Source organism: Rhinolophus ferrumequinum, chromosome 7 (genome assembly GCF_004115265.2).
Source record: "Rhinolophus ferrumequinum isolate MPI-CBG mRhiFer1 chromosome 7, mRhiFer1_v1.p, whole genome shotgun sequence".
NCBI classification, from domain to species: Eukaryota; Metazoa; Chordata; class Mammalia; order Chiroptera; family Rhinolophidae; genus Rhinolophus; species Rhinolophus ferrumequinum.
Window position 1 is genome coordinate 45275225 of NC_046290.1, and position 144179 is coordinate 45419403.

Here is a 144179-nt window from a genome sequence, read left to right on the forward strand (position 1 = left end):
ATTTCTTCATGTGGGAGTCATGCCTCCGTAACTAGTTATTAAGGGCAGGTATGGGGACCTTTCTTTGGTATCCACGATTCCTGGCACAGTGTCGGGAACACAATAGATGGTTAATGAATGCTTTTTATTATTTAAAAAATAATTTTTTCTTTAAAAAACCTTTTTTTTAATTTAAAAAAACAATGTTATCTGGAAAAAATACGAATTCTATATATTGAGGCTGGTGGGTAGTTTCTGAAATCAGAAATCCTGAAAGCTTTCTATGATTCTTAAAAGACTGCCTCCCTACTCCTGACCCAACCAGACCTAATCATTCTATACATTTTGAAAGAGCAAAAGACAAGGTTGCCTCCCTTGGCATGTTAATGTCAAAAAGAAATATTTGCTTTAGCAGGATCTGGCAAACCAAGGATCCCCAAAGACCACAGAGCTGTTGCCAGATCTGGGTTTTAGAAACAGCTGGCTAGTTTTATTACCAGTTAATAGCATTTGTATTTGTGTAATAGCATTTGTATTTGTGCTTTTGCAAATAACCATGAGAAATCAATCGTTAGGCATGGACGGTGTGGGAAAATTACTGTCGGGGGCCTAGAAAACTGGCTGGGGATGATGACCACGATTGAGTAACTGCATCAAGTGTGTGACGAGTCAGGGGAAGAATTTATACTGGGCGTGTGCTGTTCAAGAAGAAGTAAGATTAGGTGGTGCCTGATGCGAATGCACTTCCTTCTCTCCCACCACACACATTCACAGGGCTTTGGAGAGTGCCTTCTTTAATCTATGTAGAATTACTCCATTCATCCTGCAAATATCAGGAGTGACTGTATTTTCAGCAGTGCCTGTGAAAAACACAAGTCCTTCATCTCTGTAAGATAGATACTTTATGAGATGGGTTAAAAGCAATCAGGATGTATGAGTTTGAATCCTGCTTCTGCTATTTACTTGCTCTAAGATCATAGACAAGTTATATTTAAGCTCTTTCTAAGCCTATTTTCATTATCTGTTAAGTGGAAATAAAAATGTTACCAATTGCATGGGTTGTTGTTACGATTAAGTGAGGAGCTTTATAAAGTGCTTATCACATTATCTGGCAAGCAGAAGGGGCTCAATGCATTTTAAATAAGTAAATATATAAATCCTGAATAGAGAAGGAAGGAACCAGCCCAGCCAGGGACTTTTTTGTGTTCCAAACTATCCTGCTTATACCCTGGAGTAATGAACAGAATTCTTTGGGATATTGCTTCACTCCTCGGTCAGCAACCCTGCAGATGTATTTGTCTTAGCCATTTCAGGCTCTATGCCTGTTGATGACAAGTTGTCTGGCTTTAAGGTGAGTATAAACTGCTGAAACTACCCAGGACAGGAAGGCACCTGCTTTCATCAGAGCCTTGGACAGTGAAAGTGGCTGTGATAACAAGGGTGGCCATCTTTTTTGTCCCCAGGAAGAGCAGCCCCCAAACTGATTGTTAGTGCGAGATTCTGGGTACTGAGGTGAACTTAGCTTTGCAGTTCTGTAGTGAACTGGGAGCCCAACTCTTTGAAGGCATATTCCATGCATGATTTATTTGTGTCAAGTATCTCCAGCAAGTGGCATATTCGAGAATGTCAATTTGGGCAAAGGACTATCCTCTCGTAAGACTGGGTGCACTGGCAGGAGGGGGGCCGAGCGCGGGCCCATTGAAAATAAATATGCTGCCTCTGATCTGTAGGTACCGCTGTTGGCTGACAAGCTCTTATAGGAACAAAGGAAGTAGTGGCATAGCAGGCACTGTCCTTTGTGGGGACTGTAAGTGGCTGAGACTGTTACCATCTGCTCTTCTCGATTCAAATATTTAACAGGAGGTTGAAAACACAGAAGTTACTATAAAATTACCAGTTTGGTTTTTTTCCCCCTGAACTTAATTTCTTTCTGTCAAGGAGGGTGGGGGTCCCTCATATTTAGCATCTGTTTTGGAGACTGCCAGGAGATGGCGCCAGGGCTTGGTTCTTTTTTTTTTTTTTTTTTTAGGTCTTGGTTCTTAATGGTTCCTTGGAACACTAAAGAAAAGCAAATGCTTAGAGTAATTGCTTTTTGACGCAACTCTATTTCTCAGGAAATCTGAACAGAAATCCTGGCCTTGCATTCCTCAGGTTAAATGCTCTTCTCTTTTCATCAGGTTAAAACTGAGTTTCTTGTCATGGTGCCCTATATTTTCAGTTAGTGATTCTCTATGAGAAGGTCACTCTGTGTCTGCTGTTGTCTTGGTACAAACACTAACATAAAACAGAATCAGGCTTGGAGAGGGATTTTAAATGAATGAAGTTAGCACTTTCCAGTATTTTGCATGAAAAAAACTAGGAGAGATCATGTTATTCGGGAAATAGTAATGTTTTGGATTATGCTATTTTTTTCTTTTCAGACCCTTTTCAGTGATCCGCTGCTGTAAAGCAGAAGCCAATAGAACTGGTACCAGAGATTCCAACACTTTCTAACAGGCACTGTTTACACTTCAGGGCTGATTTCCTACCAAGATTAATAAAACTAACCATCCCAACATAAAAACTGCCTTACTGCTTGCTTCCTACCTCCCAGCTCTGTGCCGAGCTCGTGACACTCATCCTTTCACTTAATCCTCACAGTAATCTTCTGGGATATGTACTTTATCATTCCATTTTTCAGGCCAGAAAACTGAAGCTTATGTTCAATAATTTGCCCAAAGTCATTCAACTAGTGAATAGGAGAGCAGGGATTAAAACCCAGGAAATCGGACTCCACATCTGGATGGGGGAGGGGAATGGGAGGCGGAAATAACTGGGCACCCTGGAGGCAGCGCTCAGTGGTTCCAGGTCGGTCAGTGTGCTGAGAGCATGCAGGTGTGGAAGTGTGGGAGTCGTCTGGTGATCTCGGACTCAGCACTGGGCCATGTCCCATGACTTCTCACAACATGGCACAAAGAATCCAAATTCTGAGACCTGCATGATCTGAATTCTGCTTCCCTCCCCTCTCCCCCTTGACTATTACTCTCCATGCACCTTTCTCTTTCTGAATTTGCCAGGCCCATTTCTGCCTCAGCACCTGCCAGCCCTCTGACTGGAGTTCTTTTCCCTCAAATCCTCACAGTACTGGCTGTTTCTCCTCAGGACTGAGTGCAGATGTAACCTCCTCTAAGAGCGCATCTGAGAACCACATAATCTAATGCGGTTCTTCTGCCTCAAGTCCTCCTAACCCCATTACTGTCTTTTATTCCCTTCATCACACTTACGGTGATCTCTCATTGTCCTCTCAATTGGTTAGTTGGCTTGTTTACCCCGGTATTATATGTTTTATTGTGTGTTTCCTCTCACTAGAATGTAAGCTCTATGAGGCAGGGATCCTGACAGTCTGGTTTATTGCTGTATTTCTAGAACCTACATCATTTCAGACACAGAAGAGGTGCTTAATAAATATTTATTGAATGAACATGGTGGGAGGATGTAATAAAAGCAGTACAGTAGTGGTCTCACCCATCCAGCAGGATGCTCGCAGTACCATTGGAGAACCCAGCTTGACACAAAGAAACCAAGATCAATCCACAGCTAAGGTGGAGTCTAGAATAGTGGGTAGAAACTGGGGCTTAACTCCCTGCGTTTCAATCCTGACTCTGGTACCTGCTAACTGTGACCTTGGCCAAGTTATTTAGCTTTTTTTTTTTCTTCTGTTTCCTTATCACTGTGCTGAAGATTAATGATAATAGTAATAACACATAGCTCGTAGGATTGCTATGAAGATTAAATGAGTTAATATATATGGAGGATTTGGAATGGTGCCTGGAACACAGTGCTCTATAAATATTTGTTAAATAAATGAAGGTATAATCAAGCAAAAACTTGTGGCTTTAGAAAGCCTGAAAAATGAAAATGTTAGTGTGGGGGAAGGCCCTATTTCTTGGAGGAGGCGGGATTTGGGTTGAGGGACAGAAGGGAGTCTGAGCAGATGCTTGTACTTGCTCTGGCCCCTAATTTCTATGTATTTATTCAAGAAATATTTATTGAGCATGAGTAAAAAATGGTTAATAAGCAGTCTCTCCACCTCCTACCCCCCAAATTATCCTAAGAATTCATTATATATAACAGACTTTTTTATTTACTAGTATTATTTGGATTTAACACACATATTAATGTTGTAAGAAAAACCCAACGACTATAGCCTCTTTGCTCTCTAGCCGTGGTCTTTCCTGTCTGTTGGGGTTCAGGCTCTGAGATGAATCTCAGCTGGCTCTAGGAGGATTCTACTTGTGAAAAATGCAAATTTCTCTCTCCTCTCAACTAAGTTCAACCAACACGCATTGAGCACTAACTTTGTGCAAAGCAGACATGTGGGGCATAGAGAGAGTAATAAAAGTCACGTGCCTCGCAACATAAGAATCCAGAAGAAGTTTCAAATTAATGGTGGTCCAGAACCTGTTGCACAGTGTGTAGAGAACAAAGGGGGAACCAAAATAGGGGCAGAGAGAGGAACAGGCAGAAACCACAGTCGCAGGTCAGGACTTCATAGCACAGAGTAAAATGAGCTCTCAGGCTCCAAGTGGAGGTGGCTTTGAGAAAGATGGTGGCATCTAATAATAGCAACACCATTGAAAACAAAACAAAATGCTCATTTTTACATCAGAGGAGGTTGGGTTTTAGAGAAGGGCTTTGTGCGTTTTCAACAAGGTGGGAGATAAATGAGAAGAAGCCTTCTCTCGGCTATAAAGAGAACATCAAAGCTTCTCTATTGATCGAAGGGAAATAATTACAGTGACATCATGAGATGAGTCCATGGACTCCCAACACAGAACTCCAGATCTGATCTATGTAATCTCACCCATTCCCAGCACATGGCCTCTGGACACAGTGGCAAATAATAACATTTAATTAAAACACATAAAATAGGAATGTCAATAATAGCACATGTCAAAATCAATAAAATGCTAATTTCTAAAGATTGTGCTTGCATAGGGTCTGGAGGGTCAGCGGCAAGGAATTCCACAACAAAGAGTCTTTGTGAAAGAGGGCAGGCTTCCATTCCCTGTGGCTGGAGTTATAGACCTTGGAGATCCTCCAGCTCAGATCCTTCACTCTACAGAAGATAAACTTAGGCCCAGAGAACTGATTGTTTCATAGTGGAATTAGTCGTAGGATAATAATCTGAGTTTCAGGCTGGTGTTCTTCATTCCCTTGACACTCTTTCTTTGAATCCCAGAGTTACTGGCAGGAATGCCGTCCCCCCTTTACAAGGAGTGCCCAAGCCGGTGGAAGAAAGCCACACACCAGTGACACAGGTGCCTCTAAATCTTCTCACAGCACATGGCATCTTCCATGCCTGACTGCATCTCAACAAAAGTTTTTAATTGAAAACCTGCAGTGTGACATTTCTAAGTAGAATTGCTTCTTTGTGCCTGCAGATCCCCTCCCTGTCCCTTGGATTGGGTAGAACACTCAAAATATCAGCCTCACAATCTACTTTCTCTTCTTGAGGTGCATTCTTGTGGGGCAAGGGGCCCTCTCATGGCCCAGACTAAATGCCAAATTTACAAAAAAATTATCCTTTAATCTATTTAGAATGCAATGCAATTCTGCAATAAATAAAAATTTCCTTTCATCCAAATGAGATAACGTTGGTTAAATGTTAGAAACCTGAGTAGGGTTTCTACTCAGGTGTGGGGTTAAGATTACATGGGGTTTCCATCAAATTCCAGCCCTTGGTCTGAAATTTGGGCACAGAGCTTTGGAGACACTGATGTGTGAAGGAGTTGCTTGGCATTACTATCTAGGACTAAAGTGACAAATGGGAGCTGCCACAAGTATCAGTTGCATTTGCACACTTTGGTGAGTCTTATCAAGCAGCAACCCTGAAGACCACATTTTGGGGTTTTGAAAATGTGGGATTGAGGTGGTCATGGAAATTTACACTCTAAGATGGCTGATTTCTACTCAGCACAAGACTCCAGTGGAAGCTGCTACCTTTACCATTGCTCACAGGCCAGGAATTGGTGTTCCTTCGGTGGCAGCACGGCCTGTGATCTTCGGTTCTTTGGTTCCCTACTGAGTGCCTACTGTGTTCAGGTAGAGGGTGTCTGTGCAGACAATCTTACAACATGGGCAAACTGACATCTCTTTTTGAGAGCTGGGAGAGAGGTGACCATGGAAAACCAGAAAATGCTTGGCAAATTCTGTCGAAATCAAAGGTTCTCTCAAACTTTCTAAATGGAAGGGGCTTAGGGGTATTGACCGGGTTTAAATTAGGGCACTTGCAGAGCTTGTTCTGCCACAGAGCTTGTATAATAACTTAAAGTGTCATTTATTGGAAACTTATTTTCTGGTGGACATGATTTATTTAACCCTCAAAACAATCCTATGGCAAATATTCTATTATTAACCCCACTGTTCTGATTTCCGTTTGAGGCACTATAAGTTATTTTTTTAAAAAATATTTTTATTAAAATATAGCTAACATACAATATTATGTTAGTTTCAGGTGTATATCATAGTTTTTCAACATTTATATACCTAAAGAAGTGATCACCAAGATAAGCCCAGTAATCAATTGACAGTGTACCATGTTATCACAATATTATCGACTATATTCCCCGTGCTGTACATTACATCCCCATAACTTATTTGTTTTATACCTGGAAATTTGAACCTCTTATTCCCCTTCACCTCCCCCCTTTTTAATTTTTCAATTATAGCTAACATTTAATATTATTTTATATTAATTTCAGGCATACAGCATAGTGGTTAGACATTTATATAATTTAAGAAGTGATTCTGCTGACTAGTCTAGTACCCACCTGGCACTATCCATAGTTATTACCATATTATTGACTATATTCCCTATGCTATATCCTACATTCCATGACTACTTTGTAACAACAAATTTGTACTTCTTAATCCCTTCCTCTTTTTCACCCACTCCCAACCCTACTGTCATTTGGCAACCATCAAAATGTTTTCTGTCTTTATATGTTTGTTTCTGTTTTGTTTGTTTATTTTGTTCTTTAGATTCCACATATAAGAGAATTCACATTGCATCTATCTTTGTCTGACACTCCACTCAACACAATACCCCCAAATCCATCCATGCCACTGCAGATGGCAAGATCCCATTCCTTCCATAGCCAAGCACTATTCCATTATATATATGTACCATCTCCTCTTTATCCATTCTTTTATTGGCAGACACCCAGACTACTTCCACATTTTGGCCATTGTAAATAATGTTGCAATGAACATATGGATGCACTTGTCCTCTAGAAGTAGCATTTGGGTTTCTTTGGATAAATACCTTATAGTAGGATTACTGGGTCCTTCTTTGTCTCTTGTTATAGCCTTTGTTTTAAAGCCTATTTTGTCTGGTATAAGTATTGCTATCCCAGCTTTTTTAAATTTCAATTTTTATGAAATATCCTTTTCTATCCCTTTACTTTCAGTCTGTGTGTGTCTTTCAATTTGAAGTGGGTCTCTTGTAGGCCTATATAAGGGTCTTGTTTTCTTATCCATTCAGCCACACTATCTTTTGATTGGAGCATTTAATCCATTTACAATTAAAGTAGTTGTTGATAGATATGTAGTTATTTCCATTTTCTTATTCATATTTTTGAATTTTTTGTTTTGTTGTTATTGTTGTTAAAGAAGTTCCTCTAAGACTCCCTGTAATACTGGTTTGGTGGTGATGAACTCCTTTAGCTGTTTTTTTATGTCTGGGAAGCTATCTGTCCTTTGATTCTATAGCTTTGCTAAGTAGAGTAATCATGGTTGTAGGTACTTGCTTTTCATTGCTTTGAATATTTCGTGCCAATCCCTTCTGGCCTGCAAGGTTTCTTTTGAGAAATCAGCTGACGGTCTTATGGGAGCTTGCTTGTGTAACTAACTCCTTTTTTTTCTCTTGCTGCTTTTAAGATTCTCTCTTTGTCTTTAACCTTTGGTATTTTAATTATAATGTTTCTTGGTGTGGGCTTCTTTGAGTTCATCTTTTTTGGGACTCTCTGAGCTTCCTGGGTTTGAATATCCATTTCCTTTGCCAAGTTAGGGAAGTTTTCTGTCATTATTTCTTCAAATAACTTTTCAATTCCTTGCTCTCTCTCATCTCCTTCTGGTACCCCTATGATGCGAGTGTTGGTATGCTTGAAGTTGTCCCAGAGGTCCCTTAAACTGTCCTCATCCTTTTGGATTCTTTTTCCTTTTTTCCGTTCTGGTGTTTTATGCTACTTTAATCTTCTAAATTGTTGATTCAGTCCTCTGCTTCATCTAATCTACTGTTGATTCCCTTTAATATATTCTTTATTTCAGTTATTATATTCTTCATTTCTGACTGGTTATTAATTATGTTTTCTATATGCATTTTTGTGTTTCCTATCTCTTTGTTGAAGTTCTCCCTGAGGTCATTGATCATCCTTATAACCAGTGTTTTGAACTCGTTGTCTAGTAGATTACTTGTCTCCATCTTGTTTAGTATTTCCCCCCCCCTGGAGCTTTGTTTTGTTCTTTTATTTGGGACATGTTTCTTTGTCTCTACATTTTGGCTTCTTCTCTGTGTTTGTTTTTATGTATTTGGTAGGGCTGCAATGTCTCCCAGTCTTAGTAGAGTGGCCTTATGTAGTAGGTGTCCTGTGGGGCCCAGTGGCTCAGACTCCCTGGTCACTAGAGCTGGGTGCTCCATGTGTGTCCCTTGTGTATGTTGTGTGTGCCCTCCTGTAGTAGTTGAGCCTTGGTTGCTGTTTGCACATCAGTGGAAGGGATTGACCCTTGGGTTGATTAGTTGTGAGGACTGGCTCTGTCTATAGTGGGGGAGCTGTTGTGCAGGGGCTGACGCTATGGATCAGGATTCACTTTAGCAGGGCTCTGGTGCCTGCCCTGTCTACCCTTTGGGTGTGTCATCCTCGGAGGCAGCTGGGTGATGCTCTGGCTTGGCCCCAAGCTGGTCACCAAGTGTGCCAGTCCCAGGGCTTCCTGGGAGGGACCCTGCTGTAGGCCAAGTTCTGCTGCATCCTGTGCCCTGACTGGGGCCACCTGTCATGAGCCACAAAGCAATCCACAGATGGCCAGCTTTGCTGGGCTTAGAGGTGCCTCAAGAGGCCAATCTTTGAACCGAGGCTGGCTGCTGCTACTGCCAGGCTTGGGGCTGCTCAGCAACAAGTATGGGACATGCTAAGGCCATATGCTCATGTTTGGGTTTTGTGAACTTTTGAGAGATTTTAGGAACGTCCGCAGCATGAATCAAGACAGGCATTTATATGGAAAAGCTACTGGAAGTGGCTTAGGTGGGCCTGCAAGTTGGGTGGGGTGGGGTCTCAGGGAATCAGCAGAGCAGAGCACATGGTGTTAGCGAGGTTGATGGAGACTCAGATATGGCTGTCACCAGAGTCTGCATGCTGGGAAGGGGGAGGGCTCAACAAAGAAACAATGGCTCCCACCAGCTCCTCTCTCCAGGACAAAGCTGCCTCTCCAGTCCTTGCCCTGATGCCAGACAATTCAGTTTTTCCTGTATGTTCCTGGTGCTTTTCGAGCTGCTGCTTCAGTGGTAGAGCTCAGAGCAAGTAAGTCCATTAGCGAGTAAGTCTTTGCATGGGTCCTTTAAGAGGAGTGCCTGTACTCTAGCTGCCCTCTCTCTCTCTCAGCCACAGTCCCCAGTGGTTTTCACAGCCAGAAGATGTGGAGATTTCTCTTCCCAGTACTGAAACCCTTGACTGGGGAGCCATCTTGACTGGGAATCATAAAGATTTCTTTTATATGTTTGCCTCAATTTTTATAGCATACATAGAATAAATTGGTTATTAAAGAATGCTTCTACACTGATACCTGTTAGTGAGCATGTGCACATATGAGGCACAAATAGTCTCATATTCTGGGCCTAAGTCTCAGGTGTTTATCTGTATAAGTTTCCTCCAAGCATCCTTTCTTTTCACTACTTCTCCTATTTTGATCCTGCCAAGTCTCTGACTATCCAAAAGAACCAGTGAGCATTTGCTGTGATTCAGTGTAGGTTTTTGCCTAAGGTCATCTCTATTTCTGAGAAATGTAAACAGGAGGTGCACTATTTAGAGTTTGGTATCCAGGCCATTTTTTAAGGCTTTTGATTCTGAGTAGCCAAAAAACAATAAATGACCACAACATTTAAGAAAGGGATTCGAAGAAGGTGAAAATTAACCAATTTCATTTCCAACACTGATCAGTACCATTAAAATCATTTTCCCACCTTGTATACACTTTGATGTGGTTATTTTGAAGCAGTTATCTTGAGCCAGGGATGTTTTGATGTCCACTAAAAGCAAATGAAAAAAGGACACAGCAATTATACTTCTGTGAATTTATCCTGCAGATATACTTGCACAGATGCAATATGAATTTTTTTCAATTAAAGTTTATTGGGGTATTGGGGTGACAATTGTTAGTAAAGTTACGTAGATATCAGGTGTACAATTCTGTAATACATCATCTATATAGCACATAGTGTATTCACCACCTAGAGTCAGTTCTCTTTCCATCACCATATATTTGAACAAAATGATTTTGTACAAGCTTATTCATTGCAGCACAATTTGTAATAAAAGATTCGTAACAACAGAAATATTCATTCATAAAATAATAGTTATAGTATATCTATGCAACAAAATGCTATGCATTATGAAAAAGAATCTGCAGAGCAATGTATATAGTATGCACTGCAGAGCAGTGTTTATCGTCAGCTACTTTTGCTTAAAAAGGTGGTGGTGGGGATAATATATATTCTTGGCACATGCATAAAGAAACTCTAGGAATTCATAAGAAAATAATTATAGTAGTTATCTGGATGGTAGAAAACAGGTAGATAGAATAAACAGAAGACTTTTCACTGTAGACCTTTTAATTTAAAATAAAAATATCTGAACCATAAAAATGCGTTGCCTATTTAGGATTTTTAAAAAATGCCCATGTAATATACACAACAGAAATCGTCACCCCACCTAAAACCCCCTCCCTAACACTGCTCCAGCCCAAATAGCTTCTCTGAACCTCGTCCTGTGCTGGAGGGAAATCTGATTTGCATACTGTTTTGGTGATTAAAGACATGATGCAGTTGTTAGGAATATCTAGTTCAAACTGCAACTCTTTCACCTACCAGTTCAACAGAGATGTGAAAACTGAAACTAATGTACTCTTCAGATGAAGAAAGCTCTGAGGGTTTGGTGCAAGGTTTTATCCATTTACATTTATTCACTCAACCAGCAAGTAGACATTTACTCTCATCCTCTACTGTGCTGGCTCCTTTGCTGTATTTAGACAGATCATGTTGGTCATGGGTGAGGAGGTCGATGGGAGAGTCCCTGGTTTGATGGCAAGGCATTGACTTGGAGGTTACTGACCTGGGAGCAGATAAAGAGCGGGAGTGAGTGATGTGCTCTCTGGACCACTCTCCACGAAGACAGTTAGTCTGTCTGTTCTGCCAGCACTGGTAGGCTCAGAGAGGAACAGTTCACCTAACCTTGCATGAACCCTGTTCTCTGTTGCCTGAAATGGACTTCACCTTCAAAGATGTCAGAACCACACCCAGGAAAAATAGCAGCAGTGACTTCTGTTTTACCAGAGGGCATACTGCCAACTGCCACTCTCATTGCATGGTGACATTAGCTTCATTAGCTTTCTTGTGTTGTATCCTCTCAGCTGAAAGGTGTTTTAAGGTGATAAACATGAAAGCACCCCCACCCACATTGCTGTTAAATAGTTTGACCTGATAAATACCAGTGTCAGGGGGATGGAGGGAGTTGCTGAGGACACAGGCACATTCTTTGTTTTTTGTTTTTTATTAGTAGGTCTTCTCAGGGTATCCTACAGCTGGAAAAAAATCTTGCAAATTTCAGAAGTAAAACTGTGATGTAATTCCAGTTTCTTTGGTCCTTTGTTACACCAGAGAGAATTTTCTTTGAGTTTGATGAAATTGTCTTCAGTATAGGAAAATTAGATCTCAGCTTATTCTAATTTGGGGATACATACTGCCTAAAAACTGATGCCTGGTATCTTACCATTAGCAAAATAACTCTTTGGGAGGACTACTTCTCTAATTAAAATACAGTCATGGGTATCACATAGCCGCTGTTAATTATTGACACTTGGTCAAGGCTTAGTTTCCTAGGAATAAGTTGAGTGGTGCAGGAGAGGACAACACAGAAGTGGATGAGACCTAACACACAGGCACTGATGGAGAGAGCAGGCCTTAGTTATTGACCAGGGGGTGCAGGTTAGTTTGGGGGGGGGGTGAATGGGGTAGGCAAGGGATTCTGAGCCGTGGGGTCGGGGGCCAGCACTGAGTTAGGAGACGAACAGAGTGTGCAGAGAACATAAAAAGGTGAGGGTGGAGGGTTGCTGGAAAGAGGTGGGAGAGGATCTAAGGCAAATTGCACTCACTTCTCAATATAGTTAGGGACTAAGTCTGCTCAGTATTTGGCATAGGAAAGTCTGCATCAAACGGGGAAGGCAAAAGCTTAATACATGCTTTCACATTGCTGTCTCGACTGCAAATTCTTCATTGAGATTTCCTAGAGACCTTGTTTACTTAGCTGACTTGTATTGTCATGAGCGACCTTCGGATATTGAAGTAATTAAACACGACAAATAAGGACGTATTTACTATTCTTGGGGCACAATACAATCTTGGAGATACTCACTTACTTGAGAAGTCACTTGGGTGATTCTGTCACATCGTGGTGCAGCTCACCCACTCTGACTAAGCATTATGGTAGTAGATATCTCTGAAGACCTGGAAACTTAGCCAATTAATTTTTATGATTTGATATTACAGTGTTATTCTATGTGTATAAACGCCATGTGTTCATGTTTGGAGAAGTGATCTTTTCCCTTTAACAAAGGGCTCTTTCATGGCAGCGATGACAAAGTGGCAAGCAATCAGTAAGTGTTGTTTGAGGGTAGTGATATTGGCTTTTATTTTTGAAATCATTATTTTCACTTTTATATCAAGGTTAGGAGGTGGTGCATACATTTTGATTAGTATCACAGTAACATTTAAATATATAGTTCTGCTGTGCAAAATTGCATGCTACTCAGAGAGCGAATCCATCTATTTGTGCCTCCATCCATCCACACAACCCATACTCTGTGAGCCGATTACATCTGGTACTATGCTGGGAATTTGGGATGCAGTGATGGACAAGTATGGAACGAGTCCCAGCCCCCCAAAACTTACAGTCAGTGGGGGAGACATGCTAGTTGAATAAACACAAAAAGAAATGTATTGTTTCAAATTATAGTGAGTGCTTTGAAAAATAGGTACACAGTTGTATGAAAGCATACAATAAGGAAAAAGATATTTAAACGGAGATCTGAATAAATAGGAGTTAACCAGGCAAAAAGTGCTTGGGATAGAAGATGGGGAGGGAGGGTGCAAAGAACGTTCCAGACAGAAAGGAATTGAGAAACTGAAAGATAAGTATTTCCAGAGAGCAAGTCTTTGTATATGACTTTGGCTATGCCATTGAACTTGATTGCGTTTTAGGTTTTTTTAATTTGAAAAATGAAAGTTCTGATACTGGCTCCCTATCATGATAAATAGCAACTGTCCCATAATTAATGAAAAATTGAGCAGCCCTTTTGAGTTCTAAAATGAAAGGTGCTGTAATGGCATAAAACCTGCCAAAAGCTACATCCGAAGGAAAAAAATATTAATAACTTGGCACTCTCCTCAGCTTTAGGCATGCAAGTCGATAATGAAAGTCCTCTAATTATGTTTTGCTTTGTGATGAAATTACGAATGAATTTTTCTACAAATCAGAACTCCATTCCTCTAAAGTAGAACGGTGAGCTTCATCGGCCTGGTCTCTCTGACTGGACGATGAGTCATCAGACACATACTGGTTAAGTCCATTGTATTTTAGCACACAGATGAAGGTTTTCCTCTGCAACAGATAATATCTCAGGAAACCAAAACAATTTGTTCCTATTACCTTGCTGAAAAAGAATCAGCTTTATTTATCTGAGATTTATCTGAGTAGATGCTTCTAGCCATACGTATGATGTATATTGAGCTAATCAGATTTTGCCAAGAATTCATTTGGAAGGCAGGTCAGAAGCTGGCCTGCGTGAATCAAGGAGTCAACTCAGGGCTCTCCTCCTGCGAACAACAGATTATGGCCCAACTTTAGGGCATGGTTCATTTCTGGATCAGGTGAGTAAGTAGTGAAAATGAGCCCCCGAGCAAATGTTCATTTTAGTGTGGAGACAGTCCTGCATTTCACCCAGAAGGAGCCTTCAGAATGGAAAAGAGGCTGAATTTGGTCATCAGAGCCTTGCCCTACTGTTTGTGACAGAGGCCAACAAGGCCCACGGGTGGCCGGTGGCCGAGGGTGATGTGAATTTCATCCTGCTTCTGCTGGGGGAACGATCAGACAGTGCAGCCAGCTCCCTCAGCTGGAAGTGGTTTTTCCCCATCTGGATTTTATTACCCGTCTGAAACGCAGCTCTGAGCTGGCTCTTCCTGGCCACGGGAGGGACGGATCCACCCTGGATGAGCGATGAGCATGTGTTCGTCCCTGCAGTGGAGATGTGGGCTACAGCTACTTCAGTCTCTGGCCTCCCAGCCAAGGAACTCTGGGAGCTGTTGGCCAAGTGAATCAAAGGGCAGGAAACAGGCTAAACATAGATGTGGAGGGAGATAAAACTGTGGCTCCTTTGAACTCAGAAGCATTCATTGACCCAGGGTAACAGCACAAAGTGTACGTTTTTGTTTATTTTTTCTAACGCTGTTTTGCTTTATGATTTCATCAGACAATAGTTCAGTTGATTATAAAGATCTGGGACTTGAAAAATAATTTTCCTTGACTGCTAGGTTGGAAAGTGAGAAACTATGCTTCTGTGGGTTGTTGTGACTGAAGCTAATATTTGAGTGGCCCAGGTGCTGAATTAGGTGTATGCTAAATTAAGCCCAGAGGCTATATCAGTATTTGTCACTCAACATGTCACTCACAAATCTGTGGGTATCTCTCTGTGACTTATGGAACTAGAAGGACTGTTTTCTGGCTTACACTTAGAGAAAGCCATGGAAGACTATCTCAAGCAGGAAATCTTTCCTTCTATCCACCCATTTGCAGCATGACTAGGAGTGTGAACTCTGGAGTCAGACAGCTGTGGGTTCAAATCTTAGCTTTACTCTGACCGTCTGTATGAATGTAGATAAGTTACCTCTTTAACTCAGTTTTTGCATCTGTAAAATGGGGGTAGTAGCCGTTATAGTAAGTCCTTACTTAATGTTCTTGATAGATTCTGCAGCTTTAAGTGAAATAAAATACGATGAAATCAATTTACCACAGGCTAATTGATGTACACAAGGCTTAAGATGGCGTCTCATCCACATTATAACAAAAAGACATTGAATGAAATGACGTTATTTGAGGACCTGCTGTACCTTGTTTTGAGAATTAAGTAATATAGTAAGTGCACTATTTCTTGTGCCTATATGTAATAAACACTCAATCAAGTTTGCATTGTTATTATAATTCAACCAATATATATTAAATGCCTGCCAATATTATGCATTGTAGAAATACCAAGAAGTATTAACGGCAGTTGGGGAGAGAAAATATGGGAACACGAAAGAAAACAAAACAACCGTGAGTACAACCTAGTAATATGAACAAAGTCACAGGTAAAGTACAATGAAAACTAAAAGGACAGAGCAGATGAAAATTAGTAGGAGTTCAAAGTTCACTGAGCCCTAGAATAGTCAGAGACTACTTCATGGAGGAGGAGGGCATTGGGCTGGGTTAGGATTCTACTTTTGCCACCATTTGCAGACCCATGGATACCCTGGTCACATGGGCTGGATAACAGGCAGGCCTGGGGGGCTCCCAAGGGGATGCCATTCCTAGGTGATTGTTACTATCAGCCCAGCTGTCAGCTGCACAGAAGGTAATTCTTCCACTAGGAAAATATCGTACATGCCTCCAGAGGACACCTTTCTTTTGCTGCAGTCTCCTATCCTGAGAGAGAAACGATTCTCTTCCCTTGGTCCTTCATTTATTCAAATCCTGCTTTATTGATTATCTAATAGATACCCCATAGGCTAGGTGCTGGAGACACAGAAATGAAAAGACCTGAAAACCAATATCATCTACTTCCTTTGGACACCAAAATGGAGAGAGCCCCTGGGTTGTTGATGGAGCGAGTACCCGAAATCTCCAAATGGTCAGCCTTCCCTGCTGAGGCTGCTACACTTATGGCAAAAGAGAGTGGAGTGGTCAGATGCCTTTGCCTGTAGCCATGGGTACTGTGGCCTTGCTGAGTTCAAATAGGGGACGCAGTCTGTCATAACAAGGGAATCACAAGTTGTCATGAAAAAATGTCACCCACTTTTTGTTAGGAGAGGAACCGTTCTCAATCTCTTTCTCTCTCTCTCTATCTCTCTCATCCCCCCTTTATACTTTGGCCTCCACCCATAGAGAAATGAACTTCTGCCCCATATCTTTCCTCAAAGAAGTGAAGGAGAGAATACTTTTGGGACCAACTTCCATCCTTCCTTTAGATGATCCTCCCTTGCTGCCAATCTGATTGGTCAATGCGTAGGACATTCAATTGGCCATATTTAACTTGTAGGGAGGTTCACTGCGCCTTAAAGGCATGACGCAGACTCTATGTTTTCTTTTCCTCTCTCTAAGCTCTACTCCATTCCTGCCCACAAGGATTTACCATACCTACCTTGTGTAGCACCTGGCCATCCTCCCAGTTCTTTCCACTGGGACTTTGTCCAGCTGGATGAGCCAGGTCTGCTGCCATTGTCCACACTGCTGTTTGGGTCACTTTCTCTCTGTCTCAAGATTTAGATTCAGGGAAGAAGGATCAGGAATAAGGGATCCCATTTCAACCTCCAATCTAAGATGTGTTCTCTATCCAGCTCTGACCAAGCTTTGTGTTGGGGTATTAGAGCTTGCTGCATTATTGATAACTAGATACTACGTTTTTATTTGTCTAGTGGTTTTCGTGTAGGCAATTCACCTGCCAGATCCTCAGAGGGGAGGCGAGTGAGTGGCATCCTGAGTCTCAGCTCTATAACCATACATTTAAGAACTATTCTATTCAAAACTCAATTTCAGGTCTGATAACCAGAAATGCTTCTTTCCATCTGGTAGTTTTCACTGTTTGGCAGCTGTGGCAGAGAAAAAGCTATGTGTTATCAGATCTGTTTCCATGTGCCTCCTCTGGGCACATGGGAAATTATACTTCCCAACCCCCTTGAAGTTTGGAGGGGCCTTGAGATGGTTCTGGCCAATGAAATGTGACATGTCACTTCCTGGCTGAGTCAGTGCAAAATTCCTTTATGATTCTCCAGCTTGTTTACTCTACCATGTTGGCTGTGGGAGCCTCGTGTTGCAGATGGTGCTGCTACAAAATAGTGGGGCCTCCATCAGCCTGGAACCCCAAGTTGTTCCTTGGAAGGAAGCTGCCCTACGGAGCTGACAGAGACCCGAAAGACTTGGTGTGGGTGAGAAATAAACCTTGGTTGGATTAATTTACTGAGATTTTTGTTACTGCAGCACAGCATTAACCTAGTCTATTCCAACAGATACTGCAATCAACTTACTTGCTAATATTACCTTCCCTTACTTTCAGGGTACCCATTCATTGTCATAACTAGGACTTCTTCAGCTGGAAGTTAGGATACCTCCTAACCAGTTTCTGACTGCTCACTGCTGATTCCATTTATGTCGCGTCCAGCGCAACACGGGCAGTAAGGGAACAAGAAGGGGCGGCGTTGGGTTAAGTTTTAAGAAAGAAAGAAACAGAGATTTAATGCAGTTGAATCTCAGAAGGCCAGGAGGTCTCACGGCCTGACAAGAGACTGGAGCCCAGAATCGAGCTGACTGGTGGCTTTTATTGATTATCATACAAGGCACTTGCATTGTCTTTTCCACAGTCTGTGAATCTCATACACCATACCAGAAAAATGATTCAAACCAATCACCCTTGCCTGTAAACAGCCAAAACAGAAAGTCCCATGATGTCTTAACAATGGCGGTATGTGCCTCCTTAGGGACAGGTATCTCATGCTGACACTTAATTGTAGGGTTAGAGGGGAGAGCTGATATTATCGCTCTCATGACTTCTCTCTCAATCAGGTGAGAGGGGAAAGCCGGAGTCAGCAGCGGCTTTTTCCAGGCAGGGGGAAGGGGAGGCAAGGCCCCTTCCCAGATCTTCCACGGCAGCTCATTGGGGGTCCCCACACGGTTCCACCTGGCTTGAGTTGTTCCCCCCCATGGGGAATCTTACTCGTCAATGGCTGCAAACCGTCTTTTGGGGACCAGACAGAGAGACATAAGGTGTAAAACATCAAAATAAAACAAAGTCCCAGAAAGGCACAGTCTCACAGACCCTTCTTTCCTCAAGGAAAGACACGGGGGACAGTCGGCTAGGCTGCTGTGTGACAACACATTTAACCCTGAATTTTTAAGAACTAAATGGAGGATAGTAAATATTCTATTGCTAGGCCTTGTTTTAAAACAAAAAAAAAAAAAAGCAGGAAAGAGAATACATTCGTTTTACACATGTCTGCTTAATTCTGTGTAGATGTTCTTAACTGACTCAGTGTGACAAACACTTGAAGCTCACTTGTCAAAGGATTTAGCTTCTGTAGAGTCATGGGTAATCTCATTAAAGAGATTTTTTAATGATTGTAACCGCCACCAAAATAGTGTAATAGCTAGAAATCCTGCCCACCTTCCTTCCTCACTAGTTTAGAAAGAATTCCATTCCTCTTGAAAAATAAATAGTTCTTCAACGTTTCCACTCCCTTTCATCATAAGGGTAACTTGGGGGAAGTATTTATAATCACAGAAAATGAAATAGAAGACTTTTATAGTTTTCTCAGCTTAAAACCGTATTAGTCGGCTAGAGCTGGCATATCAAAATACCACAGACTGAAGGGCTTAAATAGTGAAGAATTATTTTCTCACCGTTCTGTTAGCAACAAATCCAAGATCACAGCACCGTCAGGGTTGGTGTCTGGTGGGGCATATCTTCCTGGCTTATGGATGGCAGCATTCTTGTCCTTACATGACATTTCCTCTGTGCCTGGGCAGAGACAGAGATCTCTGGTGTCTCTTTTATAAGGTCACCAGCCCTATAAGATTAGGGCCCCACCCTTATGGCCTTATTTGACATTTATAACCTTCTTATAGATCCAATCACCAAATATAGTCACATTGGGGGTTAGGGATTCAACATATTAATTGTGGGAGGACACAATTCAGTCCATAACAACTATTTTGAGTAACCAACCATAGGTAATTGGGTTGCTTATCTTCTGCCAGTTTAGCGGATTTAGATGCAGTGCAAAATATAGGGACGCTGTGGAGGACAGGAAGGTATAGCAGTGGATGGAAACTGCTTGCACCCCTCAGGGGTATAAGTCTCACCTGTGTGAGGGAGGTGTCCCCTCTGAAAAGGACTCTCAGGATTGCCCATATGTTCTCCAAGTATGCAGGCAGGGGAAAGCCCTCTCCAACCATCTGTAGTCAAATGAAAGTCTAAAATGCAGACCTAAGAAATTTACTACCCAGGCTGATTTCCTTTAATAATTTCCCATTGCCCTCAGGAGAAAACACACAGTTTTGAATATAGCTTGTCCACCCTGGTGTCTTTAGCAACTAACATAATGCCAGACACATAGCACATGCCCACAAATACTCAGTGAGCAAAACAATGATTGAACTAACACCCAGTCTTCAGTATGGGGCTTTCTCTCTTGGCCCTGAGAATAGCAGGCAGCTTGACAATGGTGTGTGAAGGTTGTAAACCCCAAGTGCTCTGAGCCTGGACTCATCAGCTACTCCACTGACAATTTGTGGGTAGGTCTGATGGAAGCCCAGAGTCTTTGGCTCCATCCAGAAGTGTATAGACAGGTGGGATCCACTCATGGTAAGAGCCTGTCAAACCATTGCTGATGGGTCTCACTGCAAATAAGATTTACAAGGATGAAGGGGGAACTTACTGCCTACATATACTGAGTCCTTCTCTGCCCATAAGATATAACGAATCCACCACCACTCACTGGGTTAAAATACCCACTTGCAAGCATGACAATTCATAGGAAGTAAATAAACTCTAAAATGAGGCTTATGTCATCGTGTTACTGCCTGTGATTTTCTCCTTCAGATTTATTTAGGAAAAATCGCATTAAAAATATTATGGGCTTAAGATTAAAAGGAAAGTCTGAGAGCTTCTTTGAAATACCCTTTTTGAGATTTACATTGGGAGACAAAGCTTTTCTGTTTTAAAGACATTTGTATGATCTATTTTGTCCTAGCTACTTAAAGCCCTTTGGATCTGTATTCCCATGGAGGAGTGGAGTAGGACTGGAGATTAGGCTTCATTTGGCATTAATGAAAATGATATGTGAAAATCCTGTGCATAAGGGGAGGAGAGAAGACCCCCCCGTGGGGTGCTAGAGGCTGGCAGCAAACCCCGAAGTCCCATTTTAACCACCAGCTGTCAAACACATCCTTTGTCCTCCCAGTTTGACAGTACGGTTATCAAGGGGTCCCTTCTTAAGATGTTGACAAAGTATTGCTTTAGTATTCTCCTGCTCACATGTAAGGCTTGTGCACCTGGTTCTTAGAGGCACCTCCTTCCTCTCAGGCAGCTGTGCCCAGGGAGAGGGCACTTGGCTTTCCCTTCCCGTCCCAGCCCAGCCTGTAGGCTGCCTCCAGCTCTGTCAGCGCAGCAGCCGCTGGGCTGCCTCAGGGAGTTCCTCCCTCACTACAATTACGCTCACAATGTCCCTTTGTTATTGGAAACTCTTCAACTTCTTTCTATGGGTTGCTCCTCAGCCCTTCACAGGTGCCTGTCTCATTTATTCAGAACTCAACAAGATCCTTATGAGGTAATCCTTAGAAGGTGTCGGCCCCATCTGGGAGGGCCAGCACGAGGGGAGGCCAGGCCACACAGGGGTTACGTGTAAGATCCATGTGCCACAGCAGGAACAGCAGACCCAGGCGTAGGACTCGGGGCTAGAGCCCAACCCAGTCCTTATTCCGGCCACGTACTTGTTGTTTTCTCCTCCCCAAATTACTTTCAAGTACATCTCCCATCCCCTAAGAGTTCTTCACTTCCCAAGCTATGTGAAACCTGAGGCCCAAGGATCCATCCAGTCTGACTTATATGGCTTTGACTTCTGATGTGTGTGTGCATTCCACATATCGAATAATTGCTTCTGTTCTTCCTTCTTTTCCCCAATCCAATCCAAAGTTTTTCCCAAGTCAAATGCCCGTGCACCTCCCACCCCCTCATGTGAAACCTTCTTTAGGCACTGTAACCTGCATGAATATTTTTCTTCTTAAGTGCAGGGATTTATTTAGCATTTCATTGTCTTTTTTGGTTTCAGGAGGATAAGGTAATCTCCTTATTTCCTGGACAAGGACCATGTCTTCCTCTCCTTCTGACTTTCCTGTAATAACTAGAACAGTGCTAGGCAAATCAGGTGCTCAATGAATAAGTTTGTATTCTTAGTCTAGGGATAATTTTTACATTGAAAGCCATTTGAATATAAAATGGCCAGTTGAAAAATGTGAAAAAATTCCAACAGCCAGGGGCAGCCACGTAGCTCAGTTGGTTGGAGCACGTGCTCTCAACAACAAGGTTGCCAGTTTGACTCCCACATGGGATGGTGGGCTGCGCCCCCTGCAGCTAGATAGAAAACGGCAACTGGACCTGGAGCTGAGCTGCGCCTTCCACAACTAAGATTGAACGGACAACTTGACTTGGAGCTGATGGGTCGTGGGAAAAAACGCACTGTTCCCCAATAAACTTCTGGAAATATACACTGTTCTCCAATAAAGTCCTGTTCCCCTTCCCCAATAAAATCTTTAAAAAAAAAGCACACACACACACACACACACACACACACTCACACACACACAAAACTCCAACAGCCATAGGGCTTCTGAGCTAGAGTAATCTGTCTCATCCTGACGTCTCAAATGCTCTATTTGAGTATCTGTTCCCCATTGGCGAAGATATGGTGAAGCTTTGGGTTTTACCACAATTCTGTTTCAACCTTTATTACTGGAACATTTAAAAGCATAATTCAAGATAAACTTGGTCTATATTTTTTGAAATACAGGTTCTTAGGTCTCTTCTCAGACCGTTTGAGGTTTGAGATGACCTCTCCAGGCAACCTTAATGCACATGAAAGTTAAATAAATGTTGTTCTATGGGATTTTCATTGCTGAATAAAAAGATATAACTATGACATAATTTCAAAGCATGTTCTCAGACAATAGTAATTGGAGGTTTCAGAAAGATTAGATATCTAGGTGACCCAAATGTTTTATATTGAAATGTATAATGCATCTTATTTGCTATCCCAGCTCATTTATATGGTCTCATGATTCTTCAGCTCCTAGCACATTTCCGGTACATCACACTGAATATGCATTTGAATCTTTTTATTTTTTTAAAAAGATTTTATTGGGGAAGGGGAACAGGACTTTATTGGGGAACAGTGTGTACTTCCAGGTCTTTTTTTTCCAAGTCAAGCTGTCGTTTCAGTCTTAGTAGTGGAGGGTGCAGCTCAGCGCTAGGTCCAGTTGCTGTTGTTAGTTGCACGGGGCACAGCCCACCATCCCTTACAGGAGTTGAACTGGCAACCTTGTGGTTGAGAAGACGCGCTCCGGGAGCTCAGTGGCAGCTCAGCTCAAGGTGCTGTGTTCAATCTTAGTTGCATGGGGCGGAGCCCACCATCCCTGGCTGGACTTGAAGAATTGAACTGGCAACCTTGTGGTTGAGAGCCCATTGGCCAATGTGGGAATCGAAATGGCAGTCTTCACGTTAGGAGCATGGAGCTCTAACTGCCTGAGCCACCAGGCCGGCCCTGCATTTGAATTTTTAAACGAATACCATCATCCTTAGAATAAGTATTCAGAGTCACTCTGGAAAGCTTTGGAAGTGCTAAAATGGGATTTCAGTTTAGCTGAGAAGCTTCTTGGGTTTTCCAAGGTGTTTTCCTTTTGGTTTTTCCTTTCCAGCTTATGTTAACTTTCTCTCAATTTTTATGATGGAAAGGGCTAAGAACTGCCTCTTTCCTATAGCAGTTGGAAATGGCTGATTAGGGTTGGTATGGATTGGTTGCTTATTAGCCCCTTTGGGTTTAATAGCTGCAAAGGTCAGGGCAGACTAGCTACTATCAGGGTCGGGTGTGAGTGGCATCTGGTCAAGAAAGATAAATTGACAAGATGGGGAACAAGGCAAGATTATTATTACAAGAAGTGTCACTCAGATAATAATGGAACTTAACCAATGAAAAATCACTCAAATCATGACCTCGCCCAAAAGGAAAATAACCCTTACACTTCCAGAGTTTATTGCAGCACTGTAATTGTTTGGCCATTAAAATGTCACCTACAGAATGAAATAATACTCAGAATGCTAACTTTAAAATGAAATAGTTTTTTAATTCTTCTCAAAATATTCTATCTCAAGCATTATTGAATGAGCATTAGGTCTCTGGAGAAATAATTATGACTTAAGGCCTCTTTGAAGTGTAGACTCATCTTTCTCTCTCTCTCTCTGTCTCTCTGTCTCCTTCTCTCTCTCTCTCTCTCTCTCTCTCTCTCTCCCCCTCCTTCCCTCCCTTCCCCCACTTTCTCTCTCTCTCTGTCCAAGCTCATAATTTTCTTAGGAATCATTTGAGGAATCATGCTAACGAGGACTTGAATTTCTAGTTCTCTACTTGATGTCTCTTACTATTACCTCTCTGCTGTCGCTATATATGGAAAGATGGTCTTATTCCAGGAAGATGGCCTCCCTGGACCTTTGGAATTTCATCTTCCATTTCATTACTTTACTGCTTCTTGAGATAGAATATTGCAGATGTTCAGATCAAAATACCATATGGCCAGCAGCCTCCATCATGCAGTGTCATTCAATTTTCATTAAAATACCTATGACAGCACAGCAAATGAAGGCATGGAAAATGTGGAAATTTACAATGATGACTAAAAGGAACACTGATGGACAACAAATGCCAGAATCTTGGAGGAGTCCCTCTTTATATAAAAGGCAAATGGAATAGATTTAAGGAATGCCTTATGGCACACCCAGGTTTTAGATCACGCAAGAGTGACAACTGAAAAATATAAGGACAATACATTCTCCACTCTCTACCGCCTTAGGCAGAGACCCAGGGATTGTACCCACCGGAAAACAGTGCAATTGCCTTACCTTACAGGTGTTAATCCATTAAGCGGCCAAAGTAGTCTTTTTCCATCACTTCTCCAGCCCACTACCTCATTTCCTTTGGCACACAAAAGAGAGAGCAATCCCAGACAACAATGTGGAGAAATTAGGAATGTTGTTAATTAGAAAATTGTCTATATTTTGATAGGTGCATTGTCTTATTTTAATTGGGGTCCCCCCGAAGCAGACATCGAGACAATAGAGCAAATTATTTACTTTGGAAATGACCACAGGAAAGTCTGGTAGAGGAGTAAATGAAGGGAAGAGAGGACAGTAAGTGAAGGTTCTTTTCAAGCCAGTTAGCACTACAGGTGACTGGAGTTTAGTCCTGGGGGGCTCTGAGGGCCTGTTTGAGGCACGGGCCTCAGAGTCATCCCGCCTAAGAGGGGAGGGCGCTGGGATATTTACCCACCAGGTCCCATCGCTTATTAGTTAAAGGCTGCTCCTGGGGGCAAGCTGTCATTTCTCTGGCACATCTGGCCTGCTGTGCACAGGAGTAGAGTTGCTCCGTAGGCCTGAGAAGACCCCAGGCAAATAAATCTAGGTGCTGACAGGTAGACAGTTGTGTTCTGAAACATTAAGGACGAAGGGGGTCTGAACAGCATCTACTACAGTCCGGACTTTGTACCACTCACATTCCCTGTGCCCTGTGGTACGCTCCTCTACCCTACCACGGATTCTTCAAGGTCACAAAAAAGAAAAAGAATCTGTAACAGGAAGATTGGTGGGCCAAGGTCTCCCTGCTGCTGCCGTTTGTCCCAAGATGCTCATCATTATGTCCCTTCTCTCCCACACTTTGTAGAGCCCCCTCCTCCTTGACCAGCACTTCTGTGGGTTTAGGTTGCTTGCCTGGTGGAGCAATCAGATCTTTATTTCTGAGAGGTCTAAGTCCCAGGTTATGATACATTTCTTCTGTGCAACCTTTATGACCTGGTGGCTCTGATAATATCCCTCTCACACAAGCCGTGGTGGGTGCGTGGTCACTTGATGTGCCATGCTCAGGTGCTCAGTCACTCCATGGGCCCTGAGCAGTGAAGAGCTCTCTGCTGCAGCTGGCATGGGCTTGCTCAGTACCTCTCGGGGTCCGCATTGTGATTCTCCCATTGAGGCTGGTCAGAGATTGTACAGAGCCTAGCACCGTAGGGTTACCTGGTCACAGAGCCGGAGCTCTAGGGTTGCTTGTAGCATACCTGAGCCCGCTACAGAGCTCTCTCTTGCTCCATGCCCACTGTACTCATTTGCTAGGGCTGCTATAACCAGACACCATAGACTGGGTGGCTTAAACAACAGAAACTTATTGTCTCACAGGTCTGGAGGCAAGAAGTCTGAGATCAAGGTGTTGGTAGGTTTGATTTCCGCCAAGGCCTCTTGTTGGCTTGCAGATGACGACCCTCTTGCTGTGTCCTGACATAGCCTTTCCTCTGTGCATGAGCCCCTGGTGTCTCCTTGTACGTCCAAATTTCCTTTTCTTATGAGGACATCCATCGGATTGCAGTAGGGCCCACCCTAGCGACCTCATTTTAACTAAAACACCTCTTTAAAGACCCTATCTCCAAATATAGTTATATTCTGAGGTACTGGAGGTTAGGGCTTCAACATATCGATTTGGGGGGACACAGAGCAATCCCTGTACCCACTCAAAACTGACAGCCTTTGGAATCACTGATAAATAGGTTGGAGCAGTAGTCCAGTGTAATGGATGCAATCTTCAAAACTTAGTTCTACCAAGCATTGTGCCACTTTCTTAGTGGTAGGAGGTGGAAAGTATACTAACTTGTTCTTTCCCGGGAGTCACCTGGCGTGTCCCAGACCACGGGACCTGTGAAAACCTGTGCTGATGAAGGCAAAGCCCTTGACTGTGAGGTTTATCTCCCTCTCTTTGATCCGCATGTGTCTGACCCTTGCATCCAGAGTATTTACTACACCCTGTTCCCCAGGCACATTAAAAATGATGTTACTGGTGAGTGAAACTGTAAGACCTTCTACAGAATATCCAGATGATCAAGATCCTGTCAAACTCTATTGTGACATAGAGCAGGGAGGTTAACAGCCTTGAAGGCAGGGCAGTGGGTGTATATTTCTGTCTGTTCCAAGTGACAGCAAACCGCCTTGGAGTCTCCTTTCTAATAGGAGTTGAAAAGAAGACATTTTCCAATTCAATAGCCTCATACCGAGTGCCAGAAGCCATGCAGATCTGTCGTAGTAAATAAAGATATAAAGATACTGCATCTGGGACAGCTGTTGTGGTTGGGTTAGTACTTGGTTAAGTTTATGGTAGTCCACCATCGGCAGCATGATTCAGTTGGCTTTTCTAGAGGACAGATTGGTGAACGAAATGGAAATGTGATGGGGACCACCACTCCAGCCAGCTTCCTTTATGTCTTTTAAGGTGGCCCTAATCTCTCCTATTCTTCCTATAATGGAGCATTGCTTTTGATTGTCTTGTCAGTGGCCATCAGAGCACTTTCAAGGTTTTCACCTGCTTTTCCTATAATGTATCCGCCAGGGTCCAGTCAGGAGACAGATATCACACTTGTTATTTTAAAAGAGAGAATTTAATATAAAAAAATTGTGAAGTAATTATTGAAAAACTGGAAAGGCAAAGAGAAAACACTAAGGTGTCCTAGAAACTTCAGGGAGCAGCTACAACTGTCATGTCTGGGGGACAGTGGAAGAAGTTGGAATTATTCCTACTTGGAAGCTTGGAGTAGGAGCTGAAACCTGGGGCTCTGAAAGTGGCCACTATTAGCTCCTGCTGATGGCTCTGAGCTCGAAGGTGCCGCCCCTGGGCTTGTGGTCCAGAACTCTGAGAAGGAGGCCCTGGCCAGCTGCCGCTGGTGTTTTTGAGGGCCACCATGAGGCTGGTCCTGCAAGTGTTGGAAAAACTGCAAACTGGATGCAACGGCTGTGACTGCAACCAACTGCCAATGTCACAGTGAGGATGAGACTCAGGTGGTGCTGACAGGAACATGAAGCAAATAGGAAACACAAGTCTCCTTATCCTACTAGTGTGCCCAATGGAAGAGTCAGATATGGAGTCAGCTGGCAAAGCATGTATGTGGTTTGCAGAGCCCCAGCCCCAACAGCACAGGAGAACATAGAAGGCAGAGGGTAGGCTTGAAGGTGAGAGTCTATAGCTTAATAATTAATAGCAGAGTTCTTATTCCAGAGGTGAGGCCAACTAATATTAGATTCTACCAATGCGTGTTCATGCAGATTATGAACTCAAGAATCAGGGCGCTGAACACGGGGAGAGGGGTCTACAAACACATTGGATCTATAATAAGACAGACTAGGGTCCAGACTCTGTTATCACCTGGACTCCAATACCACCTCTATTACATGAGGGATCTCATGGCATTTTGTTCCTCTAAGTATTAGTGTCAACTCATATCCTATAACCAATAGCCCTTGAAAAATCATATGGATATTCTCTTTTCTCTGGTGTGTAATTATTCAGATAAATGGCTTTGTTGCTTTGAGAAGGACTGGTAGAACCACTGCTTCATACACTTGCTGTGACATTGCAGAGTTCTGCACAAGGGGACCCAGCCACTCCTTCCACTGATTTGTTCTAGATCTGAGAAATGACTCAGGTCTGGAAACTGGTTGAGTCATTATGAACTTCCACTGGGGTGGCTGATATCAGCTTTCTACTAATCCATTTTTAATCTCTTGTGATCATAAAGATCACTGTTGGGTGACCATCTATCTTGTCCTCAGGAATACTATGGCAACCCCAGCTGTCTTTGTGGTATTGCTGTTTTCATGATAACTGTGGCTCACATTCGCTCTGACGGTTACGTGCTACACCCTGGTCTCTGCTCTTCTGGAATCTCATTCCCACTGACACTAGAGGGCCCAATGGCTGTTCTCTTTAGTCTGGTGTTGGCAGCATGAGGCACTAGGGATACTGCTAATGCCAGTGGAGCTTCTTCAGCCTGTATCCTATCCTGTAGCCTTCTTCAGCCTGCATCCTCTCCCTGGCAGGAGAGAGACTATAAATTGCTATGATATAGCACACTGTGGGTCATCACCACCTCGCTCATCAGAATGCTTGGACTCAAGTCTTGGTTCTGCCAGTGACTTGCAGTATGACCTTGGGCAACTTGCTCAGTATCTCCGTGTCTCAGTTTCTTTCCTTTAAAATGGAAATAATAATAGTACTTACCTTGAAGTGCTATTGGATTCAATGAGGAAACATCTAAATTGCTTAGAACAGCGCCTTGCATATCATAAGTCCTTCAAGTATATTAGCTATTATCATTTTTGTTAAAATAAAAAACCTTACAAGAATGTTAACCATATTGTTCAACATCATTCTAGAAGTGATAAAAAGCAAATAGACATAAAAAATAAGTGAGGTCAGGGGGCCGGCCCGATGGTTCAGGCGGTTAGAGCTCCATGCTCTTAACTCCGAAGGCTGCTGGTTCGATTCCCACATGGGCCAGTGGGCTCTCAAACACAAGGTTGCCAGTTCAATTCCTTGAGTCCCGCAAGGGATGGTGGGCTGCGCCCCCTGCAACTAAGACTGAGAGGACAACAACTTGAAGCTGAACGGCACCCTCCACAACTAAGACTGAAAGGACAACCACTTGACTTGGGAAAAAAAAGAAAAATCCTAAAAAATAAAAAAATAAGTGAGGTCAAATACTGGAAAAGAAAATCATCATTTTTTATGGGATTATATAATTGACCACCCGGAAAAATCCAAGAATACCAATGAAAAAACTCTTCATAATTAATAACAGAATATAGCAATATGGCCCAAATCAATAGTTTTCTTAACATTCACAATAGCCATCCAAAATATAAAATAATTAGGGGAGAAAAAGCATGTAATAGTGCAAGCACTTATATAAAGGAAACTACAAAACTTTAAAAGCAGCTAGACAAATGGGGGATAGTAAGTCTCACTATTGTAGAGATATCAGTTCTCCCAAAATTAATTTATAAATTAATCACAGAATTTCAATAAAAATCCAAACATTATTTTTTTACTTGAAAATGATTGTCCAGTGAGAATTATCTGTGAGAATAAACAATAAGAAAAATAATAACAAATGTTAAAATAAGAATAATAGGATATCTATCACCACCAGATGTCAAAAGCCATATAGTTTAAATATTTTTACTGATGGATAAATAGGCAAAAGAAAAAAGAAAGAAAATCTTCAAGTCTATAAACAGATTTTACATATGGATTTGAAAGTTAGTATGCAACAAAGTTTCCACTTCAAATTAAAGGAAAACGTAGATTATCCCTTGGACAACTTTTCAGCAACTGGCTAATCATCTGGGAAACAATCAAGTTAGCTTCCCTACCTCATGACTTATTCCAAAATACATTCTTAACTGATAAAAAAATTAAGCATAAACATATAAAACCATAAGAAAAAATAAAATTAGATAAATATCATTTAGTCTTGTGGTGGAGAAAGTGAAGGACTATGTAAAGTGGAATAGAAAGGATAAAATAATAGATTTAAACACATAAAAATTAGAAACTTTTGGTGTCATAAAGCATCATGACCAAACAGAAATTGGGAAACATATTTATAAAATTAATGATAGACAAAACACTGATATATTTTTTTAAAGAACTCTTACAAATTTATGGGAAAGGTATAAACAGGTCAGTATAAAAATGGCAAATAGCACGCATGAACAAATCACAAAAGAAAAAATATTAATAGTATATACAAGAAAAATGTGTTTAAGAATTAAAAAAAGGGAGTGAAAGCAATGAGATAACTATTTCCATTTTAAATTATTATTTAAAAATTTTAATACCCAGTGATGGTGAAGGTGTTGCCAAAACAGGCACTTCCATATATAGTTGGGGAAAGGTTACTGGCTACATCACTTCTGGGGGTAATTTTGATATTATGACTAAAAGCTGTAAAAGTATGCCACATGGAATCTATCCTGAAGAAATCAGCAGAGTTATGGCCAAATATATATGCGAAAGATGTTCCTCATAAAATCTTGATAATAGTGAAAGTCTAATACATGTAATCATAGTGGGTTTGTTAAGTAAATTGTGGTACATCATGTAATGGAATACTATATAGCCACTAAAAGTCAAATTTACCATCTCAGAAAAATATTTATGATACTTTGCTAAGTGACAAAAGTAATATGTAAAATAAAATACATAGTATCGTAAAATAAAATACAGTTTTGTAAAAAATATACACATATATCTGTGTATGTGCTAAGAAAAATGATTAGGACATACAATGTTAACACTAGTTACCTCTAGGTGTAGGGATATGGGTAATTTTTTTCTTCATACCTTTTACGTTTTCCAATTTTTTACATTGAACATGTATCAGTTTTGTAATTGAAAAAGAAAAATATATATATATAAGGGAAAATGAAGGAAACCTAAGGTCTCCATGACTTGGCAGACCTCTACGCTCTGGGTCTCAAGTTTACATAAGAGTTCTAGAAAAACAGAGACTATAGCAGGTATGTAGTATAGCCCTATATTGGGACAATGCCTTATACTATAACAGGAGTATTTAAAGCCTTATGAGATTTTAGGCCACTCTTTTAAAAAGTTGTTTCTCAATATAATACTTTCTTACTATTAAGAAATTCATTTTGGTGTCAAAAGATGGTATTAATGAATATTTTTATCTTCTGTAGCCAGAAGGAAAAAATTGAAGACAACTGCAGTTCTTCCCCTCCCATCCCCCCAAATTCAAGATAAATACCAAGAAATAAAATTTAACAGCCTTCCATTCTTGACCCCATTCACAATCCACCTCCATTTTCTTCTTCATTTTTGGTGATAATCCAAGGCTACTCTACCAAACTCATATTTACTCACCAAATAAAGGCGCACTTCTTTCTAAGGCCTGGCTTTGGAACGGCGACCTGTTTTATCAATATTCTGAGTCTCTGGAAAACCATTTAACCTGGCTGCAGTATTTCCTCAGAACTGTTCAATATCAGTGACTGGTGGGTCTCATAGTGGCTGGGGTATCCATAATTCATAACACCAGCTAAACTGGACAGAGGACGCAGTTATCTCAGAATTTTAATAAGGAGGAAGAGGAATCTTAAAACATGCTTAAAAGAAGTACAGCTGAAGCTATTGTTACAGTTAGATTTTATCGTTACAAGGAGTAGGAAAGACTAACTCAGCGACTACAGAGCTAAACCTTTTTCCAATACAAAGGAGAACAATTCATGGCTACTCCTGAGTGGTTTATTTTACTCTGAGGAGTGAACTGGAATGACTAACATGTTTTAATCTATGCATCCAGTGAGACCCAGGATATTGATTTGTACAAACGCTTAAATATACAGTGAGATGGCCCAGGGCTGTGAAGAGCTGTTTTGAATTAGAAAGAGCTGGAAATACCAGCTTCAGAAGAGATCTGCCCAGCAGCCCAGCACTATAAATAGTCCCGAGTGAGCCTGGATTGTAGCTCCGGTTGGCCCAAGGCCTAAACTCCTCCGTGGGGACCATGACCCTGGTCCCCAGGAATGAGGCAGAAATGGAATCTGGACATTTGTCTTGCTGCTTCCCTGGTCCATATAGCTTTCTTAGGGATAGCCCATTGGCTGTCAGTAAATATTTCATCTTCGCTTCTCCCTCTCTCCTTCCTGTATTCTTCCCTCTCTCTCTCCCTTCCCCTATCCCTTCCTCCTTCCATTTCTAAAAAACCAAAACACATAAAAATCCCCAAACACAGAAATAATTAAAACAAAGCTTTTCTGGTCATTTTCTGGTGTTCGTTACTAAGCACTGGAGATATACAGACTACTTCCTGCTCACTTTAAATTCCTATTTCAGGAATCTCTGAATGGCTGTCTGGGTAAAATAATGCTGCGACCAAATTAACAATGACCCCGTATTTCTCACAGATTCTCTGTTTGCTGTCACTATTTAACTCTCACTGTGCTCTGCAGAAAGTATTATAATGATGCATAAGCTATGTGGGAGGGAAATGCAGCCCCAACAAGTGCAGCGTTCAGTGATTTGACTGGGTCGAGCCCTCTACTAGACCATGAGAACAGTGAACTGTCAAGTATAGGCAGCTTCAGACCTTCGGTTCAAATTATCCATATCCTTCACTCTATGAGATACACTTTCCAAAGAGTTAACTGAGAAACTGCCACGTTCCTCAAGATACTGTAATTTTCAACCTTTTTTCCTCTATTGTGATCTACGTGCTTCACATATTGGTGACTAGTGTCCAGTGGGTTGTTAGCTGTTCCTGAGGTCCAGGCCATGGATTTGCTCATCAACACGCGTCAGTTAGTCTTTGGATGTAGTTTATATACACATAGATCCACTCTTAATATCACAGCTGGATGCCTTGGTCATGATGGGGAGAGATAACAGTAGCTTCTGAGTGCTGGGCACCAGGCATTGTGCTAAACACTTCAAGCTCTTATTAATCCTTTCAACATCCTTTTAAAGTAGCTACTATGTTATCCCCATTTTAGAAATGAGGACACAGACCTAGAGAGGATATGTAACTTTCCCAAGGTCCCACTGTTTGCAAGGAGCAGAGCCTGGATTCACAGCCAGGTTGTTTGACTCCACGTTGCCGGTTTCCTCCACTGAGCTGCCTTCCAGGCTGTGAATCATGTGCGTGGATCATCCCCCAACTGCTGAGCCTGCTCCAAGGCTGTGCATTTCCTAAGCTGAGTTGATGCTTGGCCAAAGTTGGCTTCTGCCCTGCCCTTTCAGCCCCCTCTTTCTTCCACCTGCCCATCCCATCTTTTCCAGGTCTTCCCTATTCCTGAGACAAACTTGCTGGTCCTTATGCCTCCCTTGGCCCAGGTCTCAATTCTGTTGAGGGACGGCTCGGTCTGTGCAGCATCATTGAATAATGGTTCTCAACCCTGGGTGATCATCCAAATTACTGGAGGAACTTCCAAAAAACAGTTCTTCAGGTTATGCTGCTATTCACGCAGTTTGAGAACAAATACCTTGCTACACAATGGTCATAGTCCTATTGTGATGGAGCGATAAAGTTAAAAACTGCTGGACACAATTCAGTGAATTTGTTCCCTAAAGATAAAAATTGACCTATAGCACTGCTCTCTTGGCTGTAGAGAATAGCTGTGTTTCTGCTTCCATGTGTTTCAAAGGACCAACTTCAGTGTTCCGTAACACCTGCAGAACATCATCTTGGCTTACATTTGGGTGTTTGAAATGAACCTGTTGTTGGCCTGTGAAACCTTCCATGATATGTTAGCACTTTGAACGAGAATTGGAATTGGTTATGGTACTTAGTATATAGCTACTGCAAGTGGTACAGAACTGTTAGAAATTGTAAACATTTATTTAGCTAGCCCTCCAGAGGCCTCTATAGAAATAGGTAATTCAACAAACAATTCAAGTGATTTTTAAAAATCAGAGTCATTAAAGGCAATGCTCCTCCTGCTGAAATGTCTCTAACGTTAAAATAAAGAAGTTCAGAGATTCGTCCTACTTTGAAATGCATCTGTGGTTGCTTCTGATAAAGTTAATTCTGCTGATTCCTGGAAGACTTTTTCAGAGACAAATGGTTTCTCTGAGGTTCCTTTAAGTCTTCATTTCTCAAAGCTTGGATGTTATGCTAAACTTTTTCACTTTGATCAGTCTGGGCCATGAATCGCAGACCATGGGGACTAGAAACTATTTATTCATAAGTCAAGAGTATCATTGGCACTTTATGAATCTCAGAAGGGGGGGTGGTATAAATGTCACATTACATCTTCCATTTTGACTGTTACAGTTAACAATGCAAGTGAAAAATCTGAGTATATAAAGAAGCTGGAGATTACCTGCCAAGGGCAGTTCTCTTCTGAATTACTGATAGAAAAATCTCTCTCTCTCTCTCTCTCTCTCTCTCTCTCTCTCTCTCTCTCTCTCTCACACACACACACACACACACACACACACACATACAGTCAGCAATCTTCAACCATGTAAAAAAAAAAAAAGGAAACCTCTGTTCTGCTTTCCCTCAAGACAGAACAGAGAGAGTGGGCTTGCATTACAATGGGAGGCATTAAAATTAAAGTGTAGAAAGCGCTTCCTCATAGAAGGGGTTGGGAAGCACCAAGGATACAGGCGAAAGGGTGTTTGTGGCCTCCTGGTGGTTAAAAAACTGAGGAAAAGAATGTATATCTTGTTTTGACATTCAAAATACTTGCTAAATTGCACTGAAAGATGGCACGGATTTGAAGGGGATCAGGACATGCTGCCCCCAAATACGCCACTTCGGCAGGATTGTTTCGCGCTGGCGGCCAGTGAGCATCAACAGACGCAGAAAGAAACCTTCTCAGATCTGTTCTTATCTGAGTAGAGGCAGAAACTTCTGAGAAATGAGGGCTGCCATAACTCTTCTCCTGGGGGAGTTTCATGGCCATGAAGAAGACAGAAAGTCGGCACTAGGATGGGTCTGCAAACAAACCTTGCTAAAATAACCTTTATCTTCCATTAGTTTCCCTCATTTATTTCCTACTCACTTTTCCACAGTTTGCCACCCCTAGCCCAAACCCCTTTTTCCTTTGTCGTGTCAAGGCGCCACAATTTATTGTTCTTTGTTTAAAAGGTATATAAGCTCTCAGGCCTATCTACCTTTTTTTATTTTTAATTTTTATTTTTTTAAATTCAAGTTTATTGGGGGTGACTAATATTAGTAAAGTTATATAGGTTTCAAGTGTACAATTCTGTAATACATCGTCTATATATCACATTAGGTGTTCACCACCCAGAATCAGTTCTCCTTCCATCACCATGTATTGGACCCCCTTTCCCCTCATCTGCCTTTTTTGGGTCTCCACTTTTCTATGAAGTCCTCCATATGCATATGCATACGTAATAATAAGGCTTTTCTCCTGCTAATCTGTTTTTTGTCAGTCTAATTTGCAGAGCCTCAGACACAGAACGTAAGTGGGTAGAGGAAAAAAAAAATTTTTTTCCCCTTCTCTATGGATTCATGTGGAAAGAACAACCACAATAGTAAGAACAAGATTCTTTTAGTCACAAGGACCCTCTGGGATACAAATAATGTCTGTGTTTAAATCCCACTTCTGCCACTAATTTGGATGACTTATTTAATCTCTCTCAACCTTGATTTATACTTATATTAACTGGGAATAATAATAGTGATACTTCATAAAGTAGTTATAATGCATGTAAAGTAATTAATACAAGATATCTTTCTTTTACTTATATCTCTCTGTCGATCTATCTAATTTTTTTTTTTTTTTACATAGTCTCCTTACTTGCAGTTGTGGATTAACTATGACGACTATTCTAAGTCACTTGCATGCATTTTTGTCTAGAGAGAGGGAGAATGAATTGACTAACAGCTTGAGGTTCTCCTGGGCCCCAAGACTTCATAGTCCTGTGGACTCTCTAATGATCACTCAGTTTTATGCAAAGGCAAAGCCGGGTTGTCTCCTAGATTGTCCAGAAGAGGACTGAGAGAGGGGACACTGCATACAACTACCTAATCGTGTTAGATCACTTGACATTTTGGGATGCGCAATAAATTGATACACGAAGAGGGCTGATCACTGTCATGATTATTAATGAGAAAACCTACCATCTTGATGGTAATGAATTCTGATGAGAGAAAAGAAATCACCTCTGGGCAAAACCTGAAAATGTGTAGTCACTGCCTGGTTTTTGCCTCTACATTTTCCTGGGCTGGTGTCAAAGAGGAGACTCAAGACTTAAACCTGGATAAATGTCATGCAAAGAGGAGCCCTGGAGCCATAGCATCTCAGTGTGTGGCTTAGGGCAGAACACGCCAAGTGTCACAGAGCTCATTGCTGAGCGGCCTTTTCCTGCCAGCCCACTAGAGACAGGTCAGAATGGCAGGAATAGGCATGTACTTGGCCTTGCTAGGATTTAGTTGGAAAATTCTGCCGCTCAAAGCACCACATCTGTCAGTCTTTTGACATGAAGTTTCACGTAATTGGAAAAGGCAGGAAGATTTTCCGCCCGTGGAACACCTCTGAGCACGACCAACCACGTGACTTAGGAGGTGGTCCTAGTAAATGTGCAAGCTGCTCTGTTGCTAAAGACAAAGAAGAAACCACTAGTATTATCCAACACACATCACAGTCAGCTGGAAAGTTACCCCAGGTCTCAATAGCTTCAGTCTCCTGCCCTTCAGGCAAGTCTGCTTTCAGATTAGGCCAAATATACAAAGTTCAATTCTATTTCTTAGTCACCTTTCTTGCTAGGCAAATAAAAGTGGGTGCTCAGACTTCCCAAGACTAGGAATATAGTTGCTACTTATCTGTATTTTGTAATTTCTGAGATTTACTCTACTGAAGAAATACTGACCAGAAAAATGCAGACAAAACAGTCTCTTTGACACGAGTCCAGGAAAATGGGTTTCTTAAGAACAGGGTTTAACGTCTCTTGTAGGTCTGTGGCATCATCTTATTTCTTACCTCCTCCCACGTGGCACAGACAAACAGGCCTTCTCTGTTCTTCCTGCCAACCTGCCCACTCCAAGGATTCTTCTGTTAAATTCTGGGAAACTTGTCTAAGAAAAGGATGGGCCTTGAAGCAAATGATATGCTGAAATGTCCTGGGGAGGTGTTTGAAGAGTGGGCCCAAGGACTCAAGGATCTATGGCTTGAGGGAAAGACGGGAAAAGAAAGGCAGGCTCTTCTCCTCCTAAATCCACTTTGGTCCAAGAATATTATGAACTTGGTAACTAGATATGCTTTTAGACGACAGCCCTTTTATTTTAGAAACAGATTTGCTAGCTGCTTTAAAATCAGCAGAGCTGTACACTGAGTAAATCAATGAAAGATACTTTGTGTGCCAATTTGTTCCAGCCATATACAGCTTCTTTAGCAATTATCAAGGGTAAAAAAAGTTACCAACTTTCCATATCTGGTGAAACCAGGATTATATTTTAGGTACTCCTATCCAGTTTGGGCTATGGCTTTGTGGGGGAGGGCTGTTATCTTCCTGTCCCTTCAATGATACCTGTCTTCTAAGTGTAGGGGAACACCGTGAAAAAACTGGGTGTTCATCTCTCAATTTTCTCACTCCCAACCTCCGCTCCCAACATACTTCTATCTGTAATAGTGGCTCACTAGGGCACCGGGCTGTGTATAATGTGTGTGTGTGTGTGGAGGGGGGAAGGGTATTGATTTCCTAGGACTGCTGTAACAAATTTCCACAAACTGTGGTTTAAAACAGCAGAAGTTTGTTGTTTCATAGTTCTGGAGGCTGGAAGTCTGAAACCAAGATGTCAACAGGACCATGTCTCCTCAAAGGCTCTTGGGGAGGATCCTTCCTTGCTTCCTCTGGGTGGTCCTTGACATTCTTTGGTGTGTAGATGTGTCACTCCAATCTCTGCCTCTGTCTTCACTTGGCAGTCTCCCCTCTCTGTGTCTGAATTTCCTTCTTTGTATAAAGACACCAATCATTGGATTAGAACCCACCCTAATTCGGTATAACCTCATTTTAGCTTGATTACATCTTCAAAAAACCTATTTCCAAATAAAATCAGTCATGGGTTCTAGGGGTTAGGATTTGAACATTTCTTTTTGGGGGGCACAATTCAACCCATCATAGGAGGTATTTTTTGGAAAGCAGCATTCAGCCCTCGTTCTATCTATGTTTTCTCTTGTATTGCAGGGACTACAAGCCTGAGAACTACATTCTTCAGAATCCCTGAGTATCAGAGTTCTGGTTTCTTTTCTGCCAATAAGAGGCACTTATACAATGAAATTGTTTTTGCTCCTGTGGTAGCAGCAGGCAAACGGATAGGCTTTGATTGATGGCACGTGGGAGGTTTTGCAGTAACTTCTGAGTGTCCTCCTGCAAACTGTCTCTTTTGGGGTTGTAACAAGCTGAGATCATCAGTGATAGTTTGCTGAAACTCCTTGGAAGCGAGGGACATCTTTTCCCAACCTTTGCTTCCTCAGCCTTTCCAACAGTTTTGTGAGCCTCCATTTCCCTGAATTACATGTCTTCCTTGAAATACCTTAAGTGGTTCCTATTTTTCTGACCAAATCCTGCTTTATAGAGTATGTGTACGGGAGGGTATCATGGTCTTCCTAGAGAGGTATCTCAGAATCTTTAAAGGCATACATGCCTTTAAATCTCTCCAAGATTCCCCTCACGTCACTGGGTGGGGAAACACCTTGCCCCTCACTGACAGTTGAGAATCACTTGTATAATGATTTTGAACTCTCATACTATGCTTAAAAGAGAGACATGATGAGATTTCTATAGAGAGGTCACAGTCTTCAGGGGCCAGTACACTTCATGAGGTCGTATTACAGTAAAATACTCTCTAACCTTGTTGCTCTTAGATTATCATGGAAATTACACAGAAAAGAATGTGCATTAGTTTTTCTGCTCAAAAACCTTCTTTGGTTCTCCACTGATTGATGAATTAAGTACAAACATCTCATCTGACATTCAAAACCTCATCATATATCATCTGACATTCAAAACCTCTATGATATAGTCTGCTAGAGTATGAACTCCATGCAGACGAGGACTTTTACTGTTCCATCCTCACCACCTATAACTGTGTCTGGCATGTAGCAAGTTTTAACTAATTATTGTTTAATAAATGAATGTACTTACTTTCCCAAGTATTTTCCTCCTTGTTTACCTACATCTCTATACCCTGCAGTCAAATTGCAGATATCCATGCCACACATCTATCCTTTCTTTTTCTGTACATTTGCACACATCGTCACCTCTCTTTGTAATGGCTTCCTTCTCCCACCTCTTCCTTTGTTGAAATCCTAGCACCTTCTAAGTATTGTCTCAAAAACCGTCCTCTCCACGAAGTCTTTCCTGGCCTGTACCCTTGATTAGATGATACATCTCCTTGCGTTGACCTCTCATTCGCTTTTTTAAAAAAATTGAGACATAATTGGCATATAACATTGTATTAGTTTTACCTGTACTCTCATGCACTTAAAAAATTACTAACCTCACTTTTTAGAACAGTTAGGTTTACAGAAAAGTTAAGCAGATAGTATAGAGAGTTCTGCCCTCCACTACACAGTTTCTCCTATTATTCTTATGTATCGTGGTAAAATATATGTAACATAAAGTTTACCATTTTAATAATATTGAAGTGTAGATTTCTGTGTGATTTTAATTAAGCACACTCACATTGTTGTGCAACCATCACTAGTACCCATCTCCAGAGCTTGATTTTCCCAAAAGGAAACTCTGTATCAATTGAACAATAACTTCTCATTTCTCCTTCCCTCACTTCCTGGTAACCCCGCTTCTTCTTTCTGTCTCTATGAATTTTTGCCTATTCTAGGTAACTCATGGAAGTGAAATCAAACAATATTTGTTCTTCAGTGTCTGGCTTATTTCATTTAACATAATGTCCTCAAATTTCATCCATGTTGTAGTGTATGTTCGAATATTATTCCTTTTTAAGGCTGGATAATATTCCATACATGTAGATATCATATTTTGTTTATCCATTCACACATTGATGGACATTTGGGTTGTTTTCACCTTTTGGCTATCATAAATAATGCTGCAATGAATATGGGTGTACAAATATCTGATCAAGTCCCTCTTTTCAATTCTTTTAGGTATAGACCCAAAATTAGAATTGCTGGATCATACGGTAATTCTATGTTTAATTTTTTGAGGAACCTCCATCCTGTTCTCCGTAGCGGCTGCACCATTTGACATTGCCATTAGCAGTGCTCCAATTCCCCCACCTCCTCCCCAACACATTATTTTCTATTTCCCATATTATTAACATCTTGCATTACTATGGTACATTTGTTACAATTAAGAACCAACATTGATACATTATTACTAACTAAAGTCCATAGTTTACATTAAGGTTTACTCTTTGTGATATACAGTTCTATGGGGTTTGACAAATGCACAATGTCATATATCCACTATTACAATTACAGTTTCCTACAGAATAATTTCACAGGCCTAAAAATTTCCTGTGCTCCTCCTATTCATCCCCCTCCCTCTGAATCCCTACACAACCACTGATCTTTTTATTGACTCTATAGTTTTGCCTTATCCAGAATGTCATACGGTTGGAATCATACAATATGAAGCATTTTCCGATTGGCTTCTTGCACTTAGCACTATGCATTCAAAGTTCTTCCATATTTTTTTGGTGGCTTGGTAGCTCATTTCTTTTTATTGCTGAATAATATTCCATTTTAAGGGCATATCACAGTCTGTTTATCCACTCATTCATTAGAGGATATCTTGGTTGCTTCTAGTTTTTGGCAATTTCTCATGCATTTTGAACCTATTATCATAATATTTTTCCTGCTGTTATAATTTTCTTTGTGCAAGTTTAATCAGCCCCTAACTCTTCCATTCTATTAGATGATACATTTCTTAATGGCAGAACCTAATGTCTTTCTCACATGATTAGGCATAAAGTAGTGACAAAAAGTGCCTTGCCTATAATAGGTACTCAGCGAATGCTGTTTGAAGTGAATAGATTTTTAGATTTCTCATCCTGCTAGAGAAGCTGGGGCCTTCAGGGCAGCCTTTTCAGCCTCATGAGAGTTGTAGGCTTGGTTAAGACAGCTTGTCATTGCATCAGTAAGACTTGTCATCATCTGTTCTTCAAGGGCAATCGTGTTAGCTCTGCTAAGGTTGAGATGAGATTCTCATACCAAAAAAATGATCAAGTTCAGCTTTTGGCTGAGTCTCCTTCCCTGATATTTGTGGAGTTGTCCTGCTAGTCATGAGAGGGACAAGAAGTAAGAAAGATGGGTCCTGTGAGCCTGGAGGCTTATGCAAGAAGCCCATGCCTGCCTGTGGGGACCCAGAGCAAGAGTGCACATAGAGACCCCCTTCTCGTGCCATCCCCAGTTCCATCTAGCACTACAAGGGGCATTGCAACATAGCTGATGACATCCCAGTCTGAACGTCCACTCTCCATCTACTGCCCTGGCCGCAAAGTGTCTCCCCTTGGTCATCACTCAAGCCTATGTGTATGCACACAGGTAAGCAGCCATGGAGTTTGCCCTCAGGAGGACAGATTCAGGAAAGAGGCTCACAGAGTTCTGAAGTGGGCTCACAGCCATTGGGGCCAGGAATCCTGCATGTGCGGGGTGTGGGCTGGAAGGGGAGGCATGAGGTCCTTGAGGGGACGTCCCCTCAGCCCCACAAACTCCTCATCCAGGGAGAGGCAAAGATGGAGGGCCAGAGCAGGGCCTTCCAAAGTGTAGGATCCAGGGCAGGGGCTGATTGCCCTGGTCTAAGGTGAATACTAAAAGAGACCTAACTGAGATGCTTGTTCAAAAAACAGGCAAAACTCAGGACAATACACATTGGATCAGAAATCAATATACTACCTCTTTAGACTTGGGAAAATCCCTGTAGCTTTTTGTTACTACATATACATTTTTTTATCATTGAGGTAGGGAATTTTCTGCACAAATTCCACCCTGCAACATGAGTGGGCAGTAGGGTAGGGTCAGGGCAGTGGTGTGCTGCAGTGGGCTCATCAGAGCCAGTTGTTAAATTTTGTGAGCATCTTGTAAGCCAGTTATTAAACATGGCTACTACTAGAAATTAAATTATATGAGCTTACAATTCAACAAATTATATTAAAACAAAGATAATAAACACACAAAATTTCACTCCTAATTTTTTTTTTACAATTTTTTTACTATTATCTCTGCCCTTGGTGCTACTTCCGCCTACGGCATCTGTATGATAGAAATACTATATAATGATGTTATTGTGCATCTCTTCCCAACTCCACGTTTGGCAGCATCACATGGGTAGCTGAAATTGACCATGGTAGGAATACATACACCACAGAAACTGGCAAACATTACAAATCAGGGTCCTTTACTTAGTTGCCCTCATTCAGGCCCAGGCAGAGGCCTGTGCATCAGTCATAACCTCTGTTCTAGGCTATTCTGAGCGTGGCTCCCAGATCTGCCGCTAGGTCTGATTTCTGCGCCAACCCAACCTCTTTTCCTTCCCTAGTGGGAGGACAGATATGCGCAGTTCAACACCTTGCAATGTCAGACTTGTTTTTGCACAGACCCTGGGGGTAAACCCTTTCCTGCCGTCTCTGTTTATGAAGGAGAATCTCGAGACTACAGGATGAGCTGTTATAAAATTTGCTTTCTTTCAACCGTTTATCCATGTGAATCAGGATGTTCTTGATACCTAGGAAGAAGAGGAAGAGAACGAGAAGGAGGGGTGGGGTGGAGGGAAGAAGAAGCCTCAGCAGCTGAGGCTGAGAGAAGAAAAGCTGCACTTGCCACCCACGGAGCTCTGCATCTAGAGTCTGATTTGACACATGCTGCACTCAGGCCTGTGTGGTAGGGAGAAGAGCATAGATTCTTCCCTTTGTTGTTTAAGTTTCTGTCTCTGCTTCCTCTCTGCCATTTCAGCCTCAGGGAAGGTAGAAGTGAAGGCTGTCACGTGAAGGAGGAGATTATGGCATAAGATAGGTTTCCGCCAGACTTGTTAGTAAGGGGAAGGCCTGCCCCATCTGCCACCTCCGGGGACTGGGGGGAGATATAGGAGAAACACCTCTGTGACACAACGCCCGAGGAGAAAGGGGCGTCTTAGATGGGTTGAAGGTCAGGCCAAAGGCATGAGGGCATTAGGGATGGCTGTTAGGGCTGGGAAACGCCCTGGGCATCAGGCTCTGCCTGTTTGGGGGAGGAAGGGATGAGGACCTAGTCTCCTAATTTCTGATCTAGTGCTCTTTATGATAATTCTCTGGCTTTCTTTCTTTCTTTCTTTTTTTTTGTTAATTTTTAAAAGCAGTGTAATCCTAAAACGTAAAAGAGATCAAAGCGAGGCTGATCTAGGTATGATGGAGGTGGGAGCCAGAACTTCCCCCCCCATCTCAAAGCTTTCGAGGTTTTCCCCAAACTCCCACTCCTCAGAACAGAGGTTGAAAATCAGAGCAATGAGATGAGCTCTCACATCCCATACCTTGATCTTGTTACCATAAATAAAACAGGAGTGTTACCATGGCAACCTGTTTAAATTGCCCCTTATAGACCAGATTAGCCAGGATCGATAGTGCTTCCTGAATGCAGAATTTCTTTCCTTTTATAACAAGAGTTTGAACAGATTATAGACTAAAACACTGGGAAACAAGGTCTGAGTCAACACAATGAAATTGTCATCTGCAGCTCCTCTTAAATGCCCATCGGAGGATGTTTCTCAGTGCAACCGTCTCCAGCCTTGTGCTCTTCCGGCCACTGTGTTACTCACTGCTCAGTCCTGTGACCCCTTCCCAAGCGAGCTCTTCCTGCTGCTCTGCCTGTGTCATTAGAAAGGACACTTCTGGCGGTAATAGCCTGCTTCCCAGGGCTCAGCTGTCATGTGACGAGATGCTGTCTTTGGAGGTGGACAGATTTTAAACGACACTCCCCGAGTGGGCTGGTGGAAACAGACCTCAGAGCTGATGGAAGCCCAGCCCTCACCCCAGGGAAGAGCTTATTAAGAGGCATTAGTAGCCCTGAAACCAGAGCTAGTCGGCCATTGTTCCCCAAGACACAAGAGCAAGGAATTCCTTCCCCAGTGAAACCTGGAGGAGAAGCTCGAGAAAGATGGCAATGCTGAGTTTGGTTGCTTTTTTGAGTAGGAAGGGTTGACTATGGCTTTCTCTCATGATCTGAGGGTCTGGACAGAGCCCTGAGTCCCACATTATCTTTCAACTGACTGGGGTCTGAAATCCTGTGTCTTTTGCTTAAAATGCAGATACTCCTAAGAAAGGTAGCAATGTACATGAATCCCCAAATTCTCATTAAGGTGTCAGGCTGGAATCTTGTTGGTCAGGATGGGGGCGGTTAACATACACTTACCATGTCCCAGGCCTGTTACCAAGTCCTCAGTTAGTGCTCCCAACAATTTTGTGAGGTCTTATTATCTGTGGCTTTGGGTTCTTTTCCTTTCTTCTACAGTCTCTCTCCTATTTTGTCATAGCGTTTTTTACAAATTTGCTATAATGACATTCTAAGTGAAGAAAGATTAAAAATGTAAATTGATAGCGTGAATTTACAGTTCATTTTTATATGGTACAATTTTAGTTTTAAATGCAAATATGAGAGCATTTAACTCATATGCAGAGTCTCCGAAATCATACAAATTGTATTTCATAGCTCATACGTGCATATGTATTACATTCTTACCAGAACAATGGAAACGCTACACGAAATGAACTCAACTATTCATTTCACTTCTTGATTTGTGCACATTCTACCAACACTCCCTACCTTTGGCTTACTGGTGAGTAAGGAAGGTCTGAGAAGAAAAAGAACTATGGATTGATTGGCTTATCTTTTTTCCCCTTATATGCATTATTTTTGGAGTATGTGATCAATTAACACAGGCAAGTAACCCGCGTATGAAAGGATGTGACAGAGCTCTTGGTGGTTTGTGTTCCTTAGAATGCCATTGCCTTTTTTCTGCATTTGAAGCAAGTTCTGATTTGAAAGGAAAGTGTGGCCCCTTGGGACTGTCAGTGCCTGTGTCACATAGTTGTAGTATAACAACACTCGTGTTTGAATCTGGGCACCATGGCACAGCCAAGTGGACACATAAGGTGAACCGTCACAGTACCCGGGAGCATAAAGTGACAGAGTGAGGAAGAGTCTGTGTCTGTGTCATGCAGCCTCAATCACTCTTTGGAGTCAAAGTTAAATCTCATTTCATGGTGGTACTAGATCCAAGTACAGCAGGAGTGTGTGTGTGTGTGTGTGTGTGTGTGTGTGTGTGTGTGTATGAGGGGGTGGAGGAGAGAGAGACAGAGACAGAGAGAGAGAGAGAGAGAGAGAGAGAGAGAGAGAGAGAGAGAGAGAATGAATGTGGAGGAATGTGTTGCAGAGGACACATTTCTTTTCTTTTATAGACTATGTGCTGTTGGTCTGTGTTGTTTATTCACTATGTTCTTCCAAGGGGCTGGGCAGTTCCTCAGATACAATGTTTGGGAATGCTGAAAGCACACTGGTTAAGATTTAAAACTGTGGGCTCTGGAGCCATGCTCTCTGAATTCGAATCCCAGATTTGCTACCTATGTACTAACCCCATGACGGCAGGCAATTCACTTAACTTCCTTTGCCTCAGTGTCCTCAACTGTCAGATGGTGATAATAATGGAATCCACCTCAGAGGGCTGTTGTGAGGAGTAAATGAATTAAATCCTGCAAAGTGCTGGAACAGTGTTTGGCACTTGATAATGGCTTGGTGTGATGTTGTTTTTCATAGGACAGGGACCCAAATGCTGAAAGTCTCTTTTTGAAGAATCGTTCAATGTATCATGAGGTTTGGAAGCAGGAGAGAAAAAGAAATGAATACCATCACAGCCTGTGTTTTAGTGGAATAATAGCCGTCAACAGATGGCCTTGCAGAAAGAACAATGAACAAACCAGGGGACATGCTCTTCCAAATGCTGGGACAGATTTCTCCTTCGAGTCTCATGAGTAAAATCACACCAGAAGTTTGAGCCCCTGGGTTCAGTGGGGCTGGGTGGCAGCAGGTCTGTGGGGTCGAGGAGGGCTTGGCGGATTTTAAAGGGTACACTGGAGTTGAGGGGTTTCCTTCCTGGAGATGGATCTGGCTGGCAGAACCAACTTTGATTTCTCAATTTCTTCTCTGGCTCATAGCTCTGCTTCTAGCTCTGCTGGTGTCTCTGAGGTGGGTAACTTTCTTCTTTACCAAGCTGAGCATCCTTCAGATTGGGTGGCATTTTGTGTGGCATTCCCAGGTAGGTTGGGGTTGGTGCTGAGATGGGATTTGGGCTAGGAGGAATAAAGCAGGAGGCTGGTGTGTGTGTGTGTGTGTGTGTGTGTGTGTGTGTGTACGTGTGCGTGTGGGCATGCACACACATTTACATGGGATGATGGAGTGTTTGGATGAAGTGGTATTTATATGCACAGGGGAACATCCAGGGACATGAACCTCCTGTTCCCCAATCCTTACCACATTTCTGTTTCCTCCATGTGAAGTTCATGAACAAATCATCCACTGAAAGTTCAGGAAACATTGACTTAGGTCATGGGCTATAATTCCCAATCTTTGTGACCTTTAAAATGGAGCTTGGGTCCCTGCTGAGTGCTGTAGGCTGTTTGCAGAATGAGTTCGGTCATTATAATTATTACCAGATGGGAAGAATTCTCAAACTCTCTCAGGGCCTAAAGGCTGTTGATAATCTTAAAACATTTTCCCCCCCATAGTGGATTATCTGTGGTCACCCGTGCTCTGCTCCCCCAGCTGTCCACTTCCCTATAATCTGGGCTGGCAACAAGAGGGGATCAGAGTTTCAGGGCAAGTGCAAGTGGAGGTACATGGTCTGTGTAGGTGTGGGGTGGCTTTCCAGAACTAAAGAAAGACATGTCCTATGTGTATATACTGGGCCTCTGTGTGTGTGTGTGTGTGTGTGTGTGTGTATGTGTGTACATATATATATATACACACACATATATAAATATATATGTATATATATATGATCTTTGACTTCTTACATTTTGTCTTTTCTCCTTTTGCTGTTTATGAGTAATAGAAATTCATGGTACAATCTCATTACATAAATATGAGAGGATATTGGAGAAAGGAGAGCGGGAGATGGCAAAATTAATTTTCAGTTTTCACTTTGTAACTTGAAAGGGAGGTGAGTGAGGAGGAGGTGAGAGACAACTGCACGTCCTCACACTCCTTCCAGAGGTAGGTGAGCGGCCCCAGAGCTGCAGGCGGTGTGGGCGCCCTGCCTGCCGGCTGAGCATCCCGGGGTGGGCTCTGGGCTGCACCTCGCTCAGAGTGCCTGCCGCTCTGGCTCTATGGGAAGAGAGTTGAGAATGGAGCTCTGCCCTCACTGCTGTGTCAGCTGAGCCTCCCAGTGACACTTGGCGGGCCGGCTTGGCTCATTTGCATTTTCACAGCCAAAGGGCTGCTTGCAAGATGTTCTCTGCAGATATTTAAGTTGCTGGATTCCAGAGCACTCCTGGCCCTTCTTCCATAGGGTCACTGCAGCCAATGTCACTTTTCTTAATTATGAAGAGGGCAGTGTTGTGACTTTCATGCCTATGGGAGTTACAGTAATAACAAAATCAGGGCCAGTTCTTTTCCTCCTTCCCTCCCTTCCTCCCACCTTCCATGCATTCTTTGTCCTTTCTTTCAAACCTTTAATATGTGTCAATTCCTGGCGGCAAAACAGAGCCCAGTGTCTTGGGCCAGGCTTTGCCATCCTGCTTCCATAGGCAGGAAGAGGTATCTGGGAAGGACAAGTTTTTCATGTTCAAGTAATACAATTGTCAGGGACAGTCCCTGTATTTTGGTTTTCTATTGCTGCTATAACAAATTACCACAAATTCAGTGGATTAAGACAATAACCATTTACTGTCTCACAGTTCTATAGGTTAGAAATCTGGGCACAGGATGGCTCAATGGGTTCTCTGCTTAGATCCCTACAAGTATTGACAGGGGTGTGTTCCTTTCTGGAAGCTCTGAGAATAAATCTGCTTCCGAGCTCATACAGGTTGTTGGCTGTATTCGGCTCCTTATGGTTGTTGGACTGAGGTTTCTGTTTCCTTGGTGGCTGTCAGCCAGGGGCTGGACTTCTGATCTTAAACGCTGCTCATTTTCCATCTCATGCTTCACATGTGGCCTCTTCTCAATCTTTAAATCTCTCTAATTTTCCCTTTTTGCAGCATCTGGCTGACTTCCAGCCATAAGAGGTTTTCTGCTTTAATGGGCTCATGTGATTAGATAGGGTCAACCTGAACAATCCAGGATAATTTCCCTATTTTAGGGTCACTGATTAATAACCTTAATTCTACCTTCGAAGTCCCTTTTGTGAGGAATATAACATATTCACAGGTTCCAGGGATTAGGATGTGGACACCTTGGGAGCGGGCATTATTGGGCCTACTGCACTCTATAAATAATTCATCAATTATCTTGGCCATCCAAGAGTGAGAAACTGTTGCGACCTCTGTCAGGGTGTCTGCTTAGCATTTCCACTAGATGCTGGGTGGGGCTGAATAGAGAAAGTGAAGGACACTGAAGCAGATGCAGCAGTGGACATAAGCACTGCCATGCTCCAAAGGGAAGCAAAGTCCTCTTCTGAAGCTCAGAACTTCTGGACTGGATATGTGCCTGGAGGTCAGGATCTGCCTCCTCCCTCATGTTGGGGCCATGGAGACCTAGACAGGGGACATGACATCGCCAAGGTCAGTGGCCATACCACAGCGGAAGAATTCTGAAAGCAGCTGTTACAAGGCCTGACAGGGGCTTTTCAGAACATGGGTATGTCTCTCAGATCTTTGGCCTTTGTGCCCGTAGTTTGCAAAAGCAGATGGCTCAACCAGACTGCACAGTCTTGAAATAAGTGACGGTGGCTTTCTTGGCTCTAGAAAATTTAAATTCAAATATTATGGCTTGGGGCATATATGAAAATGGCTGCAGCCTTTCTGCAGCCTGAGGATAGTTGGTCATGATAGCCAACAAGACACACTCCATCTTATTCTTACAATTCTTACAATTTCTATTTGGGAGTCCCAGTGCCCTGGTGGCCAGATCCCTTCACTTCTCCTCAGCATAGCCATGGCCTCCCAGGCTGATCAAAACACAGGCCTTGCTGCGGGAACTGCGCTGAGACATCCGTGGGAAGAAACCTGGAGAGGAATCCCCCCTCTGTTCACTCCTGTCTGAGAGAAATCAGGTGTCCCACAGGCCGGGGGCTCCATTTCAGATCTGCAGGCGGCAATCAGGTTCCTAGGGAGATGGGCTAGGTGTTCAGAGGCTTCATTCTTTGGTCTCTTCTGCTCACCTGGGCTGGGCGCCTCTTTATCTGAGTCGGGAGACATCCAGCTGCGGGGGTTTACATAAGGCAGAGCAAAGTGCTCTTGAGCTAAGAATACATCCGCCGCCTTCCCTGGGCCATGTGCCTGGGATGTTAGGAAACTGACTCACTGCATCTCTCACTCTATGAAAAGACAAATATATGAAAAAAACTACTGGATTAATGACAGAGGAAAAAAATTGGTATTTTTAGCAAAGGAGGCTGTAAAGTCCTAAAAGATGGAAGTTTTACTTGAAAAAGGAGCCTGGAGTATTTTAGCCATATTTATCCGCGGGTACTCTCAAGGGGCAAGTGAGGCACAGAGAGAGGGGAAGACTCTGCAGTAGGAAAATGCCTCATGATGATCTTAGCGACAGCAGAGCAGGCTGGCTGGGCTTTGTCTGTGAAGTTCAGGCAGGGCTGGTTTTCTCACAAGCCAAACACTCCATTTGATTGCCAGGGTGCACCTCTGCGGATAACTCGTGAAGTGCCGGTGGGCAGTCCAGCCCCACTTCTGCCAGGGGAGAAAGAAGCACTGCAGCCTGGACTGCAGGTGGGCTGTGCGTATGTGGCAGTCACCAGAGCACCTCCGAATCCTACATGGGGTCCCCAGCCTCCGGTGGCTTTCTGCTCTTGGGAGAAAGCTTGTCTCTTCCCCAGAAGTCACTCCAGTGTCCCCTGGTTGGCATGTTCATATTAGTTTGGAGATTTCTCTAGGTGGAGCGGCTGCTATAGTTGCTTCTAGAATGACTCCAGTCATTGCCCAGGGTTTCCTCCTGACTATTAATCAGAGACACAGGTCTAAAGACAACATGGGGAGGTGTTCACAAAATGGCCAGTGTCTGTCACTGATGGCTTTGTGTATGCCAGTCAAGGGCTGCGATTTGTTCCTAGGGAGAAACACCGCTAGTTGTGTATCCAATAGCCGTTCTTCTCCCCTCTTCCTCGCTGGTGGAATCAACCTCTGGCTATTGCAGACGTTGAAGATTTATTGTCAGGTAATATACTTGGTAGTTGGAAAAACTGACTTTGGAGCCGGATGGCCAAACTGTGAATCTCAGCTCCACCGCTTACTGTGACCTTATTTAACTTTTCTGTGCCTTAGTTTTCTCATCTGCAAAATAGGTATAATAATGCTACCTCTTTAACAGGTGGCTTTGAAGAGTAAATGAGTTGATGCCTGTAAAGTGCTTATACCAGTACCTGGTTCACATGAAGTGCTCAAAAAATGTTACTGATTATTGGTATTATTATTGTTATTATGTCCCAGTATCTCCTGGAGCTTGGTGTAGACATATTATACATTACTGGTGAATTGGCCCTGAGAGGAAGTCTAAAGGGGACTTCTGGGCAATGCACAGAAGGTCAGGGACATTGTCCATTTTGGCTTCTCGTGGTTGGGTCTCTACGTGATGCCTGAAATTACAGAAGCAATCCCAGCCCTGGGACAATCCAACTTTGGATATTTTGTTACTTGGGATAATAAATTGTCTTATTGTTTAAGCCTTCTACCATGTACAGTCAAAAACATCCTAACTGATGTACCTAGTAAAGGCACACAGGGCCTTGTTAAAGCTACAGTGCGTTTAAACCATGTGTAGAATTAAATGCGTTTGACAATAGTGTTAGGATGATTCTTTGTTTTATATTAAAAAAAAATTTGAACAGTAATACACTCCCATGGTAACAATGTCAAGATGTATGAAAAGCTTACGGTGAAAAATCTCCATCCCATACTGGTCATTCATGTGCTCAGTTCCCAGACCCAATGGCAAGGTAACCCCTGTTTTTAGTCTTTTATTTACCCTTCCAGAGATTTTGAAGACAAATGTAAATAATAATACAAATATATTGTTTTCCCTATTTTGCAATATAAATATTTGTGTGCTATATACAGCATTCAGTACCTGCTCTTTTCACTTAACATGTCTTAGAGAGTTTTCCATATCACTATATAAAAGAGTTTCCTTATTTCTTTTTACAATTACAGAATATTTCATTGAGTTTATTTAACCAGTACCCCTCTGACAAGTATCAGATTCTCTCCAATCTTTCACTGCTGACTGCAATGCTGCAATAAATAAGCTTTATGTTTGCCATTTTGTAGCTATGCAAATATATCTGTAGGGTAAACTCCTTAGAGTGGAGCTGCTGGGTCTCAGAGCACATACATTTGGAATTTTGATAGCTATTGCTAAATTGCCCTCCATCTGGATTGTACAAATTTATACTCCCACCAGTAAGGTAGGACAGTGCCTGTTTCCCACAGCCTTGGCAACAGAACATGCAATCAAATTTTGGATTTTTGCCAATTTTATGGTGAAAAATGATATCTTAGGGAAGTTTTAATTTGCATGTTTCTTACTATGTGTGAAATTGAGCACTTGAAAGTATACTTAAGAATAATTTACATATTCTTTGAATTGTAGGTTTGTTTAGATTTGTTCATTTTTCTAATGGGTTATTGGCCTTTTTTCTTATCAATCTCCAGAGCTTTTTATATACTAGTAGGAAGATTTTTCTATGTCTATAGTGAGTTATAATCATGTTTCCCAGTTTGTCATTTTTTAAATTGAGGGATTTACTTTTGTCAGGCAGAGGTTAAAAATGTTTTAGATAATTGAATTTATTGATATTTTTATGGTTTCTGGATTTTGGGTCATTATTAAAAAGTTCTCCACACTCTGAGATTATGAAAAATTATCCCATATAGTCATTTAATACTTTTATTGATTTATTTTTTTATATTGAAAGATTTGATCCATTTGGAACATATCATGGAGCACAGAGTGATATATGAATCCAACATTAATATTTCCCAGCTAGCTACCTAGTTACCCACTGCACCCCTTCTCATTATTCAATAGTTAAGTTTTCCCCACTGATTTAGTATTTGTGTTCTTTTTCTGGACTTTACTTTCTATTCTGTTGGTTCATATACTCATGTGCTGGTACTATATCGCTTTAATTACTGAGCTTTGGAGAATACTTTTACAATTGGCAACCCTCCTTCTTTGATCTCTTTATCAGAGCTTCTCTTGAAAATCTTGTTTGCTTAATTTCCAGTATGAACTTTAGAATTCCTTTGTCTAGCTAACACCCTCACCCCGACCCATTTTCAGGTTTATTGAGATTATACTAAATTTAAAAATCAAATTAAGATCAGCATATTCTTGATATAAGAAAGGATAATCAGATTGAGTCATCTTGTCCAAAAATATGGTATGCATTCTTATTTATTTATATGTTCTGATGTGTCCTTCTGATATATTTTAAAGATTTTTTTAGTATACATCTTGTATATTTATTCTTGAATTTATTTGTAAGATATTTATCATTTTTGTTGTTGTAGTTCTTATTACTGTAAATGAAATATTTTCTCTATCACAATCATCTAGCTTCTAACTATTGACTATTTTATATTAGTTTTGTACTCCACAATATTACCGAATTTTCTTATTATTTGTAATCTTTTAAAAATGGATTTCCTTGGGTTTTCCAAGTAAACAATAATATCACCTGCAAGTAGTGCTAGTTTTTATTTCTGCCTCTCAGTTTTTATGCCTTAAATTCTTCTCTTATTTCCATTTTATTGGCTAGAGCGCCAGTAAAAAGGACAAAAACAAAAGGGACAAATCCACAATTATAGTGGGCATTTTTAGCACATCTTTCTCAGTAGCCAATAGAACAATTACGCACACACACAAAACAGTAAGCAACATGATTCACAAACTGACCTAACTGACATGTGACCCAGTACCCAATAACTCCACAATGTACTTTCTTTTCAAGTATACATGAAACATTTAGCAAAATAGATTATATGCTGAATAATAAATTAAGTCTTAATAAACCTCAACATAGTGAAGCAATATCAAGTATGTTCTTTGACCACAATAAAACTTAACTAGAAACCAATAACAAAAAGATAACTGGAGAATCTCTAAGTATTTGGATTGAAGATTAAACAATATAGATTTAAATAACTCATGAGTCAAGGAAAAAAATAACAATGGAAATAAGGAAATATTTTAATCTGAATGATAATTAAAATATGACATATTGAAACATGATGCCGTTAAAGTATGCTTTGGGAGAAATTTATGGCATTAAATGTATATATTTGGAAAGAAGAGAAGCTGAGAAATCAATCATCTCAATTCATCTTTTTAAAGTACAATTCATCTTAATTAGTAAGAAAAATAGCAAATTAAACCAGAATACATAAGGAAGAATATGTAAAAATTAAAAGCAGAAATGAATGATATAGTCAAAATGTATGAGAGAGAATCAACAAAGCCAAAAGTTAGTTCTGTAAAAAGACTGATAAAATTGATAAACTGTTGGCAAGACCAATCACAAAGATAGAAAGTACAATGTAGTAATATCAGGAATGAAAAAGACTTTCAGAGGATAATGAAAGGATTTAATGAACTACTAAATTTGCCACTAAATTTGACAACTTAGTTGAAATGGATAAATTCCTACTTATCAAAAAACAACTTACCAAAGTGACATAGAATAAATAATAAAATATCTGAATAGTTCTATAGCTCTAAAAGAAATTGAATCCATAAAGAAACACTTCCCACAAAGAAAACTCCAGAACCAGAGAGCTTCATCATAAAATTTCTAAATTACTTAAAATAAACAAACAAATACTGCTCTTACATAAGCTCTTCTAGAGAATAGAAAGAGGAAAAACTTTCCAACACATTTTAAGATAGCAGAATCTATCAAGTTCTTTACAAAAAAATAAAAATTATAAAGCAATCTCTCTCATGAACAGAAATGCAAAAATACTAAACAAAATATTAGCAAACTAAATTCAGTGATATATAAAAAGATAATACATTATGACTCTACTTTACTAATGTGAGGTTCATTTTCCATTTAAAAATCAATGTAATTCATGTCATTGACAAAATAAAGGAGAAAAATAATACAATTATCTCAATAGGCATAAAAAACAATCCAATATAATTCAATATGCATTAATAATAATAATAATAATAATAATAACTTCTTAGAAAACTAAAAATGAAAGAAAATTTTTTTAAACAGACAAAAGGTATGTACAAAAACCTTTAGCAACATCACACTTAATGACAAAATATTGAATGTTTTCCTTTAGGAATTGAAAATGAGACAAGTATTCTTGCTATTACCACTTCTATTCAACATTGTATTGGAAGTTCTATGCAGCATAATGTGTCAATATCAATTTTTTGAAAGGGTAAATGAATTGGAACTATCATTATTTACAGATGACATAATTGTGTATATAAAAAACACAAAAGGATCTACAGATAAAATATTGGCATTATTAAATGAATTTAGCAAGATCACTGACTAAAAGTCAAAATGTATAAATATAACATTTCTCTATTTCAGGAATAAAGAATTAGAAAATTAATTTAAAAAATTTTGTCATTTATAATGACATCAAAATATATTATATACATAATAATCTAATAAAGGAGTATAAGACTTCCACAACGAAAACTACAAAGCATTGTGAAGAGAAATTAATTAAAACCTAAATAAATGGAAAGATAGACTATGTTTATGGACTAAATAACTCAATTTCATAAAGATGTGAATTCTCTGCAAATTGATCTATAAATTCAATGTAGTCCCATCAATATCCCAGCAGCTGTTCTAGTGGAAATTGACCAGCTGACTCTAAAATTTTTACACAATTACAAAGGGCCAAAAAAAAAAAACACACCCCAATACAATCCTGAAGAAGAAGAAAGTTGGAAGACTTACTTTAGTGGATATTAAGTTTTAATAAAGTTTTAATATGCAGTTTAAAAAGCAATGCATAAGTGCAGATAAACACACTCCACCGTCTATTTAAAAAAAAAAAAGCAAATGCGATTGAATGCAGTTCAGAATAGACCTACATATATATGGACACTTTATTTATGACAAAGAAGGTGGGATTATAGAACAATAGAAAAAGATGGTGTTTTGAATAAATGGTGCTGGACAAATTAGACATCCATCTGGAAAAAAATAAATCTTAATGCCTAATAAACAAATTCCAGGTGGATTGTAGATTGGATGTGAAAAATAAAACAACAATCTTCTGGAAGATTACATTTGAGAGCATCTCCATGATCTTGTGAAGACAAAGATAAACAGAACACGAAAAGCACTAATCAGAAAATAAATATTCATCAATTGAACTACACTGACATTAGCATCCTTTGTTCATCAAAGACACCATTGAGAGTTGTAAAGTCAAGTCACAGAGTGGGAGGAGATATTTGCAGTACATATAGCAAAAGGATCCTTTGTAGAATATAAAAAAGATGTCCTTGTATCAATCTGAAAAAGATAGACAATCTAATAAAAAATGGACGAAAGACCTCAAAAGGAACTTTGGTAATTCAATGTCCACTAAACACATGAAAAGCTTCTTAGTTATTTTAGTAATCAGGGATGTTTAAATTAAAACCCACAATGAAATAGCCCTATACACCTGCCAGAATGACTAACACTAAAAAGGCTGATAAACCCAAGTGTCCTCAAGGATATGGAAGCACTAGAACTCTCATACTCCTGGGGGGAGTACAAATTGATACAAACACCTTGGAAAAGTTTGCCAACTTCTAATAAATTTAAATTTACATCTACCCTAGGACCTAGAAATTCACTCTTAGATACTAAAGTGGAGGAAGAAACTTTCTTCTACCCTTCTAGCTTCTTTTGGATGGTCTAATAATGAAATTGACATGAGACAGTTTAATGAAAAGAAAATAACCAAATTTAATTGCATGCTTACGTTATGGGAACCCCACATAAGTGAGAAAGTCCGAGACTTTCTCTGTGGGGTCCTCAGAGACAGGAAGTTAAAATGAGGTGTGTATGGCATTCTGGCTGAGGATGAGGTAGGTGCCTTGGGGCTTCAGAGGGGAGGAAGGTCATTTTGCAGGATAATAAGAAGAGCAGATACTCAATTTAACTAGAAGTTTGCCCTGCCATAAATCGTAGAAAGTTATGTCTGGTAATAACTCTTATTATGGGCAAGGCTCCAAATGTAAATTCTTTAAGGGAGAAGTAAAAGTTTCTCGTGAGCCTGCAGGGTCTCGTGGGTCAAAGTGGCTCATCCTGGAGAGGCCAGTTCTGAACCTCCTTAACACAAACCCAACAAATGCATGTGTATGTAACCAAAAGACATGCATGAAAATATTCATTGCTGCACTATTTGTAATAGCCCAACCCTGGAAACAACCCAAATATCTTTCTACAGTAGAAAAGGTATTTGTATGTAGCATGATATATGCATGCAGGGTAAAAAAATGAGTCAACTACAACTGTATACCTCAATGTGGATGAATTTCACAAACATGCATACTATACAATTTCATTTATATAAAGTTCAAAAGCAGGCAAATCTAAACTATGGTGTTAGAATAAACACCTGCAGTGTCATGGCTATAGAACTGAATAGTCTATGGTGTTAGAAATTAGGATAGTATTAACCTATGGGGAGAAAAGAAGGCAATGACTGCAGGGGCTCTTGGGAGGTTTCTGGGTTGCTGATAATGTTCAATTTTTTTAAATCTGAATTGTGGTGACCGGGATGTCTTAACTTTGGAGTAATTTATTGTGCTTTTTCATGGTGTTCTTTTCTACACGAAGGTCAACAAGCCGACATTTGTTAAGCATCTAATGTGTTGGTAAGACTGTGTAAGGCACTGTGTTCTCTCTTCCTTTCACCCCTTTGTTAGCATCACTCCTATAAAGGGAACCCATTCTTACTAATTGGCTGGAGGGACAGTACAGTAATGAGTGCAGCCAGGCTGTGCAATTCCATTCTCAGAGCAGAAAGGCTAAGCCAGAGGTTCAATCACTCTGATTGGCAGAGTTCACTTTAGTACTTCCCAGTTCATGACAGTTCTGTGTGTCACATTTAAATTTCCAAAGATAACTGCACTGCTGATGGCCAGGAGGCCTGCTCCAAAGCTCGTGTGACTCTCCTTAATTTAGGTATCTGACTCTGCCATCTGGAAGCACAATTACTAGGCAGCTAGAGAAAGAGCTTGCTGAGACCCTAGTATGCTTGAGTGGGTGGGAGGCAGGGTCACGTGTGAATTTGTCGAGAATCATGCTATGGCTCCACGCTAACTATATTACTTATTTTCTCAACTATAAAGCTAGAAGAACGGTAATACACATGTTAGTATTTGAGAAGAACATGTTTACATAATTAAAATGTTAATGACATCAGTGTGTGTGTGATAGTCTTGCCTATATCCAGAAGGAAGTTTTAGTTTAAAACTAACTTCAGTTAAAGAAATAAAAACATTTTGATTTGCAGAGGTGATAAAATTATGAGCACGTTTTTAAATTTTAATATTATTATATTTTTATTTTGTAATTAATAATAATAATAACAAACCAAAGCACTTCCTCCCTCCACAAAAAAAAACAAGACCCTGAAAGAATGATCTTCATTGTGTGTATATTCAGACAAAAGAAAAACAGCGCCAACCTAGCATTTTATACAAATTACATGGAGACATTTATTAATTAATTTGAAATTTTAACCAGGGGATTTGGTCAAACTTGAATGTGTACTTGCTTATTTTCATGTGTCAGAAACAGAAAAAATAACCTTCCATTTATAAATATGAAACTGAATTTAGATTAAGTTTTAGAGCTCATTATTTTGACAGGTTTAGATGTAAGAAGTTGACATTTACTGATGAAAATATTTCTTCAAGTTTATTTAACATATGGCCTCCAGCTATTGGGAAGATTTTTGTTGTTATAACAAAAGGTGGCTTCTGAGTTGATGGATGAATGTTTTCATCAAAGTCTGTTCTCAGTCTGGCTACTAAACCTACCAGAATGTGTTCAATTTGTTTTTTTGTGATGGAATATACTTACATCCAAGATTGTCAACACCTTTATTTATTTCTAGTAAACTAATATTTATTGAGCTTTACTTTGGGCAGGGCCCTGCATACCAGAGTCTACATACAGGTAATTGCCAGCTAAGTAAATAGATGCTTGGAACTAGGAACTCATTTTCTTACAAAAATAATATTATACCTAGTGGTAGTTTCCAGAATAGTCCAAAAAAGGAAACTTAACTCAGTATGTAGAAGATATTTTTACCACTACAAATACTAGCTTGATTCCTGCTCGTTGGGAGGAGAAAGCCATATCTGAGGGCTGTGTGTAGGCCTGAAGGAAAGAATGGCCAGGGCGTGATTGGATCAGAGGAATTCTAAGGTCGTTCCCTAAGCCTCTCCAAATATATTTGTATCTATAAAGGGGAATCTTGCCCCTAATGCTCAGGGACTGGACTTGAAACAGAAAAATGGTAGAAGTCATTCTCTGTGTGTCTGTGGCTGCAAGAGGGAGGGAAAGATGCTTAGCAAGTATTGAAAAACAGCATAACCAAACAGAGCTCAATGCTCTGGCATCAGCCAGAAGGAGGCTGGAACAGCAGCTTCACTTGGGGTCGCCCTAAAGGACATTAGGGAAGAGAACCTCTTGGTGGGCAGAGTTTTGAACAGTCCATGTCACTGTCCATTTGCATGGAAAGAGAGTGGCCCGAGGAAAGAATGTACACTGCTTCATGTGTCACATATAGTGTTCTGGGCTATGGTTGGGGATCTGAAAGGAGCAACACTGGATGGTGGGAGAGTGGAAGGTTTGGAGAAGAGTTATACGCATTGGCTTCTCCAAATGAACAAAGTGTGAGAATACTTGTGTTCCTTGAGGCTGCTCACCAAAGACTCCTCGCTGCAAGGAGGGCTCTTAATAATCAGATGAACAAATGCACTTCCATGTACAAAGGCGGATCGGCTGACTGCCACCCCTCGGTGTGCAATACAACCCTGGGACTCCAATATGGTGCTCAGAGAGGGTTAGCTGGCACCATGTGGAAGGTTGAGTGCTTTAGATTCTTTCTCTCATGTGGAAGGCAGTGGTTTGTCCTCATTGGAGTTGATTCTTAAGTTTAAATTTATTTTTCTTACAATGTGTCTACTACCATTACCAACTGAGGAGGAGTAGAGTTCACATAGCATTGTGACCAGTTGCGGAAATGAAGACTGTAATACTTACCCAAATTTCATATACATTTAAATTTAAGTTATTTTTTCCTTCCTCTCTCTTTATCTCATTGTCCTGCCTAAGGTACGTCAGCCCCAAATTTTCACAAATCAATAGGGGATTGTGATAGAGCTGGAAGAAAAATGGACATCACTGAGAAAGTCATGAATGGTTGCCAGATGCACCAAAGTTTAATATAACTTTAGTTTTATTACATGGGGGGGGGGTGTGTGTGAAGATGGTTGCCTATTGTAGGTATGAACATTTTAATGTATGTTTTGGAATCGTAAATATGGAGAGAGGTATATAAAGACGGTGAAGAGTCAGAGGGGTGAAATGTAGTGGACATTGGTTATTTTGGTGTTGATGGCCTGGCATCTGAACCTCCTCTGAAGCTTGAAAAATCTACTTTTGTGTGAGTCTCGGTGGGAGGCAGGGGCCAACTTCCATGCAGAAGGCCAGCTAATTAGTCTCTCTGACTTCTAAAAGCTAGGGTAGCAGCATGTGCCTTGGCTTAGCGCATCAGATACTCCCATCCGGAACTTTGAACCTGGAGTGAACAGTGCAAAATGTATTTTGGGTGGGGAAGTATTCAGAGTTCAATGGTAGTGACAGTGGTGGTGATCACGGAAGCAGGACGCGGAGCCCAGCAGTAGTGGCAGCTCCACTGCAACCAGGCTGTTTCTGTGGCATGACCTTGACTCTCCTCTTGTGTTTTGGCCTCCCTTTGTTTCTGCCTATTTTCTGAGCCTCTGTCTACAGCTATTCCATCAATAGGTAGTTTACTCAACATCCTTCCATGCATTTCTATCCTGTGTAAGTTAGCCGTATTGATTATTTTTGTTGTTGTTGTAACTAAGAAGCTCTTTTCTTTTTTCTGGATGCATTTAAGACTTTATTGTTGTCTTTTATGTTCCAGTATGTCACAGTGCTGTGATTTAACAGAGGACTTTTTTTAAAGGACTGGTCTGACAGTCCTTTAGGACCTTTCATCCTAAACATTTGCATCCTTTCTCAGCTTTGGGAAATTATCTTGTTATTTCACGATTGTTTCCGTCCTTTCATTTCCTTTCTCCTCACTTTCTGGGAATCCTATTAGTTGGATTGCCCTATGTACCTGTTCTCTGTCTCTCCTTTTTTTCACCCACTTTGTCTTAATGTTTTACACTTTGGGATACTTTCAGGAATTTAATCTTTCAATGTTTATTAACTTTAAAATTTTTTAGCAATCATATATGTATTTTTTTAAAGATTGGGGAAGGGGAACAGGACTTTTATTGGGGAACAGCGTGTACTTCCAGGACTTTTTCCAAGTCGAGTTGTTGTCCTTTCAATCGTAGTTGTGGAGGGTGCAGCTCAGCTCCAGGTCCAGTTGCTCTTGTTAGTTAGCAATCATTTTTAAATTTTTTTTAAGAATTTTTCTTTTTCTCCGATGGTTTCTTTTCTATACGTATTATGGATGCAGCTCTCTCTGGAAATACTAATAGAGATTTTTTTCAGTTTAATTTTCTTCTATTCTTTATTTTTCCTCCAAGGTCATTTTATCTTTTATTTGTCGTGGTCTTTCTGTTTCACAGTCTGGTGACCGTGGCTGCTTAAGAATGAGATGATAGCAAGGCTGCCCAGGAGCCCTGTGATGGTGGCAAGTCTCCTTGACTGTGGTGGGCTCGGCTTTCATGAGGGAGAAGGCAGCCCCTTGTTCCTTGGAGGGTCTCTGAATATCAGAATGAGAGGGTTTGCTGAAGCACAACCCACACTGGATACCCTGGTTCTTACCAGGAGATTCATTTGCATTTCTTGTAGAAACAAAATTTCAGCTTTAATTTTAACTGTTTTTTCTCCTGGGCTTGGATGTAAATACCTGGTTGCCAGACATCTTTCAAGCAGGGATGTTGGAGGGAAATGTCAGGGGTGTTTTTCTATATACAGACTTTCAATTAGTGACCCTGTTTCTATTCTCATTTGTCATCCTGCCTTCCACTGTCTTTATCTTCTCGGTATCTCTTCTGTTCAGCTCTGACTTAACACTGCTCCGTCTGCTTTGCATATTTGCATGTTACAGAAAGATTGTGAAATCTTAAGTCTCCTGATGGATCTCTCTTGGATTCTTTGTAGAGAGAGGAGATAAACAAACCTATGGGCTGGGTCTGTCACTCGGAATTAGAAGCTCTGGGTCCTTTGGGTTGTAAATGGCTCTTTAATGTACTCAGAGTTTAGAGTCAGCCATGACGCATGACAATGGATTCTAGTCTGGTGGAACGTCCCATAGTTTATAGTGCACTTTCTCATTTGATCCTTACAACTCTGGGATCCCTGGATGAATGGAGCTAGAGAAGTAGTCTGGAAGGTGTCACTAGGCAGAGAGCACTTTATCAGAATGACAAGAAGACATCTCTACTACTGGTCATAAAGCTAATGGAGAGATATTCCAGGCTGGGATAAGTCTCAGATTTGGGCTTGGCAGTGGAAACAAGTGTGTAGGGTTATAGGAACAGCAATGTCTCCTCAGTTGTCATTGACTCTGAGTTGGCAGTAGGGGGAGATGAGAGATGAACTAAGTGGGAAGCCAGTGGTGGAGCGTAAAGAGTCTATAAAGCGATGAGAGGCATCAGTTCTGTAAGAACTTGGAGCAAAAGTCCTGCTGATGAGGGTAAGTTTGAAGCTAGAAAGTAACACGTCAGCAGTGTCACTGGCACACACAAAGGACAATGATAGATTGCACAGTCCTCCTCTCACATTTCCGGGCTAATGGAAGTGACTGTCGCCTAGATGAATGAAAGCCACAGCTTACCCATTAGTTTTAACTTCCTTCCCCAAAGGCTTTCACTGGAACTTGCAAAATGTGCAGTTCTCCTCTTTGTCCTTCCCTTCTCAGCCTTCTGGAAGAGACTATAGGACTGGAGAAGCAAGTCCCTGGAGTGAGAGGAAGAGAGGAAGGAGACCCCCAAATGGGCTAATTGGAGACCAGGCTGTTTTGCACAGTGTCAGCGCATATCTAATGTTTAGATGGGGGCAAAGGCAAGGGGCAGGCATTGGGCCTGGCATTTGAAAGGTTCCCCTGCGGGTGGTGGTGTCTGTGCCCTCCTCTATCACCTTCTCTCAGCATAGGTGACTCATACAGCAACAACTGTAAACCACGCTCTTGGGGGGCACCCCTGACCGTACTGGTCCAGTCATGCTGAGAAGCTCTTTCTCCTGTCCCTCCAAGGCCAGCCTCTCGAAGGCAACTGTGGGCTCTGCCCTGCTGAGCAGAGGAATTCTTTCTGCCCCATACGGCTTCACGGTTGCTTTTCTTTATCTCTTATGGCTCCTTCTTTGAGAAAATTTTCTGAAACAGGTGCTTTTTTTTACCTCCTTGCTGATTCCTTGCAGCAACCAACACCATGGAAAGTCTGTCTCTCTGAATTTCCTAAGCCTATTCATGATAGTCTCATGTGCAGCGAGTCTGCAGATTCACCAACGCTCCATCTCTGACTCTCTGTCTCTGTAGCTCCCTCTCAATATACATTTGGTCGAATGTTCCAGAGCTCTTAACAACCTTCTCGCTCTTGGAAAGCAGCCTTAGTCACACTCATCCTGTGCCCAGTAACAGGCATGATGCTTACTTCACTCCCAAAAGCATAAGAAGCTTCCAAAGCCTCCCAGTCGCCTGAGTAACAATATCCCGTAACTGTTTTCCTTAGACCAGAGGAGGCTATTTCTACCTAGAGGCCCCTCTTCCTTCAGGGCAAGCCCCAAAGCAGGCAAACAATCACTCATTTATGAAAATGAAAGATTCATGAGCGACTCTGTTGGGCAGCCAGCAGGGTTTAGACAGGTTCTCATCTTGAATTTAATTAAGCTGTGTTTATCTAATCAGCCCATGGATACGTGTCCTTAGCAAGAATTTGCTGCCTGCATCTGAACTGTGTTTTTGTCTGTGGGAGCAGGAGGAGGGCTGTGACCTACCCAGCATTTTTGAAAGGTCTGGGGCCCAAGAGGCAGGCTGGCTAGTGGTCTGGGTTCAGAGCAGGTGCTGTGGGGACACTATTTAGCAGGTGTGTGTGTGTGTGTGTGTGTGTGTGTGTGTGTGTGTGCATGAATATGCAGAGTCCTTATTGCTCAGTGCCCTAGGATCTTGTTCTGTGGCAGGAGTGTCAGAAAAGCCAGACCCGCCAGCCATTTGTGTTCTCAGCTACCACAGGAGGAAAGCATTAGAGAAACAAGGCTGCGCTGTGGCTTAAGCACAGTTTTGTTCAAAGCAGGCTCCACAAATCTCTTTTGGGTGCTGTTTAAGCCTCTGATTTCCAGACCCCTCACCAAGACTTGCTGAATCAGACTAAAGTTTAAGAACTACTGTGTTCCCCGAGTGTTGTTATCCTCAGGTGTATTTACATTTTAAGGATGGAGGTGTGGTGAGCAGAGGACAATGATTGAAACCCATTTAGAAGGAATCATTATGGTGCGTTTCAGGCACAGCGGGAAGACATCTGGAAATCAAAGTGTTTTCTAGAGCCTCCTAAACCACTCCATTTCTAGGACAGTAAGGGCGGATCTGAGGGGAATAGCTGTGCTGTGGTGGATTGAACCAGGATCATGGGAGTGGACATCTGAGCTCGTGGTGTAAATCCCAATTCTAGTCCACAGGCCTGAGAACCAGGAGAACCAGCTTCCTGGGTAGGAGGAAATACATGGCTTGGCTCAGGCAGAGAGCGAATTTGTCCTCCCCCTACATTTCGTTCTATTCAGGAACTCAATGGGTAATAATTCTCTTCTCTATATGTATATATTTATATCTATATCTTATTAGTTCTGTTCCTCTGGAGAACCCTGACTAATACTGTGTCCCCCACCTGAAATCCTCCTAGGTCTGAGATTGACAGTGGCCGTAGGAGACATAGAGGGTGCAACCATTGACCAAAACAGTGAGTCCTTCTTCCTTCTGCTTTATTTTGCTGAAAAACTCTGATGTGGATAGAGAGGAGTAGGAGAGGAAGAGTGTGCTGAACCTGCCTTTATGTTTTACAAAAAAAATCACAGTGTCTTATACTTATTCAACACTTTCACTTATATTAGTTCTATAATTCCTCCCCAAAGCATTATGAAACAGTGCCCATTACGCCCTTTTTCTCTATGAGGAAACTGAAGGTCAGATTGCCTTGGGGAATCAGCCTAAGACAGAACTTGAACACAGTCTAATTCAATACCTTTTCCTCTAGACTTATGCCACCCAATATGACACTCATTAGCCATATGTGACTGTTAAGCACTTGAAATGTGGTTAGACTCCATTGACATGTGCTCTAAGAGTAAAATACAGAGATTCAGTACAAAAAGAGAATGTGAAATATTTTATTAATATTTGTACTGATTACACATTGAAGTGATGATATTTTGAATATATTAACATAAATATAGCATTAAAATAAATTCACTAGTTTCTTTTTACTTTTTAAATGGGATGTAGTTACTACAAAATTTAAAATTATACATACGACTTGCATTTGTAGTCTGCATTATATTTCTATTGGATTGCACTGCTCTAAACCATGGCTAATATGTTTTCAGACTCACAACCTCAGGTTACCCCAAGACACCTGGGATGTGAGAGAAAAATCCAACAGATTGCATAGTAGCTAAGCCCCTGTTTTTCATGTTTTGATACTTCATCATGAAAGGGAAAAAACTGAGCACCATAGTGGTAACCCAGGGAGGGACCAGATGCTAACGGATATCCCAGATGACTTTCTTTGAAGAGTGATCTTGTACCAAAAGGTCTTTCCAAACTTACTTGGGTTAGCAAAGAAAAGTTCAGACCCTTGAGCCAAAAAAGTTCCTCCTTCACATTAAGGTCAGGTAAGTATGTGGGAAGAGATGGGGTTATCCTCAATACTGAGATGTCTGCTATCATGGGGGCAGACAAGCTGAAAGAGAGGGCCAGAAAGGGAAGAGAAAGCAAAAGTCTGGACAGAAAGAAACTCAGTCAACCAATGAAAGTGGTTTCTTAATATTTTCACTTATTCATTCACATAGCAAATATTTACTTATTGTCTGATGATTATTTGTTGTCTAATGTTATCTAGCAGGTACTGTTCCCAGTTCTAGGGATAAAATGATGATCAAAGATAAAGGTTTCTGTCTTCTTTGAATTTGTTTTCTAGAGGTGATAGAAAATAACATATAATAAGTAAATAAATATGATAATTTCAGATTCTAGTCATTAGATTATAGGCTGGCTGTTGTAACAGAGAGATCCAAATAACAATAGTGTGGGGACAGAGTCCCAGAGAGCAGTTTCCAGGCTCTTGACCTCACGTGGAGGGGTGCTGATTCGGGTAGTAGATGGCTGTCAGCTGTGGCTAATTGACCATCAGCTGTAACCAGTTAGCTAATTAGCCACTGATATAACTGCTGCGGCTGCATTGGTTGGTCAGTCGGTTGGTTGGCAGGCAGAGAAGCGGACAGCAGGTTGCAGGTAGTGTGGATCCAGTCTCCAGTGAGACTATAGTGCCTCCAGTGAGACTACAGTGGTATGACTCCCCTACCTATGGCTCCGTGGGTGTTCCTTTTTGGCTGCACCATATCCTGCGTTCTTATGTGGGGAGCGGGAGCTGAGACCCCGCAGGCCGCCCCGCACGACAAATGGCGGAGCGAGCAGGTCTCCCACACGAGAAATGGCTTAAGCAAGAGAGAATCTCATTTCTTTCTCATGTCTGCGGGTGAACAGTCTAGGATAATTAGAAGCTTTATGGTGTCAAGGACCCAGGTTCCTACTATCTTGCTGATCTGCCATCACTAGATGTGGTTATCAGCAACGTGGAAGATGGCTAATTACCTCCTCTAGATTATATTCTGGCAAGTGGGAAGGGGAAAGACATAGCGAGAACACTCCTCTTCCTTTTAAAGGATATGACCTGGAAGTTGTACACATAACTTAATTCACACCTCATTGGCCAATACTTAGTCACATGACCACAGCTAGAAGGAAGGAAGTCTGGGAAGTGTAGTCTCTATACTGAACAACATGTATCCAGCTAAAAAATGTTTTTAATGAAGGAAGAAGAAAACAGAATTGAGGGACAACGAATTGTCTCAGTGCTGGGAAACTGCACAACTACTGTACTGACAATGTCAATGACAGGACTGTATTACTGGAAAGACCAGGTTCTGATTATTCTAGGATAAATCAAACAGAATTTACTTATCTAAGTAAGGACAGAGAAGGAAGTCAGCACTGTCAGGACTCATTAGAGAGATCAGCATCGTTTTGCAGGACATACAGTGGTGAACTCTTCCAGAACACAAAATGCTCTCTAAGAGAATACACCCAGTTGCGGATGATAATATCTGAGAGAACAGTGGCCACATTGAATTTGCAGGAAGCCTAACTGATCCCTTCTAGACCCACGACTGATTCTGCAGAAACAAAATAGGTTAATAGGATGGAAGAGAGTTGGGGTGGGAGGTGTCTGGCTACTTATTAGCAAGTGTGTATCTCTAGGGAGCTAATATCTGAACCCTTGAAGGGTTGGAAAAAGTTCCTTATAAAACATGTTCCAGGCATAGGGAACAGTAGATGCAGACTTTGAAATAAGATTAACATTGAAGCAAAGTTTTCCAGAGTAGCTAAAGAGTTATGAGTGAGAAAGAGAGTGAATACAAGAGAAGGAAAAGAAAGGAGAAGATGAGAGAAGGAAGGCAACTTTCAAGTTTAGCACTGGGAGGGGCGGGCATCATTATTACACAGGGAAAACAGTACCATCTGTTTCTATCAGGTAGTCTCTTGTGGTCTCATCTCAGCAACTTTCCATTCGAATTGCCCCAAACTAGAGCTGAGAAAGGGAATTTGACATCAGTTTTCCCCAAGCTCACAGTCCTCTCCTTTCCTTTCATTCATTTTCATGTTTACTCAGGATAAAAATACCAGCCCTGTCCTGCCCTTCTCCCAGGGTTGTCATAAGGATCAGATGAAAGAAGAAGTTTGAAGGTGGCTGTCTTGTGAAATATTGAGTTCTTGGGGAGGGAGGCACCATGTCCCACACCCAGTAAAGACTTGATATTGTCCTTGATAGTGATATCGCTATCTATGTTGTTATGGCAACAGTCGTTGGTTTCATCAATTTTCAGGCCTTGACTACAGATCGCAGTTATGATTTTGAAAAATCTTTCCAACATACTAATTAATTATGGATTTGTTTTTCTTGTCAAAGTAGGTACTTAGATATTTTTACGAGATTTTGTCAAAAATCCCTGTGGCTTGGTATAGAATGGTATAAGTTGTACCCAGTGCAATATTTAGACTATTTGTTGGCTGAGAACTCTGCTCTCTGCATTATGTGAATGTATATGTGGATATAACTTTACATAAAAGTCAACATTTTCTGAATTTTTTTCATGCCAACCTGGAAATACCCCGCTTAAAAAATCATGGCTTGTTATTAAACTATTTGTTCAGTTTCTCTGTCTGTGCCATATACTCTTCCCAGATAACTTAGAATCTTGCTTCTCACAGGGCTTTGGAACAATTTTGCAAGTTTACGCTTTCCATTCCCAGGGGATGGGGGATTGAGAGATTGGTGTTGACAGACAATGTTAATTCCAGTTCCGTCTGAGTTTCAGTCATCTACTTACTCATTCATATCCACCAAGCCATTCCCATATTCCCATGGAGCATCTTCTATATACCAAGTGTTGTGGCAGCATGAGGGACTCCAAGTACAAAGATGGAAAAGACAACCACACTCTTAAGGACCTTAGAGTTTAATAGGAGAGAAAATACACGTGGTATTATAGAGCAGTGTGCTAGACGCTGTGAGAAAGGAATGTATGGGAGGAACGGGAGCCCAGAGAACAATCTCTAATCCAGGATTGAACGTTAAGGAAACCTTCCTAGAGGAGAGTACACCTGCACTGAATCTTGAAGGATAAAAGGGGTCACGGAGGGCTTTCCAACTAGCAGGATCAGTAAGTACAAAGGCATATACTGGGGTGGAGAATTTGGCATGGTACCGAATCTATAATCTATTTTAATATAGTCAGAGCACTGAACACAGGATAGGGATGGGTAGTGATGGATGATGCTAGAAAGGAAGATCGTCAAGAATCCTGGAGGCCGTGATAATGAGTTCAAATCAAGGAGGAATCCAGTAAGATTAATTAAAGCAGGTGACGAACAGATTTGTAACTTTTGAAAGCTTCTTCCAGTGTCAGGGTGGAGGATGATCTGAAAGAGGCAAGACTCGCTGAGGAAAATGAGATCAGTTGCTGGGTGATGAAGTGATTGTAGGACACAACGAGCCCCTGAAAATAGGTGGTGGTCATGAGAGAGAGAAGTGGACAACTAAGACATTACTGAGGAGTAGGGTAGACGGGTTTGGTGCCCGATCAATGTGGAGGCGAGAGAGGAGGAGGAGGCCTCAGTGTCTGGGTGACAGGGATGTCATTAATCCTTGTATGTGCACAGGAAGAAGAGCTCTGTGGAAGGGAACACTGAATTCATGTTCAGATAGTTTGAGTTAGAGGAGAGGGTTGCTGTCTAAATTTTAGGTCAAAGTCTGGCAGGAGATGGAGATTTGAAGGAGATGAGTGTGAGTGTAGTTGCCTAGGGAGAGTGGAGAAAGAGAGGAGAGAAGAGAGCCTGAGCTGTAACCCTGGGGATGCCCGCCTTAAACCGAGGAGCAATGAAAGAGTAATGATAAAAAAAAAAAGAAAGAAAGAGAAAAAAAAAAAAAAAAAGAGCCAGGGAGAAGCAGCCAGAGGAGTAGGAGGAAAGCTGAAGTTCTGGCAGCTGAAGCAAAACAATTTCAAGGAGTCACAAAGTATTGAAAGGACAAGCGTGGAAAGGGACCCATGGATTTAGTGACAAAGAATTTACTGACTCACTTGCAGAGAGCACGTTTGGTGGTGGGGAAGTAGAGCCAGAACCAGAAAGGGCTGAGGAGTAAGGCATGTGAGAACGCTGACAGATTATAGACAATTCTTTAAAATTATGGCTGGAAGGAAAGAGAGAAGTGGCTAGAGAGGAAGATGGAAAGAGTTGGTGAGTCCAGGGATTCAAAGTGAGTTATTTTATTGCATTAATTCATTCGCCTATTTATTAGGCATCTATTATGTAACAGATGTACTAAGCACCATGCGATTACAAAGAAATGTAAGACGTCCTTTCCAGTGTGTACAATTTAGTTAGTGAAGCCCCAGCAATGCAGAGCTAAGAGACCTATTCTCCCGTGTTTGCTAAAGAATGATATGGTATATAGAAAGTGCACTTTGGAGTTCAAATAGATCGCAGTTCAAATCTTGCCTGTGCTCTTTTCTGGCTGTGTGACCTTGGGTAAGTTATTTAATTTCTCTAAGCCTCAGTTGTCTCATCTGTAAAATAGAAATAACAATATCAACTATGCAGATTCCTTGAGAGGATTTGAGATAAAGTCTATTAACTCCCCATGGGTAGGAGTTTTATCTGTGTTACTCAATATTGTATCCTCAGCACCAAGCATAGCGTAATGCCTGGCCCATAGCAGGAAGGTAGTAGATATTTGTTGAATAAATGAATGACTGAAGGTGTAAAGATCCTTGGACCTATATTGGGAGTGCTGTAGGGTAGCCACCGTGTTTCCCTGAAAATAAGACCTAGCTGGACCATCAGCTCTAATGTGTCTTTTGGAGCAAAAATTAATATAAGACCCAGTCTTATTTTAATATAATATAAGACTGGGTCATATAACATAATATAACAACATAACATAACATAACATAATATAATATAATATAATATAATACCGGGTCTTATTTTAATATAATATAAGACTGGGTATAATATAATACAATATAATGTAACTGGGTCTTATATTAATTTTTGCTCCAAAAGATGCATTGGAGCTGATGGTCGGCTAGGTCTTATTTTGGGGGAAACACGACATTCTTCCTTACTTCTCTGGGGCCTGTGAAGATCTGTCACTGGATTTGTGAAGATGAGATAATGAATTAACAGACAAAATGCTAAAGCCTCTGGTTGGCAATAAGCCACAGGGTGGGTGTTGTGTCCTGATGCTCTTGGCAAGTGTGAAAGGCTAAAGGAAAGAGGCCCAGGAGAGCAGCTTATGCCTGGCCAGAGGCAGGCCACAGACAGTCATAGCCAGGTACCAGGTAGGAGAGGAGAAGAAATGTGCTGACCTACAGGTGGCCTCGGGTCAGGGGGACAGGCTGTCCCAATCATCTCATCTGAATGAGTGGCATCTGGCTCTGTCCAGCTTCTCAGGCCTGTGGCTGTCACGGGCCTGGCTCAGCGAAGACGGGCCTGCCTGGGCACAGGAGCTGGGCTTCTTTGGCTAACCTTCCCTGCCCTCAACTTAGATTCTCATGGCAGAAACAAAGATGAAAACAAGAAGCTGAAGCAATTCACCTCTTCATGAACTCCTGCCTGCGTAAACATACACATTTTTTCCCTTTGGAAAACTAAAGCCTACTCACTATTTACAAAATATCATAGGACAACACAAAGAAAAAAATCACTGGGAAATAATGAATGGAAATATTTTGATGTGGTTTCAGGGTCTTTTTTTCTCTCTTTCTCTGCTGGGTTTTTATATGCTTTCTGCCTAGTTTCTTTTGTTTGGGGCTTAGAGGAATGCCAGCGCCTCTTTCCCTAGAAAAATGGTGATACTTGACTGGCAAAACCAGTGAGAGAGACACTTTGGCACATCACAGAAAAGCCAGAGACTCGTTAATGTCTATTTACCACCTTGCAGAATGCTCTAGAGAAAGAACCTGAGACCGTCATCTCCTGGAACCGGCTCCCTAGAGCTTCCTAGCTCAGGAAGTGCATAATGACGCTGGCAGCCTGGGGGAAGGGAGGAGTCCCAGGGCAGCTTCATTCTTCCCCCAGCTCCTTGGCAAGTCAAACATTCTGGGTAGGGCAGGCTTTACCTGCTCCTGTGCTTGGGCTCAGTGTGGATGGAAGGGAGACAGAAAGCTGCTCTACTCAAGGGAGGGAGCAGAACACACATACACACACATACACACACACACGCACACGCACACACACACGCACGCAGTACTGAGAGGTCCCTGGATACAGCTTGCATGCAGTGCTGGACTGTCAGGTCTGCGAAAGACCTAGCAGTCATTTTTCTGTCCCCCATCTCCAGGCAGAAACCGAGGCAGGGGGAGAAAAGGCGGCATGCTGAAGGTCACGGTCGGCCTGGGTGAAGCAGGGAGTGATCTGTAGTCCCTGACCTAGTGCTGTCCCCCCTGCATGGCGCTGACCCATCAGTTGTATTGCTTCCGGGAAAGTCTCGCTCTTGGTCGTAAAGGTTCCCGTCTGGAAAACGAGGCTGATATTTCCTGCCTCTCCTCGTCTCAAAGGAATGTGCTCAACACAGTATATAAAAGAATACAAAATTGAGAGTCAGCAAACCTTGGTTTGAGTTCTAACCCTGTGGGATCTTGGGCAAATCACTTTACCTATTTGAGCCTCAGTTTACCCTCTGTATCATGAGGGGAATGATAACGATAATCGTCATAATAATAACTGGCATTCTTGACCCCTCATTATGGGCCAGGCAATGTGCTAAGTGCTACAGCTATTTCATTGAATCCTTTCAGCAACCTTAGGAGGGATGCACTGTTCCCATTTTAAAGGTGAAGAAACTGAGGCTCAGAGTTTAACTTGCCCAAGGTCTCAAACCTAGGTGATATAGTGTCTACCTCATAGGGTTTATGTAAGAAATATATAAGCTGTTCGTGAATGTTTATATAAGAAATATAGAGCCGTTTTTCAACTGTAAGACTGTAAGACACACATATGCAAACATACTGTATACTGAGTTTTTTCAATGTAAAACTGTATTGAGGTTTCTTTTTTTGGAAAAAGTCCTGAATTCCAAGTTATTGCTATTTGATTTTATTCACCAAATGTTATTTGAATTGCTGCTGAATGTTAAGAAATGTTGTCAAGTGCTAGAGCGGAGGCCACCTCATGCTCCTTGCTATCAAGGTCACAAGTTAGCAGAAAACGCAGCCATCTAAGTAAACATGATGGCTGTGGCATTTGTTAAACTGCATCAAAGTGAGATGTGGGCCTAGTGGTGGTGAGGGCTTTGTCTGGAACAGGAGTTTCCAACCCTGTCCACCACAGCCGACCCCAAAAATTCTAATTCCCCTGGAGGAGGAACAGGGCCCAGGCATCAGTGCCTTTTAAAGCCCTGCCGGGGGATTCTGTGTAGGCCTCAGGGTTGAGAACTGCTGATATAGACAGTTGAGAACACCTCTGGAGGGGGTAACATTTCAGCTAGGAGCTGCTGCAGTTTGAAGATGATTCATTCTAACTGCAGCTGACAGCTGCACCAGGTGGAAGTTTCTCTCTTCAGACAGGGAGGGCCGGAGGCCGCCCTCAGGAGTGGCTTCCAGGTGTGTTGCACCTTCTGAGAGAAGCATGGCCAGACTGCAAGCCTGCCCACCTCCGAACATCCAAATTCACTGTCCATCTCATCTCTTGGCATCAGGTGTCAGCTGAGGGAAGTGGTTTCCCTGGGAACCTCTGCTCAGCTAGCTGCTACTGAGTAGGGACTGGGTGAGCAGTAGATGAAGGGTTCTTGGAAATGTGACTTTGAAGCTAGTGACCCTTCATCCATCAGGCTGTTGATGGGACGTTGCTCTCCGGACAGGCCTGCATCCTATGGTCCCCTGTGGGGACAGAGCCAGGAGCGCAGTTTCCAGACTCTCCGCCTCACGTGCAAAGGTGCTCACTCGGGTGGCTAGTTGGCCGTCAGCTGTAACCAGTGAGCCACTGGCCACTAGTATAACTGCCGTGGCTACGCTAGCAGCAAATGGGGGCTAGCAAGAAGATGGTGGCTGGCAAGCGCGGACTGCAGTTAGGACGGCGGGTTGCGGACAGTGTGGCTCCTGCTTCTTGTGTCTCCAACCCAGCCGCCAGCGAGAATATAGTGGTATGACTCCCGTATCTATGGCTCCGTGGGTGTTCCTTTTTGGCCTCTCCATGTCCTGTGTTCTGACGTGGGGAGCGGGACCAGAGACCCCACATCACACCCTGCATGACATCCCCCTACATGTCACACAGCCAGGCCTTGAAGACACAACCTCAAAAACCACATTCACAAACAGTTTATACAATTCTTACATAAACCCTACGAGGTAGACAATATCACCCAGCTGTGAGCCTTTGCACAAGTTAATTAAACTCTGAGTCTCAGGTTTTTAATCTATAAAATGGGGATAATTGTAGCTCCCTCACAAGGTTGTTTTATAAAAGAATCAATGGGATAGAGGGACCCCCTTTGGTGCTGGCATGTGGGCCGAGGGCTGATGGCCCCCCCAACATTCAGACTAGGAAATGAAGTCACACCTAGACCAGGTTGGAGGATGTGTCATTAGGAGTGTAGCCAAGAGGGCTGGCACATGCTGAGGCCACATGACGAACAGCTACCTTGTCCTAGGCAGTGCTGGAGGCAGGCAGGCACTGCCTCCTGGAGCAGCAGTGGAAGACAACGGCTTGTCCCCTGTGCCAAGCAGGAAGGATGGTGTTGAGCTTGCCTATACATTCCCCCTAAAGTTACCAACCAGATAGGTCCCCACCTCACACAGATGTGGTGTGAGTCAAGGGGTAAAGAGAGTCCAGAAATGTCCCACTGGGGCAGTTTCCTCTGTCCAGAGACATGTATCAAGTGGAGAAGAAGCATGATCCTCCCTTCCCCACCCCCACACACATTTGCACATTAAACCCTGGCATTTGACAGCCAAAAGTACTTCAAAGATTATCTAGACTAAGTGCCCATTTACAGAAGAGGAAACTGAGACTCAGTGAGGGAGAATCACTTGATGTAGGAGCAGGGCTGAGACCAGGCAGGGGCTCCTGGCTCCGGACCTGTGTCCATTTCACATCCGCAGTGGAGCTGGCAGGGTCCTTCCCACATCCCTGCCCTGGACCATGAACATCTCTAGCCAGGTCCACCTCCAGCAAGCATTGCATGTGGGGGTTCTACCCCACTCAGACCTTGCCACTCCTTCTGGCTAAACATCTGATGAATAAATGAGATGAGATACATCCAGGCAGCATCTACTCAGATCAATTGTAACATGTATAACAACTCATCAATATATAGCCTTTACTATGCGTCTATTAAGCAAATGTCTATTCTTTAACTTGAAGTACTTGTGTTTAATGCATAACTGGTGCCAAACAGGAAAAAACAACGTACAAAAAGCTCGGTGCTGTTGCCTTCCCCCTGGATCTGACACCTTCCCGTCCCGATTCTGCCTTCTATGACTCAGGCTTTGCCTTTGACACACATCCAGGACAACACCACTCCCAGTTTGACTCAACTCATAGCAGCGTCACCGCTATCCTCATTCTGGCCACATGGGTGCCTTTCTAATTATAAAATATCATAACTGGAAGGGACCTTACAGGTGATCTGGTCCAGTGATTTTTAAGATTGTCATTTCCGTGGTGAAACTCTTTTATAACACAAAATCTTATGTGGAATTCTGAAGGTGGAGCTGCTTGGGATGAAGCAGGGGCTGAAGGGCTGGAGGTATACCCACTGGGCTTTCCTCTTGCCCTGCTCCCTCCCTACATCCCTGCCTCCTGAGATAAGGGGCCCATTGTACAGATGAGCAAAGTGAGTCCCAGGAAGTAAAATCACACAGTTGGTGAGCAAACTTAGGAACCTAGATTTTATATTCCATAAATAAGGCATGCTTTTTTGGTTTTTATTTGTTAGAATTCTGACAATGTTTGGCATTGAGTGAATAAAATGAGCTTTTTCTTTACTAATGGGGTTACTCTTTTAATTAGTTTGTCAAACATTGGTCAGAATGTGATCTTACCAGGTGCTTAAACAATTTCGTGATCTGAATGCAGACACAAACAAAATCAGCCTGGAACTAATGGAAATCATAGTGCCTATAATTAAGATCAAATTCCATTGCAAGTAACAGGTACCCCAAGTCATTGTGGCTTAAACAAGATGGAAGTGTGTTTCTCTCTCACATGAAGATCTGGAGATAGACAGTCCAGGGTTAGTATGGTGGCACTGTTCCAACGTGCTCTCTGCCACACCTACGGTATGGCCCTTGACTTCTTGCATCAAGATGGTGGCTAGAACTCTAGCTATGTCTACCAGACAGCAAGATGGAGAAAAGGACAAAGAAGAAAGAGGGCAAATGGCCCAGGCTGGATACATTTTAGTGGAAATTCCCAAACATTGTCAAAAAGAAACTTCTGTTTCTATGCCATTGGCTTGAACTAGTCACATGTCATCCCTAACTATATTCCAGGCAGTCATGTGTCCAGCCAAAAATCAAGTGTTGTATTGTAATGGGAGATGGGACAAATGAATACTGGGGGACACTGCCCCACCCAGGGGAAGTCTCATGTTTATTTCCTTATTTTTTTTTTGATTTTCATTCATAAACAGAGTTTGGGGGAGCCTTAAGGTATTGAGTATGTAGGGTGTGGGAAGTAAGGTGAACCCAGAAAAGGGAGGGGCTGGTGATGGGCAATGGAGGCAGATGTGGGCCAAATGAAGTGTGAGTGGTTCAGTCATCTGGAAGTCTATGTCAAGTGCTCACCAAATTTGGTGCCCCTTTGGGTTCACATATCTCATCCCCTTGACAGACTTGTTTAGGCAAATTTTTTATTAATTGAACAATAATAATGTTGCTTAGTATAATAGAACATTATCTGACACTAGATCCTGTTTGGGGGTTAGAGATTTTCACAGCAAAAAATATTAAGAAGACAAAACAAGACAACAGGAAAATTTATGGGAACTTTTAATACTGAATAGTCAAGGCATGCCGAAGACCAAAAATACATTGCACAAAAACATGACAAAGCTAATGTGGGGGGAAAAAAGCCAATGTGAGATGATGGTGTATAAAACACCATTATTTCATTTTGGGACTAATGTAGGCAGCTGTGGACAGTCAGGATGCTTTCAATAATGAATAATGATTATTGAATTACGTTATCAATAATGACAGGATTTCTTTTTAAAATTAAGATCAGGTTATAAAGCACGTTGGTCTTATCTCTGTACAACGTACAAAGTATGGACAACTTTCTATCTGCTAGAGTACATCTCTGGATCTGAGATAGGAATGCATTTAATAGACCAAACCAGGGCAGCTTTCTTTTGGGAGATTTCAATTTCATTGCAAGCAATTTACATAGAGAGTCGCAGCTTGAATTCATACCTCATATCTTGGTTGCTTTGGAGATAGCTTCTCTGTTGGAAAGGCAATTACGATCTGCAGGAGAAGCCTCTCGGCCATTAGTCTCCAGTTTTAAACGTTGACAGGTGAAGATGGAAATGGGGGTGGGGTGATTAATAAAGGGCTTTGTCTTTCTAGTCCGTGGAAGGGAAGGGATTTAAGTGTCAAGACTTCCTGTTTTCCAAAGATATTTTTTTTCTGAACATTTCAAGCGTTTGACCAAAATGAGAACGTGAGTCTTTTTGTAATTAGTGAGTTTTGTTACATTAAGAATATAGGGACAATTACATGAAAGGACCAAAAGTCAGCCCCTTGAAGTTTTATCAAGCCAAGGGAAAGAAATCTTATGAGACTGTAAAATTCGTCTTTAGCCCCTGGATATGGATAGCTTTGACATCTATACAGTGATCTTTGCTATCATCTTTGCTCTTGGGGAAAACGGGCTTGTTCTCTGGTTGTTGATGACGTTGTACCACAAAGCAGTCTTTATGATGTGTTCATCAGATAGCTTTTCCCTTTAACATCTTATATGGTGAAATTGTTGTGTCCACAAATTAGATCATGGGTCAGCCAAACAAATGTGTATTTTATGAGTGACTTATTCTCTGCGAGGCCCTGACATAGCCCAGAGGCTGTGTATTCAAATCAGAGGCCTGAGCCAAGACCTGCCAGCATTTTCACCTAATTGACTTTGGCATGGGGACCTCTGACTCCTTCTTTAATCATCACCTTATATTTGAAGCTGAAAGGCTGTAATTATTTGAAGTAGCTGAAATTTGAGTGACCCAGATAATTATCTCAGCAAGGTGGGCTTAAAGTTTATTGACACAAATGCCAGTTTCATTAAAGGTTTGGTACAGAAAACAAATCCATAAGACAGCTGGTTGGCTGAGGTGAATTGACAATGAACGACACCAAAGACACAGGGCTCACCAGGGGCTTGGAAGTAATTACCATCGTTTCCATAATACTGTTAGCAGAGGATTATGGGAGGCCAGTTATCACACATTGCATTGCCCAAATTAAGGCTAAGGCTAAGGCTAGGATGAGGGCTTCTTCCCTCATCCTTCCTCAGTGTGGACCCCATACCATCAAGGCTCAGACTCCACACAGGCATATAATTAGTCAAAAAATGGTTGATGAGTTAAAAAAAAAATCAAAACTCTACTCTTCCCCAGATTGTGGGTAGCTAAAGCTAACAGTATGACAATAGAAAATTTGCATAGGTATAGATGTTTAAATCTTACCTTATGCATCTGTTTCTTCTGTATGTTTAATAGATGACTAAAGATTGCACAAAACCTACCTGTTATAAAGTTTAGAAAAATTTTTTTAACCCCTCAATACTGTATTTTAGGGTTTATTAGTTATCATTAAATAGTAAGAATTTCACATGTATATAACCATAGATCACTTTGGGAATTCAACATGTTTTTATACCACTAGTCAAATGCTACCTCCTACTGTTGGCTAACATATAGTAGGCATGCTATGTCTCCCCAACTAGATTATAATTTACTACAGACAGGTACTTCCAGTAACAATATTACCACAAACTTAGTGGCTTACACAACACATATTTATTATCTCATAGGTTCTATAGGTCAGGAGTCCAGGCAGGACTCTGCTTCAAGATCTCTCATGAGACCAATAATATGTCAATCAGAGCGGAGGTCTCATCTGAAAGCTTGAATGGGGAAGGATACACTACCAAACTCACAAGTCTTATGCGTTTTTGCCTCCTCTAGTACCCGACGCTATGCTTTGCACATGCAATAGGTACTTGTTAAAAGCAAATGGGGATTTTTGACTTCCATATATGGAAAAATAAGGATAGGTAGCTAAGAATGAATGAGGCCGCGTTCTTGGGATTGACCACCTCTTTGAAGGAATGGATGGGAGATAGAGATAATAATTTTCCAATCTGGCTGTACTGGAACCCAGTCTGTGGATATGTGCCTGGACTGATCATACCTCTGAGTGAATAAGTGTAAATAAGAATGATAAGAGTTCCTATTCATTGAGCACTTAACATGTGCTGTGCTGAGCAGATGAGAAAGCAGAGGTCCAGAGAGGTTAAGCATCTTCCCCAGGGGTCATAAAGCTAGTAAATGGCAGAGCTGGCAAATCTTGTCCTATTAATGCCAAAGTGCTTGTTCCCATCCATCATGCTTTACTGCCTCTGATAGATGGCACTTTGGGTAGGGCATAGTGCAATTTAACTCTGTGGGGAGTGAGGTATACTCCTGTCTTAATCTCAAGGTGCTTTTGTCCAACTGAGGGATTAAGAAGGGATAAAAACTCTCACAGCAAGGTATGTTAAAATTGCTTTCCTTTTCATATAGGCCAATTTTAACAGCAAACAAGCAATCAATCAATGTCTAACCCCTAGCATAGTTTAGCATCAAGGGTCGAGGAGAGAAGGCAGTCATCATTCAGTCAGCAGCAGTGTCTGGAGACTGGCAGTGAGATTGGTCTTCTGGGGTGGGCAGGCAGCAGAGCATGATGTCATGGAGCAGAACAGGAAGCCAGTTGCATACATGCAAGCTGTGTTCCTTGTCAGCTATTCCTTTGGCCTCCAGCCAGGGCAGGATTTTCTCCCCCAAGTCAGGTTATTGTACCCTTGGGGTCTGGGAGCTCAAGGTCTCAAACCATTAACATAACCATCCTACTGCTCTGGGCAGATTTCTGCCCAGTGTCCTCTCTGATATACTCGTATTGCAAAGACAAATCAGAAACACATTTGTCTGTCAGAACAAGACAGCCACAGGTGATCTTAACTCGTAAAAATAACTGAATCATTGATATTTCTATATGTGACACCCAGACATGCACAGACATATGTCCTTCAGTACAGCACTGAGGAAGTTACAGTCATTACGTGATGATGGGAAGAAGCAAATCCATGGTTTCCTCCCCAAATTTTCAGACCCAGCAGTTACGGGGTGATAATGATACAGACCTAGCATGTATTGTATGTCCTTCTGCTGGTGGCTCTTTTCTATTACTTGTTACACTTACAAGCTAGAAGACTTGATATTTTCTTGCAACTTTTTAAGCAGTGCCAAGATGTGTCACTAATGGGCCAAAAATTATACCTCATCCCAGATTTCCAACTCCTCCTTCCCTCCTGACAGACAGCCCCCAACTTGTACCTTTACCACTGGGTCAAGGTGCAGGGGTTACAGAGACCCACTTATCCCTTTTCTAAGTGTCACAATCTAGGGACACCCTAAAAATGTCTGGGTTTGTCAATACTATTTGACTGCAACATTAAATAGTATTAAAGTGTGGATATGTACGAAGGAAGGAAGGATTATGCATACTCAGGCAGACCAAACAGTCTGAAGTGAGTGAGAAGTGTAGTGATACATAGGAGAGAATCTGAGAATGGTGTGTGTGTGGGGGGTGGGGGCAGGGGGGCGGGGGATGACAGTTGAAAAAGAAGGGAAACATGGGAAAACTACCTTTGCATGATTCTCAAAATTTGTAGCACATTAGAATCATTTAAGTAGCTTCAAAAAATTCTAACATCCAGGTCAAAGCTCAGACCAGTTAAATCAGAATCTCGGAGGGTGGCACTCAAGCAAAAGTATTCTTTAAAACCCTCCAGCTGAAGGCGGTTTTTGGAGGTGTTAACCCGTTGCCTTCTCAGACCACCAGTGCTCTGATAATAAACACTTATTCTGTGAAAAAAAACAAAAAAGAAAAAAAACAACAACTCCCCAGTCCCCTAAACTGATTGCCTAACAGAAGAGCCTTGCCCATTTCAACATACAAATACCATATCAGTTATCTGTTACTGTGTAATTGGCAATCTGATCCCAAAATTTATGTAGAAAAGCAAAGGCACTAGAATGGCCAAAATAATTTATGAAAAGAATAAAGTTGGAGGATGTACACTACCTAATTTCTAGATTTACTATAAAGCTATAGTAATTGTGGTGTGTGATAACGGTAAAGGATTGATACGCAGATCAATGGAATGAAATAGAGCATCTAAATATACATACATATCTTCACCACTATCTATATTTATGTCTATAAAAGTGACTTTTAGCAGGGCTGCAAAAGCAATATAGTGGAATCTTTTAAACAAATGATGCTGGAAAATTTGGATATCCATTGTAAAAGAAAAAGACTATACACCGTACTGTATAGTCTAACATTTTAAAAATCCTAGATGAAAAGATAGAAGAAACTCTTTATGTACTTGGGTTAGGCAAAGATTTCCTATAAGATATTAAAAAGCACAAACCATAAAAGAAAAAGTTAATAAAACAAACAATAACTGTGGAAACTTCTGTTCTTTGAAAGATACTATAAAAAAATGAAAAGACAAGCCAGAAATTAGGGGGAAATATTTTGAAAATACAGGAATCTGAGAAAGGCTGGTATCCAGAGTATATTTTTAAAACAAAAAAACTCTGAAAAATCAATAACAAGGAAACAAAAAAATTTTCAACTTTTAAAAATAGACAAAAGATTTGAATACACACTTAACCAAAGAAGAGATACGGATGACAATTAAATACCCTAAAGGATGCTCAACATCATTAGTCATTAGGGAAATGAAAATTAAAATCACAAGAACGTGTCCACAATTACCTACAAGAGTGGGTGAAATTTTTTAAAATCTGAAAATACCAAGTATTGACGAGAACATGGAACCAATGGAATTCTCATACGCTGATGGAAACACACTGGTAGAAATGTCGCTTTGCTGCTATAGCAACTTTGGAAAGCAGTTTGGCAGTTTCTTATTAAGTTAAACATACACTTATTGTGCAACTCAGATCTCCTACTTCTAGATGTTTACCCCAAATAAATTTAGACATGTGTCCACAAAAATCCTGTACATGAATATTTATAGCAACTTTATTCATATTGGTAGTTGCTCCAAATAAGAAACAATCCAAATGTCTGTAAACTGGTAAATGGACCAAAAAAAAAAAAAATGTGGTATATCCTTAAAATGGACTACCACTCCATTATAAAAAGCAGTGAAGTTCTGATTTAGGCAAAACTACAGGGACAAAAATCAGATTAGTACTTTCCAGGAGCTGGGGGTGGGGGCAGTGAATTGACTACAGAGAGAGATGAAAAATTTTGGGAGTGATGGAACTGTATTATATGTTGGTTGTGGTTGTAGTTGCACAAGGTTCTATATATCTACAAAGGATGAATTTTACTGTGTAAGTTGTGTAAGCTGTACCTCAATACACCTGACTTTCACAAAATTATAAACAAGACATGGAAGCTCAGTCAGCATGTCATTACTTCTATACAACAGTGTACTAGTCGTCCTGGTTAGTACAATAAGAGAGAAAAAGGAAATAAAAGACTTTAAGGTTGTCAATATTGGCAGATGGTATAGTTTTCCATACAGAAAATACCAAAAATAATCAAAGAAAAGTTATTATAATTAATGAAAATTTAGCAAGCTTATCAGTTAAAAACCTGTATTCAAGTCAGTTTCATTTCTATTTACCTGCAAATTTACTTTTATAAAGATATTTATAATGCTAACAAAGAAGATTGTCTATGAATAAATCTAATGAAAGATATTAATAATCTTCATGAAGAAAATTTAATACAGGAAAAGGGGAATGCCTCTCTAGCTCAGTAACCGAGGTATTGCCCTGTTAGTCTACCTATGAAATTATTCCTAGGAAAATGATTATACCGATTGCTAGAACTATATCAGGATAGACTGAGAGGTTGAACTGGGCTCACCTAGAACCAGCTCACCTAGAACAATATGACGAATATACAACAGTGTGAAGGAAAACGGCTCTTGACACATATCCAGCAGGTGAGGCAGTCAGCTCTTCTCACTCAGCAGAGAACTCCAACCTCGCTTTCCATCTATGTGTTCCCAAGGCCTAGCATCCACTCATGAGTAGTAGAGCAGGAAAGAAAAACAAGAAACTCAGTCTAGATGATCTCCCTTTAATATTTGATTTGTTATGAAATGTTAAAAATCATGAGATGATTACATAGAATTCCATAATGATCACACTTTTACCCACCAGTCTGCTTGATAAATAGTTTACCATGTTCCAATAATGTTTTTACTTCACTCTATTCCTTTTCATGAGGAAACAGTTATATGGAAGAAAAAGATGATTTTGTCACAGTAGGTAACAGGGTAAGTTTGTCTTTTCTGTTCATGGTTATAATGAGAGCAAGAATTCTATTCACAGCATGATTCATAGTATTATTCACGTTCACACATGTATTATAACTAGAGAGGTGGTACCTGAAGGATTCACAGGACAGGTGAAAGGAGATGGTTTTCCCCAAACAGCTTCAAAAGGGGAGCAAGCTGCCAGAAGAAGGACAAATGGCCTTCTATGGACCACATCATGGACCACTATCCATGATGACATGTTGAGAGTAAACCCAAGGGTACACCTGGCCCTAGGGCGCACAGGAGCCCAAAGCTGCTAATTGTGGATTGTGGTGAACAGAATTTGCTAAACCAGCTCATTTGGGAATTCTGGTACTTATCTTTACTTCCATCTCCTGATTTTGACCTGAGTGACCAATTTGGGTGTTGAATTCCACATAAGCAGTAAATCAAGCCCAAATCAGAAAGATTACAGAAGGATTTGCAGCATTTAGGGATTTGCGTTGTCCTCGTTAGGGTTTCGGACAGTGTTGAGAAAGGGTGTAAGTAAATCACAGGGCCCTCAGGTTGCAGGCTCAGGCTAGGGACAGTAGACTCAAGGGGTAAGTGAGGTTTCTGGGGGATCTCAACCCTTCAGGAGGGCCATCCACAGCGGAACCCAACTGGCATTGGTAGGTATGACCTTGTACCGCTTAACTGTTGGGCTCTTATTTATTTTAGATAGTCTTGTCCCATGGTTTAGCTGCCTTTCTTTCACACTCAGTTAAAAAAAAAATCTCACTTATGTCCAGAACCCTCATGAGGAGGTTTAAACTTGCTTCAATGATCCAGGAAATGGTGCCTGGTAAGAACTAAAAATAAACCAGAAGGGCTCCAGCAAGGTTTCAATGGCAGAATCCAGGGATTTGTAAACTTGGCCAAAGACTTTCCTGATTTTCTATTTTAAGTTTATCCACTTGAGGATTTTCAAAATCTGAAGACCACGGCTTCCTTCTTCTGGTGTTGAAAATAGAAGAACCCTGGCTTAACTTTGAAGCAGATTGCGATTTATATTTTGGTCCTTCTGTGATGTGGTCACGATTGTGTAATGAGGTGGTTACGGGCATATCCATCAGTCAGACAGCCTGGGTTCAAATCCCAGCTCTGTCACTGTCTGTGAGATCCTGGGTCGGTGACTTATCCTCTCTGAGCCGCAGTTTCCTTGTCTGCAAAATCAGGACTGATGTAAGGATTAAATAAGATAAGGTGTGTGTTTAACCTAGGTACTAAAACACATTAAGTGTTCAGTAAATGGAGCTCTTACCTCACTCTTTTTATAGTAGATATAACCATCTCTTGATTTTCTGTAATGGTCCTAGAAATGAAGCATTAGTATTCCAGATTGGGGTGAGGGTTGGGGAACAGGGGGAATAAATAAACATACCTTCTGTGTTAGAGACTGCTAACTATTGACGAATCTGTTTCCTCTTCTTCCTGGGCATATAGTTAAGACTACATTTCCCAATTTCCCTTGCAGTTGGATAATGCCATTGACTAGGTTCTAGCCAAGTGAATGTGAACAGAAGTCGTATGTCCCATTTCTAGGCCTGGCCCATAGAAACCTCCCATAAACATTCCTCCATGCTCTTTTCCTTGGGATGGAGATGATTATGGTGACTTTGGAAACCATATGATAAAGATGGCAGAGCCTCTGTCAGCCTGAGTTCTTGAATGACACTTGGGTGATGGAGGCAAGCCAACCTCCAACTCAGAAAGATCAACCACTTTGGACTGAGGTAAATAAACTTCTATTGTGTCTGAACCATTTATATTATTTGTTACAGCACGTAGTTCTAAATGCCTAGTGCCATCTTGATCACCAACTTCCTTAACTAATACTCCTTTCTTGCTTCCCATTTCCTGTCTAAAGTTCTTGAAGTAAATAAAAGTGTTAAAATAGAAAGGTTCTTGAGGGACCAACTAACCAAAATCAATGCTTTTTATTTTCTAAGACCCAGTTATCTTGGGAATTAAGCCTCCTTAAGACAGAATTTTGAGGGTGGATTTGGGAGGGCTCAGATTACCTGGATTTCACTATTCTTGACATTAGAGCCTTAACTATAATAAGTAGGAGTCACCTAACCATGTATCTCCATTTGAACATACTCAAAAGAGTTCATGAAAATGAAGAAAGGCACAGTTGACGATAACTGCAATCATTAATGGAAATTAGGTACAATTTGGTACATACAGTTAATTGTGAGAACTTTAAACAACATACAGTGGATTTTCACATAAGTCTCCAGTTCCTGCACACTACAGAAGAGTTAGTCACCCTTAACAAATGAAGTTGAGGAAAGTCTTTGCTCCAGGGGCAATCTAATCTGCATCCTCTTCTGTGGGTCCCCTATTGCTATTTTCCCCAGGTCACTATGTGCCAGAACCAACCTATCTCTTTCTCTTTTATTAATTTTATTTTTAATTATAGTCGACATTCAATATTATTAGTTTCCGGTGTATAGCCTAGTGATTAGACATTTACATAATTTATGAAGTGATCCTCCTGATAAGTTTAGTATCCACCTAGCACTGTACATCGTTATTACCATATTGTTAACTGTATTCCCTGTACTGTACTTTGTATCCCCATGACTATTTTGTAACTCCCGATTTGTACTTCTCCATATGCCTTAAAGATAACCAACAGCACGTTTACAACACCAATGCCAATTTTTGGTGCTCTGCGATATAACTCATCTGGTCTTGGAAGTTGCACTCTGTGCCATTAAGTCTTCTTTCTCACCTCCTCTCTTACCTTTGGATGCTATTTTCTTGAGGGCATGATTATTCTGCAAATTTTCAGTTTGGAGATCCTCCTCCCTGATGGAGTAGGAAAGAAAAACAGGAAATGAGCAATGCTGCTTGGCCTGTCATCTGTCAATGTTACATCATCTGCTCCTGGCCTTCATTTCTTCTTTGTTTTTGATCCCCGTGTAACTTCTTAAAAGCTTGTTTTTGTCCTTAGTATTTTCTGCAAGCCTCGGCTTGTTCTGGGGCCTCAACTTTTTGGCATGATTCCTTCAGGTTTGGGTCACCTCTTTATGTATGTCTTTGACTATACACATATGCCGATTTTTTTCCCAACAGAATGATATTGTACCACTACTATTCTATTCAGCAGCCTCTTCCATTCCTCCTGACTGAGCCATCTTCCCTCTTAGAGCCTCTGGTTGTGAGATCTTATCTCTGTTTCTCTGGCTTTAGTCCTGATCCTTTATAAGCCCAGACCACACATGAGCAGTGCTGTTCTAAAGGTGCAGAGAACCAAAGGGCATGGCTTATAAAAGAAATCTCAACCCCAAGTGGATGTGAGACTTTAAAACAAACAAATAAAAACAAAACAGGAAAATAAGAGCAATATGGAAAATTTGTGCATTACAAACTCAAATTTCCCCGATCACCTGAATGTTTGCGGAAAATGCAGATTCTTGCCCTCACTCTGAACTTCCTCAATCTCGGGGGGGGGGGGGGGGGGGAGAAGGGGGGGCAGGAAGCCAAGGCATTCATTTTTAAACAATTTCATCACACGTGTCTTATGCATACCAAAGTTTGACAATCACTTCACTAGAGGTCAGAGAAAGGAAAGCAGGGTAAGTTTTGATGACTGAGATGAATTGGAAAATCAAAGCCCACTCATTTCTCTGTACTACTCCATCACTATGAATTGAAACCTACTAATTTCAAAGGTTCTTTCAGCCATGATCAGAAGGGAGTTGAACACTGGAAGAAATAAGACCCTAACTGAATTATTAAAGGGTGACTCTTTTAGGGCTCAGTTGTAGAACTAGTATTTCATGCTGACATTATAATAGTCATTCTTGCATTATTGGTCTTCTTAAATCACCCCTATGAGGTAGGACAAAACTTGGTATGTACACACTGTGATAAATATCAGGGCACTGGACAGTGGAAACACATGAGTTCTGGAGACCTGTGTTAGAGTGCTGTGTCTTCCACTTCATAGTCAATGACCTTACTCAAGTTGCTTAACTATATATGCAAAATGAGGATAAGAACACAGTAAACTTGACTTTTGAATAAAAACCAATGAATAAATAATACATCTATACAGCACCTACAACATATTATTTGTTTAACCTACATTCCTTTCATTTCTTCTCTGTGGGGGATGTATTCCCAGATACTAACCACCCTTTGACAGAGGCGGGTTTAGAAAGGCCTGACCATTTAAGTCAGCCCTTAGACTCAACCAAGTGGCTTCTCTTGTTTCCGATCCCTCTTTTACACAATTCAGATTCACATCATTTCTTGTGTATTCCATAGAACATGTTGCCATGGTGACAAGACTTCATTCTGCTTCAGATCCCGGGGCTGAGATCTGTCCCATCTCCTTCGTTTGCACTGGGCATTCAGCCCTGTGTCTGTTGACACATACTTTATAGGCTTGTTGTGAGATTTAAAATCAAAACTCATATTCAACACTTTATCCCAGAGTCTGGAATATAGTAAGAAATCATTATGTTTTAGTTATAGCTAAAGTTTGTAGCAGGTGGTATTTCCCCAAAATGGCTGCCACAGTTTCTCTCATGCAACATGCTTCTCTTACAATGTAACCGTAACTCTCCTCCCACCAAGAGGTGGGGTCTGTCTTTTCATGAACGTAAGTGGACATATGGCTATGGGGGGAGCGATATTTTGTGACTTCTGAGGCTATATCATGAAAAGTGATACAGCTTCTGTTTGCTTCTCTTGGAATGTTCACACTTGGAACCCAGCCTCCATGCTGTGAGGAAGCCCAAGTCGCCCCACAGTGAGGCCCATTTGAGGAGGAACTGACAGCCATCGTAGGAGTGGAAACTCAGTTCTAGTCAAGATGCCCCAGCTGATGCTAAATGGAGAGAAATGAGCAGGCTCCACTGAACGCCGTCCAAATTGTAGATTCATCAGCAAAATAAATGATTGTTATCATTTTTAAGAACTAAGTTTTGGGACGAATTGTTATGCAGGAATGGTAATTGGAACAATATTATTTTTATTACTCTCCAACAAAGAAATTTTCCTCCTGCCGATATCATCTTTTACATCTCATCGTCGATACCATGAATAAAATCAGACATGGTCGGAAATGGTACTGCTTTTTATCAAATCTCCTGTGATTCTTCTGGGCATCTGGAGAAGATGATAAAATGTCACCACGAGTTGTGAGTGTGATATATGGAGATTGAGGAACCTGAGTGTTTATCTCTGAACACGATTTGACCAGTCTCTTTGGGAACGGATTATTTCCAGGGTCTGAGAGGCTTCTTGAAGCTTATGGGTAAGACCTCTGAGTACATACTCCAGTTTTATTCTTTCTCTTTCCCTTTTCCTTGATTTCTGCCATTGGTGTGAGCGACAGGAATGACCTCTTTTGTCCACCTGAGTTTATTCAATTCCCGATGCCTCGTTTATGGTTTCAGAGCATGGGAGGGGAGGATAGAGAATGGGTTCTAATGATGAACTGAGGAAGATTTTGCCCTTCTTAGTAAAGCAAACTAGTTTATTATACCAACTATGGTGTGTACATGTATGTCTGTGTGTGATGGAAGAGGGGAAGGAGAATACTTCTGAGATTAGAGAAGTTAAAGAACTTCCCTGCTCTTCTTCCTGCGCACAGGAGTTGGTTGGACTCCCCGTTCTTTCACCCCAGTGGAAAATTACTCAGCATAACCACTCAGAGCGTCAGAACTACTAGACCCAACAAGATAGCTTCTCGAGGGGTGGGGCCAAGTGAGAACTCTGTGCTTCATTTACCAAGACAAACTAGCCCTTTCTGCATGTTACCAGAAGAATGGAATAATAATAAGTTGTCTGCTCCTCCTGAGAACTCCACCAGTGAAAATGATCCCAGCTCTCTCAGGGCAGGTGTCCAAACCTGGGATCCCAGGTTAGGGGAAGGGCAGACAGTTACTTTCTGGTTTCTGGCAAACTGACAATGTGTTAGAAACACAACTTCTTCCTGCATCAAGCGGGAGATGTTTATAGTTTTGAGGCTCACATACCTTGTCCTCTGCCTCTTCCACCTGCGTTTCTCCCCCTTCCTTGAAAGACCAACAGGAGAGCTCTGGATTTTACTGTATGGATGTGCTCAAAAGAAATGAGTGAAAAGTGGACTTGATACCCCTTAATCTTCCACAGTGACCCTGGCATTGGAACCCCACTATGGGAAATGGTCTGGGAGAAAGGTTAGAGTGTAGCTGAAGGATGCTTTTAGCTTTCAATAGAAAGCAGCCGTGGCCTTCTCTGTGCCTTTCCAGGCCTGGTTTGTATAAAGACTCAACCTAACATCTTTACCTCGGCAAAGTTGTATTTGAGCAATTTGTCATTAAGTTATGCTTAAGGTGGGAGCTGTATTCCTGGGCTCCACTTCTTAGTTCTTCCTGTGGAAAAAAAATTGGCATGTTTCCTAATGACATTAATTTAATAGGGACTGATTTCTAGCATGTTGCTAGCTGTCAAACATAAGTTATAAAAGCCAAGAATCTGGCCCGTACAAGGCATCCAGCGAGGCTGTTACTGAAAGTGGTGTCGCAAAATGATTTGTGAGCTGAATGGGGCAGAGTGGTGGGAAGAAATGGCCTCTTCATTATGTCATTGGAGGAGGTGGAGGGGACCAAGGGAGGCCACTGGTGGGAGAGTGACCCATAAATCATGCCAATACGAGTGGGCTTGTTGGCAGAGAAAGCACTCTGAGCTCTCATTGGCATTAGATGCTTTCCTGGGGGAGGGTATACTGTCTGCCCCTCTTGCTAGGTCACAATGATTTCATTTTTTTTTTGGCTTTTTATAGTCAGTGGTGAAAATAGCCTTTCACCTCCAAAGACTCACAGTATAGTGAGCACTGTGATTCATCCGCTTCCTTTTGGACTTCCTGCTGAGTCCAAGGGGCAAACCAAAAGCAACACTCTTGATCCCTGGACAGAGTTGGTGTGCGGCAAGTATCCTTGAGGAAGGTGAAAGGGAAACAAGACCCCGAGAACCCTCTTCATCCCACCAGCAAGCTGCCCCCCAGTCAGACTGGTTGGAGCTGTAAAATGGTTTGCGGATGCTCAGCTCAACCCGCTTCTCGGCTGGGGCCCCCTTCCCTGGTGGCCAGAGGAGACTTGACTTTCCCAAGGAGGGAAGTTGGACTCCGGAATGACTGAAGGCTCCCTATCTGTTTCCCACCAGGGCTCTTGGAGCAGTGCCAAGCTGCCTTTATCACGTGACTGGGGATGGTAGTGAGTGGGATGGAGGGCCTTACAGCAAGCTGGAAGGGAAAGAGCTGATGTCGTCAGCTGTTGTCAAGAAAGAATAGAGGAGCCTAGGAGGATGCTCTCCAGTTCTGAGAGGACGGAAGGCCTGAACTAGGTTGCCTAGCAACAGTGCCTGCTCCTCTCACCACAGGCCTTTCAGGCTCTCATCAGCTTTTTCCTTCTTATTTTTCCTTTCAAAATTGCCCTCTATATACCTTCCAACCAGATTTTACCTGGTTAGAAATGCTCCTGGGGGTGTGGGATATGGGTCAGGGCAGCCAGGGTACATTTTGTTCTGGACCCATGGAATGTCTTAGAGAGTTCTGCTCTGGGTTAGTCTTCCTGAGAAGAGGACAGTGATGGTTTGGAACTCAGATTCTAGCACCAGATCTGGAGCCAATACTCATTAGATATATCATCTGGGACAAGTCTCTTAACCTCTTGCTGCTTTAGTTTCTCCATCTATAAAACAGGAAGAATAATAGTACCTACTTCAATTGAAGCAATGTGAAGATTTAGTGTGGATGGATAGATGGATGGATGGATAGGTAAAGATAGATAGATAGATAGATAGATAGATAGATAGATAGATAGATAGATAGATAGATAAAGATAGATGATTGATAGATACACAGATAGACGACAGACAGAAAATGGAAGAAAGATAGGAGATAGAAGAAGATAGATAGGAGAAACAGCAGAGAGAGAGAGAGAGAGAGAGAGAGAGAGAGAGAGAGAGAGAGAGAGAGACCTAGAATAGTGCCTGGCACAAAGCAAGTCTATTTATGTATCAGCTATTAATAGTCCTGGAGGACAATAGGACAGAAAAACTTGCTCCTGGGTCAGGCAGAGGAGCTGGGGTAGGAGCCCCAGTTCATGGAGAATGACTATAAGAGACACTCTAGGGGCCTTATCTGATAAATCCAACATCTGGGTCATCTTAGTGTTGGCACCTGTTGATTGTTTCTTCCCTGTGAGAATTGGTTATCTTTTCCTGGCTCTTGGTATGTTGGATAATTTTGGATAGTATCAAGGCCAATTTGTATATTAACTTGTGAAACTGTGGGTCCTGTTAAAATCCTCTGGAGAATGTGGAGCTTTTTGTGTTAGCAGACAATCATGCCAATTAGAGATTTAGACTACGAGTGCTGTCTCACCTACTAAAAGTGGTACTTCTAGTGGCCATACAGTTTTCAAAACCTTTGGTATGCTTTTAGGGGCTATCCCTTGCATATGCCACTCATGGGTAGACTGGGACTTGAGCAGTGATTTGTATGGTTCAGTTTTCAAAGCCTTTGCTTCTTGGGGTGTGCTTTACACATGCACACTTGGCTGTGAGCTCCGGATTTGTGTCGGCCCACACATAGAAATTTATATCCTTACCTAGTTTCCATGTGTGCTACTATCTTACATAATCATGGTACATTAATTAAAACTAAGATATTGATATTGACATAATACTATTAATTAAACTAGAGATTTTATTCAAATTTTCTCAGTTTTTCCATTAATGTTTTTTTTTTCTGTTCCAGGCTCTAATCCAGGACACCACATTACATTATGTCTTCCTAGTCTCCCTTAAACCATGACAGTTTCTTAGTCTTTCTTTGACTTTCATGACCTTGACTATTCTAAAGAGTAGTGGTCAGGTATTTTGTACAACATCCCTTAATTTGAGTTTATCTGGTGAGTTCTCATTAATAGGCTGAAGTTATGAATTTTTGGAAAAATATCGCAGAGGAGGCGCATTCTTCTCACCCCATGATATTAGTGGGCATGTGATAGCAGCATGATTTATCACTGGGATATTAACCTTGACCACTTTCTTAAGGCGGTATTTGCCAGGTTTCTCCATATAATGTTACCATATTTCTCCTTCCACAAATAATTTCTTAGATGTGAATCTCTACTTCCAGCTCACATAAAAGGGAAAGGAATTAAGCATCACTTCCTGGAGGGCAGGGTATCAAGGAATTTATGATTATATGTTAAAAACACCACAATAATTAGTAAATTTTGGAAGAAATACTTTGAGGCTATGTTTCTCCTGAAAATTTCACCCATTCATATTAGCACTTATCAATGGATCCTCCCGGCAGCATGATTACTGTGGTGTTCTAACGGTGATCTTGTTTGCTCATCCATCTGACATTTATTCATTGGAATTCTTCTGTAAGAAAGATTTGTCCTTGCTCTCCTATTTATTTATTTATCTATTTATTTATTTAATCATTTATATCAGAATGGGCTCATGGATATTTATTTTCTTCTTAGGTTATAATCCAGTATTATCATTATTTATTTTGTGGCTGAAGTTGTTCTACCTTTGGCTACTGAGAGCTTTTGCAAGTTGGCACTGTATCCTTCTGACATGCCCTCATCCTTTTCTCCACTCCCTTAAAATCAACCATTTCTCCAGATAGACTTGGGTCCTTTTATGGGATTAAGGTATTTAGAAACCAAGATCTGGGCACTGGGCATGCTTGCAGCTATTGGAGTGTCACTGCTTGTAGCCATTCTCAGAGGACAGAGCTATGAAATACGCGTATGTGTGCTAACTCACGTATGCTCACAGCATTTCATTCAGCTCTCTCCTATAAGAAATCTCCTGCTAGGTACTACCATCTATCTAATTTTATGGTTGTTTATGCTCACAGGTTATATTCTCTCCTATATATAACTCTGCTCTTAGGGAGCAGAGTTCATGCTTGAGGCCTTCTTTTCCTACTCTGGTGCCTAGCACATTATAGGAAGCTGGTGCAAGTTCACTGGTTGCATAAGTGAGTTTTGAGGATCACAGCCTTCATGACTATGTTTTTATTTAATGGTACGAGCCCCAGGTGTCGATTTGAAGGATAATATTTAAAGATATTAATATAAAAAGTTTCGCCATTTGAGCGAGATCCCACTTATGGAGAACAACTTGGTCCTTTATAATGCTGGAAGCAGGAAAGGTTTCTACATTTTTGTTGAAACAGCTGCTATTTGGAGGACTCGGATTGGCTGACTGTCAGGGGACAAGCTGTGCTTCTGTTTGAACTTCCCATATTTAGCTCTCCCACAGATGCCCAAGGCTTCATCTGCCCTGCCCCCAGCAAGCCTGGTCCCACTGCCTCCTATCTCCAGTTAATCAGTCATTCTCAAACGTATGAGAACAAAGACTTAGTGCTTTCACCAGCCCGCTCCTTCTATGCTCCTCAAACCCAGGGACGGTGGTCATAGTTTCACAACTCAGGAAACCTGTCTACCTGTCAACTTGCTTTCTTATTTGCAGGCCTAACTGTTTTTAAATTCTGGTTTTCTCTAAGACCTTCTGGTGGGAATCTAGAGTAGCTCTGTCTTTGGTTGTGAGATACTTGATTCCCCTCCTGGAGACCAGCACCCCCTCCCATCCTCTCCTGACCATGGTTTGGTGTTAGGAGGGCAGGCTGGCAAGCAAACGCTCAGCCAGCACCGTGGGATGGTTGCGTAGGGGGCTTGGGGAAGGGTGCAGCTGGGATTGCCAGGGCCCAGCTGACAGCTGGGAGAAAGCAACCCCTCCCCCACCCCAACCACCCCAGACACTGCCTTTCCTCTCCTGCTGGACTATCTCTTCCCTGCTAAGAGGCAAAGCAGCATGCATTTCCCAAGCCCCTGGGTTGGGTGCCAGAGCCTGCAGCCCGGAGTCAGCCATTGTTTGATCTGACTAAACCTGGTTCAGCAGCTGACAGGGGACCAGGCAGGCGGACTGGCTCCTTGCGGGTGGGCGGTTCAGATTCACACGGGTTGCTGAGAACTGCTTTCTGGTATTTGCTCTAGCTGTTTGCTATAAGACGTCTGTGAGAGACCATGCTTCTGAGGGAAAGCGAATTTTCTGGGGAGGCAAAAGGGGAATTTAGAGTATGAATGGGTCTGGGGAGACAGGGGTCAGACTTGACTAGGAGGTGAGAGGAGGCCTGAGCATCTTCCCAGGACCTCGGCCAGCAGGAGCTGAGGGTCTTGTCTGGAGGAAAAGCAACATGGCATCCTTGTTGCTACTGTTCTCTCTTTCTCTCTCTCTCCCTCTCCTTCTCCCTCTCCCCCCTTCTCATTTTTCTGACTCTCAGAGGACTGCAATCCAGAGTAACAGAGAGCAGCACCCTGCTCATGCCCTGAATGTCACCAATGGAAACAGAGGCATTCCTTTGACTGCCACCCATCCTTCTAAGGCACACAGCTGAAGTACCCCTGGATCTCCTGGAACAGCTGGCCCGCCTCTCCATCCTCACCCCAGGGGTTGTTTCCTGGGCAGTCTCTTAGTCGCTCTGCAAAGGGCCAACTTACATTTGCTTCTTGCACACCCTGGGTCTTTCTGTCCCTTGGGCCCTGCCCATCTGTTGTATCCCATCTGACAGGAAGCCAGCAGAAAGACAGAGCCTGCCCCAGGGGCCGGGACAGTGTGCTGTGTTTGAGCACTTAACTCATTTTAATGGCTCCAGCCTGGATTCCTTCTCTGGTTTGTTAGGAGACCCTTCCACAGTACTAATTTCCTTTGCATAATTTCCTCCCTGGGCCTGGCTCACAGCCTATTGTCCTGAGAACACAGACAGACAGCATCAGACCTCTACCCAAGCTTAGACAGCTCCTCCATGCCAGCGATGATTTTCTGAGGCAAATTAACATGAGAAGGTTCCAAGATACAGGGGACCCTAGGAACCACTAGGAAAATGCTTGATGGTCCTGGTGGCAACTGGATTCAGAGGAAAGAGAAGACAATAATACAGAAGAGAGCATCTGTAAGTGAAGCTTCTAAAAGAGAAAAATGTATTTTAGCAAATGGCAAACTTTAAAAATATTATCACTTAGGTGTACAGATACACACATCTTTATTTTTCTTGAATAGCAGTTACTGAACCTAATTTAAATTTTTTGTTTTCTTTTATGAAAGGCTAATTATCACAGGCTGATAATACCGTGGTCTTTTGAGATGTGTAGTGCTGCTCACGCCTACGCTGGATGGTCCTAGACTACTGGCCTCTGGAGTTCTTACGCCTTTTTTTCTTTCTTCTACTTTTTCCCCTCTGTCTTCTTTATTGTAAGACTATATGTCATCTGTTAGGGACACCAGTGTGCCTATTTCTTGGACAGCTCATTCCCCTAACCTGTCACTTCTAGTCTGCTGTGAGCTATAAAACTGCAATTTTAAACTTGTTACAGTTGTGTTCAAAGTAAGAATGATTAGATAAACTTGGAATACACACACACTCTCACACACACACACACACACACACACAAACCTATTAGAATTAATAAACAAGTTCAGCAAGGTCACAGGATAAAAAAGTCAATTGTATTTCTAGATATGGTCAATGAACAATCAAAAAATAAAGCAAATTCCATTCACAATATCATTGAAAGAATAAAATAATTAGGAATAAATATAACAAAAGGAATACAAGATTGTACACTAAAAACTGCAACGCTGCTGAGGGAAATAAAAGAAGATCAAAATAACTGGAGAAGCATTTCGTGTTCATGGGTTGGAAGGCTCAATAGTGTAAAGGTGGCACTTCTTCCCAAATTGATCTAGAATTTCTATAAGAACTCAAGCCCATCCTTTTTTTTTACAGAAAGCTATAGGCTCCTCCTAAAATTTGTATGGAAAAGCAACAACCTCAAATAAACAAAACAATTTTGCCCAAGGATCAAAAGAACAAAGTTGGAGGACTTCCATTTCTCAATTTCAAAACATACTAAAAGCTAAATTATCAAGACAGCGTTGTACTGACATAAGGGTAGGCATATAGATCAGTGGAACAGAACAGAGAGTCCAGAAATAAACTTTTATTGTCAATTGATTTCGACAAAAGTGCAACGCAATTCAATGAAGAATCTTTTCAGCCAATGGTGCTAGGATAATTGGGTATCTACATGCAAAAAAGATGAACTTAAACATTGCCTCTCACAGAATACAAACATTAACTCAAATGGATCATAGACCTAAATCTAAGTGCTACAACTATAAGAATTTTAGAAGAAACCACGGGAGGAAATCTTTGAGACTTTGAGTCAGACACAGATTTCTTGGCTATGACACCGCTGGCATAATTCATTGTTAAGATGTGTGTGTTTGTGTCCTTCCCCAAATTTGTATGTTGATATCCTAATGCCCCAGAGGTGATAAAATGAGTAAGTGGGGCTTTGGAGAGGTGATTAGGTTTTGAGGCTGAAGCCGTCATGAATGGGATTAGTACTCTTATAAAAGAGACCCCACAAGCTCCCTCTCCCCTCCCAGGACACATTGGAAAGGTGCCAGGTATAAATAAGATGGAGGGCCCTCACCAGGACCCAACCTCGCTGGCACCTTAATCTTGGACTACCCAGCCCCCTGAATTGTGAGAAATAAATTTCCATTATTTATAAGCTACTAACCTGTGAAATTTTGTTATAGGAGCCCAAATGGATCAAGCTATCCATAAAATAAAAATATTTGTAAAGTGGGCTTCATTAGAATGAAAAACTTTTGTGCTTCAAAAGACACCCATTAAGAAAATGAAAACTATTTTTAAAATAGTGAAAAATAAAAGAAAATGAAAAGATAAGACACAGACTGGGAGAAATATTTGCAAATTGCATCTGATAAAGGTCTTATACTGAGAAATACAAAGAATTCCTACAACTCAATAATAATAAGATAAGCAACCCAATTATATAAAATGGGCAAAAGACCTGGATAGACATTACCACAAAGAAGATATATGAATGATCACTAAGAACTGGAAAAAATTTTCAACATCATTAGTCATTAGGAAAATGCAAGTTAAAACCATAATGAGATACCATTTCATACCCACTAGAAGGGCTATAATAAAAAAGACATTATAACAAATGCTAGTGAAGATGTGGAGAAATAGGAACCCTCCTACATTTCTGTGAACATGTGAAACGGTACAGCCACTTTGGAAAACAGTTTGACACTTTTTAAAAGCTTAAACATAAGTTTACCATACAGCCCAGCAATTCTACTCCTAGATTTCTATCCAAGAGAAATGAAAACATGTGTCCACACAAAGACTTACATGGAAATGTTCAAAGCAACATTATGCATAAGAGTCAAAAAGTGGAAACAATCCAAATATCTATCAATTGATGAATGGATAAATAAATGTGCTATATCAGTACAACAGAATATTATTCAGCCATAAAGAGGAATGAAGTACTGATGCATGCTACAACATGAGTGAACCTCACAATCCTTATCCTAAGTAAAAGAAGCCAGACTCAAAAGACTACACATGATTCCATTTATATGAAATGTCCAGAAAAGGCAAATATGGCAATAGAAAGTAGACAAGTGGTTGGCTGGGGTTGGAAACCCGGATTAAATACAAGTGCATGAGTGATTTTATTGAGATGAGGAAAATGTTCTAAAAATGGAGTATGGCTACACATCTTTGTAAACTTACTAAAAATCATTCAATTTTATGTTTAAAATGGGTGAACATAAATTATATCTCGATAAAGTTAATTTTTAACAAGAGTAATTAGGTGCTAAGTGAGGGGCTCATGTACTTTCCTTCAAGTAAAGTACTTGAACTTTAGTCCTATAGTAAATTGCAAGCTTTTCCACTGGAAGGAATGTCTGGGCAGGCAGAGTCCTGCTTTTTTCATCTCGTTATCTTGCTTTCTGGGGCAGAATAGGTCTTACTGAGTCTTAAGGGGAATAAGGCATGACTGAACTATGGGGCCACTAGTTTGGTTTCTGGAAGTAACATATGCGTCTTTCTTGGCTCTGGAGCATTGCAGATGGTTGGTAGTCCCTGTGTCCCATCTATGCCAGCTCTCCTGACTGCCCTCCTCCAAACTGCTAAAGGGCTGGTGATTGTCCCACAAAGTCAGTACTTACTGCGAGTCCCTTTATATTTCAGGTGTTCTGGTCAGGAAGGCAGAATTCTTGTCCTGCCACTATTTCCCTCGGAAGGCCCAGCAAGACCACCTCATGTCCTCTGCAGCTTGATTCTTTGCACTTAACCCTGAAGGTGTCAAGTCACTGGGACGCCCAGCAAGACCACCTCATGTCCTCTGCAGCTTGATTCTTTGCACTTAACCCTGAAGGTGTCAAGTCACTGGGACGGCAGAGCCTGAGCAAAGGGGTTTCCGAGGGTGCTTCCCACAGAGGCTGAGAGGTGCACCAGCCAGGTGTAAATGAGAGAGCTGGGTGGGGGAGTGGGGGTTGTACAAAATGGGGCCTTTGAAGCTAAAAGATGGATCTTTCAGTCTCTGCAAACCATTTCTTGTACTCATCTATTTATTTATTTTTCCTTCATTACTCATTCCCTCCAGTTGGCAATGATAATAAAATTCCAAAATGTGCACATGTTCTCAGATCTGCAGAAATAAGATATCACCTTTTTTATAGACGAGGAGAAAAGACAAAACAAATTGCAGTCAAAAAGATATAGTGTTTTGAAACCTTTGTCCTTTTATTCTTTCACACTGTGGAGACCATCTAGTCTAACCCTGTGTGTTTTACAGATAAGGAGATTGAGATCCAGATGGGGGGCGGGGAACCCTCACCCAGATTAACTAACATAGCTTGTAAGTGGCCCAGGCAAGATTCCAGCTCAGTTCAGGCTCTGCAGAGGTCAGTCAGGTTCAACCACCAGAGCCACCACTGTGTAGAAAGTACAGGCAGGAAGACAAAACGGAATAACTTGACTTCTATGTCTGGGTAAAAATAATTCCCTAATTTGCAGATACTTAGGAGATCACAGGCTCAAGGGTAAAAATAAAACTTGCTTTCTGACAGCACAAATCTTGTCAGACTAATCTAATTTCTCCCTGCTTGGGAGCCGGGCTTGGCTGTTTAGAAGGCAACAGGCCCCTGGCTGGGGGTTTCTGCTGGACTGGGCAGGCCCTTCCATTGGTGGAGATACCCTTGTCCTCTTTGACCCCGTGTCTCTGGAGTCTGCTGCCAGGTTGGAGGGAGCTTCCCCAGCCTCTCCCATCCCCAAAAGGGGAATCCTGCCCGAGGAGTACATGACCACAGAGAAATGGGGGGTCGGAGATACCAAGAAGCTGAGTCTGAACCAAGGGTTTCACTTGCTTTTTATTCCCTTTTATTTGGTGCCAGGTATTTTCCATATTGCTTCAACCCTCTGTCTAAAAGGTAGAATCATTCAACCTTCCAAATAGTTTCAAAACCCCAAAATGGTTTCTTACTTGGTGACAGGAACAGACTGGGGAACGGTTTGCAACAAGTGGTCTGCAGATGAGCTCTGAGTTTACAACCGTTGACACTGCCATCGGGTTCTCAGGGTAGGGAATGTCCTGACCCATTTCTTGTCTCACCAAGGGCGGAAATTAAGAATGGTGATGATTTATACTCTCCGTCATCTTTTACCTAATTGGATGTAGATGGACAAGCTCTTCCCTCACCTTTCCTTTAAAAAAATGTTTGGGCATGTGGGTCATATCAAAAGAGCAAGCTATCATGATTTCTGAACAAAAGGACTGTTCACAAAAGATTTTTAGGGAGTACGTGTTTCCTCTGTCACTGCAGATTTGCAGTCCACCTCTCGGAAGAGCTTCGGCACAGTATGATCCCCCAGCTGCTGGGAGAACCCTCCCTGCAGTGCTCACTCCCCAAGTGCCCGTCACGTGCAGGGCTAGCGTTTCGTACGTGTTTATAAATGCTTGCTGCACTGCGCCAAGCCTGAATGAGACCATCCGAGGAAGCGACAGTGGAGGAACACGACAAGAGCTCTTTTAAGGGTTCTACTTGGTAAGACTGGAGGGTGTCTAGTAATGTTTCCTTCCTTATGCCCTTTCATTCACTCTTCTGTCTCTGTCACCAAGTTTGGACCCTTGGAATAACACACATATCTGCCCTTCTACCATTTCATGGTCTCCTCACTATAGACCTTATTACCAAGTGTCCTCGCTGGCCTTCCTGTGAAGGCTCGTCTCTCTGCTGTTTAGTTGATGTTCTAAAACATGGCTCCTATTCCAACATGTCACGTTGCCCGGCCTGAGCACTGGCTTGGCATGCCATGGTTGTCACTGAATTCAGACTTTTCTGCACGCCTTTCAGGAGTTTCCAAGGACTGGCTCCAGCCCCACTGACCTGGTTCATAGTCTACTGCTCCACAGCCCATGCCAGCCTTCAGCTGGGCAGGTCTGCTCTGTCTTTGTTCGGGCCAGGATAGCTCCCTTCTCTGCTCCTGCTGTCCCTTCACCCTGGATGTCCTCTCTTCTTCTGCCTACTTACTGAACAAAACTTACTCTGGCCTTTAGGCCCAGGTGCTACCCTTGATGGGAACTTTGCCAAATAGTCTAGCATACCCTAGTGGTAATGGTGGCTGTGATGGAGGTGGTGACCCTAGTAGAAACAATGACAGATTATTAAGCATCTCCTGTGTCAGCCAGCGTGGTGTAGTGGGAAGCACTGCTTCTCCCCAGTGTGCTGTGTACAGATTTGGCTCTATCACCTACTAGCTGCTATCCTGGAACAAGTTACTTGCATCTTAGTGACTCAGTTTCTTGCTTTATATAATGAGAATGATAATAGAACTTACCTCATAGAGTTAATCTGTGTAACAGTGCCCGTCCTATAAGAAGTACTAAAGGAATATCATCACTCTATAGTACTCTACGGATATTATCTGTAATCTTCAAAACAGTCCAGAAAGGTGAATATTCTTATTCCCGTTCTCCTGATTTTTAAAAAGCGAGGCTCAGAGAAATTAAGGACCTTCCAAGGACACTCAATTAATATACTGAGGGGCTGGAATTTGGACTCTGCTCTGCCTGTCCCTGATGACCAATACTTACGTTTCATTTCTATAGCACTTATGGCTGCTTCCATGAGGTGTAATGTTCGAATGCCCTCTAATTCTTCCCTGCATCATGCTCATGTATCTCCTCAGACTTTAAGTCAGTTGAGGCCAGGATGGTTTCCAACACTCCGTGCCCCTGCACAGTGAGTGGTTGGTGGAACGAGTGCACTCTGTGAATGAAGGACACAGGTGATGAGGCAGATGGCTGTGCACAGCTAACAACCCATCAGAAGGGCCATCCTCTGCTTTCCAGGCCCCATGGAGCTGTCCAATAATTAGCGAGTCCACCAGACCAGCAAGGGGTTTCCGGCAGGTCTTCTCCCTTTCTGTCTGTGTCATGGAGCTGCCTGGGGCTGGCTAAGCTTCTCACCAAAGGCCGCAGCTCCTCTCCAGGCAGCCCCTTCCACACAGCTCTCTCCTTCGGGGTCTGGTCACTGTCCCTTCTCCTCAGCCTTTCTTTTGGGGATGTGAACAGCTCTGCTGTTACTAGCCTTGGGTACTGCTCTACTCTGATAGTCTCCTGTCCCTGCCCTCACCTTTGTAAGTAATCCCTTTGTTAAATCCTCCTCGAGTGAGCCTGCCGTGAGTATGTCCTCTGACTCCTGAAGGAACCTAGTTCCATAGGCCTCACAAGCTTCCACCCTCCCCCGAAACTTCCATTGATGTTCACGGCCAAATCTGGGCCATATAGTCACCTTCAGCTGCAAGGGAGGCTGGAGACGCAAGGATTCAACTCTTGCAACTTCTGTAAGGGAAGACAGCAAGGGAAAGGGGAGTTGGGAATCAAAATATCTGCCACAAACAGTGAAGATGTGCAATTTTAAAAACAAACAAAGACTTCCAGGCTTAAGGCAGACTCCCATGCCCCAGCTGCCTGCCGGCTCAGCATTGCCCTCGCACAGTTCTGAAGCCAAGCAAGTCTGCCCAGATGTCAGGGTCAGAGCTTAAAGTTCACCGGATCTGAGCCTATCTATGTGACTGAAGCCCATTTATGACAATCCTGTCATGTGGCTGCTCAGACTCAAACACGTACCAGGACAGGAAGCTCACTATCCCAGAGCTTGAATCGTTAAAGGGCTCTGTCATGTAGAGCCCAAGTCTTCTGCCCTTTTACTGCTGTGCCCTCCACGGGCACAGACAGGCTGCTTGTCCTCATGCCGCCTCTCACATATATGAGGGAGGGTACCCCTGTGTAGGCCCCCTTTTCTCCAGGTTATGCATCCTCATTTCCTATGGTTTCTTCTTATCCCTGCAATACAAAGCCCTTTGCAAAAATAAGCCTCGAGGTGAGTTTTTAAAGACAAATTTAAATAATTGCCTCCCACGTGTATCAGGTTTAGAAATCAGAATTCTCATATTATTGCTGACTCAATTGCTATGTCTCTGCCTTCATTTCACCGCAAAACGTTCCTGGCCTAGAGAGATTCACAGGTGATGGAAGTGGAAAGGGCACCTTTGTGTCTGAAACACTCAGTGCCTGCCCTTCCAGCTGCTTGCCTGTGTGCTGGCTGGTGACTGAGTGGCCCTGCAGGCTCATTCCCGTACTGCTCTCACACTCTCTTATTAAGGCCACTTGATGGAGGGAGTGGATTCCAGAATAGGAAGTGCCCAATTAACAGCGTGCATGCTGGAATGGTGTTAATTAGTAATAGCTATACTGCAGCATGTCCTCCGATCTGTTTGCTCAAATACGTTAATAACATCTCACAATGGCAAATTAAAAATTAACGCTTCATGAATGTTTCCTGATGGGCTACAAGTCTAGGGAATCATTTTAAAATGGAGGCTGAGATTCTAATTAGATGTATTGAAGCTCCAGAGTGGGTCCTGTCCACTAGAGTGGGACCCATGGGAGGGATATCTTAAGGATCAGGTCTGTAGGGGAGACAAGTGAGTAGTTAGGGAGGAAGGTGAATTAGAAAGAGTCTGATCTGAGGATCAAGCCAAAGGTATGTGGCAGACATGTTGGTACCTGAGCAGAAAAGTAGCAAAGGGATGGAGGGTAGGGGGTGGGAGGGTGGAGAGCAGATTGTGGGCTGCGCAGTCCAAGAAATAGGTCCTTGAACACTGGGTCTGGGGAAGGGCATTTCTTCATGCCGAGCTTGGAGCATCTTACCTGAGCAGGTCACTTTATGAAGGAGCTGTATGGACTCCGCTCAGCCTGAACTCATAGTGTGTCAGCGTTGGATATGACCTTGAGGAGCTCAAGTCCAGCTGCGTGGATCTGTAGACAAAGCAACAGAAACCCAGAAAGGCTAAGTTTTTTGTCCCAAGACACATGACTTTTAAGTAAGGGAGCTAGACTTGGGGGCAGGATTTCTGATTCCACATCTAGTGCTTCTCACCATTACATAAAGCAACTCCATTGTAATTTTGTTGTATAATTTATTCAAGAAATATTTTACATCCTTCACTCATTCTATAAGCATCTAGTATGTATCAGACATTGTGCTGTGTGCTCTCCTCCCACCCCTTTCCCCAAGTTGCTCACAGTGTTACAGGAAAGGCGGATTGAATAAATAACTGCAAGTGAGCGCATGCTAGGGTCAGTCATGGGTGTGCTGTGAGCACAGGGGAGGGACCTGGGGATACAGATGGCTTCATGAGGGAGGGCCAATAAAAAATGGCATTTTCATAATTATTAAGCTTGAATCCAATCCCAGATATGCCCGGCACTGGAAATAGCCCAACATCCCAAAGAAGGGGAAGCTGAGTGGGGGTGTGTGTAACACACTCGTGGAGCCATGAGATGGAGGGGCTTTTTCAGACAAACCTACCTTTGAACTTTGTCTCTATCACCTCCTCACGAGGTGACCTCAGGCGTTAACATTTTCTCATCGGTTAGAAAATCGAGTTGTTGGGAGGATGAAGCAAGAGAATTAGACAATGAATTTAGCACAGGGCTTGGCACAGTAAACAATCCTGACAGCCTTTGTGTTGCGCGTGGCCTGTGTGAATTCCATGTGCAGTGATTCTAGCTGCCCACGTGGCTGGTGCTGGGAATGGTTACTTTGCCCGAGAGGTCAGCTTACCCTCCATTTGAAGCAGTCAGAGGCCTCTCTCTGAATTCACAGAATCAGAGAGCATTAGCCTGCCCCTTCCTTCCCTAAGAAAAGACTGCTGTGGGGAGAACAGCTGCTTCAAAAAAATCCGATGTGCTTTCTCTCTCAGTCTGGGCCTGCATGTGTGAACACTTGGCTTTTCTTTTCTAATCTCTCAAAAAAGCTTTCGATTAGCACCATGAGTGGATGTGCAAGGTCTTGAGTCTTGCAAAGACGTGTTAAGAATATGTAGGAGATGCCGCCTCCTTTAACGCCTGCCTCTGCACACCCTGAGGAGTTTCAGAGCATCTTGTCCCCTGTTCCTGGCTCCAAGAAAGCTTGCATTTGGACCAGCTCTCCTACTTCTTACTCCCACCCGAGCCTGGGCCTAACGAGTTTGTGCAGAATTGGAAAGGCCCAGGTGGCTCTCTCCGAAGCATGGGAGACCATGCCAGTCAAGACCGCCTTCCCTAGATCCAGAGAAGCCTGGATCCAGGGCTTCCCTAGATCCAGGGTAGCCCGGGCTCACCAGGGCCCCTGGGCCCCTGAGAATGATCACGTGGGTGGGCTTCCCTTGGGATAGGAAAGGTGGGTGGGTGGGGCACTGTAGAATGTGAAGGACAGAGGTTAGGGCTGCTAAGTAGGTGTAAAGAAATGTGGGGTCAGGGGGCCAACTTCCATCTTCTTTCCCCACCCCCATCAATTCCACCAACCATCTTTTAGGACTGTAGGAATCAGATGAGTGTGGATGTGGCTGTTCCCTTGTTTTCTCTCACGCCACCCCCAAAGCAGGATTTAGCGTTTTCTTGTTTCTCTTAAACACAAAGCTCACTCATAAGGCATTAGTAAGAAATTAGACTTCGCTAATGATTTATAGTGGACCAGAAAGCATAGCAAAGGTGGGGGGGAAGGGGGAGAGAGACACAGAGAGAGAGAAAGAGAAGAAGGAGGGAGCGAGGGAGGAAAACCTCCATTCGGGTCTCGCTTTTCCCAGCCTTAGTTCTCAGGGTTCAGCCACAGGATCCCGCTCTCTCCAGTCCTTCCCCACGAAGCGTCTAATTCTTCCCTAGCTCCTGTCCACCACTCTGAGGGCTTTCCAGAGAACCTCTCTATTTCTTCCTATCTCATCTGGGAATTTGGCTCAGGCCCTATTCTCTCAGCCTCTATCTTCTGTCTCATCACTAGCTCAGCAAACAGTGTACCCCTGAGCTGCTCAAAAGCCGTGTGATCATAAATAACCGACATTTGTTCTTGTCACCAATGAACTGAAACTTGTAAGAGTCCAAACAATACAAAAATAGGCACGTAAAGCAGAAAGAACAACCACTCCCAGCTCCAGGCCTCATGCTGCACTTGGTTTCTTTGTGGTTCTCCCGTTCCCTCCCCTACCCTCTGAATGCCTGTCAGGTGACTGCGAATAACTCAAGATTCTTCTTTTCATGGCTCATGAGTATTTCTTTTTCCTTTTTTTTTTAATTAAAAAAAAATTTTTTTTCAATTATAGTTGACATTCAACATTATATTAGTTTCAGGGGTACAGCATAGTGGTTAGACATTTGTATCATTTAAGAATTGATCGCCCTGCCTAGTCTAGTACCCACCTGGCACCATACATAGTTATTACATAGTATTGAGTATATTCCCTAAGCGGTACTTTGTATCCAACGGCTATTTTGTACCTGTCAATTTGTACTTCTAATCCCTTCCCCTTTCTCCCCCCACACCCCTAACCCCCTCCCCTCTGGAAACCATCAGTTTGTTCTCTGCATCTACGAGTCTATTTCTGTTTTGTTTGTTCATTATTTGTCTTTTTAGATACCACATGTAAATGAGGTCATATGGTATACTTCTTTCTCTGTCTGACTTATTTCACTTAGCATAATACCCTCTAGATCCATCCATGTTATCACAAATGGTAGATTTCATTCTTTTTTATGGCCTAGTAATATTCCATTTTATTTATTTATATATATATATATATATATATATATATATATATACACATATATATGTATATATTTATAAATATATATCACTTCTTTATCCATTCTTTTGATTGAAACATTTATTCTATTTACATTTAAATTAATTATTGATAAGTGTGTAATTATTGCCATTTTATTGATTGTTTTCCGATTGTTTTTGTAGTTCTTTTCTGTTCCTTTCTTATTTTCTTGCTCTCTTATATGCTGATGACTTTCTGTAGTGTTGTGTTTGGATTCCTTTCTCTTAATTTCTTGTATCTTTCTTGTAGATTTTTGATTTTGGTTACCTTTCCTTTTTTTTAATAGCAGTCTATTTTAAGGTGATGGTTGCTTAAGTTCAAACACATTCTAGAATCACTACCATTTTAGTCACACCCTCCACGTTTATGTTTTTCTCGTCACACGTACATTCCTATCCTAGGACCCAGGAGGTATTCATGGCTGCATTTGTGTTCGTTTTGTGTTGTTGTTGTTACAAGTTTCGGAGAGTCCCTTCAGTGCATAGTGGAAAATCATCCAAAGGGACTCTAACCTGCCTGCCAAATAAGGGAGTGACAATCTCACAAATGTAATGGAACTAATCACAACAAATTAGCTTTTATGGTACAAAACATTCTTTTAAAATATACTAGAGGCTTTGTGCTGCAGATTCTTCCCTGGGCTAAAGCAAAAGACATGGCTTACCTAGTCTGTTCTCTCCATCTCTGGCTCAGTGGCCAGTGCAGCTGTACTCACTAATGAGATCAGGTATTATTCCTACTGGTATTAATGAGACCTCTGCACTGAGGGAAAACAGTCATGTCATCTTCCCATTCGGCATAGCACTGGCAAGATGGTCCTCCATGCCAACCCTATATGTCTCACCCTCAAGTCTCGAGTAGACGCTAGAATCCATTACCAAACGCTCTCAGAACTATGTGGGTAGTTTGGACAGGGATATGAGAAATGGGGTTTGTCAATGGCAGTAATCCAGCACATTCCTTCATTGCAATCTGTCAGCATACAAAATGCATAGCTTTCAACCAAGAAAATAAAATGTTTGAGTTAGTCCGTGGAAATTTAAATTGAAACAAAAAGGGGTGTTGCCTGAAATTTTCAAGAGTTATACTTTGTTTTCCTTAAGAAAAAATGGAGATCTAGTTTTTGATTGACATGACCCACTGGTTTCAGGGATTTACTTACCAAAAAATAAATAAATAAATAAATAAAAAATAAATCTATCTATCTCTATATATATCTACATATATAATTTATTTGTATATGATATATTGCATATAATACATATTTATATACTATCATACATGTTATACCACATTATGTATAATAACATATATTTTAATATATAATAAAAATAAATATCATATAATAACATGTGACAATATAACACACATATATCTATAGATCATATATATAGTCGCTAACACTTTGCATTAAGGCAGTCGTCCTCTTCCCGGTTTTCTGTAGGTACCTAAGAGCATGTTTGTGTCATGGGACAATAAATAGAAAAGCCAGCAGACTAAGGACCAACCCCAGACTGCAACTGCTCGGAGAAGACAGGAAAGAAGTATATTTCACGAAGGTTTAGCTAACTACAGCTAAGCAGCATTTCGCCAACTTCCCCTTCCCCAGGTGGCTGTCTGCACTCCTCTTGTCACAGTTCTGCAGGGTTGCATGTCCACGCCAGATGAAATGAAACACTGAGGGCTTGATGCCTGCACTTGGGTCCCACGCACCTCTCCACAGTGCGGGCCAGCACTCCCACTGACCCTACGCAGTCCTCTGAGCCAAGTGCCTCAGGCCTAGAAGGGCTGTGGGGCCGATTTGTGGTGGAGATGGTGCAGAGTAACGACTGCCTCCCAAAGCGGGGGGCTCTCCCGGGGCGATTCCTATTCTCTGGGGCTCTTTCTCCTCGAGAGGTTAATTACACCATCCTGAATCTCAGGGAGGGTGAGTTAATTGCCAACACTTTACAATTATCAGGAGCCCATGAGGTGTTTCATGACCATAAAGCATTACATGTAATTATTGTTCGTAATCATAAAGGTCCAGAAGTGCCAAAGGCTCCCATGGCAACCTTAACTCGTCTCCTTTCTCTCTTTCGCTCACACACAGTGATAGGCTTTTTCATTACAGTATTAAATGCAGCTCATAAACCTGCCATGTTATTGGGTAAATATTTATTTTTAGCAGCTGAGATAAGCAGGCAGTGCTGGAGTAAATGATTCCTCTTCTAAACGCTGTAAAGAGTCCTAGTCCGCAGCCTGTTGACATACACAGGGCACCAAAAATAGCTGCCAATGTGCCTTGCTTTATCTGCAGCAGCAAAATCTTCATGAGACAGATGTCAAAAGTCACGTGGAGTGTGACTTTGTTTTTATGGCATGTCAGTAAGAATAGCCAAGGCTAACTGAGAGACTCTTACAAATACTCGTATCGCAGAAGTATATCCCTAAACAAGCAGTATATGAGAGTATAAACCATCGAGCAACTGAAAGGCTGACTTACAGGGAGAGGATGGGACGTGCCCCCGAATGAAGGCACAAGCCTGTGAGACTTGGCCAGTTTCTCAAGGTGACTAAATGAACTGCTGAATAGAGAAGTCCAGTAGAAAAGCTGTTCGAGTCTTACATATTTATGGTTTTGTGCATAGTAATGGAGGCATCAGTGGGAGGAAATCAACCTTTTGTATGTGGAAGTACTTGAAACTCAGCCGTGTGTCTAGCCTGGGGCATCTGCAATATGAAGTTTCCTAAAGGGGTTGGTTTTGTGCTGTGTGGAAATGCTGCTGCCTGCTCGTGAGGATGCTCCAGTCTCACCATTTGGCGGGGAGTATTGGTTGTTTCTGTAGTTACCATGGGGACCAGTGGTGGAACTTGGCTTTCTTCTGTCCTGCATATGTGGAACCTAAAGCCAATTTCCTCTGGGACTTTCCTCCTTGAAGAAGAGTAGCTCTGACCACTGTGCTTGACTTAACTTTGGAGAGAAGAACACTAGGTGCTTTCAGTAAAGTCTTCAGATCTGGGGTGATCACCAGCATTCTTGACTAGAGCCCACTGACCCCACTGGGTGGAGTTGGGCAGGCAGCAAAGGAATAAGAATATTTATGCAGGTGGACAGTAAAGCTAGACCTCGAACCAAGGAAAGAAAAGCTAATAAAGAAAAGGAATAGACCACAGGGCCTTAGGGAAGGTGTATCCCCCCAAGAACTGTCCCTCTTTCACTGTGTTGTGACCAGGCCAAGTGACTGAGTCATTATATACTTGGTTAATATACTCTGTCAATACTGTCAGGGAGGGACTGCACAAAGAAATAAAAGTAAGATAGTGGATTCACCTTCTAGTAGCTCACAGACTAAGTGTGGTGAATGGGGCTGGTGGTAGAATATCCAAATGGGAAAAGACCTCAATGGACTACAAAGAAATAAATATATCGTAGAGAGTTAACAAAGGGCAGATTGTCCTAGAGCTACAGGTTAGCAATCAGGGTTGAGGATATGATTCTGGAAGCTTCTGTAGACAATGCAGGGACCTGATCAGGGCTGTTCAGACCTGGGCTGGAATCCTACCTCAGCCACTTTACCACTCGGAGACTTTGGGGAAGTTACTTCATCTTGACAGGCCTCAGTTTCCTCTTCTGTGAAATGAGGGACAAAAATAGTGTCTATTGAGAGGTGATTATGGAAATCAAATGAGATATTAGTTGTAAAGTATTTGCCACATAGCCTGACACACAGTGAGTGTGCCATAAACATTACTGCGTATTAGTGTCATTGGTACGTTTGAGGAGGTGGGGAGGGACATATGGGAAAAGACACCATATGTAGATCAGAGACGGGAAGATTTAAGAGTGGGGTGCTAAGAATGCTGCTGTTTTAGGTCAGTGTAGAAGTGCAGAGTTGTATAGCCTGGACTCAGCATGTACCCCAGCAGATTGTCTGGGTTTGTCTCCTGCCTTTGCCTCCTACCAGATGTGTTTGGCAAGTTATTTACCTCTTCATGCCTCGGTTTGCTCATTTGTAAATGGGGATGATTACAATAATACCTAACACTTAAGGTTGTTAGAAGTAAAAGAATTAACATGCGAAACACTTAGAACAGTATCTGACACAAAGTAAGTGCTATATAGTACTGGCTATTATTATTGATGTTACTGTTATGTTGTCTTATATATAACTAGTGAAAGTGTTTCCTACTTAGTGCTAAATGAAAACCAGGACTGGTTATTCGCTATAAACACAAAGTATTCAACCCAAGAGGGTTTGGCTGACAAAGTACTCCACGGGTTACCACAGGAATAAAGGACATTGCCGAAATGAGCAGTCCGTGTGCACAGCTATGCCCATGTGATGACAACTGGAGAGTCCATCACATTTAAATCACATTCAAAGTGAGGTCTTGGTTGCAGAATGAACACGAGAAGAGAGACCAAAATGTCCAGCATACATGAAGAACTCAGGAACACATAATAATAGTGGAGTGCTGCAGTGAAAAGGACAAATAACAAAGAGTAGGGTATGACGCTTCTCGGGTGGCTCGACCTCATCCCTGCCAAGGGACTGCATCATCCTCACGCAGCCACCTGTGGTAATGAAAAGGAGCCACCATGAGGACTTAGATGGCACTGCTGGGGTATGTGCCCAGGGCATTTTGAGTCATTTGTCAGCATACTGTTTACATGATACTGAAACCTTGGCTTTTGTTTTAGTTTCATCAGGAAGTCCAATGCAAAGTTTCCCAGGCCTGGGCAGGAATGACAGGATCAGTGCTTTTTGCAAATTCAGAGACCAAGCACACAGTGATGAGAAGCCAATGTGGGCCGTCTGGCAGGTTCCAGCCTCCTCCTCCAACTGGGTTGTGTAGGAACTCAGTATAGAGCTGCTGGCAATCTGGAGGGAAAGTCAGAGAAAGCATTTGTTGAGACTTGCAGAGTGATATAACAGCATTCAACCACCTATTTAGTCAACAAATGTTTACTGAGCATTTTCATATGCCAAACTCTGTACTGGATTCTGGATTACAACGACGCACAGGACAGAGATGGTCCCTGGGAGGCTGACGGGCCATCACGGTAGAGTTGGTTGGTGTTATGGTGGGGGAGTGGGAGCACAGACTATTTCTGAATCGAGAAAGTCGAGCTTCTGAGCTACCTACAGTGGCTGAGAGGTCAAACTCCCTGCGGAAAGGGAGACAAACCCTCCAAATTTGGTGTTTATTTTAAGCAGGATCAATAACTTTTGGTGAAGTCAGATGGAGTTCTGTAAACTACAGGTCTGGTCCCACAATGTGCACTATTCCATTTCCAAGCACAGGACAGCTGAGCTATGCTAAGTCTAGCCAAACCTTCGCTCCTTTCTGTCATAGGCCCCAGGGCCGTGGCTGGGGCAGCACGGTGGTAGGCACAGTGCAAACACAGAACAAGGCCTGGAGAACAAAGGCTGAAAAGTCTGTTCCTCTACCAAGAGTCTACAGATCTAAACGACACAACAGACTGAGCAGTAGTATAAAGACCATTGACATTTAACTGCAGATTCAGCTTAATATTTTGGTAGTGCTTCCAAGGCACACACAGCAAGGTTTGAAACACATAATGAAATCCATGATAAATAGACCTCCCTATGCCATCTCTCACCTCGTGCTACAATTCTTCGTCTAATTATCTTCCAGGGCACATGTGATGTTTTAAAGTGAAGTGGGATGCAGTCCGGCTAACAATGCTACGATGCCTGGCACACCAAGTCAGTTTTCTTCCGAAGAAAATAAGAGTCACCTTTTTTATATGCTCTGGACACCCATCTACCAAACCTTAGGGAGACCCCCTTAACCAAGTTATCTTGACCTTTATTACTGACTATGCCTAAAGAATTTTCAGTTTTGTTTATAAGTTTAAGTAGGCCAATAGCGTTTTCTCCATTTCACAGAGAGAGCTCTGTAAAATTAGGATGTAAATCTCTGTAGCAACTGAAAGAAGGAGAGAGTAACTAATAGTTCTAAAGGAAAATAACAATGAAAGAATAGGGAGTCATAACTCATAGATTAAATTACTCACGAACGGCTTGGGCTGCAGAACTCTGCTATTGCTCCATATTTTCAGCATCTCGTAAATAAGATTAATTTTTAGAATGACAAGTAATGCCACTCACAAGGGGGAAATAACAATTTATGTATCATCCTTGATTACATAGTAAAAAGCATTTCATTGCAATTTAATCTGGTGAGTCAGAATCTTCACTGGGAGATCAGTTATCACCCTCCCGGTGTGAAGTTCATGAACTGGGGGCATGTAGAAGAGGCAAAGAGGATGGGAAGGATGAGACCCAGCGAGGACCAACGGGCTGCGTGGGGCCCACGTGCGGATCCACTCTCTGGGCTGCGTGAAGAGGCTGCACTGGAGAAAGGCAGCCTTTCTACAATGTCGTTAAGCAACAGCATTGAAACGTGCAGCACTGTTCTTTACCATCTTGGCTTTCATTTAAACCTTCCTTATTTAACGATTACAAAATAAATATGTAGCAGTCACCAAATATAATTAGCAAAGTTTTAAAAAAGCATAAAGGAGAAAATAGTAACTTTCAAAATCCTATCTCTTGGAGGCACACACTTGGCACACACTCATCTCTTTGTCTGATGAGTTTAGATCTACAACGTTTTGAAAGAGGGACAGTACTTGACAGGACGTGCAAAGGCTCTGTGGTGAGAGCAGGTTGATGTGTCCCAGGAGGCCAGTGTGGCTGGAGCAGAGTAAGCCAACAGCAAGAGAGAGAATGTGAGAAGATGGGGTCAGAGGGGTAAACAGGGGCCGGCACTTAGAGGTTCTTGCAAGTCACAGTAAGGATTTGGGGTTTTATTCTGAGTGAGATAGGAAGCCACTGATGGGTATTCATCAAGAGTGTGACATAAGATGACTAATCTTCTAGAAGGACACAACTTCTTGGGAGAGAAGAGGAGGGTAGCACAAGGGTAGAAACAGGAAGCCATTTCAGTAATCCAAGCAAGGAGATGATGCTGGCTCCAACGAAGATGCAAATGAAAACAGGTGGTTAAAAAAAGGTTAGATTCTGGATGTAATTTGAAAGCAGAGTCTAAAGAATTACTGAATTGCATGTGGGGTGTAAGAGAGAGGGAAGCGGGGATGATTCCTCTGTTTTTGTCCTGAGCAACAAGAAGAATGGAGTTGCCAGTTACTGAAAAGTGGCAGACTAGGGGAAAGCAGGTCAAGGTCAGGACAGCAGGAGCTTAGTTTTGGACACATCACATTTGGGACATTACTTAGCCATCCAAGTGGAAGTGACAAGAGGGCAGGTGAACTTATGACTCTGTTGTTCGGAGGTGGTGTCTGAGCTAAAGAATTAAATTTTGGAATTGTCAACATGGAGATGGTATGCAAGGCCACTAGGCTGAATGAGATCGGGGAGTGAGTGTCCATAGAGATGAGAAGAGATCTGAGGACCAAGCCTCCAATTTAGAGGATGGCAAAGGAGCTTGAGAAGGAGCAGCCAGGGTGAAAGGAGGAGAACCGGGAGGCTGGTGTCTCAGAGGTGAGTTGAAGAAAGTCTTTCAAGAGGGAGACAGTAATCAACTCTCAAATCGGCATGGCTGATAAGATGGGTAAGATTTGCTGAGCAGTGACCACTGGATTTGGCAATGCTGAAGTCATCAGTGACCTTGACAAGAGCAGCTGCAATGGAATATTTGAAACGCAGGGGGTTCACAAGGGATTGGGAAGAGAGAAAGGGAAAACAACAGGTACAGGCCAAACAGTAGCACAAAGTAAAGTTTGGCAAAAATATCAAGATAACCATTGTCAATATTGTAGAGGTTGCTATAAAGGGAAGGCGGGCTGTGAGCACTTGAAGCTTAGTACCGCCCTTTGCATCCACTTTCATCGCTTCTTGCTGTCGTTCGTCAGACCTCAGCCGCCAAAATGGTGAAGCAGATCGAGAGCAAGTTGGCTTTTGAGGAAGCCTTGCGCAGTGCAGGAAATCAGCTCGTAGTCGTTGACTTCTCAGCCACGTAGTGTGGGCCTTGCAAAATGATCAAGCCGTTCTTTCATTCCCTGTCTGAAAAGTATTCCAATGTTGTGTTCCTTGAAGTAGATGTGGATGACTGTCAGGATGTTGCTTCAGAGTGTGAAGTCAAATGCATGCCAACCTTCCAATTTTTTAAAAATGGACAAAAGGTGGGTGAATTTTCTGGAGCTAATAAGGAAAAACTTGAATCCACCATCAATGAATTAATCTAATTATGTTTTCTGAAAACATAACCAGTCATTGGCTCTTTAAAACTTGTAATTTTTTTTTTATTTACAAAAGAAAAAATCAAGTCGAAAATTATGTTCAATTGCCATCCAATTATAAATGAGAATAAAATATTAATTCTACTGTTTTTTTAAAAAAAAATATTGTAGAATTATAAGAATTCCAAGGATTCACCCAAGAAAGAGAGGCATACTTCGGTCTAAGCGCATCTATGAGGATCAGCTTGCTGGGTGTCTGTTAGATTAGGGAGGGTGATGATTTACCCAACCAAATGCATACGTCATTGGCAAGCTCTAAAAATAGAATTAGGAATGTCCAGCAGAGAACCCTTTATCATCCCTTCGTTGTCATCAGAGAAGCAATGCAAACAATGAAATAATTTGATAAAAGCAACTCACATTTTTTCTGACGCTTTTCACTTCGCTCAGGTGCTTTCACACATGTCACACCATCTTTACACCGGCAGGGGAGGGAGCCATTATTTCACAGGTGAGACTCAGTCACGTAGGTGGTGTGACTAGAAGAGCTAGGACTCAACACAAGTTTTTTTAGTCCAAATCCCAGCTCTTTCAGCTTTACCATCCTGCTTCTCTTAAAAGGCAGATACTGCTTTTTTATTTTTTTAAGCTTGCTTACAACAGTTCAATACTTACCATGCCTCCTTAAGGTCAGGCGCCCCTTAACGGGCTTTCCGTGAATATCCCTTGGAATCCTCAGAACAACCCTGTCAAGCAGTCACTCTTATTACCCTCACTCTACAGATGAGGAAACTGAGACAGAGAGGCTAAGCAGCTTGCCCAAAGTCACACAGCTAGGAAGCTGTGAATTAGAATTAAACCTGGGCCTTTTGACTTCAGAACCCATGATCTTAACGACCACATTTTGCCATTTCATCTTCTACATACACAGGCCTTCACGACGCAGAGAAAATATTCATTGACTTGACTATAGTCACATGTTGATGGATACAGATCCTAGCCCAGAATTCTGATAATTTTGATCAATTAAAGGACATTTCATTGAGCACCTTTGGAGAGTGGTACTTAGGGTTAGGTACTTTGATGTTAGGCACAAAAGAAGTTGAATGTGGTATTTTCTTTTGAGGAGTTTACTGTGTCAGCCTTTGTGCTACCAACTGTCTTGTTCGGCAATTTTACTGTGATTCAGGGCAGTTGGGAAAAATACATGGTCTAGTCGATTATATTATCATTCAGCAAGTACTCCCTCTCTCCCCTACCTTCCGCTAACCCATGCGAAAAGTGTACTTCCTCACCCATGTTAGGCTTGGCCATGTGACCTACTTTGGCCACCAAAGTGTTGGCAGATACACTATGAGGAGATGCTTTAATTGTGCTTGTGGAGTTTGGCTCCGCCACATAAGGAACACATCCTCAGTAGCTTCTTCAGCCTAGGTCCCAGAATGACAGACAGGGAGCAGACCTGACTCTGACCTGTAGCTCAGGGCCATGCCTACGTGACTCCAGGTGAGTTTAGCTAAGCCCAACAGAGCCACCACTCAGATGCATGAATGAGAAATGAATATTTGTTGTTTAAGTCACTGAGGTTGTTGGAATTGCTAGGCAGCATTATTATAGAAAGAGCTGATTAATCCACATGGGAAATGTAGATTAAAAAACCACAAATGTGGTTTGAAAATTTAAGATGGTTTGAAAACTATAAGATGGTAATCTTATAGTCATAAGTTGATGGGCAATAGATACCTACCCATGAGTTAGGAACAGAACAATTCACTGAAGCCCCCGTTCACAGCCACTGTCGTTCCCCTGGGAGCCACACTTTGGAACTAACCTTTGAAAAAGAGAAAACCAACTGCTTATCCACCTCTCTTTTTTTCTTTTATATTAGACATGTCAACCATGATGACTGCCACACCTATAGACTATTTAAGAGGAAAAGCAGCTTCTGGTGAGGCGGCAGACGGAGGTGTCACATTTGAAGTCACATACATACAACGCAACCTCTCCCGGCTACTCGGAAACATCTGGCAGACACCTGACCTAAGAGCAGCTGTCCCATAGGCTGCCCCAAAAGAAGTGATTAGCTCAGCCACTCAAATCCCTCCAAAGTTTGAACTAGGAAGTACAGAAACTTACAGGGCTGTGTAAGTAGAGATGCAGAGAAAAATAGAGCAGCAACAGAGGGGACGCACAGTCTCCTGGAGGCATAACTAGACAGCTATAGAGTGAAGATCCATGAAGCCTTCCTCCTGGGGGTGGGGGGAGTGATGTAGAATGCTGTCTTGGGTGCAGAACTGCCCTCCAGGTCCATTGTCCATGAAGTTTGGCTCCAGGCATGGAGCCGAGCCCCATGCTTACCTCAGATAACCTAGAAATAGTCTGTTCCTGGCACATTTACCATCTACCATAGAAAGCCCCTTGGTTCTTCCTCTCCCTCCCCTCCATCACTCTGACTGAGAGTGAAAGGCAGCATCCACTTCTTGCATTGTTTTTGCTGACTTTCTATAATATTGTGATATGCAATTGAAACGCAAAGAGAATCAATTGAAATAAAACACCACCGAGTGTGTCCCTTGCGCAGTGAAGGGCAGAGATGTTTTCCAGGCTGTTCATTAGCACGTGCAGCCACAGAACCAAGCTCAAGATTCAGTGCGCATGGCAGACACCTTAGAGAAGGTGCGAGGACATGGTGGCCTGAAAGGGGAAGCATGGAGGGCAGAGAGGAACACCAGGTTTCAGAGACATATTGTCTCCTGCGGGAAAATGAGCACCACCAGCACTTTTGCATTCAGAGAGGATATACTAATTTCTTCCAAAAGTGATAAAAACAAATGAGGTTATTAATATGCCCCATACTGAAAACTGTTTCATCATTCTTAAAAGCAAGATGAGTCATTTGTTTTTCTCACCATCCCTGGACAATAAAAAGAGAAGGTTCAAGTGGTTCCATTGTTATGTCATTAATCTATACACCCAACATGAACTCAGGAGGCCCTGTGGATCACAGGTCATAATGGAGACGATTATTGTGACAGTGGGAAAGGAGTATGTGGTGCCCTCTCCCTCGTCCATCAGCCATGGGCAGTGGATGGGGCCCCCCATTTGGGTCTGGCACCTAGGCCTAGACATTTAAAACCCAGGGAATTATCACTCCAGTTCATTTATATGCAAGATGAGAATTTATTTATAATAATAAAAGCTGGTTAATGCTCTTATCAAACATAAACAGATAACTCAAATAATGCCAAGTAGCATAAGAAACATAATTTTCTAAATATAAAAAGGCTTGGATGGACCCCAAGATCATTATGCTGAGTTAAAAAAGAAAAAAAAGCCAGTTTCAAAAGCTCATATTGGATGTGGGCTGGCCTGGGATGGAGGTGTGACTTTGGGGTGAGGCACCTCTCTTCAACCAAAGCAGTTCCTGGGAGGGCTGACAACTAAAAGCTGTCCTCCAGCTGCGCCTACAACAGCAGGGAAATAGTCCTTCAGCCCTGAATGGGGATCTGAGTGGCACAGCATAACTCCAGCACAGTCTACCCGTGTAATACTTGGATTCTCTTCATCATAACGTTTTGAGAATTGCTGCTCCAAAATTCTGATGGATCTCTTTTTGGACAAACTGCAGTGTCTGCTATTTGAGCTGGGACTGATTCTCATCTTCCCCATTCCTATGACCCGTGTGGATGGCCTTCATCCTCAGTTAGCAACACTGCTGGGCGGTGACTTACGGTGTGACCCAGACAGACCCTCATTCCTGAGAGAGCTGAGTCCCTGGTTACGTGCCCTTTTCAGGCCAAGTGGCTCCACTTATGCTTTTAGCACCAAAACTAGGCCCGGGTCTATCAAGAGGAACCCAAATAGGTCAACTGGATGTCAACTATATTTCCTCCCTGTTCTCATCCTGATGATCTGGGTCAGTCACTTCTGCCAGAATCGTGCTTCCTTTTCTTGCCCGTTGGCCTCTTGGGAGAAGGAGTATAAAATGCCCAGGCAGCACCCATAGTTCAATGGTACTCTTGCTGTGTCTCCTAGTGGAAAGGTTCCCTTTCTGGGAACCAGAACCTCTACACCCACAGAACCCAGAGTTGCAGGGATGGGAAGTACAGGGTCTCCCAGTGTGTCATTGGGTGTCATGTTATATGAGAACTTTTCTCCTTCCATCCCTTGGTTCCTGGACCAATGGATTCAATCTACTGGGAACACCACGTTGTAGAAATGTTGCTCTTTTAGAGTGTACACAGCATTCTGGAGGATGGCATCCCATTGTTGCAAGGTAGCACCTCCAACCTGGCACTTTAGCTTGTTTTTAAAGGGTCATTCCATTGCTCCATCAGGCTAACTCCTTCCAGGTTATGTGGCGTTTGACACACCTAGTAGATTCCAGTCATGTGCCCACTCACAGATGCTTTGTTGTAAAGTGGTGGCTAACTCTATAAATCTCAGGTAGTAAGAGTTGTCTCAGACTCTGTCGGCAAGAAAGATGAACCAACATCCAACCGCATATGTACCTATTACTGTTGAAATGAAGCACCGTCCCTTTCAATATGGCAGGGTCCAATGTAATCAACCTGCTATCAAATGACTTGTTGACCTGCCTGAGGGATGGTGCCACATGAAGGACTTATCCTTGGTCACTGTTGCTAGCAGGTTGGACGTTTGACAGCAGCATTGATAAAATCAGCCTTTGTAAGTGGGAGACATGCCATTGGTAGCATACAATCTCCATCCCTACCATGATAACTCCATTGTGTGATACCTGTTTTGTTTGACCTTCGCAGCCGTTTTTAAGAGGCAAAGCCTCAGGGTGTAAATACTATGTAAGTCCCACTTTGCTATTGATAAGTTACGTAGCGTCACAATGTCGCGAATTTACCTGATCTTACTGTTTTTTGAATCTTGGGGTTTCTGCTCCACTCTGGCCTTTCCATCCACAGCACTGACTTCTCTCTAACCTTCCTGGAGTAATTTCCATGTCTGAAGCAAACTGCATTCCTGAAAACATAAACATGCTCCAGTTCCCTTTCTCATACTCTCAATCTTCTGCAGCTGGTGTCCGTCTGTGTTTTATATTGGAAGCATTTGATGTCACTATACCTCAGCTATTTTCAATTACCCTGTCACTTTCCTTTCTCCATCCCCAAGGCTTTCTGGGTCTGAATGATTTAGCAGGACTCAGTAATCAGATATTTAAAGGGACCAGCATCTTTTAAAACAAGACCATTTTTTTTCCCTAGAAAATTAACCCAGTACACCATGATATGAGTTACATATGGCCTTGTTCCCATGGTGAATATGCCAGGCAATGATCTGTCGGTGTTGGGGGTGGGCTGCTGTGAAGGAGCATTCTATTTAAGTTATTTAACCATGTTATTCGTCTGTAAAATAGAGAAATAATAGAAGGTAATAGGATTGCTGTGGGAATTACGTGAATAGATATAAAACATTAAAACAGTTCCTGACAGCGGTGTGTACCTTCAGGAGATGTTCACTGAGCATGTGCAGAAAACATCCATGGAAACCGACAACAGCAGGGAAATGTCTCCTTGCAAATAAATTCTCCTCGCTTGGGAAGGTCATGTCCAGACAGGAAATGATCTCTCGTTGTTCACAGGCAAAACAGAGAGAATGATTTAAGTTAGGTAGAGAGAATTTCTTTAAAGACTGAGCTGATTTAATTATTAAAGACACACGTAGTGAGTAGGCAGGATAATATCAAGGAGTTCTAAATTATTTATACTTTATTACTCTCAGTCTGTGGGTGTATGACATGCCTCATCTTCTATTGGGGGATTCTGCAGAGGGTTCCTGGCTCAGGATATTTTCTGATAATGCATCTCCCTAAGAAGATCTTGAAGCATCTTACTCATTTAAAAATAATCAGAGTTTCTTGAATTCCCTATTATAAAGATTCTGCTTTTAGGAATATCTTTTTTCAGGTTGCAGACTGTAGCTTCTACTTCAAGGTGCGTGAGATGGAAGCGATATTTTTAAGGAACACGTCAGTTCTGAATGTACACTCAACTTTCTACCCTTTCTGAAAATCTTGATGTAACGGTAAAAGCAACATGAGGAAGATCTCACCTTCCAGATGCACGTGCTGCTTCTTCCACTGGTGCCATTTCCTGCTTCCTTGGAGTTTCAAATTGTCCAAATATGTACTGTGTGGTGTTCAAGTTAAGCAACTGTTGTGTCATGCCTACACAGCTCCGGGGCCAGATGCATGTACATGGGAAGGGGACTGAGAAGTCCCTGTGGTACCAAGCTGCCCAATATCAGAAGGGGAAGAGTATTTGTGAACAGCAATGAGGAGAATGTGGACAAGGCACGAGGGCTCATTGACAAATCTGGAACTCTCTCCTTTTTGACTCTAAGTAGAGAATCAGAGGCATAGGCATTCTTGCTAATTAGTTGTTGTGGGTATGTCTTGAGCATCCCAGTTTCCCATCCTTGCTCTGCCTCCCTCAAGATAAATGACTATGAGGTACTAGCAAAGGCCAGGTATCTCAGATAAGTTCTAGAAGAATCTAATATATCTATCATTTTTCACCTAAAAATTTTCCCAAGTCTGTGAGCCCTGGCTGTAGGAAATAGCCTAAACCTAGGATTTGGAATGAATGTGGGGCTGGGGAGGCGGGGGGGTAGGGGAATGGGTGTGGACGGGGGTAGGAAGCCAAAGGGTTGTACTGTTTTTCTTTGACTACTGTATCCTGACAAAGAGGTTTCTATCTAAGAATCTCTATGTCAAGATTCTTACCTTGACTGACATCCTTTGGATTAGAAAAAAATAGGAAATTATGAGAGATGATTAAAAACTTTAATTAGGGACCATCCATAGCACTTATTTATTTTCTTTTTGTAACCCTACACTCATCTCTGGGCATCTAACTTCTTCTTGACATTTTGACCGGCTATAATTGGACTGATTGATTCTAATGGGGTCTTCAGATTATTAGAAGACATAAAAGGAAGGGTCAAAAGTTCTCAGTCGTAACCCTCAGGTGTGCCTGGTAAGGCCTTGTGAATCCAAACACCATCTACCTGCCTTCCCTTCGGGGGTTTGAACAGTCAGGTGGTACAGCAGGGGCTCTGGTAGGGCAGGCCTTGGCAACGCTCTGGAGGTGACACATCTATTCCCTGGGCAGGGTTGGGGACCAGAAGCTGTAAGCAAGACAGTGGACTGAGATGCTCCATCTGAGTTAGTTCATACATCTCCATTGCAATCCTTTGTTTGACATTAATTTCCACACTCTCAGGGAGATCCTTACTCTAATGAATTAACCCAAAAGAACCCTCCTGGATTACTTAGTGTGAATCATTTTTGCTGTTCCTCTAAATCAGAGGGGCTGCTCTGGACTACCCTTGTCCCCGCCCACCCCGACCCCTGCAGGGAGATGACCCAGCCCTGCCATTTACCACCCATTCTCCGTGTCCGCTCCTCATTTGTGATGCATCTTTGAATGCTTTCCAGATCCTCTCCATTTCTTTTCACAAGATCTCTGACCGTTCCTAATTCTATATTCCAGACAATTCCTGACCTGCTGCTGTTGCTCTTTACGGGAACTCGGGATGGGGTTTCGCCAGGACACAGGCCCTCAGCTCCTGTCAGCCGACCAGCTGGCTGGCCCTTAATGTGACTGAAAGACTTTTCGTTTTTAAGCCTCATTTTCCTCTCCTCACAAGGACCTCAAAGGTCCTCTGTATCTTTGCCTTTGTTCTGTGATGGTGTATTAGATCGGCAGAGGCATTTTCTTGCCAAATCCCCACCATTTTCCCTCCCCCCATATTAGGAAGAACCCTTTTCCTCTTCAGAAAGATGCCTCCTGGCTGCTTTTCTTTTCTTCTTCCCTTCCCTTGCTCCTATCCACAGCAGCCTTGAAATTTGTCTGCAAGTATGTGCGTGTGGGTCCGGGGAGGGGCGGGTCTTTGGAAGAACCAGCCCACATGACCTGGGACTCCGTGAATGATCACCATTCCTTGCTTAATTAGTTGCCCCAGGAGAAGGGGCTTGAGCAGGTGAGGAGCCCCAGAGGCAGGAATGCAGTCCCCTTTCCTGGCTTGTTTCTGTTGAATCTACAAACTGCAGCTCTGCATCCCATTGACACCCAGGGCAGCACTCTCTTTCCAGACACCAAGTAGGAGAAGCCCTCCTTTACTGCTGGTAACCATAATGGTTCACATATGCCAACTGCTTATTATGTGCTAAGCTTGATACAGCAATTGTTTTATGTAATCCTTGCTCTGAAGCAATTCTGAGAGGTGGGTACTATTATTCTGCCCATTTTATAGATGAAGACGCTGAGGCCCAGGAAGTGGCAGAGCTCTGCTAAAAACTCAACTCTGAGCCCAGAGCTGGAATGCTGGCCTAGTCTCAAACTGAAACCAGTCTCTCTTGTTCTGTGACTGCCCTGCCAACGTCTTCTTAGTTGTCAGAATATTTGGGAGTATGCATCAACTCTCTCAAGTGGAGGGACACTGGGTAAATCAACGTTGACAGGCACTGTCAAAATAGCAGTGCATTCTGCCCCTGTCGGGCTAATCCTTGTTTTCCATGCGAGAGCTCCAGGTCCCTATTGCTTTGGGCCATTGCTGGGCTCCCACACGTGCATATTGCAAGGTGGTCATCCTGTGTGTCTGTTTATTTGGTATGGCTTGCTTGAGTTCAGTTTTGAGTGTTTTTGTTTCTTTTTCTTCTCTCCAGGTGCAATCAGATTTAGCCTTTCTGCCCATCCTTTTTTGGAGGCACTGCTCTTCTCTTCTTGTCTCTTCTCTTCTCTTCTCTTCTCTTCTCTTCTCTTCTCTTCTCTTCTCTTCTCTTCTCTTCTCTTCTCTTCTCTTCTCTTCTCTTCTCTTCTCTTCTCTTCTCTTCTCCTCTCCTCCCCTCTCCTCTCTTCTCCTCTTCTCTATAAGTGATTAACCATCTGGGGCTAAACCTGTCTGAGGCCATCTCTCATTTTCACTCCCCTGTGATGCTTGTTTCTGTCCTCTGAACTTTCAAAGCCCCTTGGACACGTTCCCTCTTCCTACAAGATTGCAACTGTGTACCTTCTATTGCTTCTCTTAGACCAGCGGTGCCTGGAACATAGTAAACAGCCAATAAATAAATGTTTGTTGAACGAATGAATGAGTCAATGAATGAATGAATGAATCTTTTAATATGTAGAATTATTGCACTCTGACAGAACTGCTATTATGATCTTCTTGAAAAAGAGCCTCATGCTTAATTTCAGGATAGAAGGATTGTGGCAACTATACATTGTTCTGACTTTTGTCTCTTTCTATAGCTTCTGGTTCATCCCAGACCCCTCCCACCCCTGTCAAACAGAAGCCCACACATGTATACTCACACCTTGGCTAGGTAAGAGGTAGCCTAGGGGGTGCTGGGTTATTCCCACCCCAGCCCACCCTTTCCATTTACGGGCTTGGAAGGAAGCTGATCTTTGTCCTTTTGTTTTGTCAGAGTCAGTGTATGGCACCGTCATGTTCATCTCGGCCGCTGGCCAAGAGCAGCTGGGTGAGGCACTGTGTCAGATGCTATAATCTTATGGAGATATAAAACTTCAATTTCCAGCTCTGGAGGGGAGAATAAGGCCGTATCAAGACTGCCTGGCAGAGCATGTTATTTATAAACTTACCCGCCTTATCACCAAGAAGAATGTAATCTTCCCTGAGAGAGGCTTTTAAAGATTTCTCTGTTAATATTTGCTTCATCATTTCAGAAAGTCTTTAGCCAGACCTGATCAGACAGTTATTTCTGGCTGGGTACAAATTCCATTTTCAGAATATTGCTTGGCTCCCTGTTCCTTTCCCCTCCACGCTATCCACCCCCTAGCCTGACTCATCTCTTCTAGAACCTTCTCTGTCCTTCTGCAAACCACTGGGAGTGATTTACTAAGTGTGTTTCCCAGCCAACTCCTGGATGCTGGCTAGAACGGCCAATTTACAGGCGCAAAATGTCCCCAAGTTATATCCCTGGGTCATGGTCCAAAATTCATTTGAGAATGAACTGGTGGAATTAACAATGTGTTTTTTTTCTCATAGGAAAAATGGTGGGATGGGGGGTGGGGGTGAGGGGCTCAGGGTATCCTCTGAAGCCATTTTATCCATAACGAAGCTGAATTGTAATGTAATGAGGGATCAAGGAAAAGAATATCTGTGTGGTACAGAAAAGAGTATAGGGGCTGGGATAGGAAGAGAAACAGGAAGAAAAGGGGGATTCTCTTCTCTCTTTGTTAAAGCAGTTCAAATCCTAAGTCACAGTTTATAATAATCAGATCTTGTACATGTAGCCTCTTGTGGCCTTACAGCCAGAAATGGTTGGCGTTCAGGGTCTGACCCATGTTAAACAAACTTATACCAGCTTGATGTACCATCCGGAATGTCAGGTTACTCACCAATATTGCTGGTTATTGAGCCCTGTGAATACGCATATTTCTACCAGTGCATTTCCTCTTTGGAGACAAATCTGCAAGTGATCAAAGAGCTATGTGGTGGGCCTCACTTAAATCAGAGCACCAACTGTTGCAAAATGGGACAGGGCATCTTTAGGCCCCACTGTCCTCCCCTCTAGCCACAGCAGGCATAATCAGGACTCAGGGCTTGCTTCTTTCATTCTCCCTTTCCTAGACTTTCTGGTCCTTTGCTAAATACATTTTTATTCTAACTGTGTTGATTTCTTCAATCAGCATAAAGCCAGAATTGTTAGGAAGCCATTCTGATTCTTTAATGTTGATGTAATATCATTCACTCTGTTCTGGTGCAATATGTGTGGATTTTGTAGTTTAACTAGCAGGAGAGTTTAATTTCTTTGTAATCAGGGATCACTTCAATTTGAGTTTCCACACACCCCCACCATGTTCCAACTATACCTTCAACAATGGACAGCATCACTATTTTATGTGTATGTATGGGAGTTAGAGGGGAGAGCAGAATCAGTCTACCTTATTCCATAAAATCAAAATTCAAAAATACTTGCTGTCTCAAATCCTTTTCAGAAGTAGCAATAATATAGAGTTTAAATATACATGGAAAAATATAAAGACACTTATTAACTTTCATCCTTAATGAAAACTCCCTTTCTCTTAAAGTATATGATCTCAGCTAAATGTTAGAAAGAGAAGTGAACAGACAAATTTATACTAATATGTGAATGTCTAGCTAACACCTCTAATAACATCCTGGAGGGGGTTTTTGTACTTTTTAAAAATAACTTTAAAATTTTTTTCAGTTACAGTTGCAATATAATATTATATTAGTTTCAGGTGTACGACATAGTGATTAGACATTTATATAACTTACGAAATGATCACCCCAATAAATCTAGTACCCACCTGACACCACACATAGTTATCACGATATTATTGACTATACTCCCTATGCTGTATTTACATCCTCATGAATTATTTGTCTTTTAAAAAAGGCATCTTTAACTAGTAGCATTAACTAGTAGAATACATCAACATCTTTAACTAGTAGAATTTCCAGCAGTATAAGAGGCTATTTCACAGAGCAGAAAAGTTCAGAGAGTATTGTGGGCAAGATTTCAGGTTCAGTCTGGTCTTTTGCTCTGGAGTTCAGCTTCCCTCAGCTGGCTATAACATCTTTTCTTTCTGAACACCCGTCTGAGAGATTCAAAAGGCTCCAAGGTTTATCACAAAAATTCCATGGCAGTACTATCAGGACCTTTAGATATAGGGGTGAGAGAGGGGCCAGGCTGCTCAGGGGACAGTGAGTGCTGGTTGTTGTTGACAAGTTTGTACAACGGGAGACCCCTCTATTAGCTTAACTTGACCTTTCATCCATTTCTGTTGTGCAAGTTGTTTATCTCTTTCCAAATGCCTATTTCATTTCATTTTTGGTATTGCTTTTAAAAATGAGCTTGTGGTAAAATGAGAAAGATTTATGTGATCTGAATTGAAACCAGAGTAGCAATGACATTTCAGAAAAAGAAATGAAAAATAATTAATTTTGCAATTATAACAAAAAGAATAAAATACCTAGAAATAAACTTAACAAAAGATGTGAAGGACTTATATACTGAAAGCTGTAAGACATTATTAGAAGAAATTGAAAAAGACACAAAGAAATGGAAAGATATTCTGTGTTCATGGATTGAAAGAATCAACATAGTTAAAATGGCCATATTGCCGTAAGAAATATACAGATTTAATGCAATCCCCATCAAAATCTCAAGGGCATTTTTTAAAGGAAAAGAACAAAAAACCATCCGATTTGTATGGCATCACAAAAGACCCCGTATAGCCAAAGCAATCCTAAGAAAAAAGAACAAGGCTGGAGGTATCATAATCCCTGACTTCAATTTATACTACAAAGTGACAATAATCAAAACAGCTATTAGGCAGAAAAGCAGACACACAGATCAATGGAATAGAATTGATAACACAGAAATAAACCACATATATATGGGCAGATAATTTTCAACAAAGGAGTCAAAAACATACAACGGAGGAAAGAAAACCTCTTCAATAAATGGTACTGGGAAAATTGGAAAGCCACGTGTGAAAGAATGAAACTAGGCTGCTATCTGTCGCCATATACCAAAATTAACTCAAAGACATAAACGTAAGACCTGAAACAATAAAATTACATAGAAGAAAGCTAGGTACTAAATTTATGGACCTTGAGTCCAGAAAGGATTTTATAAATCTGACCTCAAAGCCAAGGGAAGTAAAAGCAAAAATAAATGAATGGGATTATATCAAACTAAAAAGCTTCTGCACAGCAAAAGAAACCATCAACAAAGCAAAGAGGCAAGCAACTGAATGGGAGAAGATATTTGCAAATAACAGCTTAGATAAGGGGCTAATATCCAAAATATATAAAGAACTCATACAACTCAACACCAAAAATCAAACAATCCAGTTAAAAAATGGGCAGAGGACCTTAACAGACACTTCTCCCAAGAAGACAAACAAATGGCCAACAGATATTTGAAAAAGTGTTCATTAGGTATTAGGGAAATGCAAATCAAAACCACAATGAAATACCACCTCACACCTGTTAGAGTGGCTGTTATGAACAAGTCAAGTAATAACAACTGTTGGAGAGGCTGTAGAGAAAAAGGAACCCTTAGACACTGCTGGTGGGAATGTAAATTGGTACAGCCACTCTGGAAAACAGTATGGAGGTTCCCCAAAAAATTGAGAACAGAATTACCATATGACCCAGCAATCCCTCTTCTGGGTATCTACCCCCAAAATCTGAAAATATTCATCCATAAAGATATATGTACCCCTAAGTTCATTGCAGCATTATTCATGGTGGCCAAGACATGGAAACACCAAAGTGTCCTTCAATAGATGATTGGATAAAGAAGATGTACATATATACAACAGAATATTACTTAGTCACAAAAAAGATGAAATACTGCCATTTCTGACAACATGGATGGATCTTGAGGTTATCATGCTAAGCGAAATAAGTCAGACAGAAAAAGTCCAGAACCATATGACTTCACTCATATGTGGGATATAAACCTGAAAGCAACAAACAAACAAGACAAACAAAGAAACAAAAACTCATAGACACAGACAACAGTTTAGTGGTTACCAGAGGGTAAGGGGAGGGTGGTAGAAGAAGGTAAAGGGGGTCAAATATATGGTGATGGAAGGAGAACTGACTATGGGTGGTGAACATATGATGCAATACATAAATGATGTATTATAGAATTGTACACGTGAAACCTATATATAAGGTTGGTGCAAAAGTAATTGTGGTTTTTGCAATTATTTTTAACCTTTTAAACCACAATTACTTTTGCACCAACCTAATAATTTTACTGACCCATGTTACCCCAATAAATTGAATAAAAATTTTTAAAAAGTGAGTTGGCACCTTGACAATTCAAGAATTTCCCTTGTATGCTACTAAAATCATTCATATTTTATTTCCTCTCCTATCTTTTTCCTATTTCACCTAACCTTGATTCCCAGGATCCCGCTGTATCAAGATCTTCTTGTTTCCTAACAAATCAGTTTGATGCTGACTTTGCTGAGTTAGTTTTCTCCTCTTTCACTAGCTTCTGAATTTCTCCTTTAGCTTGAGAAGAATTCTCCCTCAGCTAGGGATACACCGCTATGTGTATCCCTAAGACCTGCCTCACCCTCAGTCCCCCATCCCCATACTCTGACTCTCACTGATGGATACTCAGAAGTCTCCAGTGGCTGCTCCTAACCAAAAGAGGGATGAATTGAACAGTATCTCTACTGGATGATGTGACAACATCTTGTGCCCTGTAGCCACGTCCAGACTAATCCCCAGTTCTGTACCTGGACTGAGAATAATGGTCCTTAGCCAGGTAGGGCTGGGAAATTATATAGGACAAGTTTTATAGGACAAGTTCTTAAATGTTCACATTGATTACTCTCACAATACAAGCACGCCGCTTGTGAGAACTGGCCAGAATGACCTCTGAGGGCTTCTACTATCCTTTTGTTCTAGAGAGCTTGGCCTCAAACAAAGTAAACCAGATGGGGGCACCAATGCTAGGGACCATGGGGTATAATTGGGGGTACGTCTCACAAGGAACCTTGCCATCCTCTTTCAGAGGGCAACTGATATTTCTTCATAACTACTCTACTGCATTAAAGAGATTCTTTGTCATCAGTTTCCCAGTGACCTAAACATTTAATCAATTGGCCCCATGAATATGTAAAAAGTCATTATAGTTGTGTCTGAAAGTTTAAAAACTAAGATTGTCAGTACCAGAAAGTTAAAAATGTTCCACATGTAGGGTTATTCTCATCAAATCAGTGTGTAAAATCATGTAACAACTATTGATTAAGTACATACTATGTATGGGGCACTGTGCTTGGCCTCGGGGACATTGCAATAAGAAAGGTCCACATCTGCTCTCATGATCTTACATGATATTCAAGGAAAAGAACCGTGGTCCTCATTTCTGAAATGCAGAAGACAGAACTTCCCCAGTGGCTCACGCCCTGTCTGATCTATTGTAGGTGTATATTTGGATTCTCCTTTTATTTTTCCTACTAGATCCTAAACTCCTTGAAGAAAAACTCCTTGAGGGCATGAACTGTTTCCTGTTGGAGCCTTTCCTCAGAGCCATCTGCTGTGTTTTCTTAATCACCCACTTCCACGGGTGTGATGGCTGATTCATGCAGAGTGCTTATTGAATGTCACGTCCCCAGCAGTCACCATCTCATTTAGTCAAACAACAACCCTGGAAGGAAGCTGCGATTCTGGACCCCATTTAACATTGTTCTTGTCTCCTTCCACATGGCCCAGCGTGACCTGGCCCCAGCCGCAGCCCCTCCCTCCTCCCACCTCCCCTTGCTCAGAGCTCTTGGCCACCGTAACCCCTTGTCCATGGTTGGCCACCCACACATGCTCCCACCTCAAGGCCTTGCTCTTCTCTCTGCCTGGAATGTTCTCCTCCCAGACTGTCGTGTGAGCCCTCTGCCAACTCACCCAGGTGTAGCCCAGTGCTACTCTTCAGAGCAGTATTCCCTGAGCAATCCAACATAGTACCTCTCTTCACTCGATCGTCTCACCCTGATCTGTCAGGTTCCATTTTCAGTATTTGTGTTAGTATCTGAATGCCAGCTTCTCTTGGGAGGGGTTAGGCCTGTCTGGCCCAAAGCTAGATCCCTCGTATGTGCTGGGCACAAAGTGGGTCCTTAATCAATATTGGTTAGATAAATGAACCTCCATTTATAGATGAAGATACTGCAGCTTAGAAATGCTAAAGGATTTAGTCAAGGCCACACAACAAGGAAATGCCAGAGATGGGATTTGAACCCATAGCCTCCGATTCCAAAGCCCACATTCTTAACCACACTGTGTGTGTGTGTGTGTGTGTGTGTGTGTGTGTGTGTGTGTGTCTTTCATTCTTCTCCACAAAGCTCTTAGATTCTCCATGGCAAAGACTATTTGTTGTATATCTTGTAGCCTAAATGCTTAAAGAGCCTGACACATGTAGGGGATTTTATAAATGGCAGATGAAAAAATGCGCAGGCGGCTAACAGAGGACAGCTTGAACAGGCAGAGAGAAGACATGGTGTAGACAAAGGCACAACGGCCTAAGGAACATACTGGGAATAGCAAAGTACCATTTAGCGGGGTTAAAACACCTGCAAAACTAGTAGCTTATCCCCGGGGGTAGCTTAGGCGGTGTGAAAAATAAAGTCTAGTAAATAAGTGTAATCCCTGCACAGTCCCTTTTGGCAGCTGGAGTTGTCGTCCCATACCTTACCTCACAGTGCACATGCAAGTTTAAGTGCCTGAAATACTTTGCTGATATTCCAAAAATATCATTATGATGAAATGGAGCCATGGTAAAAATGTGCTTGTCTTTAAAACAAGGACGAATGGCAAATTGATAGCGCTATGCAATGGCCACAGGACTTAACATTGGTCCTGAATGTCTATAGACAAAAGATGCAATGTTAAAGTCTACTGAGAGCGTTTGATGTAAAAGATCCCAATGAAGTCGGAGGGGTCCGAGCAACAAAAACGATTTACTTTGTTACTTAAATGCAGAAGTCTGGGCTCTCAAGGCTAAATGATGGTTTGGTAGAAAGCCATGGTGAAAGTGGAGGAGGGAGACAATGACCAAGTCTGGTCCAGAGTGCAGAGAAGAGACGATAGTTTGCTCAACTAATCTCTTCTAAGTTTCTCCTCTGGAAGAGACGCCCATGAGGACTGTGGAGGAGCTGCTTGCCAAACACCCATAGAGAAATGGATCTGAGTGGCACAGCATAGAGGTACTTCACGCTCATGTCCCTTCAAGAGAAGCCACTATGAAGAGAGCAGTGCACGGGCAGCCTCCTGCTGTGTACCTTTGGACCAACGCTGCACTCATGCTGAGGCCTTGCTCTCCGTGGGTTGCTCCTACCCAGTGGCCAAGAGCAGTCAGACTAGAGCCGGGCCATACCTGCCCAGTACAGGACTCCTCTGATGGGCCATCTTTGCACTGGCTTCTCTATTGGCCTGGCTGAGACATTATCAGAATTTCATTACAGTCTACACTTGCTCCTTCCCAGTTCTTCTTTTTCCCCTCTCCTTGCACAGCTATCAGCCCTGCAAAGGGGGGCTAAAGGCTCTCCCTGCCCACTCCTGCTCCCTCTCTCCTGTATCCTTTACAGACCTCTTCCTCTTCATATTTTATTCTAGTTGGCATCTGTGTCTCGGAGGACCCAAAGTGTCACAGGAGGTCCTCAGAAAATGGTAAATAAAACTCCTCCAGTAAAATAAAAGTAAAAAGATAAACCCATATCTACTGCTGGATGGAGAAATGATTGGGCAGGGCTTTCAGAAATCCACTTTCTCGACATTTTTAGAAATGCAAAGAAACAAGAATACCGGTCAAGGAGAAAATCTTTAGTCCAAGGCTATTTTTAAGTGTCTCCATAATTTCAAGTTTTGTTAACTTGTGTGAAAGCTCTTAGGCTCATCAGATCAAATTCTTGTTCTCTGTCATGATTTGGAAGTTTCCCTGCTGATTGGCCAAGGACAATCATGGAACTTTTGATCCTGAATCTTGATTGGATGAGATTGGCCCAAATCTTCTCTCTCAAGTCTCTCTGGGATCACCTAGGGTAGCACTCTTCGCTTCCAGAGGAAGTAGTGAGAAAGCACAAACACGTTGCCCTTCGTAGCTTGTCTAGATGGACAGCAGAACATTCCTTACCCATCTTCTTGTTTCCAGTTGTGCACCCACCAGGTGAAGGAGGGTCTCTGCCAACATAAATTTTTTTTTTTTTTTTTTTAGCAGTTGGATGACTTGCCTCTTCCACCTCATTATGTGCTTGAAAGTAAGATATAATTGCAAACTGAATTATTGAAACTAGAGAGGCCAACCCAAAAAAGTAACAAGCACCCTCTCCCTTTGGTGGAAGAAATATAAACAAGGCCATATGGAAAATGGTTGAGAAAAAACTCAGGCTAAAAATAAGTTAGAAAGAGAAGAGGACTCTCACTCTGTGATTGTAAGAGAAGCAGCAAGTGCTCTGCCTGTGAGGCGTCTTCTTGTGCCTGTATCTTTTGAATAATTAGCTTGAAGACTACTGAAAAAAATTTAACCACTCTCATTTTTCTTTTCCCAAATCAATAAATGAAACAAGAAAATACCTATGACTCGGTTGAATCAAATCCTCTATCAAAACCTGAGTTATTCCATGAATGGAGGAAACTAAGCGGATGCATTAAAGTGGGCTTCATTACAATCATAATAGCTGCAATTGCTGAGCATGTTCCACATGCCAGAAGCTTTCCATAAACTGCTGCCTCCTCACAGGATGCTACAAGGTTAGTATAATTTCCCCCACTGTACAGAGATCACCGATACACAGAGATTGTCAGAGAACTTTCCCTGGTCACTCAGCTTGGACAAGGCATAGTCCAGGCAAGTCTGTGGGGCTTTAAAAGTAGTCCATCTGCTCATCTTCTCCTCTTCAAGTGAGAGACAGAGGAAGAAGGGGCAGGGAGAAGCTGGGGTGAGACTGTTTTCAGAGTAATGGCAGACCCTTGTAATGGAAAGAAATCAAACTGTGCACAGTGAGTTTTATAATAGCTGGAAAAAATAAGAGGCAGACTGATAACTGTAAGGGTTCTGTAAGATCTGGAGAGTCATTTTGGTGGGGAGCATTTAAAGAACAAGCAGATAATTTGATCTCTTCTGAACTCTTTGGTGCTTCATCTGAGCATATCATCTGGACCATATTACAACTGATAGATATTTTGAATCAATCAATAAATTCATGCCGCTATCAAAATAGCATTGACTTTTTGCCTTATATTGTAGGTATTTCTGTGTGCTTTGTAATCTCCTCTCCTGGACAGTAAGTGTCTTAATATCAATAGGCTTTTGCTATTGATTTGTATAGCATTTTATGGTCAGATATGTGTACATCATTTTACTCAGAGCAATTCTGTGAGGTTTAAAAGGCAGGCATTCTTATCCTCATTTTGAGGACTTTGAGGCTCAGAAAGGTTAAGTGATTTGTCCAAAGTCATATACCTAGCAATAGGGAAAGCTTAAACTTACATTAAGGATTTCTAAATTCACACCTGTTTTCTTTCAAACATGCAGAGTCCTGTTATGGGAAAGTATCCCCTTCCGATTCTCATTACAGTATAACACAACCAAGCCCTATAACTTACTCGTGATAATGTTCCATAAATATCTGTTGGATCATTTTTACGAATGAGTGACTGAAGGAGAGAAGGAATGAATGAAACTCTCCATAAAATGGCCTAATGAGATTTGCATTTGGGCAATTAGACTTTCAGATCTGGATGGAAAGTGTTCTAGAAAATTCTTGTCTTCTCACATTTCATTTAAATAAATGTCCTCCTAGATGTTCTCAAAGGAGATAGTTTTACCATACTTTCTAGTTGAAAAATGTTTGTATTGGGTCCTTTCAGAGGCTATAAATCTCTCTAATCAGTGCCTAATGGGTTTTGGGATGACTCTGAGTAAGTATCCCATTAATTGAAAGACGAATGTTGTCATCTGCCACAGAGATTTCTCATTATGTCTCATCAAATTCGAAACAGAGCCCTGTTTGGAATTCTTTTACAAACGTGTAATTACACCATATCCTCTGGTGTTGAGAAGTAGCGCTCACAATTAGCATCGCTGTCATGAGTGGGAAGTGATCCATGCTAAATCGGAGTTGGGCCAGATGGGTCTTGCTAAGACCTTCTCCCGGCCCCCTTCGGCTCCATTAAATTAAGCTGTCCCTTTGTGTGTGTAAAAGACATAAATCAATCTTTTACTTCTATGTGTGTTAAAGAAACGCATCCGCTTCCATTAATTAAAAGTCAAGTGCTTCTGTTTACGGTGATTAGGGTAGAGGAGACGCTTATGCCAAAGAATTCCAGAGAAGCAGATCTTGGTGAGATGCCACAGGCCTCGGCAGGCTGGGCAGCAAGAGGAGCTCAGACACGAACCAGCCTGTCCTTGTCCTGGGCGGTAAGGGGCAACATCCCAGCAAACCCAGGCCTCTATTGCCTCACTGCAAAATGTCCTTCTCCTGGGAACATGGCTGATAATCTCCATCAATGCATAGAACCCAAGGCCCTGCCTGATGAGCAGGGGCCACTGGGCTTGCCAGTCACGTGCAGCAGTGTACACTTTGTCTTGGGGTCTCCAGTTCCTCCTAACTGTGGCAGTTGTTTCTGCTTTTTCTTCTCACTTCAACTACCCTCCTCACCTCAACCCCCAACACACAAACATATTCGTAATCTTTTCAGGCACTCACTGCTCTCTTGCTCCTACTCTTCCCTTCTTTACCTGCAGTTATTTCTAAGCCATGTATCATCATTTATACCTTAGTAGGAAGTTTAGTCAATATTTGGTTCATGATATGATATGATATGATATATTTTGTACGTATTTGTATATATAGTATATATGTTATATATACACATATATAACATATATGAATACATATATATGTATATATGTGATATATATATTAAGCTTAGTTCCTCATTATGGGAGAAAAGGTTTTGTGCCTAATTAGAGAATTTTTCAGGTTTCCTTTTTATATGTCAATGTCCTTTTTCTGTCATAAAATAAACATCATAATAGAAAGTTTCAAATAAGTAGTATTATGCCACATCTCACTTTCTAAAATTATTCTATAACTTAAATTTTTGCTCAGATTATAATTTTGAGGTATAGTTTTATGTACATATAGAATATATGTAGATCTAGCCCATTCACTTTAGCTGCTATGGAATAGTATGATAAATATACCACAATTTATCACATATTTTCCTGGTGATGAACATTTAGGTCATTTTTGAGTCTCTTGCTATTTAGTGTGCATGGCATGCCTGCCAGCACACATGCAAGGCTTCTCTAGGAGATAAAACCTGCTTCCATTAACTGTGGCTGAGGGCAGACATAGAGGACAAAGATGGCTATGACCGACCACCATGGAAGTGAGGAGGCAGTGCTCAAGGAAGGAGGGGTGATTGTGTAGTGATACACCAAAATTGTCTATTGATTTTCAGACTTCATAGCCCAGGCGGTATATAAGTGATTATAAGGCTTTCGAAAATAACCTGTGATGGGATAGATGTGAATTCACAAAGTAGTTAGGAAAAAAAATTATGATTTAAGTGTAGGAACTTCAATAGAATAAGGCATTCCTGCTTTTCATAGACTATTTGAATTATTAAGTAGGTTTTGTTCCAATAGTTTACTTATCATTTTTTTTAAAGTTAAGTTTATGGCAGTATGCTGGAGCTGAAACTATTTATGTTTGAGCTCCAGCATACTGGTACAATCTGTATGTGCTTTTGCTTAATGGTGTGGTTTGAGTTCCTGTTTTTGCCAAAATTTGGGAAGAATGTTAATGACATATTAGTAAAAGAACATTTTAGTAAAATGTTTTAAATACATTACTAAGGGCTATGCCGCATGCCCACCACCCCCACTCTCAAGCCTGAGGATGGGGTCCATCCAGGTTTAGGGAAATCAAGTTGCTACTTTTAAATTATCAAAATACTTCTATTTAATAACAACTGTGCAATGTTTATAGGAAGCCACAGAATGATCCTCTTCCAGTGGCAGCTGGGGTGGTTGGAGTGGCAATTGGGAAGCCGTTAAAAAGTCACATTTAGTCATTAACAAATATAAATTTTAATATTTTTTGATGCAAAATTTTCTTTCTTCTTACAATATTCTGGGATGGGCTGGGAAAGTTGGAAGGAAGGGAGAGCTCCTCAGTGGGAGCCAGTGAGAGCATCTTCCTTATTCGTGGCTATTATTGAAGCAGCTCTATAGGAATTGTGCCCCTTCTCCTCTCCGTTCTCTTCTGATTATTTGATTATTTCCATTTATGAACATAATTGCTATATAATTATAGTCGTTATATGCATAATTTTTTCTACTCTTTAGTTTTCACCGATCATAAGCAATTTAAAAATGTTTCTATAGATGTCTTCCCTTTTCTCCTTTAAAGTTGTATGATGTTTTACCTTATAAATTCAGCACAAGTTTATTTGACCCTGTCGTTAAACATTTTCCAATATTTTCTTATAAATATCTTTTTTTACATGTAGTATTTTTTTTTCTTTTTCTTCTTTTGAGTAGTTATTTTGGGACCATTTCCCAAGGTTAGAAATTAATAGGTCAAAGAATGTGAAAACTGTTATGATCTTTGTCACATGACACTTAGGACTTCCAAAAAATCTGAACAAACTTATAGTTGTGGAGGTGATTCTTTTCTATGAAAAAACAAAATAGAATTTTATATTTTCAAGAAAAGAAAGGCAGGCTAGGAGAGCTATTGAAAGAGATAGAAAGTGTGAAGAATAGCTTTAAGGACCCTTTACAAACAGGATAGAAATAGTCCTGAAACCTGTGAGGTGAGGTCACCGGGGCATTGAAAGGAGACTACCTCTTCACCTTTAAAGAGAAGATTGCTCACGAATAAGTCTAATCTATGAATGAGCCCATTGTCTTTCCTTTTAACTTCCAATGAAATTATTCCATAAATTAGCCTATTGGTCATGAGGTCTTACAGTGTATGCTGTTTGATACTTCATACACTTCCCATTTATGTTTATTCATTTGGATGTGCCTTTGGTGGTGTGGGTAGACACTTTTCCCATCAGAAGAATGTGAAATGATCTTCACCTGCTCAGCAAATGGCAGAACATAGAATTTTGGATTGCCAAATGCTGGGGTTCATTTATTGAGCCATTTAATAAATGGGAGAAGGGGGATATCATTTTTGGAAGAGTCTGAGCTTTAGTTTCCCACTAGTGAATTTCATTTAAATAACAAAGCATCCCACGTATGTGTTGCTATCGATGATATTAAGCTGCGGGTTTGTTGCTTGGAGATTTCCAGGTTGCGTCAAACAAAACAGAGTCAACCATGCGCAGATAGCCATCTTCTTTTGGCTGATCCTTAAAGATAACCTCACCACGATTGGGTTTCTGTCTAGAAGCATGTGGGAAACATAGACTGAACTCTTGTAGCCTGTAAGAATCCCAAACTAAAGGGCATGTTGGATTTCAAAAGCTGCATTCAAAAGCTTGTAATTTAAAATACAATTTCCCATTAGAAAAATTATGATGACATCTTTTTTAATCATGTTTCATAGCTTTTAGATATTCAGTTGTTCGAATATAAATGAATATGTGATTTCATTTGATCCTTGCAACAATTTTGGGTAGGAATTATTATTAGTCTACATCAAAAATGGTGGAGAAAAAGAGACAAAAACACTTCGTCAAGTTTTTCACGTTCGTGTTGCTGAGAGCAGCAGAGCCAGATCTCTAACCCATATCCTCAGAATCTAAGCCCAGTCTCTTTCCACATCAACACTCTTTGCCAGGTGCTTAATTCAGTATATAAAAGGCTGTTTTACCCAAGATTATTAATATGCAATTTAGGAAAAATATATGCCTCCCAATTTCAAAATTTGAGGCAGACTCGAGGGTGTGAAATGATCTGTAATTTAATGATGTGAAATAAACTATGCTATGCTTGTCTTTTGAGTCTTTGGGGTATTTTCCTATGCCCCTGATGCTCTTTGCACTGGCCCAGCTCCAAATATACTAAATCAGATTGTTCAGGGTTGTAGTCCAAGAATTTGTATTTAAAAAAAAAAAAAGCCTAACACAAAAAAATGGAAACAAAATGGAAAGGTAAACCAATTTCTTGCACAAGAAAATGGGAAGACTTAACAACATAAAGATGTCATTTTCTCCTAAGTTAATCTTTATGTTAATACATCAAAACAATACTTCAAAAAAAATGGAAGCAATTAGCTGATGCTAAAGTTTGCTTGGAAAAACTAACAAGCATGAATAGGTCAGAATTTCTGAAAAAGGAGAGTGGTAAGAGGATTTGCCTTCTAGTATTTTATAGCATGTTATGAAGAAGACAGCTCCTTCCATCTCCCAGCGCTGGCCTAAGGTGATCTTCGGTCACTGTGTTTGTCTTCATAAAATCAGGATCAAATTTTTGAAGACACAAAAGCCTGTGAACAGAGCAGGAGGGGTCAGACATAAGAATAATGATTTAATTCTGAAGAACATTGGAGAGACATGGCTTAAAAGATTTAAGAAGACACATGTGGATAATGGGGCATGGAAACAGTACTCTCATGTATTGCTCGTAGGTATTTATCCTCTGATACTGGATAAAGGCTCTTTCTTCTTGAAAATATATCTTCTAATCCTTCAAAATGTCATTACTTTCTTCACCTCTGAATTCACATGCTCTTCAAAAGCTTTTAATTTTCCAAATTTCTCCATTTTAGGAACAGTGGGGTCTTTGGGGGAAATAAGGTGCATGGAGCCATTTCCTCGTGTGTATAGTTTGTAAAACATTTTCAAGCATTAAGTGGAGTAGTCAAAGTCCTCGTTTTCCCAGACACTCCAGGTGTATGGCTATCATCCCAGTATAATTATTAAGAGCTCCTCTCCTAGATGTCCTGATTTGGACAATAAATTACATGATCACCATATTTATAAGGCAAGGGCCACTTGTATTTCAGTGCAGGAGGATGATAACTTTGCCTACATGACCATGCATTCTCCTCTCAGACAAGGAAGAGAGTCCTTCACACTTCAGATTCCCTCAGCATGAACGTTCCTTAGGTTGACTCAAGGGCTTTTTGGGATGTGGGCGTGAGTTAGCCTTGAGTCCTCATAAACAAGATGGGATCCCTGAGTGTTCCATCAAATGCGTCCCTCTAAGCTGCCATTTATCTAACTGGAAGAGAGAGAGAGAGAGAGAGAGAGAGAGAGAGAGAGAGAGAGAGAGAGAGAGAGAGAGAGATTGAGAGAGAGAGAAACTTAAGAAGAAACATGGAAATACAGAGAGCAATGCTCTTTATTACTGGAATTGCCTCCTCCATCTGTTTGCAATAATGGGAGGGAAAAGGAGAGAGAGGGGAAGAGATACAGACAGACAGAGAGAGATTTAAAGCCGCTCTCAGGTTCTCTCTCCCCAATCCCCAGGCACACACTTCAGTGAGAGAGGCTCTGAGAGGAAGCCTATTCTGGAGGAGGCAGCCTGTCTCAGAGCTGCTGTAGGAGAACCTGTGACATGGCAGTTTCTATAGAGATAAGTCTCTTTCCTAGGAAAGCTAGGTAGGCAGGATACAAAACCCTAACAACCAGTTTTGTTTTGTTTTTTTAAATGACTATTTTTATGAGTATTTACCCCAATCTTTCTTTTTAAAAAGATTTTTATTAAAATACAGCTAACATAAATATTATATTAGTTTCAGATGTACACTCTAGTTATTCAACAATTATATACCTAAAGAATCACCATAAGTCTAGCAATCATCTGACACTGTACCATGCTATCACAATACTGTTGACGATATTCTCTACGCTGTACATTACATCAGGTGTATAGCATAGTGGTTAGACATTTGTATAATTTAAGAAGTGATCCCCCTGACTAGTCTAGTACCCACCTAGCACTCTACATAGTTATTACCATAAAATTGATTATATTCCCTATGTTTTACTTTAATTCCATTGACTATTTTGTAATTACAAATTTGTATTTCTTAATCCCTTCACCTTTTTCCTCTGCCCCCAACCTCCCTCCCGTCTATCACCCCACTAGATCTAGTACCCATCTAACACCATATATAGTTATTACAATATTATTGACTATGTTCCTTATGCTATATCTTATATCCCCATGACTACTGTGTAACAAATTTGTACTTCTTAATCCTTTTCCCTTTTTCACCCATTCCTAACCCTCCTCCCATCTAGAAACCATCAAAATATTCTCTGTATCTGAGTTGGTTTCTGTTTTGTTTGTTTGTTTATTTTGTTCTTTAGATTCCATTTATGTATGAAATCATATGACATTTGTCTTTTGCTGTCTGACCTACTCCACTCAGCACAATACCCTCTAGGTCCATTCATGTTGTCACAGGTGGCAAGATTTCATTCTTTCTAATGGCTAAGTGATATTCCATTGTCTACAGTATGTACTTCTTTATCCATCCATTCATTCATTCAGGGACAGCCAGGTTGCCTTCATATCTTGGCTATTGTAAATAATGCTGCAATGAACATATGAATGCACATGTCCCCTCAAAGTAGCATTTTTGTGTTTCTTCAGAGAAATACCCAGAAGTGGGATTACTGGGTCCTTCTTTGTCTCTTGTTATAGTCTTTGTTTTAAAGTCTATTTTGTCTGATTTAAATATTGCTACCCTAGCTTTTTGTTGTTGTTGTTTTTGTTTCCATTATCATGACATAACTTTTTCCGTCCCTTTACTTTCAGTTTGTGTGTGTCTTTTGATTTGAAGTGAAGTGAGTCTTGTTTTATTATCCATTCATCCACCCTATGTCTTTTGATTGTAGTGTTTAATCCATTTAGATTTAAAGTAATTGTTAATAGATATGTAGTTACTGCCATTTTATTTTATTATTCATATTTTTTTATCTTTTTTTTTTTTTTCCTTTTTATCTTAAAGAAGTCCCTCTAAGATTCCTTATAATACTGGTTTGGTGGTGATGAACTCATTTAGCTTTTTCTTGTCTGGGAAGATCTTTATCTGTCCTTCAATTCTAAATGATAGTTTTGCTAGGTAGAGTAATCTTCATTGTAGGTCTTTGCTTTTCATCATTGCCAATCCCTTCTGGTCTGCAGAGTTTCTATTGAGAAATCAGCTGACAGTTTTATGAGATCTCACTTATAGGTAACTTACTGCTTTTCCTCTTGTTGCTTTTAAGATTCTTTCTTTGTCTTTAAACTTTGGTATTTAAATTATGATGTGTCTTGGTGTGGGCCTCTTTGGGTTCATCTTGTTTGGGACTCTTGCACTTCCTGGGCTTGAATATCCATTTCCTTCACCAGGTTAAGGAAGTTTTCTGTCATTATTTCTTCAAATAAGTTTTCAATTCCTTGCCGTCTCCTGTCTCCTTCTGGTACCCCTGTGATGCGAATGTTGGTATGATTGATGTTGTTCCAGAGGCCCCTTAAACTGTCCTCATTTTTTTGGGAAGGGGGATTCTTTTTTCTTTTAACTATTCTGATTGGATATGTCCCACTACTTCATCTTCTAAATCACTGATTTGATCCTTTGCTTCATCTAATCTACTGTTGATTCCCTCTAGTGTATTCTTCATTTCAGTTATTGTATTCTTTATTTCTAGCTGGTTCTTTTTTATGTTTTCTATCTCCATTTTTATGTTTTCTATCTCTTTGTTGAAGTTTTCCCTGAGATCATTGAGCATCCTTATAACCAATATTTTGAACTCTCCATCTGGTAGGTCACTTGTCTTTGTTTTGTTTAGTTCTTTTTCTGGAGCTTTGTTCTGTTCTTTTATTTGGGACATGTTTCTTTATCTCCCCATTTTGGCTCCTCCCTGTGTTTGTTTCTATATATTAAGTAGGGCTGATATGTCTCCCAGTTTTGGTAGAGTGGCCTTATGTAGTAGGTGTCCTGTCGGGCCCAGTGGCTCAGTCTCCCTGGTCACTATAGCCGGATGCTCCAGGTGTGTCCTTTTTGTATGTTGTGTGTGCCCTCCTGTTATAGTTGAGACTTGGTTGCTGTTTCCACATCAATGGGAGGGATTGACCTTCATGCTCATTGGGTATGAGGACTGGCCGTTACTAAAGTGAAGGAGGTATTGTAGAGGGGCAGATCCTATGGAGCAGGATTTGCTTTAGAAGGGATCTGGTGCCTGCCCAGTGTGTCCTTTGGGTATGTCATCCTTAGAGGTAGCTAGGTGATGCTCCAGCTCAGTTTGAAGTTGGCCACTGGGTGTGTCAACCCCAGTGCAGGCTAAGTTCAGCCACAGCCTGTATTCTGCCCGGTATCACCTGGCATGAGCCACAAAGCAATCCACAGATGGCTGCCACCTGTGCTGTGTTTGGAGGTACCTTGAGAAGCCAAGCTGCAAACCAAGGCCAGCTGCCATTAGTGCCAAGCTTAGGGCTTCTCAGCCAGAAGTACAAAATATGCTGAAGCCAGATTCTGCTTGTTTGGGTTTTGTGAACCTTTGAGAGACTTAAGGAAGCGCTGCAGCATGAGCCAAGGCAGGTGGTTTGCACGAAAGCCACTGGAAGTGGTTTGGGCATGCCTGAAAGTTGGGTAAGGCGTAGACTCAGAATCCCGGGGCCAGGAGAATGAACAGCATTAGCCAGGTTAATAGACACTCAAATATGGTGGCTGCCTGTGTTTGCACACCAGAAAGTAGGAGGGCTCGACAAAGAAATAATAGCTTCTGCCAGATCCTCCATCCGGGAGAAAGCTGCTCTTCCAGCCCTTATCCTGAAGCCAGACAACTCAGTTCCATCCTGTATGTCCCTTTCACCTTTTAAGCTGCTGCCCCAGTACTGGAGCTCAGAGTGAGTGAGTTTGTCAGCGAGTAAGTCTGTGCGTGGGCCCTTGAAGAGGAATGCCTGGGAGAGTAGCCATCCTCTCTCACACTCAGCCACAATATCTGCTAGTTTTCACAATAAGAAATTATGAGGACTTCTCTCCCCAGTACTGGAACCCTGGGCTGGGGAACCTGGTGCAGTGCTGGGACCCCTCGCTCCTCCCGCTGAGACCTATGCAGCTGAAATGTCCCTTCCAATATTTAATGGTTACACACGGGTGTGGGACCAGCTCATTCTGCATCTCTTTCCCTCCTACCAGTCTTGAGGTGGCTTCTTCTGCATGTCCTTAGTTGTAGGGCTTCAGTTCAGCAAGACTTCAGGCGACTCTCAATGATGGTTGTTTTGTAGTGTAGTTGTAATTTTGATGTGGTCGTGAGAGAAGGTAAGCACAGTGTTTACCTACTCTGCCATCTTGATTGGAAAATGACATGTGGATTTTCTGTACTTGAATTCAAAAGGCCTCTTCTTGGGAAAGGAGCTCTGTGGCAGGCAGGAAAAGATGGGCTAATTTGCCCAAGTGCTGAGAATTTGGAAATAAGATTTGAAGGTTTTTGGTAGACTAGCATAGGGAGAAGGAGGAAGAAATGTTGCTGATTGCTGTGCCAGATTGCCTGGTTACAGCCAGAATTCTTCTACCATCTTGTGTGGGAGCCTACCACCACCACTGCCAATTAATCGACAAAATGATAATTGTAGGCACAAAAGAAAACTATGACTGCCTTAGCAACTTCATCATGGTCTTCTTTCTCACCTGGCAAATTCCAGGTACTTTGAGCAGGGAGAGGTCAAGAGCTCAGGAAATGCAACTCTGAGAACTGTGCAAAAACGCTCACCTGCTTTCTTGGCACAAAGTAAATGCTCCATTTAGCTGATGTTTAGTTACTGCTTCTTCCCATCAAATCAACACAAACATCACTTTTTAAGGAAAGTATTCTTTCTTAGTAAGAGGCTGTATTTGGTTGCTTATAAATAGACCCAACTTAGGAGTTTACCCAAAGAGGGCTTTTTGGCTTTTCACCTAAGAAGAAGTCCAGAAGTGGGCAGTTCAGGCGGCTGCCAGCTCCACGGTGTCATCTATGTCCTAGCTTCCTCTGTCTCTTTGTCTGGCTGTTCTTGGAAATAGTTCATCCTCAGGGTCGCTCCCTGGTATAAGATGGCTGTTTCACCTCAAGTCATCATTTCAGGCAGGACAAAGAAGAAGCAAAAATTCAGGAGGAAAGGACCCACATCAAGAAGCAAAATCTTTCTCAGTAGATTTCTAGTTCCATCTTATTGGCCAGAAGTGGGTCATGTGGCTCTAACACCAAGGGAGTCTTAGATATGTGGTTTTGAATCTGAGCAAATTGCCACCTTGAACAAAACAGTGGCTCTGTTTTAAGGTCAAAGCTAAGAATAAGTATGAACAAATAGCTAGTGGCATCTGCTATACCTTCCCTAATCATCTCTCCATAACTACCACCTCCAGATGGGCTTATCTCTCCCCATTTTATGACTTCACGTAGTGGTGTGCCGAAAATTGTTTACCAACCAGTTTTCTGGGGCACTGGTAGTAGTGTTCCCTGATTTCTGCGGTATAAATACCTCAATTATGGCCAATTTCAAGCTACCAACATTATGTCACCGAATACAGAGTTGGGAAGAAAAACACAGCAATACATCATTATAGCTTTGTGAAACCAAGAGCGAGATGGAACCCATAGCCTCATTTTCAGGCTGTGAGGGAACTTAATTTATCATAATGACACCAGGCAGCGTCCATGACTTGATTTATTAAAAACATTTACTCTTGAGCAACTTTACCACTTTCAGGGACTGGAAGGCTCTAAAAAGAAGAACAGATTTAGTTCTAGGTCCTCATGTAGAGCAAATGAAGTTCACATTTATTGTGAAGAGGCCGTTATCCCTCTTGTGAAGAAGACTGGGGTCCCAGCGTGCATGGAATCCTCTAGGTAACCACTGCTGGACATCAGCTTAAGTGTACACATCAGGCAGTGTACAATACTTGGTTCTCACAGGTTAATAGACAACACTGTCCCTCGAGTGGCAGGAGCC

The 144179-nt window shown here is 41.8% G+C and overlaps 1 long non-coding RNA gene and 1 pseudogene across 1 annotated transcript; both read left to right on the forward strand.

The window, feature by feature from the left end:
• Positions 1 to 45743: 45743 nt before the first annotated feature.
• On the forward strand, positions 45744 to 116160 carry LOC117025002 (uncharacterized). Its single transcript, XR_004423542.1, has 3 exons — positions 45744 to 45852; positions 63922 to 63978; positions 115638 to 116160. It is a non-coding gene; the product is annotated as an uncharacterized LOC117025002 (long non-coding RNA).
• Positions 113337 to 113901, forward strand: LOC117025001 (thioredoxin-like; annotated as a pseudogene).
• Positions 116161 to 144179: the final 28019 nt, after the last annotated feature.